At 42.5% G+C, this 144,179-nt stretch overlaps 2 protein-coding genes and 1 long non-coding RNA gene across 8 annotated transcripts; 1 reads left to right on the top strand and 2 right to left on the bottom strand.

Annotated features, from left to right (window-relative positions):
- The first annotated feature begins 12,676 nt into the window (after positions 1 to 12,676).
- Kiaa1210 (KIAA1210 ortholog) lies at positions 12,677 to 91,385 on the top strand. Of its 4 annotated transcripts, none has more exons than XM_042269177.2 (12): positions 12,677 to 12,855; positions 37,692 to 37,770; positions 44,828 to 44,981; positions 48,631 to 48,751; positions 49,048 to 49,173; positions 56,071 to 56,226; positions 66,648 to 66,821; positions 76,497 to 76,602; positions 80,224 to 84,750; positions 85,675 to 85,862; positions 87,753 to 87,849; positions 89,776 to 91,385. In XM_042269177.2, the coding sequence occupies exons 2-12, from the start codon at positions 37,710 to 37,712 to the stop codon at positions 89,940 to 89,942; spliced, it is 5,877 nt and encodes a 1,958-aa protein (XP_042125111.1). In that variant the 5' UTR covers positions 12,677 to 12,855; positions 37,692 to 37,709; the 3' UTR covers positions 89,943 to 91,385. The 4 variants fall into 4 exon arrangements, with proteins under 4 accessions (XP_042125111.1, XP_076418860.1, XP_042125112.1 ...); XM_042269176.2 differs by lacking the exon at positions 12,677 to 12,855 and adding an exon at positions 36,765 to 36,902; XM_076562745.1 differs by lacking the exon at positions 56,071 to 56,226 and having other exon boundaries at positions 12,690 to 12,855.
- Positions 91,386 to 101,989: 10,604 nt separating this feature from the next.
- LOC143270772 (uncharacterized) lies at positions 101,990 to 110,197 on the bottom strand. Of its 3 annotated transcripts, XR_013048015.1 has the most exons (5): positions 110,046 to 110,197; positions 109,076 to 109,186; positions 105,992 to 106,164; positions 103,411 to 103,552; positions 101,990 to 102,212 (listed from the first exon to the last, which is right to left on the bottom strand). It is a non-coding gene; the product is annotated as an uncharacterized LOC143270772 (long non-coding RNA). The 3 variants fall into 3 exon arrangements; XR_013048016.1 differs by lacking the exon at positions 109,076 to 109,186; XR_013048017.1 differs by lacking the exons at positions 109,076 to 109,186; positions 110,046 to 110,197 and adding an exon at positions 107,514 to 108,276.
- Positions 110,198 to 130,177: 19,980 nt separating this feature from the next.
- Ct47c1 (cancer/testis antigen family 47 member C1) lies at positions 130,178 to 133,926 on the bottom strand. Its single transcript, XM_042269123.2, has 3 exons — positions 132,896 to 133,926; positions 131,525 to 131,663; positions 130,178 to 130,417 (listed from the first exon to the last, which is right to left on the bottom strand). Exons 1-3 carry the CDS (start codon positions 133,674 to 133,676, stop codon positions 130,414 to 130,416), a joined length of 924 nt encoding a protein of 307 aa, XP_042125057.1. The 5' UTR covers positions 133,677 to 133,926; the 3' UTR covers positions 130,178 to 130,413.
- Positions 133,927 to 144,179: the final 10,253 nt, after the last annotated feature.

The following is a 144,179-nucleotide window of genomic DNA, read 5'->3' on the forward strand; positions in this document are numbered from 1 at the left end:
CAATTCTACAATTGACTAAAATGTGGATAACACATCTTTAATCAACTTAATGACAACGAAAAACATTTATTAAGTATTTACTAAGCCTGAGACATTGTTCTTAGTGTTGCATATTAATTCATTTAGATAACTACTTAACATTATTTTCACATGTATTTTTCTAACAAGGAAATTGGGTTACAGAGAGTTTGTAATTTGCTTAAAGTCATCCAGCCAGCAGGTACCCACCAAACATCCCAGTTTAAACCCTAGGCACGCTATTTCATACATTGCCTTTTCCAAGATCGGAAGGAAGCCTAGCACCTGTTAAGTGATATCTAGAGATCCTAACAACTGGTAAGTGCTGTGTAGAGACAAGAGGTGGTTTTCATATCTGAGGCTAGAGAAAATAAGGCTTCATTAGCATGGGAAAATCCGGAGCACTTAAAGATCATGGGGAATCAGGGAGAGGCCTTTGTGAAGACAAACCCCTTGGAGGTAGACTGGGAGCTTTAGAGTCCAGTCACAAGATGTGAAGAGTCATTATCATCCTCCTTGGATCTCTCTGTCTGCCAAATCACACTGGAAATACATGTCTCTTAACTATATTTCTTTACAGTTGTGTAACAGAAAAATAAACATAGCTTCACACACAGTGTTCACTTAGGCCTTCATAATGATTCTGCCAGAAAGTGTGGAGGGCATTTCTGTTTTATAGATGGGAACACTGAGGCCTGGGAAGTATAAGTGGCTTATTTAAAACCTCATTATGTGGCAAAGTAGGGGACAACAATACCCTTGGACCTTTTCATTTCTTAATGAATCTTTTGTACAACTATCAAAAGGACAAGTGTTTTCTCCTGCATGTGGGCCAAATAGATGAACAAAGCCAGATATGGAAACCTTTCTGTGACCTGGTATAGCACAAATCTTAAAGGTACTTATTAATAAAATCAAACCTGAAGCCAGGTATTGGGGTGAATGCTGGAAGATCAGAGAAGCAGAACAAGCCATAGCTACCTCACCTCGCCAGTTCCTCAGCCGATCCTGTTTCCTCAGACTGGAAGCCTCTGAGTCCTTATCCAAATGAATCTCAGCTGAACTGCTTCTTGAAAGCCTGAATGCTTAACCAGCCAAATGCTTCTAGTTTCTGGTCTTCATGCCTTATATATCTTTCTGCTTTCTGCCATCACTTTCTGGGATTAAAGGCATGAGTCACCATGTCTAGCTGTTTCCAGTGTGGCCCTGAACTCAGAGATCCAGGCAGATCTCTGCCTCTGGAATGTTAAGATTAAAGGCCTGTGTGCCACTATTTTCTGGCCTCTATGTCTATCTAGTGACTGTTCCGTTCTCTGATCCCAGATAAGTTTATTAGGGTGCACAATATTTTGGGGACCGCAATACCACCACAACCTGTTCCAGAACCATATTGATGGTTCCCACACGAAAGCTTTGTGGGTCATTAACTGCTCCCTTCTCAGTCCACTGCTCAGCAGGGAGTGCTTGTCTAGGACCATTGGTCTGAAAATCAAGGATCCAAACATTTAGATAACTCTCTGCATCATAGTGCCTCCCTCTGAAGAAGCAGAAATACATTTATGGAAAAGGAACAGAGTAGAGATAGTATCCTCTCCACTCCAAAAGCACAGCAAATGGGAGTAGGTAGTGTACCTAATGTCATACAGCTAAGTACTGGAGCTTTGGACTTCAATATCAATCCTAGTAAGGATTTATTTATTTGTATTGTTGTAGATTCATTGTACACAGCACCAGGTTTCCTAAAGAAAATTCTCCTATGTACACAGTCTTCTTTCTCTACCTCCCTTTCCCCTTCCCCCTCTAATCTTCTCCCCACCCCCAGTCTCCCTTCTGCCTTCTTGCCGTGTATTTATAAGTGATTTTATGCATCAATATAAAATCTAGGATCCACAAATGAGAGAAAACATGTAATGTTTGTATCCTTCCATTTGGCTTCTTTTGCCTAATATAATGATTTCCAGCTGCATCTATTTTCGAATAAGACTGAACCGGGCCATAAGATGAAAAAAACAGTGAGAGGGATAGAGGAAGAGAAGAGATGTCAGGCAGACTAAGAGAGAGGAATCAAGAGGAACTGAGAAGCCAAAGGCAGAACCAAGAGAGTGTGTGGCTAAAAGGGCTGAGTTATATAGGAATCCAAAGCTGGAGATGCGATAAAACTATTCATCAAAGAACCACTACGGCCACTAGCAACATCAACATCCTTATTCATTATTGCCCCAACACTATCACTTACCCTAGCCTTGAGCCTATGAATTCCCATGCCAATACCACACCCCTTAATTAATCTAAACTTAGGGGCCCTATTCATCTTAGCCACATCAAGCTTATCATTTACTCCATCCTATGATCAAGATGAGCCTCCAACTCAAAATATCCAATGTTTGGAGCCCTACGAACAGTAGCCCAAACAATTTCTTATGAAGTCACCATAGCAATTATTTTACTATCCGTACTCCTAATAAATGGGTCATTCTCCCTCCAATCACTAATATTCACCCAAGAAGCCCTATGATTAATTATCCCAGTCTGACCTCTAGGAATAATATGATATATTTCAACCCTAGCAGAAACAAACCGAGCCCCATTCGACCTAACAGAAGGTGAGTCAGAACTAGTTTCAGGATTCAATGTAGAGTATGCCGCAGGCCCTTTTGCTCTGTTCTTTATAGCCGAATACACTAATATCATCTTAATAAATGCCTTAGCAACAGTCGTATTTTTAGGCCCATTCAACGACTCAAACAACCCAGAAATATTTACAATAAATTTTATAATAAAAACATTAGCGCTCACCACTTTATTTTTATGAGTGTGAGCATCATACCCGCGATTCCGGTATGACCAACTAATACACTTATTATGAAAAAACTTCCCCCCACTAACATTAGCCCTATGTATATGACACATTTCAACCCCAATCTTTATAGCAAGTATTCCTCCATACACCTAGAAATATGTCTGATAAAAGAGTTACTTTGATAGAGTAAATTATAGAGGTTTAAACCCTCTTATTTCTAGGATAACAGGAGTTGAACCTATTCCTAAGAATTCAAAATTCTATGGGCTACCTAAACATCCTATCCTAAAATCAGTAAGGTCAGCTAATTAAGCTATCGGGGCCCATACCCCAAAAATGTTGGTTTAAACCCTTCCCGTACTAATCAACCCAATCACACTCCTCATTATCTACTTTACAATCTTATCCGGCCCAATAGTCACTATACTAAGCACCAACCTGTTTCTAATGTGAATCAGCCTTGAGATAAACCTCTTAGCCATCATCCCAATAATAATAAAAAACACAAGCCCATGATCAACAGAGGCAGCAACAAAATATTTCCTAACCCAAGCCACAGCCTCAATAATCTTCCTTCTATCAATCATTCTCAACTACAAGCAGCTAGGAATGTGAACACTACAACCACAAACAAACAACCATATCATGACATTAATATTAATCTCCCTAGCAATTAAGATAGATCTTGCACCATTCCACTCATGACTTCCAGAAATAACCCAAGGGATTCCTATATAAACAGGTATAATTCTACTCACATGACAAAAAATCGCCCCAATATCAATTCTATTCCAAATATATGAAATAACTAACCCAAATAATTCTAATAACATCAGCCATACTATCAGTATTAATTGGGGCATGAAATGGGCTCAACCAAACACAAACATGCAAAATCATAGCCTATTCATCTATTAGCCACATAGGATGAATAATCGCCGTACTTCCATTCAACCCCTCCCTCACAATATTAAATTTATTAATCTATATTGGCCTAACAGTACCAACATTCATAATACTAAAACTCAACTCATCCACTAACATTAACTCCCTATCACTTATATGAAACAAAACACCAATAGTGCTACCAACAATTTCTATAATCCTACTATGCACAGGAGGCCTACCACCACTAACAGGATTTCTGCCAAAATGGGTTATCATCTCAGAGCTGCTAAAAAACAACAATATCTTACTAGCCACATTAATAGCAATCACAGCTTTAATTAACCTATTCTTCTATACACGACTAATGTATTCAACTACACTAACCACATTCCCAACAAATAACAACTCCCAAATATCCCTCCACCACAAAAACAACATCCTCCTCCTCTCTATAGCAATCCTCAGCACCATAATGCTCCCCCCACTACTAATCATGTCAAGAAGTTTAGGATAAAAAGTCCAAGAGCCTTCAAAGCCCTAAGTAAACCAAAGAGTTTAACTTCTGGATAAGGACTGCAAGACTACATCTTACATCTACTGAGTGCAAACCAATCGCTTTAATTAAGCTAAGTCCTCATCTAGATCGATAAACCTATGAACTTTTAGTTAACAGCTAAACACCCTAAACTGGCTTCAATCTATTTCTCCTGCCTATCAGAAAGGGGGAGGGAGAAGCCTTAGTAGAGTAGTTTTCTACACCTTCGAATTTGCAATTCTACATGAATATCACCTTAAGGCTTTGTAAAAAGAGGAATCACCTCTGTCTTTAGATTCACAGTCTAATGCATAAACTCAGCCATTTTACTTATGTTCATTAATCGTTGATTATTTTCTGCCAATCACAAAGACATTGGAACTCTGTATCTTCTATTTGGGGCTTGAGCAGGAATAGTAGGTACAGCCTTAAGTATCCTAATTCGAGCATAACTAGGGCAACCAGGAGCTTTACTAGGTGACAACCAAATCTACAATGTAATTGTAACTGCCTATGCATTCGTCATAGTTTTCTTCATAGTAATACCAATGATAATTGGAGGCTTTGGCAATTGATTAGTACCTCTAATAGTCGGGGCCCCAGACATAGCATTACCACGTATAAATAATATAAGCTTTTGACTTCTACCACCCTCATTCCTCCTGTCATTAGCATCATCTATAGTAGAAGCAGGGGCCGGCACAGGTTGAACTGTATATCCCCCTCTAGCTGGTAACTTAGCACATGCTGGGGCATCGGTAGATCTCACCATCTTCTCCCTCCACTTAGCAGGTGTATCCTCAGTTTTAGGGGTGATTAACTTTATTACAACTATTATCAATATAAAACCACCAGCCATAGCACAGTATCAAACCCCATTATTCGTATGATCTGTCCTTATCACAGCTGTTCTATTACTACTCTCCCTGCCAGTATCTGCCGCAGGAATTACTATACTATTAACTGACCAAAATCTAAACACAACTTTCTTTGATCCTGCTGGAGGAGGGGACCCAATCCTATATCAACACCTATTTTGATTCTTTGGTCACCCTGAAGTCTACATTCTTATTCTACCAGGAGTTGGAATCTCACATATTGTAACATACTACTCAGGCAAAAAAGAGCCGTCTGGTTATATGGGAATGGTATGAGCTATAATATCTATCGGATTCCTAGGATTCATTGTATGAGCCCACCACATATTCACAGTGGGGTTGGACGTAGATACAGGAGCCTATTTCACATCAGCTACTATACTTATCGCTATTCCAACAAGAGTTAAAGTATTTAGCTGACTAGCTACCCTCCATGGGGGTAATATCAAATGATCCCCAGCAATACTATGAGCCCTAGGCTTTATTTTCTTATTTACAGTGGGGGGGGGGTTAACAGGAATCGTACCATCAAACTCTTCTCTTGATATTGTACTTCATGACACGTATTATGTTGTAGCACACTTCCACTATGTCTTATCTATAGGAGCCATATTTGCTATCATGGCAGGATTCGTCCATTGATTCCCACAATTTACAGGTTATACCATCAATGATACATGGGCTAAGACACATTTTGCCATTATATTTGTAGGAGTAAATTTAACATTTTCCCCCAACACTTCCTAGGACTGTCAGGTATAGCACGACGATACTCTGATTACCCAGATGCTTATACTACATGAAACACTATCTCTTCGATAGGGTCATTTATTTCCCTAACTGCTGTATTAGTAATAATCTTCATAACTTGAGAGGCTTTCACTTCTAAACGTGAAGTTCCATCAGAATACTCATCAACAAATTTAGCTCATAGTGCTTCTTAAATAAATTGTTAAAATATCTGAGTGCTACTAAGAATTTGGGGGACAGAATTCTACTCACGCTTTTCTTTGTAAACTTATATTCATTTATTTTGGCTTTTTTTTCTTTGTAACAGCAAATATTTAGACAAACTCAGGTTCTTAAACATTGCTAATTGTGACCCTCTGGGCACTTTTATGGATATTATTTGGAGGGGAGATAATTTTTCTACTTCAGTGTATGACAGAGTCAAATCAATTATAAAAATACATTTAAGAAATTGATAAAGATGTGAGAATAATGAAAGACATTACACACCCTTGTGGCACACTGAAAGAATTGCCATTACTAGAATAAGGGAGTGTTATTTTAATTTAATTGTCCCGGGGCAAGGTGTACACTTTGTTAAACACTATTGATCCAGGGGCTCCTGAAAGGGTTGACATGGGAACATCCTTCCCTGGAGCTAATATACTTTGTACAAATACCACCACGCAATGGAGGGTCTAAGAACAAAAAGAAACTGTCTGAGAACAAACCCCATACCCCACAGGGAAAGAAAGAAAAACAAAAACATCCTGAGGGAAATCTTGCTCAGCTCAGCTCAGCTCAGGGCTCGGCTCAGCTCACAGCTCAGCTCAGCTCAACTCAGCTCAGCTCACGGCTTGGCTCAGCTCACAGCTCAGCTCAGCTCAACTCAGCTCAGCTCAACTCAGCTCAGCTCAGCTCAACTCAGCTCAGCTCAGCTCACAGCTCAGCTCAGCTCAACTCAGCTCAGCTCAACTCAGCTCAGCTCAGCTCAACTCAGCTCAGCTCAGCTCAGCTCACGGCTCGGCTCAGCTCAACTCAGCTCAGCTCAACTCAGCTCAGCTCAGCTCAACTCAGCTCAGCTCAGCTCACAGCTCAGCTCAGCTCAGCTCACAGCTCAGCTCAGCTCAGCTCACGGCTCAGCTCAGCTCACAGCTCAGCTCAGCTCAGCTCACAGCTCAGCTCAGCTCAGCTCAGCTCACGGCTCAGCTCAGCTCACAGCTCAGCACAGCTCAGCTCAGCTCACAGCTCAGCTCAGCTCAGCTCAGCTCAGCTCAGGGCTCGGCTCAGCTCAGCTCAGGGCTCGGCTCAGCTCAGCTCAGCTCAGCTCAGCTCAGCTCAGCTCAGGGCTCGGCTCAGCTCAGCTCAGCTCAGCTCAGGGCTCGGCTCAGCTCAGCTCAGCTCAGCTCAGCTCAACTCAGCTCAGCTCACAGCTCAGCTCAGCTCAGCTCAGTTCAGCTCAGCTCAGCTCAGCTCAGGGCTCGGCTCAGCTCAACTCAGCTCAGCTCACAGCTCAGCTCAGCTCAGCTCAGTTCAGCTCAGCTCAGCTCAGCTCAGCTCAGGGCTCGGCTCAGCTCAGCTCAGCTCAGCTCAGCTCAGCTCAGCTCACAGCTCAGCTCAGCTCAGCTCAGCTCAGCTCAGCTCACAGCTCAGCTCAGCTCAACTCAGCTCAGCTCAGCTCAGCTCAGTTCAGCTCAGCTCAGCTCAGCTCAGGGCTCGGCTCAGCTCAGCTCAGCTCAGCTCAGGGCTCGGCTCAGCTCAGCTCAGCTCAGGGCTCGGCTCAGCTCAGCTCAGCTCAGCTCAGCTCAACTCAGCTCAGCTCACAGCTCAGCTCAGCTCAGCTCAGTTCAGCTCAGCTCAGCTCAGCTCAGGGCTCGGCTCAGCTCAGCTCAGCTCAGGGCTCGGCTCAGCTCAGCTCGGCTCAGCTCAGCTCACGGCTCAGCTCAGCTCACAGCTCAACTCAGCTCAGCTCAGCTCACAGCTCAGCTCACCTCAGCTCAGCTCAGCTCAGCTCAGCTCACACAGCTCAGCTCAGCTCAGTTCACAGCTCAGCTCAGCTCACAGCTCAGCCACCGCTCTCCCACCCCCCGCTCAGCTTCACCACTCTCCCACCCCCATTGTTTCGGGTGCATCATCGCGCAGTCGGGCCTGGGGGTCGTCACTGGTCACATGACCGCGAGGGCAAAGCCGAGCCAATGGGGGTGGCAATGTCGGCCACCCACCGGACCCATCTTGTAATGCTAAAAATAGGGTTTGCTGCAGGCCATTCTCCAGCTCCCACTCCAGTGTCCAACACACACACACACACACACACACACACACACACACACACACACACACACACACAAATAGACACACACAGAGAGAACATTCACATAACTTTCATCATGGTATGCTGTTATAATTATTTTAATTATTCATTATTACTTCTTATTGTTAATCTCTTCCCTACCATGCTAGGCCAACATTTTCCTTCCAGCAGTCTGTCATAAATAATGATGGGCCTTGGAACATATGATCATTTCAATGCTATGAGCACAGATCCCACAGAATAGTACTTAAGAATCACTTGACAAAGTGTTCTCGTCACTCTGCACCAGCAACTATGGTGTATGCAACAAAATGTGCCTGGATCTCTAGATCTCCAGAGGCTTAAAATGTAAGCTAAGGAGACAAAATGTATGCATGTGAAACAACCTGAAACTAATAAAAGACAATATTTTATGTAATGTAAAATTGCTACCAGGTTTTGAGCCTTCTTAAGGAATCATGCACAGTCTTATTATCTCATTCAGTCCTCATAACAATTCTTTGGTCTGGTTTGTGTTAGTGTCTTCGTTTTGAGTCAAAGAGTCCATCACTTTCTCTAACACAGTTGGTAAAAGCAGACTGAGCTAAGATATCCTCAAATTTTTATTTTGACAACACTTGAGAAGTTGAGAGAAGTGAAAAAATTGTTGAAGACTGTGTGTGTGCGTGTGCGTGTGCATGTGCGTGTGTATTTGTGTGTATTTCACTTAGATTCACCAACTCTTAACTTTTATGGTTGCATTATTATTCCTTTTCTGTCTCTGTGTATATAGCACAAAACCCATGTGTTTTCTGACCAAATTGAAGCTACATTACAAGCATCACTATATTCCATTCTACATCTGAAAAACGCTTTCTCACAAAATCACAATGCAGTTATCACACCCCAAAACTTCACCTGGAGACAGGATCTGCTTGCTTTTTACTTCTATTTTGGGGCACTCTGATTGAACCTGGAGCCTTGCAAACTGTAGCACTAGGCTTTGTCCTTCGCTCTCTTTTTACTTTTAGGATCTTATCAAGTTTCCTATGATATTTTTGGTTTTTTTTTGTTTTTGTTTTTGTTTTTGTTTTTTCGAGACAGGGTTTCTCTGTGTAGCTTTGCGCCTTTCCTGGAGCTCACTTGGTAGCCCAGGCTGGCCTCGAACTCACAGAGATCCTCCTGGCTCTGCCTCCCGAGTGCTGGGATTAAAGGTGTGCGCCACCACCGCCTGGCCCCCTATGATATTTTTGATCTATCTCTCTCTCTCTCTCTCTCTCTCTCTCTCTCTCTCTCTCTCTCTCTCTCTCTCTCTCTCTCTAGCTCAGACAGGTCTTGAATTTGCAATCCTCCTGCCTCAACCTCCCAAGAAGCTAGGATTACAGGCCTGTGCCACCAGCCTCAGCTTTGACCAGGACCTTGATCCCAAGTGCTCAAGAAGGTCAGTAGAGGGGTTCCCCAGTAAAGTCTTGGGGTTACAAGTCAGATTTTCTGTGGGCTTCTGATTATTCATAGGCAAACAATCATAAAACGTGCTTGACATAAGAATAAAATTAACTCCATGTGGGCTTTTGAGAAATGCCACATATTTGTCTCCTGAATTAGCATCTCTGGCCAATATTAAAATTGACCTTCCTTAAACACTCATTGACATCATTACTGGGATAAGTACTCCTGAAGTCACTCTTTAATAAAAGACATAGCAGAAGATCTATTAAGTGAATACATCACAACCGCATAAGAATAACAGAGAGTCTATCACAAAATCATGTCAGAAGGGAATTATAGCCATAGGTCAGGGGTTAGCATTACAGTACATATTGAGATAGGATACATCTAATATGACTCTAGAATTATTCCTTACACAGTTACATTCCACATCCCCTAAGTTACAAAGACAGGGTACCAAATTCTGTCCTGCACCCTCAGTGAACTGCGCTGTCAGATCATCCAACAGTGTTCCAGAGGCAAGGTGTTGCCTATTTTGCCTGAGGAAGAGTGGAGGCTCTGCCCCCAGCCTGGCCATGAAACAGCTTGAACCAGGCAATTTTCCCCTGCCCCTGTGAAGGAAGTGGATTTAGAAAGGCCTATCCCAGTGATTACTCAATAGTAATAGTAATCCCTATACATGTGTGCACAGGAAAAATCTTGACCTTGAGACCTACTTAGGCTCAGTGTGCCGGACTCTGCTGACTCCCCATGGGAGACCTTGATTTGGGGGATGTGGGGATGTGGGATGGCTTGGGAGGGAGGGCTGGAGGGTGGGAGGAGGGAGGGGGGAATCTGTGTGTGGTATGTAGAGTGAGTAGAAAATTTCTTAATAAAGAAAAATGAAAAGAAAAAAAAAAGAAAAATCTCGACCTTGATTTCTGGGTCACTTTAAAAAAGTAGAAGTACATCTATCTGTGTTTGCTTCTCCCTCTAGACAATTCATAACTAAAAACATTGCACACCTGTGTATTGCAAATGCCAAGTCAGGGTCACATCTTTATAGATCTGCAATTGGGAAAAATGCCTACTGGATGTTCCAGGGAGTGGGTTGATAAGCAATATCCTCGAATCCATGTAATGGGCATATTGTGTATATCACTCAATCTTTGCTAGAGACTTTTATCTCACAGGAGAGAAAGATTTTACAAGATAAAGCAAATATTGGTGGGGGTAGGGCTTAGTGTCCTGTTATGTAGCTCAGGTGAGCTTTGAACTCACCACGTAGCTCAGGTTGGCTTACAACTCATGATCCTTCTGCTTCAGCTCACCCCCAGTGACTAATCAAACCTTTAATGTTTTGGTTTGTGGCCTCAGAATGGTTTAGGGAGTAAATGGCTTTCTTTTTTTTTTTTCTTCCTTTTATTTTATTTTACAATACCATTCAGTTCTACATATCAGCCACGGGTTCCCCTGTTATCCTCCCCCCACCCCCTCCCCTTCCCCCCAGCCCACCCCCCATTCCCACCTCCTCCAGGGCAAAGCCTCCCCCGAGGACTGCAATCAACCTGGTAGATTCAGTCCAGGCAGGTCCAGTCCTCTCCTCCCAGACTGAGCCAAGCGTCCCTGCATAAGCTCCAGGTTTCAAACAGCCAACTCATGCAATGAACACAGGACTCGGTCCCACTGCCTAGTTGCCTCCCAAACAGATCAAGCCAATCAACTGTCTCACCTATTCAGAAGGCCTGATCCAGCTGGGGGCCCCTCAGCCTTTGGCTCATAGTTCATGTGTTTCCATTCGTTTGGCTATTTTTTTTCAATAATTGAGTAAAACCGAAATTTATTATAAGCCACAGTCGTCCTAGGGACCTCCATGCTATATATATAGCCTCTATGGTTCTATGGGTTGTGGTCTGATTGTTCTTTATTTTATATCTAGAATCCACCAATGAGTGAGTACATACCATTACTGTCTTTCTGGGTTTGGGTTACCTCACTCAGGATGATTTTTTCTAGTTCCATCCATTTGCCTGCAAATTTCATGCTTTCATTGTTTTTCTCTGCTGAGTAGTACTCCATTGTGTATATGTACCACATTTTTTTCATCCATTCTTCCGTTGATTGTACCACATTTTTTTTATCCATTCTTCCGTTGATGGGCATCTAGGTTGTTTCCAGGTTCTGGCTATTACAAATAGTGCTGCTATGAACATAGCTGAGCATGTATCTTTATGGTATGAATCAGCATTCCTTGGGTATATGCCCAAGAGTGGGATGGCTGGGTCTTGAGGTAGTTCGAGTCCTAATTTTCTGAGAAACCGCCATACTGATTTCCACAGTGGTTGTACAAGTTTACATTCCCACCAACAGTGGAGGAGTGTTCCCTTTGCTCCACATCCTCTCCAACATTGACTGTCATTGGTGTTTTTGATCGTAGCCATTCTGACAGGTGTAAGGTGGTATCTCAGAGTCGTTTTGATTTGCATTTCTCTGATGATTAAGGATGTTGAGCATTTCTTTAAATGTCTTTCAGCCAGTAAATGGCTTTCTTTACAATCGAGTAAGAATAGTTTAGAATTCAGGGGTTCTCAACCTGCTTTTTGTTGCTACTTCAGAACTGTATTTTTGCTACTGTTCTGAATCATGATGTAAATATGTGGTATGCAGGGGATGGTCTTGGGTGACCCCTGTGAAAGGACAGTTCAACCCTAAGGGTCTCAAGCCCCATGTTGAGAAGCGTGCTTTAGTCGGTTCAGAAACAGCGGAATTCCTTTTCTGTCTCTGACTTTTCCCCCCACTGCTTCCCGCTCCCAGGTTACAGTCTCAAATTCCAGAAATCAGCTCCTTTTACATTTCCTTCCCAAAGCCCTTGAGCATCTTTCCCTGCCCTGGTACGTTTCTACTCCTCTCTCTTGAGAGTTTTTTTTTTTTTTTTTTTTTTTACCTAATCATCCCTTGAATTCCTTAGCCTCTCGAAAGAGCACCTGGTAGTCTGCACTGAGGATGCTGAGAAAAAGTGAGTGTTCACAATTCCTAACCCTGTAAGAAACTAGTCCAACCCTTTCTGGATCTGGTTCAGGAGACAGTTCTTGTAGCTAGTCCTTGCATCCGCCCACAAGTTGGGAGCTTGAATGTGGGAGCTCGGAGCGGAAAGGTGCCCCCACGAGGCAGCTGCCAAGGTTGTGTCCACAGCGCGGCCTCCTAGGCACTTCAAAGGCAAGCTGCATAAAGAACTAGCGGCTGGCTGAGAAGCTCCACGCTGGCAATGAAGGTTGCCTGAAGACTTAACGTAAGTGGGTGAAGGCAGCGGATTTGGTCCCACTAGACAACAGAGTGGGTTGTGGCAGAGCCCTGAAAGGCAGGGTAGGGGGCATCACCTGCTCTAGAAGGATGCTTGCAGCAAAGAGGAGAAGTGAGAAGTGACCCCGGGAGGAGATAAGGGGGTGTGAGTGGTGCCCCCACTTGGGAGTCGAACTTGTAGCGTCTCTCCCGCATGTGGTGTGTACACATAGGCGGAGCACTGCACCACTGAGAGAGCTCGCATAGGTGTGCGAGTGCCTGTTTGTGGGGAAAGCACAGCAGTGCAAGCTTGGCCCCACTTTCAAGACTTGCCAGTCTGGGTGCGAAGCAGAGACACTTGAATTCCTAGAGAAGCAACCTGGAGTTTCTGACGCCTCCAGGCTTCTCCATGTTTGGGCTTTTTCTCCTTCCTGCCATAGTTTCAATTTGGCTCACCCAAGTCACTCCGAGAGAGTGATTAGCGAAAGCTGGAGTTTCCCACAGACCACTGCAGTACTTGATAAATTTACTTCTTGACTTGATAAAGGCAAGAAGGAGGGAGGTACTGCAGGGGAAACGCTGCAGAGCTGCAGAGGATGTGGAAGCACTGGTGACTTGTGCTATTCCCTAGGTCCTGAGGTACTTCATGGCAGTTTGGCTTCACCAGTACTTGTAAAAAGTGACTCAAAAATTGAAGAAGAGGGACCTGTACATGAAGGGTGTCTGTAGGACACATAGGCTATGGAGAGAGACTTAGAAAAAAAGTACAGGCCATACCTTGCATATGTCAAAAAAAAAAAAAAAACAAAAAACAAAAACAAAAAACAAAAACAACCTTGCCAGGATTTACTAAATGCACCCCAATAAGCCTGGATTAAAATCCTAAAGCTATATTTATTACCTGACAAAACCACTCATGAACGTTCGTAGTGACAATCCCACTAAATAGTGTTTTGCAATTACACCGTTGCTGTGTTGTTCTGACACCAGGAAAGGGCCACACTGCCTGAAAGTAAACAGATGTTGAGATGTAAGGGAGACCTTGGCATCAAGAGAGGTGAAAAGAGGCTGGGCGGTGGTGGTGGTGGTGGTGGTGGTGGTGGTGGCGGCGGCGGCGGCGGCGGCGGCGGCGGCAGAGGTGGCGCATGCCTTTAATCCCAGCACTCGGGAGGCAGAGCCAGGCGGATCTCTGTGAGTTCGAGGCCAGCCTGGTCTACAGAGTGAGATCCAGGAAAGGCGCAAAGCTACACAGAGAAACCCTGTCTCGAGAGAAAAAAAAAAAAAAAAGACAGAGGTGAAAAGAACCAGGAGACAGGGATATAAGGAGAAGGGAAAATTTGGATTCAAGGAAATCACCTTGCATTTTTTTAAGCTGTCACAATTTTCTAAATCTATTCTAAGCTGTATTTTCAAAATGTATTCCATGTAGTTCCTCGATGAAGGAATTTTTACTCCATGGAGCATTTTCTCAAAATAGTAAATCCTTTTTGAGATGTAGGCTCTGTAACTCAGGCTAGCCTCAAACTTAGATTCTTCTTGCCTCTCTCTGCCTTTTAAGCACTGGAATTACAGGTGCATGCACCACCACATCCGGCTTTCAGCATATTCTTGATATATGTGCCCAGTGTTGTTTTTGAATTTGTGTGCATATTTTAAGCATGGCCAACAGGGAGAGTATAACCAAGATAGAGGTAGTCATGTGCTTAATTATTGAGTATGTTGGTATACAAGGTCATTTGCCATTCACTGGCGAAACTGTTCATTTACCTAGCTCTCTTCAGCTGTTACAAGTAGTCAGACTTAGAAACCCAGCTTACTCATTTCAGCTATGGAACGGCCGATCTGCAGGTCCAAAGTGGCCTTCCACGGCATTTGGAATAGCACTTCATCTGGGGTGGATGGTGAGGTGGTTTGGGCTAAAACCCACTTCCTGCTTTTTTCTCAATGTCACTTCCTATTCCCCTGGTGGTGAGAAGACATGGAGCATTTACAAAATTAGAAGATCTGTATTAAACTTCATTAGGGTTCTATTAGGGAAACAGTTTTCTTGGGGTAAGGTACTGATCATGGGGGAAACCTGAAACACACTATAGTGTGAAGTTAACCTTTTGGCCACACGTATTGATACCCTGTGGGCCTAGTCTCTGGGAACCCTGCTGATCTCTGTATAAAGTGTCCTTGGCAACTGTTTTAAAGGAATATCTTCAGATCTCTCCCCTCATTGCTGTGCCCTCTCTATGGCCTTGGGCAGATGCTGTGGAAGTTTACAGGGCTTTTTCTATGTGACTCACTATAACATCAGATGACAGAGAAGTTGAGAATGAATGGTTAATGCTTAGACAAAAAGGGTGATGATGGTCTTGCTGGTGGGAGATGATGTCACCACGCCCAAATGAGCAATAAGCTGGTCCTCTCTGGGACTCAGAGCCAGGTCTTATTAGATTCTTCTTTTAAACCCCTAGGGGTTTGTTTTCCATGGCAGGATCTGTTGCAGCCTGATGTATTTGGGATGGAAAAGGAGACTCTGTGGCCTCAGATGGATAAATCTAGGCTTGAGCTGAAGGAGCAGCTTATTTTACAAGTAAGTCAGGGACTGTAGCTCTGTGGACAGAATACTTGCCTCGAAGGTACAGAGCCCTGGTTTTGATCCCCAACATTGCATAACTGTGGCACGGTGTTGCACGCCTGTTATCCCAGCACTTGGGAGGTAGAGGCAGGAAGATCAGAGAAGTTCAAGGCCAGCCTCTGCTACAGAAAGTTTGAGGCCCATTTGTCATACATGAGACCCTATCCACCCCTTCCCAAAATGAGAAAGGAAAGACAAAAAAAGGAAAGATAGGGGAAACAAAGATAATATGCTTGAGCAGGGTCTGTATAAACAGATGACAGACTCCCTGCCAGGGCCTGAAATGTGCAGGAGACCCAGTACACAGCAACGGTATGCACTATAGCCAGCTTTGTACTGATGTCTCCAAGTGAAACATTTCCTTTTCCTTCTCAGAGCCAAGCAAGCACAGTATCTGTTGAGGGAGGTGGATTGAATCAAGCTATGCTATAGGAGCTAGCTTCTTAGGGGGCCCTCCTCCCAGGAAATAGTAGTTTGCAGGAGCCGAGGTACTCAACAGTGGCTCAGAAGGATCTAATGAAAGGAAGACAGGCACTTAGAGGTGAACAAGGCGAGGGCTCAAGTTTTTCTCTCTGAGCTTTTACTTGGGTTCAGGAGAGGAAGACCAGGAGGGAAAACTTGCTACTGGAATATTCGTGATTCCCCAGCAGCTTTGGGGCACTTCCCATGGCATAGCCATTTAATATTCGCTCCCCACAAGGGTTTTCCTAGAATCACCATTTGGCTGTATCACTAGGATTGCATACCTTTAAAATATCCCAACAGGCCTTGCAAATGAAATCTACTAAACAAGCTAACAAATAACTCCCACCCCTGAACTTGGACTTAGGTCTGTCTCCTCTCTGTCTCACAAATGCACTGGAGATTCTATCTCTAGATATATACATTTATTACATGAGTTGGAGGTGTTTGAGATATTTAGCCAGTAGTGGAAATAGGTATGTTGGAGCCACTCAGATTCCAACAGATGTTGACTCCCTTCCAAGAACCTCACTGGAACTTTGCTCTAATCAAATGAGTTGCTGGGTTTTGATTGTTTCAGTTTTGAACTGGTTATTGTAGGTATAGCTTTTGCTCCAGATAACTAGTTATTAAGTTGTATTATTATTTTTGTGGCTATAAAATGACACCAGGTAAGCAGAGAGTTATCAACATGTCTGTAACCATCCTATTGGAAGAAGGAAGAAAATAGCTCCAGTTTTGCCTATGTGACACCATGTTGTAGATGGGAGATGAAGGAGACATGGAAGAGTTTTGACCATGATTAGACTCTGTTAAGGGTAGGACAGCTGACTCCACAGGTGGGAAAATGTTCCGTTTTTCATGCAGTCAATGACAAGATTAGGATTCTGCATACCACAGGATAGAGAAAGGATCAACTTATCAACAAGTAGAACAGAAGGATGTATCAAGGACACTATGACACTCAGAGGGGCTGCTGCAAAGGTCCATTCAGCCTAAGGCAAAATAGTGTGCTATAGTGAACTTGCTTTTGGCAACTCCAGATTCTCCTGTGATAGACCGTTCCTGTCCTGAGCACAGTTTCCACTCCAGATATTCTGGGTCTGTGTCTTACCCATCTCTCTGGGTTTTTCTTCTGCAAGCCTCTGGAAGGAAGCCAAGGCTGTGGATTTCCTCTTGGCTAATTCCTTGCCATTCTGTGGCTCAGAATGCTCTTGGATATACTGACATGTGCCGGTAAGCCTTGGGGCATTTATGGAATAACCCTCAACAATGTGTGTTGGTAGGATCTGTGTGCTTACTGGTGGTCATTGGGAGGAACTAGTCAGAGTGATGAGACACTCATATCATGCTAGTCAGTTTCTCCTCAGTAAGAACAGAATTAAGGAAGGCGAGACGGATGGCTCTGCAGTCCTGATTGTGGAATATCTATTATCAGTCATGCACTGGTAACGCTCCCCTACCAGGTGCAAACCTTCATTGGTACCCCTGGGAGCAATGTGGATTGCTACTTGAAGTCAGACCACAAATAATTGACTTTTTCTGAGATCCAGTTGCTAATATTCAGAGTCCTGTGCATGTCCCGATAGTGGCCCACAGTCTTGGATCCATTTCCCTATGCCATCTGCAACCAGTTCTCCTGAACCTGAAGACTGGCTGTATGCCAGTTGCATCCAGGGAACAATAGTGGTAGCGAAGTCTGCCTCCATATGAGTTCTCAATTGAGAAAGGCAAGTTTAGGTCATTAGAAAGTATTAGAAATGTGAAGCTGTGATTTCTCAGCCAGGAAGCTCAGACCCTGCTTCTCCTCTTCAATGTAATTCAGAGTATGTCCGATGGTCATTAGTGATCCTCACAGCACTCTGATTCCCCGACCCCCCTTCTTCTCTGCTTCTAAGAATTTAATTTATTTGGTGCTGGAGAGATGGTTCCACAGTAAAGAACACTAGCTGCTCTTCTAGAGGACCCAAGTTCAATTCCCAGTGCCCACATGGTGGCTCACAACTGTCTGTAACTTCAATCTCAGAGGATCCCACACCTCTTCCTGTCTCTGCTGGCTCCAGGCATGGATGCAATACACAGACATATACACAGGCAAAATTCACACACGCACAAACCTAAATACATAAATATGAAAATAATTTATTTTATTTTTAATTAAAATATAATTACATCATTTCCCCACCCTTTACTCCCTCCAACTCCTTCCAGGTCACTGGTATTCTTTCTCAAATCCATAGCCTCTTTTCTTTAGCTCTCTCTCTCTCTCTCTCTCTCTCTCTCTCTCTCTCTCTCTCTCTCTCTCTCTCTGTATTTATATAAAATAAACACAGAACTGTAACCTGCTGAGTCAATTTAGTGTTGCTTGTATGTTTTGGTTTGAGGGCTGACCACTTGGTACTGAATAACCAATTAGGGGCCTCATCCTCTCTCAGCATTCTTTAATTGCCTGTAGCAATTCACCTAGGGGTGGGACCCCATGAGATTTTCCCCATCCACGTCTACATGTCATCTGGTGGTGTCCTTGCCCAGATCTTCATAGGCAGACATACTGTCATGCCTGGAAGACAAAGTCTCACTGCAGACTACCCGGTCCTCTGGCTCTTCAAGTTGTTCTGTCCCTACAGATCTTCTGTGGTGTTTCTGAAGCATAGGTGTGGGGATTATGTTGTAGATGGATCAACTTGGGCTCGACACCCCCACGGTCACTTGCTCTCTGCACTTTGACCAATGGAGCTTTCTGCAATGGTCCTATCTGATGCAAAGCAAGGCTTGATGAGTGCTGAGAGCTAATCAATAAATTTCTCTTGCTTCCCCCACCCCCGGCCAAGCTATTTTTTAATTCATTTATTCATTCACTTGTTTACTTATTGTGCTGAAGATGGAACTTGGGACCTTGTGCATGCTAGGAAATCCCCATGTCACTGAGACAAACCCCTGCTTTCCCCTAGTTTTAAAGAAATGATGTTAAAACTCCATTTCCCAGGCAAGTAAGACGCAGTGGGCACTGCATTTTGCTAACTGACATTTACTCTGTGGTGTGGGCCCATCAGGTTTTCTGTTCTCCAGAACAATGCGAGGATTATTGGGTGTTAATGGAGTGGCAGGCACATGGGGATGGGATAAATGCTGTCCCTTGGGTAATTTCTTGACCTTTGATTATTTACAACATAGTTAAAAATATTTGCTTTGTAAAATCCACTTAGGAGGGAACATTTTGGAAGCATTTGGAGATTTCTCTGAGGGCACAGTTGATGGGTTTCACTGGAGTGAGTAGACAATTTCTTAATAAAGAAAAATGAAATAAAAAAGAATTACAACCCACAAAAAAGGAAAGAAACATTCCAGGGAGCCATCCATTTGTTAGACCAAGGTTCTGTGTCCTTTGGAAAAGTCGTATTTCAGCAAGAACGTAAATTTCAGCCTGTTATACAGGAATGCATGTATTTGTAAACTTTTTTAAATTTTTTATTTGTTTTCCAACAGAATTGGCAAATGAATAATTGTATATGTTTATGTTATACAGAATGATGTAGCTTGTGTGGGTGTGTGAGTGCACACACACGTTTTGGTGTGTAAGTCTGTGTGTGTACCTGCAAGGCCAAAGAAAGCCCACTGTCCTGGTTTCATCACTGTCTTATCTTATTCCCGGAAGACAGGGTCTCTCTCTGAACCTGGAGCTAGGCTGGGTGGCCAGTAAACCTCAATGATCTTATCTCCATCCTCCACAACACTGGGGTTATAGATATTCATGGACACACCTTGCAGTTTTTTTTCTTACACCTGGGTGCTAGAGATCTGAACTCAGCAGATTCTTATGCTTGCACAGAAGTGCACTTACCACTGAGCCATCCGTACAGTCCTCAAGCATGATGTCTTAATGTATTGTACACACTGTGGTGTGATTAACGGGTTTATTGCATTCCATAATTCTCTTCTCGAACTAATTTCCTTTCAGTCCTTTGAAATTACATTTTCTGCTGAGCTAACCACCATACTAGGAGTTGGTTCACCGATTTCTCAAGTAACCTAATTCTTTGTCATTTGTTACTTCCAGAAATTAGTAACCAAAGTGTAGTGGATAATAGCACTGGCATTTCTCAGTCAGTTCTCTACACTTTCATATCTTCTTAGTTTTGCTTTACAAGCCAATCTATCTCTTATATGTCCTTCACCAATCTCCTAGTTATGGTTCATGGTGATCCAATTTGAAGAGCTAGGCATCCTACTTATGCCTTCTTGGCATAGTCGCCATAGTTTAGCTGCTTGCAACTTGAAGTTTTTATGATTTCTTCAGTAGCTAGTAAAGCCATTCATTCAACACAAGTAAGTGCACTTCATAATCCACCAGACAAATGTGTCAACAAGCTGGCTTACTTTCCGAACATCAGGTTAACTTGGTAAATAAAAAGGTTTGCCATTTGATTGCTTCCCAGAGCTAGAGCTTCCCAAACTTGCAAGTGAGGTGGAGGGCAATTTTGCTCCCTCCGGAACATTTGGCAAAGCCCTGAGATATTTTTTGGTTGACAAAAAATTGGGAGGAAGGTATGATACTGACATCTAGTGGGTACACACCAGACATGCCACTAAATATCCATGGGCTCTTTCCTTCCAAATGTACTGCTAGTGAAAAATACTGTCTTTAATCTCTTACCAAGGCATAGGTCTGGAGGACTAACCTAATGAGAAAGACTAACATTAAGAGTGTTCCGATCACGCTTGTCCAATAGAAGCTTCCAGTGATGGACATGATCTCTACCTGTGCTGTTTAATGTAACAGCCATAAACACGTATGGCTATTGAGCAAGACTTGCACCAGTACAACTAAGGAACTGAATATTTAATCTTATTTAATTCAGTTTAATTTGAATAGAAGATGCCACATGTTAGTGTGTTAGTGTCTTCTGTATGGTTAGTGTCTTCTGTATGGAACTCTGCTTCATTACCTTTAAATTTTTAAATTTTAATATTTATTTCTTTTTCAAAAATTGACAAAACGTGTTTGCTTTTAGTGTACCTATTTACAGATAATTAAGAAACAAAAGGAATTTGTGAATCATTTACTTCCAAATATCAATAAAAACTAGAATTTAAATTTCTCTCCATTAAAGTGACAAATTAATCTTAAGAGTTTTGAAGAAGGGATTATATAACATGGGGTTGCACTATGTATGAAGTCTGTTCAGATAGCATAGTGTATATCCCATCAAAACATTCTTTCTGCGTTGTGTTGAGTATTGCAATATCATTAATTATTTTTCATATTTTTATTTATTCTTTAAAATTTTTGTACAATATATTTTGATCATATTATTTCTACTCTTCCAACAACCCTTCCCAGATTGTCCCCCACCTCCTACCCATCCAACTTCATGTTCTTTCTCTCTTAAAAAAACACAGAAAATAGACAAAGAAGAAGAAACACGGGGTATGATCTGTGTTGTCTAACTATTCGTGAGTGCGGGCCTGAGTGCACTTGCTGTACCCAGTGTCACTCCATCCGGGAAAACTGACTCTCCATCCCAATAGCTATCAACTGCCAGTAGGGCCGCCTCAGCGAGGGGTGGGACTTCATGCCTTCTTCCCCTCTTCCCTGTTGAGATTTGGTCTGGCTTGAGCTTGTCCAGGTCTTGCGCATGCTCTCACAGCCTCTGTGAGTTCATACGCGCGTCCGTCCTGTTGTGTCTGGAAACCACAGTGTCCTGGGAGTCATTCATCACCTTTTACTCTTACAGTCTTTTCATACTGTTTTCCACACAGATCCCTGAGCCTTGAGTGGGAGGGGTGTGATATTGACGTAAATTTTTATTTTATGTATGTGGTTTCTGCCTACATATGTATCTGTAGCTCACGTGTGGGTCTGGTGCCTGTGGAGGTGAGAAGATGCCAAATTCTCCGACCTTACATGATAAGCCCTCTGATATGGATGCGGGGAATCAAATCTGGGTCATGTGTAAGAGCAGTAAGTGTTGTTAACCACGAAGTTGTCTCTCCACCCACCATGGAGCTCTGCTTTATGGGCATAGTCCAGTAGAACATTAGATTACGTCCACAATACCACTTCATAGCTTTATGGCCTTGGGTCTGCCACTTAAGCCATTTGAGTATCAGTTCCCCCATCTCTAAAACAGGAATTCGTCAAGGGACCCACTGTTGAGGCTTGTGAGTACCAGATGAAATGACGTATGAGATGACCATGTGTAGTACAATGTCCAGTGCAGAGAGCTGTTGTACGTAATTGACAGAGATCTGTAATAACGTTTAGCAGTTGGTATTATGTAAATGAAAGGCTTAAGAGCAAAATCTCCCCTGAGGTATCATTTAAATGCTACTTTAGAAGCAGAGATCTGGCTTTTGGGCCTCACAACAACTCTAGAGGTCTTTAGAGCTTGGTTGGTGCCTCTCTTTGTGGGAATAATGAACACTGATACTCACAGAAAGGCCATTTTCCCAGTGGTCCACCACTCAGAGTTGCAGGGAATCAGAAGTGCCTCGCAGAGGGCCAAACCCTCTTTAAGTTTCAGGCTTATGCTGGGAGTTTGTGCACAGCACTGCTGCCCTGTTTCCATGGGATTATCCTCAGTCTGGTCCTCAGCCCTCAATAAGAATGTCTGAACTGGGAAGGCGCGCTGGAGAGTAGCAGGAAGGCAGATGCTGCTCGCAGTGCTGGCCTGGCCAGTAGGGCATCAGGACAGCTCACACACCTGGTGTTGGGGCTAGGAGACTAGAGCACTGTGTGGACTGAAGGGATTCCAGGTTTCTAATGAAGAATTAAGACACCTGGCCCAAGGGAAGAAAAGAGGGCGTCTCACCGCAGTTCCTTAGCTAGGGAACCACCATGCTGTCAAAGGCCATAACTACCCAAGAGCTCAGCCACCTATCTGAACCAAGAGACATTCACTTACACATGTACCTACTTACACATACCAAAGTATTTTGGCTTCATGCAGAGGAAGGAGCTTGAGACTTCAGAGTCAGACTTGGGTTTGAGTTCACACAATGCTACACTTTATATGGCGGTGAGTGAATCCCTTGGCCTTTCGGGGCCTTACTTTCTTGTCTGTAAAGTGAGGTGATTCTTACCTAATAGAGTCATCACAATGTTTAGATCAGATACCATAGGTTACACTCCCCAGAGTTCCCTTGTCCCCTAATGTTGATGACCCATGAGCAATCACTAATGGATAAGTAATTCATGACCAGGCTCTGCTCCTTTGAGATAGGAAAAAAGAAATGCAAGTTTCTGCTACTGGCATGGGGCTTTTGTATAAAGAGAGTGGGGTGGCTGGCGATGTACTTCAGTTGATAGAGTGTGTATATGTCATGCATGGAGCCCTCGGTTTGATCTTACTGTATAAACTGGGCAAAACTGGGGCACACCTGTAATCCCGGCACTTGGGAGCTGAAGGCAGAAAGACCAAAAGTTCAAGGTCATCCTCAGCTACTTGATGAGTTTAAGGCCAGCCTGAGATACATGAAACCCTGTCAGAGAAGAAGGAGGAGACAGGGAAAGAGATCCCTTAGAAACAGACCAGGGTGAACTATACATCACAGAGCTTGGAAGTAGTTTCAAATGCTGCTTTTGAGGATCCTCAGAAGCCTTTTTGGGCTTTTAAAGTTCCCTCCAAGAGATTATCTCAACTCTGTACATCAAAGACAAGCTTTCTAGAAGAAAGTGGATTGCCCAGGATTCCACCATTGAAGCTTCAGCAATATCTGTGTTTTTGTGAATCACTTTTAGTGGCAGACAATGAGCCAAGGGCATAGGCTGGATCCTGTTAGCTTTGCCCTCACTGATTCAGAAGCTTTCAACTAACCCTTTGGTTACTAGGCGGCTTCTGGAGAGAGGGTGAAGAGCTGTAAGATGTCACATACCTTACTTTGGAAAACCAATGAATAGAAGGGAAGGAAAGAAAAGGGAAGGGAAGGGAGGGAAAGGAAGGGAGGGAAGGGAAGGGAGGGAAAGGGAGGGAGGGAAGGGGGGGAATGGAAAGGGAAGAAAGGGAGGGAGGGAAGGGAAGGGAAGGGGAGAGAGGGAAGGGTGGGAAAGGAAGGGATGGGAGAGGAGAGGAGAGAAGAGAAGAGGCATCATTTCTCCCATGAAGAGGGGAGTCTTTGAATGGGGAAGCAGAGTCAACATGTATGGACTGTCACTATATTGTCCCCATGCTGAGATCTTCCCATATGCAGAGATTCATCAAAGGATTTGTGATAGAAGGGCCCTTCTCTATTTTGACACTGTTCTGAGTTTTTCTTAGTACTTAGTAGGGATTCAAATGAGTGTTATTAAGTAAATGAGCTGTCACCATTAGCCTATGATATAGGTACTAAACGGCTCCATTTAACAATTTAGGCCCCAGTTCAGTGTTTTGCCCAAGATCATGATTCACAAAAGTGATTGACAAGAGGCAGGATTCAAACCTAGATTTTTTTCCAACTCCAGAGGTTTGCAAATGTGTTATACTTCCTCCCCCAAAGATCAATGTGTCTGATTTCTTTGTCTCTGAGAAACATCTTCTGAGAAGCTACTGGATCAGGGAAGCAAGAGCACGGCCCAAAGATGTGATTTTATAATTTCCACACCTTCGTTCACCTACTCTCGCCAGCTCCCAAACTCTTCTGCTAGACATGTTCTATCATGTCTATTTTATAGGCCAGGAAACTGAGGTGTACAGAGATTGTTTGACTTGTCAGAGTCTACATCAGTGATTCTCAACCTTTCTAATGCTGCAACCCTTTAATGCAGTCCTCATGTCGTGGTGACCTCCAACCATAAACTTGTTTTCTTTGCCACTTCATAACTGTAATTTTTGCTATTGCTATGACTAGTAAAGTAAATGTCTGACGGGCAGGATACGTTATATGCGACCCCAAAGGGGCTGTGATCCACAGTTTGAGAAACACTGGCCTCCATCAACTGGAGCTTCTGATCTCTAAAAAGCCTTCAACTCTGTTAGGGAGACTTTCAGCCGAGGCTCGGTGGGGGAAAAATCAGCAATAGGCTTTGTATTGTTTGAGCCGTTAACAATTTTTGAAAGTAGAAACATAAAGTAGTTTATTTGTCAGATTTGAACTCAAGTATGAACACTCCGTGCTGAATTATCTGTTACAAACGATAGATTTAAACAGCGGAACTCGGTTATTTGCTACAGCATGTAAGGGAGATGCTCCAAACGAGGGCTAGAAACACTAAGTAGCACAGGGAAGAGATAGGAGCATGGGAAAGTCTAGATATGGATAAGGAAAGAACAACGGTACCACAGAGTCATTGTTTTTCAGATGAAAATGACGTTACTGAAGACTGATTAAGTTGTGTTGTATTTGTATAGCCTTTGTTCCTTATTTCCCACAGTGTGGCCTTCATGGGCCAAAGAGCAGCTTTTTTTTTTTCAACAAGCTGAGGGGCATGGTGCTACTTCTGCATCCTTATTTGGATTTTGTTTTCCATAAACCTACCTGTCCTGGGAAAATGAAAAAATAAGTCAGAGGAAAACTCTGTGGAGACCCATGGGGGTGGTATGGAACGAGACTGTTACCCCAGGACTGTAGAGGTGGGGAAAGGGACCCGTGGGGTTCTCTGGCTAGATAGCCTAGCCTACCTGATCAGATCCAGGTCAGCAAGGGATTGTATTAGAAAACACTGGGGTGGTTCCTGAGGAAGAACGACATCTGTAGCTGTCCTCGGGCCACCATGTTACAGTGCACCCACACACCCCCGGATTAAAGAAAAAAACAAAATAAAGTCTCTTTAGAAGTAGAGGAAAGAGTTCGATGAATTTTTATCAAGTCTACAACTCTATACATTTCTAAATGGATAAAGTCACTTAAATTTCTAAACACCTGGAAAAAAGGAGTTGTGCCGCAGATATAGCAGGCCATCAGAAGGCCTCCTCTCTCACAGTCAGGCCTGGCTGCTCAACTCGGGCAGAGCTGCTAATGAGGCTGCAAGGTGGGACCTTGCTAAGAGGAACTGGGGACTTGGGAAGAGAGTCCCAGCAACTACAGAATCCAGGCTGCCTGGATGAAAATGAACCCCAACCTCCAAAGCTCGCTTGCCCTCTGAGCACTGGGAGGAGGGAACCGAGGCCCGGGTTTTGAAAAGACTTGATTTCTTTAAATGTCTTCCAACTAATTGATGGCAGGGTTCAGGTTTGTGTTCTTCCAAACGTCCTGGAGTTCTCCCTGCAGACTCAAGTCTTACACATATTTTTTAAAATAACATTCTGCTGGAGCTTAGAGGTGGCTCCCTGATTAACAATGCCTGCTGCTCTTCCAGAGGATCCTAGTTAGGTCTGAAGCATCCCCTGGTTGGGCAGCTTACAATAGCCTGTAACTCCATCTTCGGGAGATCAATGTCCTCTTCTAGCCCCCACTGGTAACTGCATACACATGGCACACACACACACACACACACACACACACACACACACACACACCTACAAATAAATCTTTTAAAAAATGCCACCCTTCTCCAAACCAAAAGCCATTTTCCTTTTTGGTCACAGTTATGTCTAAAGATCATTCAAATGATATTATCTTCACCTCTCTCGCCTTGTCACCTGTTTTCTTAGGACTTGTGACGTTTGCTGGTGATTTACAGGCTTCTCTTTGAACCCTGACTTTACACCACCTTCCTTATCTGCACTCATAGTTTGGAAAACTCAGTGGAGTTCTTCTGTATGAGCACATGCTACCACACACACATGATCGAATTTATTCCTCATGTGCTCCGTTCACTCTCAGTGGACCACACAGTAGTCTGGACTGGAGCAGGCCCATCATTCGAGTGTTGTTGCTGTGAACTATGAAGACAGTGGAGACTCTCCTTCCAGTGTGGCCTTTTTGTTACTCAGCCCCTAGTGACTAGGGATTCTTGAGCCTAAGACACACAGCAGTTTTCAGCTCTCCTGCTTCTCATGACCACTTTTCCTTGAGGGATTGTCTCCTAGTGGAAAGAGCTTTGCAAGTATCAGTGATTTCTTAGAGTGGCAGTCAGTCCTGTTTCTTTTCTTGCTTAGGAATGGTGTGAAGTAAATTAGTATGAAATGCTTGGCATGCAGACCCTTGGGTTGGCTGTTTTTGGGAGAAGAAAGAAACAAGAAACTCCTTTCTGCTCTTAGCTTTGGGCTTTTCCTTCCTTCCTTCCTCCCTCCCTCCCTCCCTCCCTCCCTCCCTCCCTCCCTTCCTCCATTCCATCCTTCATTCCATGTTTTGTTTTGTTTTTTAAACAGCATCTCACTATATAGCCCCAACAGGGCTATATAGACAAGGCTGGCATAAAGAGCCACCTGCATTCGTCTCCTGAGTCCTGGGATTAAACACACAAGCTACTGTGCCTGGTTTTCTTCCTTTGTTCTAAAACAAGATTTCTCTATGTAGCTCACACTGGCTTTGAACATGAAATCCTCTGTCTTGCCTCAGCTTCCAGGGTGCTGGAATTACAGATATGTTACCATGTCTAGGGTTATGGGCCTTTCTCTCTTGTCTAGCTAGCTGCCCTATATCCTTGCCCAATTCTAGGCCATGATTCAACTAAGACACTTTTCTATTTTGTCCTGTGGAGCCTTAGAGCCCCAGGACATTCCATTTCCCAATCCATTGCTCTGCTGCCTCCTTCTGTGCTCTGCCAATATTGTTCCAGAAGCTTTGAGATTTTGCTCCAGTCCCAGAACCAAAAGGTCTATCTCCTCCACCAGACCTTCTGACAAGTCCCTTTAGTACTGTTGCTTTAAAAGGTGGTTGGTTACCTTGAAAATACTCATGCCACTATTTAATGAGCAGGCACATCTTTCCTGGCTGGTTGATATTTTCACTCAAAGGATTTGCATCTAGGAAGACCATCAATGACTTTTCTCCCCCAGCAGCCTGAATAACATCTGCCCCTGCTATGAAAAATAGCTAGTGGGGAAGAAGCTTCCAGATAAGTTGCAGCAACACAAGTGTGCATGCCTTCAACAACAGAATCTTACCATCCAGTTCTAGTGGCAGACCAAGAGCAATGAAAACGGATTGTATTGCTTTGGGTGTCCCATGCCTGGCACTGGGATTTTTCTTAAAGAATACGGCTTCTGGGAGCAGTATTATCTACTCACACAGGGTGCACGCTTCAATCTTTCTTTTTTTTAAAGTTGCATTTTTAATTAGCTTACCAAAAGGTTTCCACATAGCTTTTTTCATACAAGTTTCACTTTGTTTAATCCTTCCCCCAGCTCCTTGTCTCCTCCAACACCCACTCCCCATCCTCACTTAAACCTTTCCAACACCATTATTCCATGATTTTACATTCATGTCACATATGTTCTACTGTCCTTCCCCCACTAAAGCCTCTCCTACCCCCCACCCCCCACCCCCGCCTACTGGTCCCTTTCTAACGTACTGGCCTACACAGGCATGCCAAGTTAAATACACAAATTTAAAATTTAAAGCTGAGATTCACATGTGAGAGACAATATGGCCCATTTGTCTTTTAGGGCCTGGGTTATTTCACTCGGTATTACATTTTCCAGTTCCATCCATTTATCTGAAAATTTCTCATTTTGATTTTTGTTTACAGCTGAATAAATTCCATTGTGCATATGTACCACATTTTTATTATCCATCCATCAGTTAATAGCCATCTTTGCTGACTCCATTTCATAGCTATTGTGAATAGAACAGCAATGATAATGGTTGTCCACATATCTTTGTCATGGGATATAAAGTTCTTTGAGTGTATGTATAAGAGTGGTACAGCTGGGACATGCATATGGTAGTTTTATTTTTAGCTTTTCCGTGATTTCCATGGTAGCTGAATCAGTTTAAACCTTCTTCAATAGTGAATAAGAGCTCTCCTTTCCCCACATCCTTGCAGAAAGTTCTTGTCACTCATTTCCTTTAGGGTAGACATCGAGGGTAGATTGAACTTCAAAGAAGTCTTGATTCTTAATTTAATAGACTGTATAATTCTGTATATTGTTTTGCCATTTCTAGTTTAGTAATTTCTGGGACTATCTTAATTGTTTCTTTACACCTACCTCTTTTGTGTTTGGATTTTTTCCAAGGACCTAAGGTGCATCTTTAAGTTGCTTATTTGAAACCTCCCTGAATTTTTGATTTAGGCACTTAGACCTATGGATTTATGTCTTAAGACTTCTTCCATTGTAACCCATAGACTTTGGTATTTTGTGTCTTAATTTTTATTCAGTTCTAGGAATTTTAAAATGTTCTTGACTTTTGCAGTGACTCATTCAACATTAAGTAGTACATTGTATAATCTCCATGATTTTGTTATTTTTTTGTGGTTTCTCTTGCCTTTGATTTCTAGATGTAGTCCACTGTGATTAGATAGTATGAAGAATGTTATTTCAATTTTCCTGTATTTTTTTAGATTTTTTTTTGTGGCCTGATATATGATCTATTTTAGAGAAACTTCCATGGGCTACTGAGAAGATTCTGTATTCTGCAGTGTTTGGATTGAATGTTGTGTAGATATTGGTTAAGTCCATTTGATATGTGTCTTAGTGTTCTATTGTTTTGAAGAGACACCATGACCAAGGCAACTCTTATAAAAGAAAGCATTTAATTGGGACTTCCTTACAGTTTTAGAGGTTAGTCCATTATCATGATGGTGGGAAGTGTGGCAGCAGGCAGGCATGGTGCTGGAGAAGTAGCTGAGAGCTTTGCATCCTGATCTGCAGGCAGAGAGAGACTGAGTCTGGTGTGATCTTTTGAAACCTCAAAGCCCATCTCCAGTGACACACCTCCTCCAACAAGGCCACACCTCCTAATCCTTCTCAAAACAGTTCTACTCTCTGGTGACTATGCATTCAAATATATGAGCATCTGTGGGGGTCATTCTCATCCTAACCACCACAATTTATATAATGCCATTTACCTCTGATAACTTTTTCATTTTATTATCAGGGTGAACTTCCTCTTGGTTGAGAGTGGGATATTGAAATCACCCACTGTTTATGTACTATGATTAATGTGTAATTTTATTTATGAAATGTGGTGCACCTCTGTCAAATGAATATTTGTTCAGAATTGCAATGTCATCTTGGTGGATTGTTCCCATAATTACTATGAAATGACCTTTCTGTCACTTCATCAGATTTGGTTTGCTATCTGTTTTGTGAGATATTAGATTAGTGACATCTGCTTGTTTCCATGTTCCATTTGCTTGTAATTACCTTTTCCATCTTTGTACCCTAAGGTAGCATCCATCTTTGAAAGCAAGATGTATTTATTAGAGGCAAGAAACAATAGATTCTGTTTTTATTTTTAAGTCCAGTCTGCTAGTCTGTGTCTTTTGATTAGAAATTTGAGATCATTAGCATTCAGAATTATTATGGAAAAAATGTATATGATTTCTATCACCTTGTTGATTTTGTAGTGCTTGGTGTTTTTATAATTCTCATTTGTTTAAACACTGTTGTCAAATATTTAATTTCATTCCTATAGGCTCTTGAATGTGTTTATCATTCTCTTCAATTCAAAGCCTCTGTAGAGGTGGCTTACTGTTTATAAGCTCCTTTAGTGTGCTTTGATTGTGGAACATTTTTATTTCTCCTTACATTATGGTAAATATTTTTGCTGACTCTAATAGCTTTGGTTGGCAGTGGTGACCTTTCAGAACTTGAAATATGTCTTTTCATGTCTTCCTGGCATTTATTTATTTGTATGTCACTTGGCATGTTTTTTTTTATTTTTAAAATTTATTTATTAAATTTAATTTTACATATCAGCCATGGATTCCCTTGTTTTCCCCCTCCCATCCCCCACCCCCTGCCTTCCCCCAAGCCCACCCCCATTCCCACCTCCTCCAGGGCAAACACTCCCGCCCCCCCAGGACTGAGATCGACCTGGTAGATTCAGTCCAGGCAGGTCCAGTCCCCTCCTCCCAGGCTGAGCCAAGCGTCTCTGCATAAGCTGCAGGTTCCAAACTACTTGGCATGTTTGTATTGCAGTTCTCAATGTGTTTTCTGTGTTCTTTTCTGTCCCTGCCTACTTGCTGTTCTATATGCCCCCTGTACTTGAACAGGCCTCTCTCTTCTCCTAGATATGGAGATTTTTTTGAATTTTTTAATTAATTAAAATTTTTCATTTACTTTACATCCTGATTGCAGTTTCCCTCTTCTCCTCCTGTTCTCGCCCTCGCCTTCCCTCTATCTCTGTTCAGAAAGGGATAGGCCCCCCATGATATGGGGAATTTTTTTACTATGGTTGTAATGAAAATATTTTCTATGCCTTTTGCATGGAGCTCTCTGTGTCTAAAATTTGTTGATTTGGTCATTTCAAGGTGTCTCAAATATCTTTCATTTCTAATTCATATGCTTTAAAATATTTATTGTCAACTTGGGTTGAGCGTACCAGTTCCTCTACCTTGTCTTCGTACTCTGATACTCTGTCACTCTTCACTCGTTCTGTTGGTGAGACTTTCCATGGAGCATTTTGTTTGACTTACTAAAATTTTTATTTCCAGCATTGTTTCAGTTTCACTTTTTCCTCAATATTTTTATCCTATTGTTGACTTCTGTTTTAATGTCCTGCATTGTCTTTCTTATTTCATTCTGCTGTTCGTTTTCTCTTAAAATTCGTTCAACCATTTGTTTGTTTCTTTGAATATAGTTATCATTATTCATTTGAACCAAGTAGCTGGTCACATAACATCCATAATCAGAAAATAGAGATGAACACACACATGCATGTTGCTCATTTTGCCTTTCCATTTCATACAGTTAGAGATCTTTTGCTCAGGGAATAGCCCTACCTACAGTTAAGATGGGTCTCTCTACATCAGTGACCATAATGAATGTAATCCCCCCCCAAGGAGTTCCCAGAGGTCCACCAGGCAATTCTAGAGTCTAAAGTTGAGAATCAACATTAGTAATCACAGGGAATATCTAGACTGCTTTCTATTTCCTTATTATCATGATTCCAGCGGCAATAAATATAGACATGCAAGTATCTCTGCAGTAAGATGTAGAATCTTTTGGGTATTTTTCAGGAGTAGTATAGCTGAGTGGAAAACTTAATGAATCAAATAAAACATACAGTGGAAACATCACAAATAGATTAGACCAAGCAGCAGAAAAAAAAAAAAAGATCAGACATGGAAGGTGGGCACTGAAGCACAGGAGGAATTTAGAGTCCCAGATAGATGTGCCCAGAGGAGAACCTCTCCCTAACTTAACATTGAAGTCAAGATGTCAAAGCCATGCAACAAAGAAATAATATTAGAAGCTATAAGAGAAGAATGCCAAGCATTTGAAAAGATATCAGATCGTCAGCAGAGCATCCAGCAGAAAACTAAAAGCTGGAAACCCGTAGCATGGTAGATGTGAAAGCAAATAAGTGTTAGCCAAGGTTGCTAAATCCAGGAGTGCTGTCTTTGAGAATGTGTGGAGAGGGCTGGAGACATGGCTCATCACTTTAGAGGTCTCTAGTTTGAGTCCCAGCATATACATAGTGGCTCACAACAGCCTGTGACTCCGTTTCTAAGGGATTTGACACCCTCTTCTGGATCCAAGGGCACTGCATGCACATGGTGCCCAGATATTCATCCAGGATAAATACTCATACACATCAAATAACTTTAAAAAGATAAGTAAATAAATCTTAAAAAAATTTAAAAATGATGGAGAAATAAAGACATTTCAAGACAAGACAAGTACAAAATAAAGCAATCCATGGTCACCATGCTAGTAAACAATAATCTCGGCAAGTCATGAGGCAAAAGGCAGTCAGAAGCACTTCTTCATGGTCTCTGCATTGGCTCCTGCCTCCAGGTTCCTGCCTTGAGTTCTTGCCCTGACTTCCCTCAGTGATGGAGTGTGGCCTGGGAGTTCTCAGCTGAAATTATCTCTTTTCTCTGCAAGGTGCTTTTGGCCATGGTGTTTAGAAAACAAATTAGAACAGGGTTTCCTAGAGACAGGGCATCACTATAAAGCCCAGAGGGTTCTGAAACCTACTCTGTAGCCTTGAACTCACAATCCTTCTGTGTCCACCTCCTCCTTACCAGGATCCCAGGCGTGTACCACTATGCCGTGCTCTCATGTGCTTTCTTTTCCTTTGTCATCAGGGAGTGGATCGTTTTCTAGAGCAGTCTGAAGTCCTAGGTTCTACTCCTAACTTCGTAAGTTGTATGTGCCATATACTTACCATGTGAGCATGGGTAATTACTTAGCCTTTCAGCTTCCATATTCCGATGAATGAGGGGGTGAGAATAAATAGTACCTCCCTCACAGGAAAGCTCTGAGGATTCAGTGAGAAAGTTTCTGAGAAAAACCCTTCTGTGTCAGCACATACTCACTGTCCAGTAAACAGCAAACATACACTATTTTATTTTGCCATTGCCTCCATAGCATCTGAAACGGACCCGGGCATACACTATGCATTCACACAGAGTCAGGGTGTGGCTAAGGGGAGAGGCCCTGAGGAGTAATGTTCTGACTTGGTTGTATGGTTCAAGGTAATGGGTCTAACAGTAGCTATTTCGGGTAAGGTAGACAGAAGGCAGGGCCATGGGTGGAGTAAAAGATGACATTAGGAGCCAGGGTACCTTCAGATGATTCTGCTCATATGTGAGGTAACAGCTGCTTCTTTTCACAGTTGAAGGGATGCCTGTGGATTTAAGATCTAAGGAAATTAGAGGTCCAAAAGGTTTGTAAGTATCACCCTAACTGAGAATCTTTGGGGATCTAATTTTCTGGGAGGCATTGTTATTTCGCTGGGTATGCACCCACGGGGAAGAGAGAATCCCTGTTGAGAGGAATTTTATTCAGAGACCACTCTGTTTCACACCAGACAGAACCAAGAGAACAAAGGGTATTTGTTGAAGCCATGGGGTGATCTGCAGACTGTGTCTTCCAACCCACACACTGTGGACCAAAGTGTCCCAAGATGAAACCCAAAAGTTACAAGTTGCCTTCACAAAGGTTAGATGATCCGGCATGAGAAGAGGGCATACTTTCAAGGCCTGGTTTCTCATCCTCCCATCCTCCGTATCCAAGGTCCAGGGAGTGCCATCCGGGTGCCTCCCCTCCCTAGTCCCTGTTGCTGACTCCCTGCTGGTGCCTCTGGAATTGTAAGGACAGGGAAGATCGGAGCCAAATCCCACAGATTCCAGCCAGCTAAGGGAAATTCATATCCCACAGCAACATCCATTTCTGTTTCTTCTACTCTTGTTCCTGCTCCACTGTTTGAAGAGGGTCACTTCTCCCAACTAATGTATTATTGACTGTTAGGAACTGTAATAGCAGTAACCATGACAAAAATAATAATAATAAAAAATCTCAGGCACACCCTACTTGAAACGGAGATGAAGACCAGGGGGGAGTTTGTGGATGGTACTCTTGACACTTGCTCCCAGTAATACCCTCATCCAGACTTTGTCTCCAAATTTCAATCACCTCTCACTAATAGCATCAAATTACAAACCTGTTGGTGGGTGAATACATTTATTAGGTCAGAGCCCTCAAGTTCCACTTATTTATAGATAAGGTCTCTCTATGTAAACCTGGTACTCACTATGTAGACCAGGCTGGCCTTGAACTCACAGTAATCCCCCTGACTCTGTCTCCCAAGTGTTGGGATTGAAGGAGTGCACTACCATGCCCAGCAAATCATCTCAATGATTATTTCCACCAGCTGGTCTTCAACAATGCCTTTGAAAGAACACTTCATATCCAAACTCTAACACTGAGGCTAGCCCAAACCCGTGAGTTCAGGCCATCCTCCTACCTCAGCCTTCTGAGTGCAGGGATTACAGGCATGTGCCACTGTGACTACCTTTAAGGTCTCTGGTTTCTTGATGGCTGTCAACCAAAGGTTGCTCTCAGTTATAAGATGCTGCCCGGTGTTCTCTGCTTTTCTGGCCTTTACACCATGACAATTTGTTCTGACAAGGCTGTCAGAAAGCATCTGCTACAGCCTCAAATCGCTGACTTCCACATCTAACATCTAGACCCTCTTTTACTGGGCTCACACATTCAGATTAGGTCTACCCACCCCCAAGGGGAGGGAGCATATAGCGCAAGCATACTGGGAGTGAAAAGCTTGAGATCTGTTTATGAATTCTATCTACTGCTGACCCCATGAAAATCATTTATCCTACCGAATGGGTTGTGGGATTTTTTGTTGTTGTTAAGGTTTCACAATATAATTTAATTATTACATTTCTCCCTTCCCTTCTCTCCCTCCAACCCCCGCCCCTTATACCCCTTCCAGCTCTCCTTCAAATTCATGGCCTGTTTTTTCTTTCACTAGTTGTTAAGGCATGCATATATGTGTGTGTATGTTCATACACATTCCTAAAGATTACGCGCTGAGTTCATGGAATGTTACTTTTGTACATGTTTTCAGCGCTGACTCTTTGGCACAGGACAACCAATTGGTGTGTTCTTCCCTGGAGAGACAATTGAATGGTTTTGAGAACATAGGGCTGACTGCTTCCTCAGCAGCATTCTCCATGCTGGAAAGGAGACAACGCTGGCAAGCAGTCTTCGGAATCCTCGAACCTAGATAAGGCTGTGTGTAAACAACTTCATCAGCCCCCGAGTATGGCCTCTTGCCTTTGTTTTACCTTTGGACCCTTCACAGATTTTCAGCAAGACAGCAGGAAGGAGGAGGAGGCAGCTCTGGGGCGGCCCAGGGAAGCAAGCACACATTTCCACTCTCATCCTTCTGTGTGTGCATGTGTGGTGCTATGATCAAACCCAGGGTTGCGTGCATGCTCCTCTTCTGACGGACATGTTTAAAGATGACTCAGTAATTCAATTTGATATCTCTGTGGGGCCAGCCTTGATGATGACCAGTTTACATGAAGGGCTCTGTATAAAAACATGTATTTCCTCATTCCTTAGTTGTCTTACCAGTTTTTCTCATAGGACTTCGTGCAAAGAAGTCCTTTACTTGAAACGTGTCTCAAATTGTTTCCATATATTTAAACAAGAGGACCACTTTCGTACTGACTCAGATTTTGTGCTCCAGCACCCAGCTTTGTCTACTATTGCACCCACCCTTCTCAACCACACGTAGTAAGTACCTTGTGTGCTTAGTGATACTAGGTAATGATGCTACTTAGATAAGCAAAATGTTGTCCCTGCCCACCAGGTGATGCCACTTCTGGAAGACGTATGTGCAAAGGGCCAAGAGCATGATGGGGGTAGACATGGGTGTTTGAGTCACAAAGAACAAGAGGGAACTAAGGGTATGGGTCTTTGGGAAGATGGCGTTCCAGACATAATGGACAGGCTGTGCACAGTTCAGATAGCAAAATAAAATAGTATGTTTATGGAATGGCTCATGATTCTAGGACACCACAGCGTGGGAATGAGAGTACAGGAGGCTGCTGGGAGACGGAGGGGAAAAGGAGCCCCCAAGTGTATAAAGAGGTAGGGTTTTAACCTTCAAGCAGCAGAAAGTTGGTGAATAAGTTTGAGCAGAGAAAAGGGCTAATTCGTTTAGTGTGACAAGAAAAATATAAAATATACTATTCACATTTTATAATGATTCCATGTTGAAATAATATTTTGTTTAAATCAGATTCAATAAAATACCTTATTAAAAATAATTTCACCTGTTTTCAAAGTTGCTCATTTTTAAAGTGTTGCTGCTAGGGAATTTTCCTTTGTGCATGTGGCTTACAATTGTGTGTCTGTTAACGTTTGCTGGGCTGGGACATTGTTGATAAAGAAGAGGGCCAAGGACAAAGGCCCAAATGCTATGTTTCAAAACCAGGGCTAGAAGAATGGGCCATTAGAGGAGCCTGAGAAGGACCAGCCAATAAAGAAAGAGGAAAATTTGGGGAGTGTGATGTTCTCATCAGGAACTGATACAAACGTTTTAAAAGGGAGAGTAGGAGAGAGCGAGACGCTGTGGGAAGGCTGGCTTTAGGCAGAGCAGTTCTGCTGTGAGGACCAAGCCAGGCGGTTCTGGAGCCCTCGCTGGGACAAGCACAGAGAATTCCAAGCGAAGTCACAGAATGAGTGAGTAGAGACAACTCGTGGATTTTGTGCTAACAAGCCCGAGAAGGATGAGGAAGTAACATGAAAGGATTTGCAGTGAAGGGGAGGTTTATTCATTTTGCTGTGATGGTGGGTTTGGTGAGGAGGGAGATGTTCCACAGGCCCCACCCGAGATGAGTGGTTGCTGGTGGTGATGTCCTCGGGGCATTTAGGATCAGTTGAGGGAAGGGGGGCATGTATTCCAGAGAAAATTTCTGACTGAACTCTGGGGTTAAATCAAATTCCTTCTCGTAGTGACAATGAGTTGCAGGGGTGTCTGAATACTCTTTTTTTTCCCCTTTGTTCTTCCTTTGTCTTTCATAAGTTTCTCTTTAGTGGTTCTCCTACCACCGGCTATGGTGAGTCAAGGACGATGTGAGCCAAAGATGGCTGGGCATCATTTGGCTCCTTTGTCAGGGGTTTCTGAAGTTCAGACATAGTTTTTTTCCCTCTGTGAGGCATGAGTGCTGGGAAGGACTGTCATGTTCACTAAGATGGCTGCGAGTGTCAGTGATTCCTCATCCATCACTTCCCCCTTCCCCCAGCCATAGGCAAGATATCCTGTATATCCATGTATTTGCCTCTTCTGGTCATTTCCTATTATTGGGATTACTGTCTTTTTAATACATGATACCTACCCCTAGTCTCAATTGCATTTGTATGTCTTTTCTTGAATAGTTTAAGAATATAACTTAAGGATAAGTAGCAAGGTGAAATGATTTTGTTGTCCTATATATTGAAGGAATCATCTTTTCCTCTTTTGTTCTGAAGGTTTTCAGTGAGTTTACCATGGCTGAGTCATTAAAGGAAGTGTCCAGCAGCATGGAAGCTTTGGAAGGCTCAGAGGAGGGTAAGTCACATGATCAAATCTCAATGACCAGTGCTAGATTTGCTGTGTACTGCCATCAGGAAAAAGAACCAGTCCTCTCAGAAAGGAGACTGTTAGAGGGGGATAAAGGGAAAAGAGGCCTTAAAGGAGAAGTGAGGAATTAAAAATAAGTAATAGAATACACGTGACTCAAAAGCAAAATGGAGGCTACTAGGCCTAGGAAGTGACCAGCAGGAGAAGATGGAGGGATGGAGGAGGGTGGGGCATGGGAGGGGAGGAGCAACAAGGCCTAAAATCTTTGCAGAAGCTTCTATTCACTACAGTAAAGGTATTTCTGCTTAGTCATAAGTAATAACCAGAACTGAAGCACAACATCATGAATTCCATTAAGGTTTCATTGCAGATAGTACTTCAGATTCAACCAAGGGAGGGATTGGTAAAGCGGACAGAAAGAAAAGAGGCCATCACAGGCACCTAAGTTCAGGGTATGAAACATCTCATATGCACATCCTAGCTTTGAATGTTTATGCATATGTGGGTGTGGTTGCAGAACAGGCAGCCATGATGGTGGCGGGGAAGAGGTGCTGAGGAAGGGAGGAGATCTGCAGAACACAGCAGCCATGATGGGAGCGGGGACAACCGGATGGGGAGGTGAAGGGGTGCTGAGGAAGGGAGGAGATCTGCAGAACACAGCAGCCATGATGGGGGTGGGGACAACCGGATGGGGAGGTGAAGGGGTGCTGAGGAAGGGAGGAGATCTGCAGAACACAGCAGCCATGATGGGAGCGGGGACAACCGGATGGGGAGGTGAAGGGGTGCTGAGGAAGGGAGGAGATCTGCAGAACACAGCAGCCATGATGGGGGTGGGGACAACCGGATGGGGAGGTGAAGGGGTGCTGAGGAAGGGAGGAGATCTGCAGAACACAGCAGCCATGATGGGGGTGGGGACAACCGGATGGGGAGGTGAAGGGGTGCTGAGGAAGGGAGGAGATCTGCAGAACACAGCAGCCATGATGGGAGCGGGGACAACCGGATGGGGAGGTGAAGGGGTGCTGAGGAAGGGAGGAGATCTGCAGAACACAGCAGCCATGATGGGGGTGGGGACAACCGGATGGGGAGGTGAAGGGGTGCTGAGGAAGGGAGGAGATCTGCAGAACACAGCAGCCATGATGGGAGCGGGGACAACCGGATGGGGAGGTGAAATGGGAGGAGAATCAACAAGAAAATGTTATCTGAAAATGCCACAATGAAACCTAATACTTTGTATGCTAATAAATAAAAGTATTAAATTAAAAAATAAAATAAATCTCATTTGCAAAGCTTCTTCAAATACGTATTCATTAGCTAAATTGTGACGCCATCTATGAGTGAGAGATGAACCTGAGAGGAATTCATAGAAATGGAGAGATAATTCACCAACACTGATTATATAAATAATGAGTTTAAACACTGAGTATAAAATAATGGGTTTCATTGTGAAATTGTAATATGTGTATGTAACTCAATTTTAATATGGTCACCCCATTACCATTTCTCTTCCCAAAGTATATTCAAAAGTGGAACTCTGAGGCACAAAGTGAAAATTGACTTTAAAGACAGAACCAAATGTAATAGCTAATTGGGTTGTTTTTTCATTGGTTTGCTGAGTTTTCTTCAGTCATGTATGGCTTAAAAGACTATCTAGAGCCAGGCGGTGGTGGCGCACGCCTTTAATCCCAGCACTCGGGAGGCAGAGGCAGGCGGATCTCTGTGAGTTCGAGGCCAGCCTGGGCTACCAAGTGAGTCCCAGGAAAGGCGCAAAGCTACACAGAGAAACCCTGTCTCAAAAAACCAAAAAAAAAAAAAAAAAAAAAGACTATCTAGGAAGCCCGAGAATAGACCCTCCAGAGAGTAATTGGGCACTGCAGAATATTCAAGAAATGGATGTGAATGAATGAATGAATGGATGGATGAATGAATGAATGAGTGAAATGACTCCTCACCAAAGCAGACCCAACAAAGCCATCAGCTGACTGAGCCTGATGCCTACAGAAGAGGGCAGCGGTGTGGTAATCTTGATGAAGGCTGGACAGAGGGAAATGCTTTCGGTTTGTTCTCTAGAATGTTCAAAAGATCACATTTAAAAAAATAAAATAAAATGGCCATTTGGTGATGGAAGGGAGGTAAAGGTTGTCATTTTATATTATGCATTTTAAAGCTAAATTCAATTCAGATGGAATGGACTGCCCGTATGTATGATGGATAAGCAAACACAGGAAGAAGTAGCAACAATTTTTTCACTGGATTTAGTTGTGATTTCTTCGGCAGGTGGTGGGAAGCAGCCTTTAAAGGGCTGTTTCGTAGCACGTGACACGCTCATTCGAGTTTTTGTTGAGTAATGATTTTGAAAGTTGCTTGCTGTTTGGAAATTGGTGTGGACACAGAAATCAATGGCTTTGTTCAAGAAAGCCACATAGCTGTCAGCAGTCAGCTGTCAGCGATGTGTTCTCTGGCTTGTAACAGCGACACCTTGTGGTGACACGAGTTATAAGCCTACAGGTTACAGAAATACTGTTGGGCGTAACGTTTTTACCCCTACCTGCCTAATTACCCTTTGTATTTTTAGTGGCTTTTGAAAACCAGCATTTTGTGGCTCATCTGCTGGCAATTTAAAAGCAACCCTTACAAAAAGAAACCCTGAAAAGGCATATTTATATACTCATATCTGGCAAACATCTTTGATTGTACTAGGATTTCACAAATGTGCCTAGCAACTGGTTACTGTCTAAGGTGGTGCCCTGCTTCCATGCCATGGCTCAGGATCACTGAGCATCCAACACACTGTGTTTGCCAGTTTGGTCTTTTTGTGTTTCCCCAAATCCCTGCAAGCAAAGCTATGCAAACCCCATCCTCACAGCAGTTAGCTCCCAAAGGCACAATGGAAGCATTCCTTGTCCTCTAGTGCCTCTGGTGGAAAGAGATATGCATCATTTAAAGTATTTTGCATCCTTCCGGGGAAATAACTTGTTCCTTCCCTTCAAAGAATGCAAAATGGGTGAGAAAAACTGAATCTGTGCATATTGAAATGCTAGCACACGAGTCATCTTGCTAATTGAGGAGGATAAAATGTGTGTGAGTGTGATTTTGTCTCCTCAGGTCAGGATTATGTGTGGTAAGTTTGGTTTTACAGCCTTATCAGTTTTTTTACCCAGCCATTCCATGTTTGCCGGTTGTGTTACAAATGGAGCTACCAGCTGCTGATGCGACTATCTTGTCTTTGCCGGTTTGTAAGAAGTGGGTTTGCAACTCCAAAACATCTAGCTTTGCTTTCCTGGCACCCATTCCGGGATTTTGAAGCAAAGGGGGTGCGGGGACGGGGGTGGGGCGGTGTAGGCCCTATATTTCTAAGCATGGTGAATGTTTATTAGGTCAATCCTGTTTTTTTTGTAATGGCTGAAATGTAGCAGGCTCTTTGCTGATTAGCCCAACTCTTCTCTAATGGCCTGCATTAGTGATTGGTGTGTTGGAGCTAGCTCAGACGGGCTCAGACTTGCTCAAACTGGCTCAAGCCGGTTTCAGAAACTGATTCAAAATGGCCACGGTAGGAGTGTTTCCACTGCACCAATAGGTGAAGAGTGTTGTAAACAGAGGCTTTTCTCTGTCTCACCCCACTTCCACATCATTATTCAGAGGCTTGTATTAATTATAAATGTTTGGCCAATGGCTCAGGCTTATTGCTAAATAGCTATTACATTTAAATTAACCCATTTCTATTAATTTATGCATGGCCATGTGGCCCATGGCTTACAGGTCCTTTGGCATCTTGTTCCTTGGGCAGCTGGTTAGCATCTCCTCTGACTCCACCCTTCTTCTCCCTGTATCTCCATTTGGCTTTCCTGCCCAGCCTTATTCTGCCTGGCTATTGGCTAAATTAGCTTTTATTATCAACCAATGAGAGCAACATATATTCAGAGCATACAGAAGGGTCCTCCCACAGCAGAGTGCACACCAGGGCATTTCCCCACAAGGGGCTAACTGTGAAGCAAGCTTTTTGGGCACAAAACTGCAATTATGACTGTAGCGATTAGCACTGCACCTGTAAACCTTAGTTCTATACTCCCAGCACTCAGGGTAGAGGGCAGGAAGATTAAGGGTTTGAAGCTGGCCTCATCTATGAAGTGAGACCCTGTTTTTTTTAACTCCACAATTTAAAATAGATTTAAGAAATTAGATGATTTTTAAAAAAGAAAGCCAAGCCTGGGGTGGTGGCACTCACCTGCATACCAGTATTCTTGGTGTCAAGGCAAGTGCATCAACAGTTTGAGGCCAGCCTAGGCTACATATCAAAACCCTTAAAAAAAAAAAAAACAAACCTCACAGTTTCACAGATTTACAAAGTTAAAAGATTAAAAGATTGGTGGTGCCGGCCTAGAATACCAGCACTTGGACGTGGAGGCAGGAGGATGAAGAGTTTGGGGCCAGCTTCATCCACATAGTGAGACCCTGTTTTTTTCCCCTCACAACTTTGATTTAAGAAATTAGACACTTAAAAAGGGACACCTGGCCTGGGTGGTGGCACAGGCCAGCAATTTCAGCACTCAGTGTGCGGAGACAGGAAGATTGTGAGTTCCAGGCCAACCTGGGCTTGGTTTTTAAACTCCCAAATTTTTTACACTCCCAAACTCCAAATTTTTAATTTAAAAATTAAAAGACTAAAAGCGAAAGTCTAGGCTGCAGTGGAGGCCTACCTCAACTAGGGTGTAGCCAAGCCTGGGGTGCTAGCAAAGTCCTACAATACCAAACTCCAGGTGTGGAGGGAGAGAGATGAAGAGGTTGAAGATAGCCTGGACTATAGAGTAAGACTCAGGTTTTTAACCACCACAGATTCCTAGATTAAAGAAATGAAAAGAGGGGCTGGAGAGATGGCTCAGAGGTTAAGAGCACTGACCGCTCTTCCAGAGGTCCTGAGTTCAATTCCCAGCAACCACATGGTGGCTCACAACCATCTGTAATGAGATCTGGTGCCCTCTTCTGGTCTGCAGGCATACGTGCAGGCAGAACACTGTATACCTAATAAATAAATAAATAAATCTTGAAAAGAGTAAAAGATAAGGCCTGAGCTGGTACTACAGCTTGCTACACTGGCACTCTGGATGTAGAGGTAAGAGAATCCCAAATGAGAGGGCAGCCTGGACTGTAGTGCAAATTCTAATTGGTCTTAATAATAAAAACCCGGAGTCAGATATGGGGTAAATGCTGAAAGATCAGAGAAGCAAAGGAACCAGCCACTAGAAAGATCTCTTACCTCTACTGAATCCTCAGACCAAAAGAGGCTGAGCTCCTGTCTCCCCCCACCTTATATTACTGTCTCCATCTCCCTAGTGCTGGGATTAAAGGTGTGAGCCTCCACTGCCTGGCTTTGTTTCTCTTTTAGACTGGATCAATCTTGTGTAGACCAAGGTGGTCTTGAACTCCTGATCCTCCTGCTTCCTCCTCCCAAGTGCTGGGATTAAAGGTGTGTGCCACCACTGCCTGGCCTGTATGGTTAACTAGTGACTGCCTCCACACTCTGATCTCCAGGCAAGCTTTATTTGTTAGAGCACAAACAAAATATCACAGCAAGACCCTGTTGTTTTAATACCCACACTTTCCTAGACTTAAGCATTTAAAAGGTTAAAAGAGATGGTCAAGCCTCGGGTGGTGGCATAGGCCTTCAATATCAGCCCTGAGCGTGTGGAAACCAGAGGATGGAATTTAAAGACACCTCTCATTTACACAGAGAGGCCTTTTTAGAAAGGAAACACACACAATGCCCTAGTTTTAAGACATTAAAAGATTAAAAGTGAAGGTCAAGCTTTGGTAGGTGGCATAGGCCTGTAATAAAATCACTTGAGGTGTGGAGGCAGGAGGATCAAGAGTGTGTAGCCTGCTTAGGCTGCATATTGGGATCTTTAAAAAAAAAAAACCTCACAATTTCATATATTAAAAAAATAGAACAATAAAAGAGAAGGCAATGCCTGGATTGGGGGCACAGGTCTTCAGTAGCAGAACTTTAGTTTGGGGACAGCAGGATCAAGTGTCTGAGGCTGGCCCCATTTTTCCGACCCCCTCAATTTTATAGATTGAAGAAATTCCAAAGTTGAAAAGAGAAGTCAATGCCTAGGTGGTGTTACAGGCCTGCAATTCCAATACTTGGGATGTGGAGTCAGGAGAATTGAAAGTCTGAGGTCTGTTTTTTTCACCCCTACATTTACAACATTAAAACGTTAAAAGACAAAGTGCGGCCTGGGTGGCAGCGCAGGCCTGAAATAATGGCAGAGACAGGAGGACCGAGAGTTTGGGGCCAGCTTGAGCTACAGGGTTTTGTTTGTTTGTTTGCCTTTTGTTTTTGTTTTGGGGTTTTTTGCTGTTGTTTTGTTTTGTTTTTATCTCCCACACTTTCTGAGACTTAAGAAATTAAAACACAAGGCCAAACCCAGGGTGGTAGTTAAAGGTTGTGGTACCAGCCCTCTGGCTGCTCAGGCAGGAGGAACCCGAGTGTTAGGCCTTCCTGCTCTACAGAATAAGACCTTGTGGGGTTTTTTTAAACCCCACAATTTCCTAGATTTGCAAAATTAAAAGAATAAAGATAAGGCCATATTTGGGGGTGAGTATCACAGGCCTGTAATATCAGCACTAGGGAGGTTGAGGCAGGAAGATCATGATTTCAAAGCCAGCTGGTCTGTTTATATATAGTGATATCCTGGGCCTTCTCTTCAACAACAACAACAACAACAACAACAAAAGGTGAAGGCCAAAAAATAAAACGCAGATGGGCTTTCTCAGTCGTTGAAGTCATTGAAATTGACAAGCAAATGACTACTTTATGAGTTTGGCCTAAATTGAGGTATCCTGAAGACCCCAAACTATGACCTGGGTTGTTCCTTTCCACAACAATCCAGACACTTGCTTGCTGAGTTTTAAGGGTGTCACAAAGAAATGAGTGGTACAGTGGGGACCAGAGGTGAAATCTGCTCTCTTCCTGTCTCTACAGCTCTGTCTCTCCGCCACCTTCACTTCCTCTCCCGCACTCCGCCTCACATCCGTTTCTCACTTCCAGGAAAGAAGAAATCCAAGTTTAAAGCCTTGAGGAACTTTTTTGGCAAGAAGAAGAAGAAAGAGCCAGAAGGTGTCCCAGAAGGGAAAGAGCAAAAGCCGAGGTTTTCCAGCGGCAGTCTGAAGTCAGCGGCAGAAGTCGCAGCCGCGGAGCCCAAGTAAGCGGAGACGGGGAAAAGGGCCGGGGCTGGAGCTGCATCGAGAACAGGCCCGAGCGAGCAGGTAGCACAATCAGGCTTCGAGCGGACTGCTCATGAGGAGCTCGTGGCCCGTTTCATAAAGTCAGGACGGCCCATGTCAGGCAGAGTTTTGGTCTTTGGGCCTGGTTTGCTTACCTCATCCCTAGGCTGCAGATCTGGAAAATGGAATCTAGATCTCTAAGGAATAAAATCTCAGGAAAAGGTACATTTTATTTAGCATAGGTGAGCTTAAGCATAATATCTTTTGTTGCTTTAAAATACACAAACAAGCTAGCAAGTTCAATCCATCTTTCATTTCCCCTCGGGACACTGGGTGGTCACAGGTATTTGGGGAAGGCTGTTTCTCAGCCACTCACTCATGCCCATTCACACTTCTAGATGTGGTGTTCCAATTTAAACATCATCTTTCTCTTTCCTTGGGATATCCTGCCTGTGCCTGCAGCTGTCCCTAGACCAATCGGATCTCCCTCTATGGAAGACTTTGGTCAATTCTCATGGTGTTAAACTGCAGACATTTAGAGGTGCCACACAGAGTACACCATTGCCCCTAGCCATTCTCTGAGACCCTGCTGTGCTAAGATTCTCCCAATACTCCCCTCTCCTAAACACTTCCCATGACATTATGACATTAAAGTATCTATGGTTCTTTAATGAGTGTACCCACGATGAGGACTTTCAGATAGCTTTGCCAAGGGGAAGGGTGTTGGACAAAAGGGCTTATTTCATACCTTACAAGCAATGCCATTGCAGAACATTGTCTCAGAGTTCAAAGTAAGACTAGAAGAAGCCTGTCTACACAACAGAAGGGTAGGGGATGGAGAGACTATCTGGTTTACCCTGCATTGTTTCTGCAAATTGGTAGTGGCTATTTCTACAAAAAATGGTAGCTTCTCACTCCAAAATGGTCTGTTTATTCTGCTGTATTTGCCACTGTCTTAGAGTTTCTATTGCCGTGAAGAGACACTATGACCATGCCAACTCTTATAAAGGAAAACATTTAATTGGGGCTGGCTTACAGTTTCAGAGGTTTAGTCCATTATCATCATGGTGGGACATGGCCACTTGCAGGCAGACATGATGCCAGAGAAGGAGCTGAGAGTTAATGCATCTTGACCCACAGGCAACAGGAAGTGGTCTGATACTGTGCTTGGCTTGAGCATGTATGAGACCTCAAATCCACCTCCACAGTGACACACTTCCTTCAACAAGACTATACCTACTCCAACAAAGCCACACCTCCAAACAGTGCCACTCCCTATGAGCTTATGGAGATCAACCACATTCATACTACCACAGCCACACTAAGAAATGTTGAGAGAGACATAAGGGGGTTATTTTTGCAAGAAGCATAAATTAAATAAAGTATAACTGAAGAGCCTGAAGATCACTCCTGGCCTTTGTCCCTTGCTTAATGTGCTAGGACAAAAACCTTAGAGAACGCCACTCAAGTGTTTGGAAGAGAGATCAGGGTTTTCAGCCATGTAAACAATCAGTCAGCCATAAAACTTATAGCCAGTTGGGTGTGGTAGCACAAGTTGCAATGCCCGTACTCCGGAGGCAGAGGCAGGGCGATCTTTACGAGTTTGAGGCCAGGTTGATCTACATAGCAAGTTCCAGGCTATCCAAGGTTACATGGTAAGATCCTGTCTCATGCAACAAACAAATAAAAAAACGAACATTTTAACACAGTACAACTCTAAGATATACTGGTTTGATATTTCCACGTTGAAGCACAATAGTATGAAAATATTGTTTTTCCTATAATTGAGCCATTGTGTTTCCATAAAAGTGGAAAACACTGTAAGTACAAGAAAAGCACTGCAACTCTTATCATATACTAGTTTGGAATCTGAGCTGAGGTGTTTCAGTGTCCATTGGCCCTGTGTGACATGAGGAGTGTGAAGTGCATGTGTTGTGGGTTCAGAACCAAGGATGCAGCAAAAGCACACAACACAACATGAATGAACATTGCCAGAAACACCCCAGATTCATCACGCAGTTGATTCCGAATTAGTTTTCAATCATTGCACATTTCCAGTTATGTAAACCCAAATGGGATTGCAACTCACAGTTAAACAACAAAACAAAACAGGGCTTTACAGTCACCATTCCAGCATGGATAAAGGAGGGCATGATGAGGCTCTACCCCTAGTTGAGGATCTATTGGCAGTTGATGGCTACTAGAGAGTGTCAATTTTCTTAAGAGGGGTCGCCTTTGGTAGGTTTACACTGCCCCAATGGATGGCCCCACATGGGAAGCCCCAACTAGAGACAGTGAATTTAAAAAGGGGTGGAAGAGGAGAGTTGGAGGGGTAGGGGAGTGAATACTATTTGGTTATTGAGTGGTCTGCCCTGAAAATATATGCAAATAAGCAACAGTGAATGGACTCAGCAGGCTATGCTTATATATTTATTCATATATTTATGTATATATGTAACAGTAATTAAATAAAAAGGTCCTGAATTTGAGACGGAGGGAGAGGAGTATGGGAGGGGTTAGAGGGAAGAAGGGGGGTGGGCAAAATGACATAATTATGTTTATGTGACTTCACCCAGAAACTGATGGAAACACACGCAGAGACCCACAGCCAAACATTAGGCAGAGCTCAGGGAATCCTGCAGAAGAGGGGGAGGAAGGAATGTAGGATCCAGTGGGGTCAAGGGCACCTCAAGAAAACTCATAGAACCAACTAACCTGGAGTTATAGAGGCTCACAGAGACTGAACCGACAACCAGGGAGCTTGCATGGGACTGACCTAGGCCCTCTGCATATGTTACAGCTGTATTGCTTGGTCTTTGTGTGAGATTCCTAACAGTGAGAGCAGGGGCTGTCTCTCACTCTGTTGCCTGCTTTCAGGACCCATTACTCCTTCCAGATTGCCTCATCCTGCTTTAATAGAAGAGGAGATGCCCACTCTCACTGCGACTTGATATCCTACAGCTGGCTGCTAGCCATGGGAGGCCCCCCTTTTCTGAAGAGAATCAGAGGAGGAGGAGTGGGGGAAGGTGGAGGTGAAGGGGGAGGGACTGGGAGGAGAGGAGGGAGGAGAAACTTTGGTTGGGATGTAAAAAAAATGAAAAAAAAAAAGGAGAAAAATCTTCAGGAAATTCTGTCACCAAAGAGGCCACCTCCAGAGAAGGCTATCCAGCTTTTATTTTGTGTATGGATACTTAGGATTATTCCACATAAATATAATGCTGAGAGTTCTACATTTTGACTTGTAGGCAACAGGAAGTGAACACTGGGCATAGCTTGAGCAAAGGAGACCTCAAAGCCCACGCTTCCTCCAAGGCCATACCTACTCTAACAAGGCCACACCTCCTAATAGTGCCACTCCCTTTGGGGGCCACTTTGTTTGAAACCACCGTATGTATGTATATATGTATGTATGTATGTATGTATGTACTATGTGAATATACATTGCACATGTCCATACTTTTGATTTTGGGTTCTCACTCCACATCTCATAGACGGATTTCTGTTTCAGCACACATGCATCTCTGCCCTGCTTCCGAGCTGTCTCTGGTATCTATATCATGAACATACCTTGTCCTTTGCTTCTTAATCCCTTGGACTTCTTTGAAAAGACTTTTCCTTTCCATGTAGGCCTAAGAGCACCATGGGCGCCAAGGCCATATCCCACGATAGTGTCTTCTGTTTGGAGCCGGAAGCATCAGCAAGCAAAGCGCGCTCTTCTCCAGACTCCCAGAGAGGCAGATCACAGAAGGTAACAATGACTTGACCTCAGTCCAACTAGACACTATTCTATCTGACCCCTCCTCAAAGGAGGGACGAATTTGATCCCGATTATCAGCTCATTCTACTTCACAGCAGTATCTTAAACATGAAATAGTACAATATGTAAATAGGTGGGTAACTGTGCAGGGTGGCCGACACAGTGTTGACTGCTGTTGGTGTGCTTACTTGACACACTCTAAGGATGCCATCATTATGTTGATAGTGGAGAGTTCACGATTTCTGTGCTAGCATACCAATCCCCAAGCTTTTCTCTCTCTCCCACAGAGATCTCTTATCTCCAGATCTCTGACGAAAGTCGCAGGAACTGATGCCCTTGGAGCTTCGAGTGCATCTGTGAGCCACTATGAACCCAGAAGTGAACTCTGGGGCCCAGGTTTCAAGATTTCTGAGGTAACACCATGGAAACGTGTGGCGCATGGGCAGCTAAGCCAGAGAGACTGTCTTAGTCAGGGTTTCTACTGCTGTGAAGAGTCAGCATGACTATGGCAACTCTTAGAAAGGGAAACATTTAATTGGGGCTGGCTTACAGTGTCAGAGCTTTAGTCCATTATTGTCATGGAGGACAAACATGGCAGTGTGCAGGCAGACATGGTGCTGGAGAAGGAGCTGAGAGGTCTACATCTTGATCTGCAGGCAGCAGAAGGACAGACCGTGTGCCACACTGGTTATAGCTTGAACATATCAGACCACAAAGCCTGCCCCCATAGGGACACACTTCCTCCAAAAAGGCCACATATACTTCAACAAGGCCATACCTCCTAATACTGCTACTCCCTATGTGCCACATTCTACTCCCTGGCCCCCATACACTCGTGTCCCTGTCATAGTCCAACTCCAAAAGTCCCTGTAGTCTATTGCAGTATCAGCACTGTGTAAAAGTCAAACGTTCAAAGTCTCTGCTGAGACTCATGCAATCTATTAACTATAATCCCTTATAAAATCAAAATGAAAAAGCAGATCACATACTTCCAATGTATAATGGCACAGGGCATACAGTTTCAAAACACAGGCAATGAAACATAAATGAGTAAATACTGGACCAAAGCAAGACCAAAAACCAGGTGGACAAACTTCAAACTCTGCATCTCCATGTCTGATGTCCAAGTGCTCTTCAGATCTGCAACTCTTTTCAGCTCTGTTGACTACAACACACTTCTTTCCCTTGGACTGTTTCTACTCCCTGTTAGCAGTTCTGCTTGGCAGGTATCCCATAGCTCTGGCGTCTCCAAGATTTGGAGGTCTCCAAGGCAATCCAGGTTTCACCTTCATAGCTTCACACAATGGCCTCTCTAGGCCTCTATGCAGTGATACCCTGCCACACACTTGGCCTCAGCAGCTTTCTTTAGTTGTGGAGGGAGATTCCATAACCCCTTTCTTCTATTCTTGACTCTAAAGCCAGAACAATGTGGCTGAAGCTGCCAAGTTTTGCTACTTTGGGGCTGGAACATGGCACCATTGTTCAAATACATTTTCACCAGCTTTCTGTTTTTAATGGTTTCCTTCACAGCCTAAGCTTGGCTGTCCTGGAAGTAGTTCTGTAGACCAGACTGGCCTCAAACTCACAGAGATTTGCCTGCTTCTGCCTCCCAAGTGCTGGGATTAAAGGCGCATGCCACCACTGCCCAGCCCATAATTCTTTAATTTAGCCTCAGGCAGATTTTTTTTTGTACAAGGGCAGAAAACAGCCACATTCTTCACTAAAATATCATAAGAATGATCTCTAGGCAACATACTAATATTCTACTCCTCTGAACCTTCTTGAACCAGGCCCACACAGTTGAAATCACCCTCAGCACCACTGTCTTTCATGCTCCTACTAACATGGCCCATTAAAGCCCACTTAAAGCATTCAGGTACTTTTTAAATCCAAAGTCTCAAAGCTCACAATCCTCCAAACAAAAACATTGTCAGGCCTATCACAACAACACCCCAGTTCTTGGTACCAACTTCTGTCTTAGGGTTTCTATTGCTGTGAAGAGGCGCCATGATCATGACAATTCTTACAAGGAAAAACATTTTATTGGGGCTGGCTTACAGTTCAGAAGTCTAGTCCATTGTCAGCATGGCAGCATGCAGGCAAATAGGGCACTAGAGAGGGAATTGAGAGTTCAACATCTGGATTGACAGGCAGCAGGAGGAGAGATTGACACTGGGCCTGTCTTGAGCATCTGAAACCTCAAAGTCTATCCCCAAAGACATACTTCCTCCAATGAAGCCATACTTCCTCCAACAAGGCTATACCTATTCCAACAAGGCCACACCTCCTAATAGTGCTACTCCATATGAACCTTTGGGGGCCATTTTCATTCAAATCAGTATACAGACCTATGCTTGAATTCTTGCCTTGAAACTTAATTGCTGTGGCTGTAGAACCACAGCCTTCCTCTGAGACTTCCTTTCCTCATCTACATTGTACAGTATTAATAGCCTCCTCAAAAATTTGCTTATGGGGATTGAGTGAAGACTCTGAAAGGTTAAAGAAGTCATTCAAGGGACTAGAGAGATGTCTCAGTGGTTAAAAGCACTGAATGTTCTTCTGTCTGTACCCTGAAGCACTGCCCCTAGTAGGCAGAAGGTAACTGCTAGGTACCTGCCCAACACCCGGGGCATGGCGAGACAGGGCCCCCTTAAGACCTGGGATGAGATGTGCTCACTCTCTCTTGGCTACCTCGTGATCTTGGATGCTGGATGCTGGATGCTGGATGCTGGTGCTGCGTAGCAAGGTAGAGTTCTCCAGAGAACCACGTTGGACCGATCCCCCCCTGCCCTGGGGGGGTAGGTACCTAGCAGTTACCTGCTACCTACTAGGGGCGGTGCTTCAGGGCACAGACAACCACCCCTACACAGAGGACCCAAGTTTGATTTCCAGCACCCCATGATAGCTTGCAATTATCTGTAATTCCAGTTCCAGGGGATACAATACCTTCCTCTGGCCTCCATGGGCATCTGGCACAGGGTGCACATGCAGGCAAAATGCTCACATACATAAAATGAATGTAAATACAACTAATAAATATTTTTAAGAGAAATGATTCAGGACCACCCAGCTAGTACATTGTTGACTTAGAAATGTGTTCATGTGTGTTAACCTCAACCATGGGCTTCCTATACCCCACTTCCTAAGATTCTCTAATTCTTCATATCTGCCCAGATATGGCAGCTCTCTTATGGTCCCCACAAAATGTATCATTTACATAGGACAGCCCCTTACCTCCAGCTAATCCTAAACTTGTAAGATACATCCATTCTTCAGCCAGACACTTGTAGAACTCTGATCCAGGAGTGCTCTTCATGGAGCTGGTGTAAATGCCAGGGCATGAGTGTTTTAGCAGCTTGTCTCTCATTTACTGGTGGGTTTCTGCCTGAGCATCCCTGTGAACCTGGGGAAGCTGCACAAGGAGACCACCCCCCACTGGAAAGCTGTTTTGTTTTGTTTTCATTTGATTTTGTATTTGGCACAAAATCAGTTGAATTTATCTCGGACACATCTGTTTGAGGTTTCAGGTGACTGACTCTGGTTTATGAAGTGTGTGCAAATTCTGCTGGGTGCATTAATCTTGAAGGGTGGGGAAGACAGCACTGAGGTATTCAGAGGAGGGCATAGCTCTGTGGTGGCAGTCCCTGGTGCCACTGGACTGTTTGTTGCCTTCTTGCAGCACATTAGGGAAAGCATATTCTCCTGTACTTTCCAATACTCAGCCTGAAATAGCAACACCAGCTTTTCATACCCATAGTTACACCCTTTACCCCTTCATGGCCATCCCAAGAGTCACAGATTGTTTCTTATATTTGGAATGGAGCAGCCTAGTTCCTAGTCTCTGTACTCTTTCCCTCTTCTCTTAGTCCCCACAACAGAGAAACTTCTGTAGTAGAGTTTCGGACATTAACTGTACAGACATTCAGTCAAAAACAAGAGCTACTTTTTGAGAGGATTGCAAGGAAGTATTCTAGGGGCTTTATTTCTCATGATGAAGGGATGGGAAAAACCACAAGAGTTCAAAGGCAAGTTTTCTTAAACAACCAGTGTGGGCCTACGTCTCATACACTGATTGGGCATGCCCGATCCTTTAGGCCTCCTCCTGTGAAACATGCCCAGGGACAGCAGAGGGCGCTGCATTAGTTTTTTTTTTCCCCTAGTGCTGTGATTAAAGGCAATGATCAAAAGCAACTTGGGGAGGAAAGGGTTTATTTCATCTTACACTTCCAGGTGAACAATCCATCACTGAGGGAAGTCAGGACAGGAACTCAAGGCAGGAACACGGGGGCAGAAACATGGGGCCAGGAACTGAAGCAGAGGACACGGAGGAACATTGGTTACTGGCTAGCTCCTCATGGCTTGCTCAGCCTGCTTCCTTATACCACTCAGGACCACCTCTCCAGGGATGGCACCACCCACAATGGGCTGGGCCCTCCTCTATCAAGCAGTGATCAAGAAAATCCCCCAGAGAGTTGTCTACAGGCAATCTGATGAAGCATTTTCTCAATTGAGATTTCTCTTTCCAGATAACTCTGACTTGTGTCAAGTTGGTGGGGGAAGCTAACCAGGATAGGTGATGATATGTCATAAATGACCATTTTAACCACTGGGTAGAAAACTCCCTTCAAGTGCCAAGATGACAGCACTACATGAAGGTTAATTGATGGCAAGGGTCCCAGACGCCAGCCAAGGTGGCTGGCATTTTCCTGTAATATAAGCATTTATGGTGCTGAGGCAGGAGGACCTTCAGTTCAGTGAATTCCAGATTCCCCTGTTTTGAGGCCTTGTCTCAAAACACCAAACAAACATACATACACAAAACCAAATGAATCAAGGCTCCTTACATTCGGTGCTCCATAGATCCTGGTGGAAGTATAGAATTGTCCAGTGCCTGCATCCCTTGAAGAGTTTGGGTTCATTTTTAAATAAAAAAAATCTATATGTGTGTGGGGTGGGGGTATGTGCACATGAGTGCAGGTTCCCACAGAGGTCAGAGGTGTTGAGTTCCTCTGGAACTGGAGTTACAGGCTCTTGTGAGCTGCCTGATGTGGATCCTCTGCAAGAGTAGTACATGCTCCTAATCACTGAGCAATCCCTCCAGTCCCAGGGCAGGGTTCTTAGTGGATCATAAATGACCTTCATAGCATTTAAACATTGTGAGGGAGGGAATTCAGGTCTTCACTTGTGTCTGAAATGCTAAGATGAAGCCAATTTTATTCCTTTCCAGACCTTCACCTGATGTCCTCTCTGATGTCTTGGGAACATGTGTGCTTAGATGAGGCTTTCTTTATTTGATTACAGTTAAGATATGAGAGTGTATTATTAGCACCTTCCTACTGTAAAATTCATCATTTAAAAAAAGGCCTGTAAAAAGCACTTTTCTTGCCACTCTCAGGCCCAACTCTCATTCTTCAGGTCTTCGTAAGGAGCAATAGACCATTGGCTCTGATTGTTGCCTGCCTGCTTCCTAATCATGGCCTTCAGTATGGGACCTCCATCCCAGGCACTTACTACTCACGAGGAAACAAGAGTGCACAGTGGTTAAGGACACAAGCTATCAATTTGGCAAGCTATTTCAAATACTTGCCTTGCAACTGGTAGAATTCTGAGCAGTTACATCATCTCTCAAATCTCATTTTCTCCATATAGATAATGGAGATCATTACTAGTAAACATTTGTGAGAACAGTGCTGTTTAAATGAGCTACATCGGTGGAGATTTCTCTCTGCCTGGCATTTTATAATCCACTAGTGAAAGGTATCTGTCATTGTTTGTAATTATTATCATTAGACCTGGGCTTAGGGATGGTTGATTGTAGCAATAGTTGATTCAGGCTCAGTCCCTAAGTTCCCAATAGAGACTGGTAGCAATAAGGGAGCACTAGAAACCCTGGCCAGGAGTTATCCAGGAGTAAAATCTTGGCAAACTTCCACTGTGTCCATTTTTCTTTGGCTAGTGTCTGGAGGCTCTATGTCTTGAGCTATGCAGAACCTTAGACAGAAGCAAGCGATGTTAGCTCTAGAGAAGAAATAATCCACATTTCATGAATTATTGTAGGCCCAGTTCATAGGACTGGGCATGGCAAACTGTAGATGGTACAGTCTTGCTGAGCAGGAATTTCTAGATTTTTCTTCAACATTCCCAGAAAAATCAACCTTAATGATATGAAGACAAGAAATGAATACTGTCAAGATCTGGCCCAGACAATTCTTGGAGCAAAAAGACTAGAGATTGTAGTGTGGAAGTCAATCTCAGATCATAATCTCAAGATTTCGCTTTTGTAAGCACCAGGCTCCAAAGACATAGCCAAAATTCAAAGAAAGATAAAAATGAAACAAGATTTCTAGATAGAATCCAGAATGGGCTAAAACCAAGACTCTGGCTTTAATCAAATAAGAAATTAGGAGTTTCTGACTTTGTTTGGGGATTGGCAAAACTATGCAGAAACCCAGAGGCAAAAACCAAGACTGTTGGCCTTTGATTTCAGTAGGTATTAGACATGAAGGCAAGGAGGCAGGAGATTACTTCCTGAGCCTATTTTTCAGTTGTTATTTTATGTACACACATATGTAAAGGTGTACATACATACATACAGGCACATTCATGTGTGTGTATGTATGTGTGTGTTTGTGTGTGTGTGTGTGTGTGTGTGTGTATTCCCTGATGAATTAGCATTCAAATATATGAGTCTGTGGGGGCCATTCTTATTCAAACTACCACACAGCACTTTCAGCTTAGACATTGATCTATGGAGGCATCATGGGCATTGTACACACACACACACACACACACACACACACACACACACACACACACTCAACGTGTGTGTGTGCACACATTCAAGGCACATCTGTAGAAGTCAGAGGACAAACTCACAACTTCAGGTGTTTATTCTTACCTTTCAACCTCCTTTGTTTCAGCAGCCAGGGTCTCTTGGCTGTTTTTCTGTTGTATCCATCAGGCTATCTGGCCTGCACCTTTCCAGAGACTCTCCTGTCTCTGACTCCCATCTTGCCATCGAGCCAGTGGCATTACAGATGCTACTCACCCTAATTTTACATGAGTTCTAGGGATCTGAACTCAGATCCTCATCTTTGCATGGTAGGCACTTTTGCCTCCAGAGCCATCTCCCAGACCTTATTAGCATTTTTTCATTTTACATAATGCTAGATTTCATTACGACTTTTTAATATATGTCAGTTTTTTCTTTTTTTGGCTCGTCAGTCTTTCACCAGTTAAGGAACAAAAGAACACCAGTAGCCTGGGAGAAACACCCAAGTTTGAACCTCTTCCATTCTCCCTCTTAACAGATCCCACCTCTGCGCTTACGGAAACTTAGTGTCAGCCCGAGTACTGTCCGATCCCCGAAAGTCTCTAGGGACTTCAGCATAGCCTTTTCTGGTGACAAGACACCCAAGAGCTGCAAAAAGAAGATTTCATCACACCATTCACCACCACCAAGAAAGGTGACTATTAGTTCTACTCTCAGGGACTGGTTCAGGGATGGCTGCCCATCAAAGACATCATTTCTTGTTCTATTTTCTCTTGCCAAGCCCAGCTCCAGGGACAGACCAGAGTGGTACTTTGTTTGGAAAAGAAATTGCCACTCTTGGCTTTTGCATAATGGTCTACTTTTTTCATTTAGTTTTACAAACCAGATAATCACCAGTTTAACTCATAAACAACGAAAGACATGGTTTCTGAAATACACAATAGTTTGTGATACGTTCAGTTATTTTATGAAAACTAAAATAGAGCTTTTTTTAACAAAAGCAAACACTGTACACTTTTATTTTATTAAGAAGTCTTTTATTCATTTTGCATACTAACCACAAAAAAGTCAGAGGTTAGGTAATATAATATTATTTCCCAACTGTCTACTGCAATAAAAGGCAGTCGCCACACGAGTGGGAGTGTGTGTATGTGGTTTGTATGTCTAGATCTGCCAACCAAATAGAATCCATTAACAATTGGCAAATTAGTAGATTGTACTCATATTGACAGCTCCATTCTCAAATTAATTTGTGTTTATCTTAATTGGTGGTTGTGAACTTACATGGATTTAGAATTTGGAGCCATTAGTACTGGGAACTAAAAGTAAACAGAAACACAATTTATACCAAAAATAACTGTTGGAACAAAACTATTTTGTTGTTAAAATTCTGTAAAGGCATCTGGGGTTATAGCCCAGTGACATTGTACTTGGTTAGCATTTGCAAGGCCCCAACTTAAAAAACAGTTTGCATGAAGAAAAGCAGCCTTTGGTTAGAGCAAAGTTAAAGCACAGACTGATAGTAAGGGGATGGGAATCATTCATTTATGGAATTGGGTTATGACTATTTTCTGCAGAGCACCACTAAAGCAGATGGATTGGAATAGGCAGTCTGAGTTGGTGGGAAGATTGAATTAGATACCATTTTTTATTGTGGGAAAATGTGGTTAACATAAAATTAATCATGAAAACTATTTTTAGAGTACAGTTCAGTGGGATTACATATACCCATCATCACTATCTAGGTCCAGAGCTTGTTTGATTCTCCTAAACGGAAACCCAGTACCTGTGAAGCAGTGACTCCTCTTTTCTATCTTCTGTCAACCACTGACAACACTAATTCAGTTTCTCTGTCTATTTTCCTATTTGATATAAATGGAATGAATAATATGAGGACTTTATAGATAGCTTCTTTCATTTAGCATATTGGTTTTGAAGTTCACCCATGTTGCAGCATGTATCAGAGCCTCATTCCTGTTCATAGCTGAGTAACTGTCCTTTGTAGGTATCACACTCTGTTTAGTCATTCATCCTTTGATGGATATTTGTGCCTAAAAAACAGAACAGCCTCTCAGATCGAACTGAGTTGAGTCAGGTTAATATAAGGCAGAAGTTGAGTCTTTGGGATTACAGTGTAATTGCTCATCATCCCCAGACATTAGTGTCTGTGCTCTTTCTGCCATGATTCCAGATTTATTACTTTACTACGGTGAATCCAGGGGGCACTCAGTTGACACACACAGTTCTAAGGAAGCGACTTTTATTGGCATCCCGTAGACAAACTGGCCTGGGTAGATGATTCTTTAAACAGATGGTGGCTCAGTTTACCCATTCTGGCCCCTAACTCTTATCCCCAAATGCTTCCCCACAAACCCAGTTCCCATTGTCTTCTCACCGAACAACAAGAAGGAAACTAAGCAGAGTAGAAAACACCAGATAGGTCAGAGTAAACAATGACTACATCTCTACGTTTTGGGAGCAATTTGCAGGTTTTTTCTTCTCTCAGCTGCTTCCCTCTACTGGCAGAAGGGGGAAATGCATGCCATCAATGACTGCCCTAGGTGCTCAGGCTTGCTTTCTCCGAGTCCCCTGGGTTGGAATTGGGAGGCTTACTTAAGCAGTTGCCACCACAGTCTCTTTCTTCCACAAGTCCTTAGGTGGAGAGTGGGATTCCTGGTATGTTTCAGTTTCAGTCTGAAAAGTACGTGGCTTTCTCCTAGATAACTCTCCCTCCTGCTGATTTAGACCTCTAATCTAGTACAGGGGCTCCACTTCTTTACATTAGGCAAGAAAGGCAGAGAGCATGAGCAGTTATCTCTGCACATCACATATGACATGTGACTCTGTGTCTGATCTCAGTGTTTGTCATGCAGAGGAATCCAAATATCCCCTAGTAGATAGTTGAACTGAGCAGGGTGTAATTCCCCTCATACTTTAACCAGGGGGTCTCCTTGCCTAATGCTTCCCAGCACCCCATCATCCTCATAACTTTGGTCATCTTTAGCCACAAGGCAGTGATGGAACTCTTTTTTCAGTATTGTGTTTAAGAGGAAAAAATAATTGTATGGGAAAGAAGTCACACACACAGGACCAAGTAAATCTTCTCCCTTGTGAACAGGGTGGCCCAGGTTAAAGTCACAGCTGATTAAATACCCCACCTTAGTGGGGTTAGGTTCTTTACAGTTCTTCCATTATGTTGGCTAATGGAGTTCATTTAGGTCGCCGCACAGCTGCTTCTTTCAATGACGATTCTTGTGTTAGTTTTGGTGGCTTTCCTCATAATTAATTCACTCTTCATGTTTATAAGTAAGTCTCTGAAACTCAGAGCATCCTTTGTTAAATTCATGTGATAAATCAGAGGGGAGTGGAATAACACCTTCCAGTTATCATGTGGAAATTGGCGGTGTACAGAGCACTTGGTTTTCTCTCTAAGATTTTAAGATAGAAAAGGAAAGATACTAGCTGTCCATTTTAGGTGAAACAAGTGACTCAGAGAGGTGAAAGAATTTGGACAAGGCCACAGAGCTGATCAGAGATAAAGCTGAAACTTGAACCTGGGATCCCTACCCATGGTCCATAGCACTTTTCACTGAGCTATGTGACTTTTAGCAGCCCTACAAATTCTAACCGTCGATCAATGCGTGACAGTTGCAATGGCATTGTTTATTATTAGCTAATACAACGGGGAAGCTGACACCTACCTCACCACCACCATATTAAATGTGGGCTACCCTATAGGAGGTGTTTCCTGGGGGAAAGGCCTTGTGTTAAACACTTCTCATGTGTCATCTTAGTTGATCTTTGCCAACAGCACAGCAACGTCTCTATTATTGACTGAGACTTAAAGAGGTTAAGAAACTTGAGTCAGGAAATGGTATGGCCAGAACCTCAAATTAAGTGCTATTTAATTTCACACAGGAGGAAACCCAGGGCCTCATGTTCCCGGAGCACATGCTTTACCCTGTGTGCACTCAGCCGCCATGCGGCATGTTCTGATTTTTAAGTGATTAAATGAAAAAGAAATTGAAGTGATTGTGCTAGGCTACATCTGCACTTCCACCTCCTAGAATGTTGAAGTTGGAAAGGGCTGGCCTCAGCACTTTTTATGTACCAAGGATTTGAGCGAATCGGTAGCTGAGTGGGCACTATCAGGAATGGGGACATAGACTTCTTTAGCACATCCAGGGAAGACACAGCAACAACAAAAACCTACCGGTAATAAGAACTCTTACAACCTGTGCCAGCATCTCTTAGCACAAACACCTTTTACTGGGAACAGTTTTTCCACCAAGATCTGTGATTCCTCTGGAGACATTACTAAGGCAGTGTACTTTACAGCCTCGGCTCACACAGACCCAGGCTCCACAGCATCTCAGTGTCAGACCCTCCTGGACAGCTACAGAATATATTTGCCAACCTTCCCCAAAATATTTGATGAAACCTGGACCTAATAGTCCCTAGGTTTCCGATTTTTAAAGGTTGGCTCTCACCATATAGCTAGCCTAGGCTGGCCATGCACTCCAAAACCTGCTGCAGCCTCTCAATTGCTGGGCTTCCAGACTGTGCCAAAGCACATGACTACTATTCTTACTTAACACAAGAGAAGACTTTTCTCTGTCCTGATAAGCCAACCCATACTGTTCTCTATCTGTTAATCCCAAAGATGGAAGAGAAAGACCATCGACTCCAATCACCATGGCCAAATTAGTTAAAGCAAGTTTTTGTATTCATGTACATGGTCTGCTTTCCCATAAGGCAAGGTGCAAGAGGTCAGCATTGGATGTGAGGAAGACAAGGCTTTTTTTTTTTATAGCTGAGGGGTAGGGGTTACAGGAGTAGAATATAAGCATAACAAGTTAGTCCTAACAACCACCTGAAACAAAGACATGATTGCAAGATGGTATAACAAGGTAGTCATAACAACAGGTGATCATATGACCTTTGGAAACAAAGGCAGGTTGCAAGATGTTTTTGAAACAAAGACATGATTGCCATTCCTGGAACAGACAGTACAGAACCATTTGTAGTTAAGGTTACAGGTGGGGCATAATCCAACCCTTGAGAAACCGAGGTTTAATTATAAACAGGAATGAACCCAGTGTGTCTTTACTGTAAAATGGCGTTTTTTTAAAAAATTTTATTTTACAATACCATTCAGTTCTACATATCAGCCACAGGTTCCCCTATTCTCCCCCCTCCCACCCCTTCCCCTTACCCACAGCCTACCCCCCATTCCCACCTCCTCCAGGGCAAATCCTCCCCCGAGGACTGCGATCAACCTGGTAGACTCAGTCCAGGCAGGTCCAGTCCCTTCCTCCCAGATTGAGCCAAGTGTCCCTGCATAAGCTCCAGGTTTCAAACAGCCAATTCATGCAATGAGCACAGGACTTGGTTCCACTGCCTGGATGTCTCCCAAACAGATCAAGCCAATCAACTGTCTCACCTATTCAGAGGGCCTGAACCAGCTGGGAGCCCCTCAGCCTTTGGTTCATAGTTCATGTGTTTCCATTCATTTGGCTATTTTTTTTCCAATAATCGAGTAAAGCCAAAATTTATTATAAGCCACAGTCGTCCTAGGGACCTCCATGCTATATATATATATAGCCTCCATGGTTCTATGGGTTGTGGTCTGATTGTTCTTTATTTTATACCTAGAATCCACTTATGAGTGAGTACATACCATGACTATCTTTCTGGGTTTGGGTTAGCTCACTCAGGATGATTTTTTCTAGTTCCATCCATTTGTCTGCAAATTTCATGCTTTCATTGTTTTTCTCTGCTGAGTAGTATTCCATTGTGTATATGTACCACATTTTTTTCATCCATTCTTCCGTTGATGGGCATCTGGGTTGTTTCCAGGTTCTGGCTATTACAAATAGTGCTGCTATGAACATAGCTGAGCATGTATCTTTATGGTATGTATCAGCATTCTTTGGGTATATGCCCAAGAGTGGGATGGCTGGGTCTTAAGGTAGTTCGATTCCTAATTTTCTGAGAAACCGCCATACTGATTTCCACAGTGGTTGTACAAGTTGTAAAATGGCTTTTAAGCCTACTATGGAGGCAGGCTGGTTCTTCATATCCCTTCACCAGTATCTTATCAACTACAAAGAAAGAGAGGGGAACCTAACACAGAGAGAAAAAGATGCAATCATTAAAAGGATGACCTAAGGGTGCATTTTTGACTGAGCTGCTTCCTGCTAGGTCTAAATACTTGATAGGAGGGAAAATAGAACTGAAATGTGTTTTAATTTTTCAAAGCACCTCCATTAACCTAGCTAATAGTAAGAGTGTCTAGTCCAATCCCTACCAACCAGTACTGAGAGATCCCCTTGCTTTGCCCAAATCCCCAATCAGCTTTCTTTCCCAGGAAGGATGATCATATATTCAATCCTCTCTTACACACAGAAGAGGGGGAAACACCTCCATCTTCCGTAACACTGTGCACATGGGTACAGATAGTGTGAGCTTGTCTGAGTTCAGATGGAGGAGCTGGGAAAAGAGAACTAGAGAAAGGAGTCCCTTTCCCTTTCCTCGCTTTTCCTTTCAGAGTCCTGCTAGAAGGGCATTTGATTTAGTGTTCCTAGGTAACTCATACTATCTTAGGATTGACTCCCTTGGTATGTGTTCTAGGGAGATACCAAACAATATGGCTGAGAGAAGAGATGAGGCATAAGAAGGAACCAGAAGAAATCCATAGATTCCTCTAAGACAATTAATGGGATTATTTATGAACTCCATATGCTTTCATTTGAAAATGTGCTAGATCAGTTGTCAGTTCTTATTCTCTACTCTGGCCCTAAAATACCTAAAATAACAATCTGAAAGTCTGCCAAGCCATTCCCAGGCTCTTCTAATATTTTTATGCTCCAGCTTTGAATACTAGGGATTGAGCTCAGGGTCTTTCACATGCTGAACACATGCTCTACCACTGAGCCACACCTCCAGTTACTGTCAGGTCTCACTTCTGGATGATTTTAATATGGGGGTCCCTGAATCCTATGTTAAGAAATACTGTTCAGAGCTCTAGAGTATATACAGTTTGTTTATCCCAATGGCGGATTATAGGAAATATGTAAATCCAAAGATACTCCATTTCCACACAACTTACTGTGAGCCGACAAAAGAGCCTCTGGGGGCTAGTTTGAACCGTATGTCTGAGTGCAAAGCCTCATAGGTGATTTTTCTGTGTAGTTTTTAGTTCAGATTGGAGGATAGATGTAGGTCAGTGCTTGATCAATGAGAGTTGAACTGGTACAAGAAGACTAGCAGTTGAGGTTAAGTTTGATGGCTTCTTGGCTGTGATTGTGATGGGAATGAATTAACTCCCTCTTCTACACACCCAACCTGGAAATTGACAGGTTCTTGTTTAGACTGATCTTTCTGTGACACTGTAGAATAGTCACTGGAGCAAAAAATGCTATTATGTAGTGTTCATACTTGCAAGGTTTGGGAGGTCAATCAAATTAAAATTGCTCTGTATTTTTTTGCCATTTTGACATCGTATGTTGGCTTTTATACAAAGCAAGTTGCATGGTATCCTTTTAGGGTTTCCACATCTAGATCTCTTTCGTTTAACTGGAAATAGTGAGGTCTTAGATACAATGACTAAAATGACACAGGAAACACAGGAGCTTGCTTGGCCAACATTTAGACCAGCAAATCTGGTAGAAGCTTTTAATGCAATTAATTCAACTATACACACACACACACACACACACACACACACACACACACACACACACACACAAAGTGTATATAAAGAGTATACTCAGTCTAAAGAGGCAAAGCAAGGAAAGGGTAGGCACATTCAGTTGGCACATTTCTGGTCTTGTAATCACAAGGACTTGAGTTTGACCCTCAGAATTCACTTTAAAAAAAGACAAAAGAAAATGCCAGGTATGGTGGCATTTACTTATAATCTTAGCACTGAAGAGGTGGAGACAGGTAGATCCCTGAAGCTTGCCAGCTACCCAAAATAGCCTACATCGTGAGTTCTAGGCCAATGAGAGACCCTTTCTCAAAGGGAAAAGGCAGCTAGCACCTGAGCAGCAACATCTGAACTTGTCCTCCGGCCTCTGTGTGCAGGCTTGTGCGCACAGATGCACAGAACAAACAGACAAACTGAAAACATGAAATTTCTTCTTTATGGAGCTCAAACTGTAGTGGAAAATATGGACAATGGAAAGAGACTATGAAAGAAAACATACATAAGACAGTGATGAAAGTGTTAGGGGGAAAACGGTGCAAGAAAGAGGTGGAGCTGGGGAGATGGTTCAGCGGGTAAAGTGCTTGCTGTACAAGAATGAGAGCCTGAACTCAGAGCCTATGGAAAAACCAGGTGTGGCAGCACGTAGATCTGGACCCTCAGAGCCAGGGGGAGGGGGCAAAGACAGATGGATCCCAGGGCCTCACCAGCCAGTCTAGCCAAAATGGCAAGTTCTAAGTTCATTGAGAGACCTTGTCTCAAGAAATAAGGTGGAGTGTAGTTGTTTTTGTTTTTTTTTTTCTCGTTGGGGGCCTGCCACCCAGCTCTCAAATAAACACACGGAGACTTATTCCTACTTATGAATGCCTGGCCTTAGCTTGGCTTGTTTCTTGCCAACTTTTCTTAACTGTAAATTATCCCCATTTACCTTTTGCCTCTGGGATTTTATCTTTTTCTTAGTTCTGTATTTCTTACTTTCATTCTTACTCCATGACTGGCTGTGTAGCTGGGCGGCTGGCCCCTTATGTCCTCTTCCTTCTCTGGTTACTTCTTTTCCTCCCACATTTCTCCTATTTATTCTCTCTGCCTGCCAGCCCCACCTATCCTTTCTCTTGCCTTGCTATTGGCTGTTCAGCTCTTTATTAGACCAATTAGATGTTTTAGATAGGCATAGTAACACAGCTTCACAGAGTTAAACAAATGCAAGATAAAATAATGCCACACATCTTTGCATCATTAAACAAATGTTACACAGTATAAACAAATGTAACACATTTTAAAATAATATTCCACGAGCCAGGGTGGTGGTGGCGCATGCCTTTAATCCCAGCACTTGGGAGGCAGAGGCAGGAGGATCTCTGTGAGTTCAAGGCCAGCCTGAGCTACAGAGCGAGTTCCAGGACAGGCTCCAAAGCTACACAGAGAAACCCTGTCTTGAAAAACAAAAACAAAAGCAAAAACAAAACAAACAACTAATATTCCACAACAGTGGAGAGTGATAGAGGAAGACATCTGATATGTTGACCTCTGGCCTTCATGGGTGCACAAATGGGCAAGGTCACCTGCATACACATGCACAGCACACGGTACACACACACACACACACACACACACACACACACACACACACACACATACACACCAATGATAAGTAGTTTGGCTTTGGAAGGCTTCCATGAGAAGACAGATTCTGAGCAGAGACCACATGTAAGTGAGGGAGCTTACATACATGGACATGCCTATCAGTACAAAAGCCACACGTAAGTGAGGGAGCTTACATACATGGACATGCCTATCAGTACAAAAGCCTCTGAAGAGCATGTTTAGACTGCAGAGCAGCAAATCAACAGTGTTCTGGATCAGCAAATGGTAGAAAGTTTAGGACAGAGAAACAAGAAAGAGACACAGTCATGTGAGGTTAACTGGGGCATAGATCTTACCATATACTCCTAAGAGGCCAGAACCATAAGATGATCTTTACGAAGCTCAGAACAATAAAACAAGGGATGTCATTCCATGTGTTGAGCAGTCAATTAGTAATTGTAAGTGATGACACAAGCCGAATAAATTATCCTGGGAAGAGGTGTTTATAAATTAATGGATGACAGTTGCATAAAGAAGTTAAGAAAAGCCGGGCGGTGATGGCACACACCTTTAATCCCAGCACTTGGCAGGCAGAGGCAGGCAGATCTCAGAATTTGAGGCCAGCCTGGTCTACAGAGTGAGTTCCAGGACAGCCGGGGCTACACAAAAATCCATGTGTCGACAAACAAACAAACAACAACAACAACAACAAAAAGTTAAGAAAAGCTTGGGGCCTCTGGCTAGTGCTGTATGGTTGACCCCTACAAAACAGCTGCAGTATCCCTTTAGATTAGAGGTGAAACCGGCAAGGTGATCTCTGTTAATCAGTACCCCAACCCATTAGCACTGCTTAGTTCCCTACACTGAAATTGCAGACCATAAAAGGATCATATTTAGGGCCACGATAAGCAGCTGAGGTTATCCCTGTATCAGCATACAGTGTTCATAGGTAATGTGGGGCCATGTGAACTCTTCCTCTTGCCAAGGGGTCTCTGACACCATGCAACACTACTTTAAAAAGGACTTAGTGGCGTCATGTGTCCAGGAGTGGGATGACACATCACCTGCTATCAATGTGACTTCTTTGCAGGTACTTAGGAGTAGGTGAGCTCTGGTATGTCTCTTGCGGGTGGAGCAAATGTTGTGCCCATAATCCCCCAGGGGACTATTTCAAAGTTCCCACCAAGGAATGGAACCAGGTATCCCAGAACCAAGTAGTTTGGGGAGATGGAGCCAACCATAGTGAGGACTAGGTTACAGTATCTGTCTATTCTTCATTTGGGGTGGAAAAAGTCAGTTCCCAGAGTCTTCCTATCAGCTTTGGACCCATGAACAGTAGATATAAAGTAGGCTCTCTATGAAAACACAGCTTGCACATAGGCCTTCTTTCAACTGGATTTTCTCTCTGCACTTAAATCTCCAATACATCAGCCCTGAAGCCCCATAGACTTTCATTCATATAAGGATTCACCTCGCTCCCTAGCCAGATGTCTTCTTGTCACTAATAAGTAAAGATGGGACACAAGAACAAACAAACATTCCACCTTGTAAACTCCACTACATGCTTGTGTTCTAATTGTGAGGGCAACAGGACACCCCTGGTTGCTTCCTGAGTGAGGGGGCACCCCAAATTTCTTCATATTTCTTGCTTTCCTTTACAAAGGAACCAAAGTGTGGCATTTATACAGAAAGGGGAAAGAAAGAGAGCAGTCATCCATGAAAGGTTTTCTTAGGCATTCCTTAGCAAGGGAGAAGCATTTTCGGCTTCAAGGGCAGTGGCAGCATCTGCATAGATTGATTCATGTATTTTTTCCACACTACAGAGCATCTCGGAAATGTCCTCAGATCTAGCACAATCCTCTCAAAGCAGCACGCAGCAGCTCTTGGGGTTCAGTGCCCCAGCCACTTCACAAGGCTGTTTGGATTCTTCAGCTGCTAAATACAAGATAACTTTAAGCCCCCGGAAACTGAAGAGGAAGAAGACGATTTCCTTGTCTGTAAGTCTCTCAAGAGATTCTGCATCAAACTGTGAGAAAAGACGAATTCTGGCCTGTGCCCACTGCTGTTAGGAAACTGTATGTGTAGAGATGTGTCTGCCCTTCAGACACTGGGCCATGGCATTGTTATCTACAAAGTTTATGCTTCAGAACCATGCAACTGAATTTTTTTTTTTAAAAAGATGCCCAAAATATCTCATCATGCTTTAAGTTTGTGGTTTTGTGTTGGGCCACATTCAGAGATGTCCCTGGTCAAGTGTGGCCATGTGCTGCCTGAGGGCTACAGGCTGGACACAGCTGATGGGTGACGCAGTAGGAATAGTAATGTTTATACCACATTGTCTTGACCTTGATGCATGTAGTGGGTGAGAAAGACTGTGTTGGTTGCATGAAATGTCCTGTCTATTTGACACTTCTATAAAAGGGAAAACAGAAGCAGAGTTAACCCTGTACAACCTACTTTTTGGTTTAGTGCCTGGAAATCCCCTCAGTCCTCTCTGCAGAGGGTATACAAGCCTAGTCTGGATGAAGACTCACTTATGTATTTATTTATTGATCATATGAGACCCATAAACTGCTGTGTTGCTCCACTCATTTTGAGACCAGGCTTTCAGCAACTCCAATCATTCAGAATTCAGGTGATAACTGTTCCAAAGACCTCCACATGTTGCCACAGAGTTCTGTATGAGTTACTAGCAAGCAGAGCTATATTTAGGCAAAGCTAGGAAGTTAGAATCATGGCAGTGGGGTTTGGAGAGATGGCTCAACGGTTGATAGCTCATATGCTCTCAGTACCCATGTCAGGTGACTTACAGTTACCTGTAACTTCAGCTTCAGTAATCCAACGTCCTCTTCTGGACTCTTTAGGTACCTGCAGCTACACATGCACAGACCCACACAAAGGCACATAATTAAAATAAAAACATATTTTAAAAATATTTTCTTAAATATCACCTGTGTTCAAGGCTATTCCTCACTTTCTCTTCTATCAGGTTCAGTGTATCTGGTTTTATATTGAGGTCTTTGATCCACTTGGACTTTTTTGTTCAGGGTGATAAATATGGATCTATTTCCATTCTTTTACATGTGGACATCCAGTTTGACCAGCTTTCTTTTTTTCCATTGTGTAATTTTGCTTCTTTGTTGAAAATCATGTGTTCATAGGTGTATTGGAGAAATTATTTTGGCCACTCCACGTAGTTAAAAGGATATTTATTAAATGGCGTAACTCACAAATTAAGTAATGGGTAGGTCGCAGGGTCTGGGGAAGGTGTATTGCAATCCAGCGGTGTTCTCCAGAGCTCTGCACAGTCAATCTGCACCGGTCAGCGTTCCGGCACCGCGAGAGCGCCCAGAGCAAGCGCTGGCCCATCCAGCTCTCGGGTCCCCAGGCGCCTCCCCTCGCCCCGCCTCGTAGGTGTGACAGTTGCCAGAGTCTCAATGGGGGTTGGAACTTCCAGAACCAAGCTGGAATGGCTACCCACTACATCTCCCCCTTTTTGTCTAAATAAGAAGGTTCTAAACTAATACAAGACTATATACAAAGGAATGGTTATCAAATATTGTCCAGAAATAATGAGAGATAATGACCTAGATAAGATGTAACTACAACCAATGCAAACAATATCAAGCAAGAAACACATACTAAAATCCAGAGAAGTATAGAGCATAGGTAAACAGCATGTTATAAAGATCATTCAAAGGTGTCCTATCCTAAAGAACCTGAACCTAATACTTAATATGTTCTATCTAAGATATTATATATACTAAGTTGTAACTATAACTGCTAGTCTTCAATCCCATCAAAGACCTGAGAAGGAACATAATGGTCCCTGAGAAATGGTAGATGGATGCAAGTAACTTTCGGGAATCTTGCAAGAGTAGACCAAGACAGCTGGCAGCCTGGACAGTCACCTAATGTTTCTCACCATTGTTGGTGCATTCAAATTGGCTACAGGCCTAGAGTATCTGACAGACCATTTTCAGAAGCAGGATTTCTGAAAGACCATCTTACCCTGTCTTGGCAGAGTACAGTGGTCGCTTTCCTTGTGTCCCGCTTGTCCAGAAAGGAGAGCATTGCATTTGTACTGTCAGCCATCAAGGTAAGGGCAGTTCTTTGCCCAGTAGGCCATTTTGTGCCAAAAGACAAACTTCCAAATGGAAATGTCTTAGAAGCCCAACATTCTCTCAGGATCAATTGGTGCAGCCAGGAGCAATTGTGTCTCACGTCAACAGAATTCTAAGTTATTTAAATGCCATATTCTCCAGGTCTATGAAGTGTTTGAAGATTACCTGCCCATCTGACCTATGTATCTGTAAATCTGGATAACCTAACTAACGTAACTATAGAGATGACAGGCATAGGCGACTATAAATCTATAAATCTTATCTATCGAAATAACCTAAGGACTAAGGCTTCACATAAATAAGGTAAACAGTCTATAAGCAAATGTATGGTGAAGAACGATGACTTCAAAATTGTGACAATACACAAGATATTTATAACAGAGGTAGGAATATATAGTGCGATATGCAATATGACAATAATATTAAATATATATCAATATACCGAATATCCTAAACAGAAGTAGAGCATATATATATAAAGTATGACAGATATAAATTTACATTTGTATCAATATAAATATGTTTCAAATGAGAGTAGAAATATATGTACATTATAACAAATATAGTTATGTATTTGTATCAATATACAAATTATCTTAAACAGGAGTATAAAAATAGATTACATTTGTATCAACATGTAAGAATCTATAACAGTACAAATTACAGTGCAAATTATCTAAGGTTGGTATTTTACTAAGTTTGTTTACTAGTATATACAATGATTTACCATCATATCTTTTTTTTTTTTTTTTTTTTTTTTTTTTTTTTTAAAGATTTATTTATTTATTATGTATACAGAAGAGGGCGCCAGATCTCATTACAGATGGTTGTGAGCCACCATGTGGTTGCTGGGAATTGAACTCAGGACCTCTGGAAGAGCAGTCGGTGCTCTTAACCACTGAGCCATCTCTCCAGCCCCTTACCATCATATCTTATACCTATCTGTTCCATTTCTTCTCCCCCCCCTTTTTTTTTTTACAATACTGAGTTAATATTTTCTTCCACCCCCAACCCTATAACCGTCATCCATAACCCTGAGAATTATGAAACCTAAGGGAGAAGGGGCGTCGTTTTTTTAAGGGTATGGTAAAGAAACAGTCTTTTAAGTCAATAACTATTATAGGCCATTCTTTTGGTAGCATAGAGGGCAAGGGCATCCCAGTCTGTAGGGAGCCCATTGGCTGAATTACTTTATTAATAGCTCTCAGATCTGTCAGCATTTTCCAATTACCAGATTTTTTTTTAATAACAAATACAGGAGAATTCCAAGGACTGGTAGATTTTTCAATGTGTTGAGCATTTAACTGCTCTTGAACCAGCTGTTTTAAAGCTTGTAGCTTCTCTTTTGTTAAAGGCCATTGTCCAACCCAGACAGGTTTATTAGTTAGCCATTTTAAAGGTAAGGCAGTTGGTACTTTTGAGAGTTCACCAACAGTCGTGCTCTGTTTGTGAACAGCCTGAATGGTTGGTGACTGATTTTTATAGCATGTTATGATATTATTCCTAGAAACATGTATTGGTCTGTATTCCTTTTTTGAAAGTGTAGGAATTTTAATCTGGGTATTTCACTGTTGTAACAGATCTCGGCCCCAAAGATTTATTGCTACATTTGTTATATAAGGCTTCAGCCTTCCTCTCTGTCCTTTTGGCCCTATGTATTTAACCCATCTCGAACTCTGTTTTATCTGAGTTAGGGTGCCAATCCCTAACAGTTGGACATCTACCTCTTGAAGAGGCCAATTTGGATGTCATGATTTTGGTGTAATTATAGTCACATCTGTACCTGTGTCTACCAGGCCCTCCAGAACCAGGCCATTAATTTGAATTTTAAGCTTTGGTCTTTGTTCATTTATGGAAGTCTGCCAAAATATTTGTTTTATAGTGTTCTTTGTAAACTGTGATCCAGCTATCAAAGCTGTTTTATCATCCATTGTAGTATCGGTTTTTACATTAGGCATTGGTTTATTCAGTTGTCCTGGAGAGGAATTTCTTCCACAGTGGCAGGGAATGTTCGTACTACGTTTGGTTTGGGGGCCTGCAAGAGGCCCCCTGAGGCGTTTCCCGCCAGTAAAGGGTTGCCTTGTATATCTATTTTTGATCTGCATTCACTGGTCCAATGTCGGCCTTTGTCACATCTTTTACATAATCCAGGAGGCGGTTGGGGTCTCCTGTTTAGGCTATTTTTAGAAGGAGTATTGCTTCTAGGAGTACCCCATGTACAGTTTTTACTTATATGACCTGGTGTACCACACTTAAAACATTTGGTAACACGGGGCCTTCTTTTACCTCTGGGATTTGTCTCTCCTATCCAAGCCTCATTATTATAGTTAAGAGACTGAACACCATTAGTATATTGAATCCATTTTTCCAAAGGAGCTGATCTGATCTTTAATGGTATAAGTATTTTTTTGTATTTTGTATTAGCATTGTCAAACGCCAAGGACTCAGTTAATACTTTTTTTAATTCTTTGTCTGACACAGCTCTTGTTATAGCTCTGTTCAGTCTTTGTAAAAAATCAGTGAAGGGTTCATGCGGTCCCTGAAATATCTTTGTGTATACCTCAGTTGGTTTTCCAGGTTCTGGAATTTTTTCCCAAGCATTTAGAGCTGCTGTACGGCATAGGAATATTGTATGTTTATCATAAGTGGCTTGTACATTCCTGTCAGCGAAACATCCCTCATCAAGTATTTGATCTTGGGAGATCACAAAACCTCTGATTTTACCTTGTTGTTCTAAATTTTTTGTCTCTTCTCTCAACCAGCTTTTTCACTGTAACTGCTGACTATATTCTAGAACAGCTGAAATTAACTGATGCCAGTCATCTGGAATGATTCTATGTGAGGTAGACCACGAATTTAACATCTGTTTTACATATGTGGATTGTATCCCATACGTAACTACTGCTTCCTTTATATTTTTAAAGTCCCTTGTTGAAATTGGTTGTAATGTATATGTCATATATGGCTCGGGGTGTGTGTCATCTGCTGGCTTCTCATGGACAATAACAGGATAAGCCATTGTATGAGAGCCATTTGGAGATGTTACAACCTCTATGGTCTTGACCTTCTGTTTATTAGTTCCCTTGTCATGTTTACTGAGAGTTTTTTCTAGGGCTTGCAAACGAGCACCTAGGGTCTGTTCTAGGGAGTGAACCTCCTCTCTTGCAAGGGACTCCATATTTCTCATGGAATCATAGAAGTTTTTATGTTCCTCAGAAACACATGATTCCATGGACCTTATCCTATCAATTAACGATAATCTTTCTTCCTTATATACTGTCTGAGTAGCCACAACTTCACTCTGGAGAGTTAGTGTTCTATCCATTAAATATTCATATTTATTATCAATAAAATCAATTTTGGGTACAAGCCTGTTTTGTAAATCCTGATTAGCAGATTCTAGAGAAAGAATCTTTTTCTCTAAGCCTTCATTGCTATCTTTGAAAGCAGATTCCAGAGAGAGAATCTTTTTCTCTAAGCCTTCATTGTTATCTTTGAAAGCAGATTCCAGAGAGAGAATCTTTTTCTCTAAGCCTTCATTGCTATCTTTGAAAGCAGATTCCAGAGAGAGAATCTTTTTCTGTAAGCCTTCATTACTATCTTTTAAAGCCTGTATCAGTCCCAATAATGACTCATCTTTGTTCTTAAACCAGTGTTTGAACACTGTGTGAATTATTATGATGAATACCAAAATGGTATAGCCCAGATATGCCTTAGGAATGTCGTATATTTCCAGGAAGATGTCATTCATCATACAGGCAAAAAGGTTTTTAAACTCTTGTGAGGTAATGTTGTCGGCCATATTACACGAATTACTCAAAATTTGTTAGTCAATTTTAAGGTGTAAAATTATCAAGTACCTTTACTTGAAACAATATGCTTACCTTTCGTGTAGTAGCACTTTTTAGCCAGCAGGTGGCGTTGGTACAGCTCCGAAACAGGGCCTGCTGGCGATCTTGGCTGGAGTCGGAGGGAGATGGCGGAAATCGGAGCTAGCACTCTCCTGCCTCTTTCGCTGGTCTGGGGCTAGGCTAGGGAATTGAGATCGGACTAGCTGCTCCCTTTTTCGGGAATGGAACCGTGTAGGTGTTCCCTGGTTGTATGGAACTTTGCAGGCGGGTTTAGGTACCCGCCAGCTAGGGAGGAGACGGCGGGAGCCACCCAGGCCTTTGGAGTTTGCCCCACGTGAGCGCCAGATATTGGAGAAATTATTTTGGCCACTCCACGTAGTTAAAAGGATATTTATTAAATGGCGTAACTCACAAATTAAGTAATGGGTAGGTCACAGGGTCTGGGGAAGGTGTATTGCAATCCAGCGGTGTTCTCCGGAGCTCTGCACAGTCAATCTGCACCGGTCAGCGTCCGGCACCGAGAGAGTGCCCAGAGCGAGCGCTGGCCCATCCAGCTCTCGGGTCCCCAGGCGCCTCCCCTCGCCCCTGGCTTGACAGTTGCCAGAGTCTCAATGGGGGTTGGAACTTCCAGAACCAAGCTGGAATGGCTACCCACTACATAGGTGTGTGGATTTACTTCTAGGTCTTCGATTTGATTCCATTGATTAACCTGTCTGTTTTTAAGCAATTTTAATTATTGCTTCTCCATAGTACAGCTCAAAATCAGAGATGGTGATTCTTCAGAAGTTTTTTTATTGTATAGAATTATTTTAGCTATCCCTGTTTTTTTTGTTTTTCCATATGAAGTTGAGTATTATTCTTTCAATCTCTGTAAAGGATTGTTGTTGTTGTTGTTGTTTGCTTTTGCTCTTTTGGGGGGCCTGCCACTCATCTCCTAAATAAATCACACACAGAGGCATATTATTACTTATAAATGCCTGGCCTTAGCTTGGCTTGTTTCTTGCCAACTTTTCTTAACTGTAAATTATTCCATCTAACTTTTGCCCCTGGGATTTTATCTTTTTCTTAGTTCTGTATTTCTTACTTTCACTCTTACTCCATGGCTGGCTGTGTAGCTGGGCGGCTGGACCCTTGCCTCCTCCTTCTTCTCTAGCTACTTCTTTTCCTCCCAGATCTCTCCTATTTATTCTCTCTGCCTGCCAGCACCACCTATCCTTTATCCTGCCTCACTATTGGCCATTCAGCTCTTTATTTGACCATCAGGTGTTTTAGACAGGCATGTAACACAGCCTTGCAGAGTTAAACAAATGCAAGATAAAATAATGCGGCACATTTTTGCATTATTAAACAAATGATTCCACAGCATAAAAAAGTAACACATCTTAAAATAATATTGTACAACAAATTGTGTTATGATTTTAATGGAGAGTGCATTGAATCTGTAGATTGCTTTTGGTAATATGACCATTTTTACTATATTAATCCTAACTATCCATCAGAATGTGAGGTCTTTCCATCTTCTGATATCTTCTTCAATTTCTTTCTCAGAAACTTGAGGTTCTCGTCATACAGGTCATTCACTTGCTTGGTTAGAGTTTCCCCAAGATATTTTATATTATTTGTGGCTATTGTGAAGGGTGTTGTTTCCCTGATTTCTTTCTAAGCCCATGTATTATTTGTATATAGGAGAACTACTGAGTTTTTTAGTTAATTTTATAACCATCCATTTTGCTGAAGATGTTTATCAGCTGTAGGAGTTCCCTGGTAGAATCTTTTGGGTCTCTTATGTATACTATTATATCATCTGCAAATAACGATACTTTAACTTCTTTTTTTCCAATTCATAACTTTGATCTCCTTTAGTTGTCTTATTGATTTAACTAAAACGTCAAGTACTATATTGAATAAATATAGAGAGAATGGACTGCTTTGTCTTGCCCCTGATTTTAGTGGAATTACTTTGAATTTCTCTTCATTTGATTTGATGTTGGCTGTAGGCTTGCTGTATATTGCTTTTATTGTGTCTAGGTATGTCCTTTGTATCCCTGATCTCTCCAAGACTTTTATCATGAGGGGTGTTGGATTTTGTCAAAGGATTTTTCAGTATCTAGCAAGATCATCATGTGGGTTTTTTTCAGTTTGTTTATATGGTGGATCACATGACAGATTTTCATATGTTGAACCATCCCTGCATCTCTGGGATGAAGATGACTTGATTATGGTGGATGAATTTTTTGATGTGTTCTTGCATTTGGTTTGTGAGTATTTTTGCATCGGGCTTACAGAGACTAAACTGACAACCAAGGAGCCTGCATGGGATTGACCTAAGCTCTCTGCATATATGTTATGGTTGTGTAACTTGGTGTTCTTGTGGAACTCCTAACTGTGCGAGCGGGGGCTGTCCCTAATGCTTTGGCTCATTCTTGGGAATCTACTCCTTATACTAGGTTGCCTTGCCCAGCCTTAATACATGGGGGAGGTCATTAGTCTTACTGCAACTTGATATACCATGTTTTGTTGATATCCATGGGAGGCCTGCACTTTTCTGAATAGAAATGGAGGAGTGGATGCTGGGGGTGGGAGTGGAATAGGGGAGGCAGGGTTGTAGGGACTGGAAGAGAGGAGGGAGGGTTAACTGTGGTTGGGTTGTAGAATGAATAGATAGATAGATAGATAGATAGATAGATAGATAGATAGATAGATAGATAGATAGATAAAATCACATGCATGAGGACCTGAGTTTGTTCCCCAATACCCATATAAAAAGATGGGTACAAGGAAAGATTAGCCTCCTGCATGTTGTCCTCTGGTCTCCACACACTCTCTGTGGCATTTGTACATGAGTGTGCACACACAAACGCACATAAATAAATGAATGTAATAAAAACCTTTAAAAAAGAAAACAAAGAACTAATGCTTTTGTAAGAGATTTCCAATTAAAGTTAAGAAATCAAAGATACTGGTGTTTAAAAGGATGTGTCAGCAAAAACAATTTTGCCATTCAAATACCCAATTAATTCTTTGGGTATTCTGGACTAGAATAGATGGAAGGGACCCAAAGATTGGCTAGCACAAGTATTTTATAGGGAGAGCATGAAAGTACAAATAATGCAGGTACTCATCCAAAGTTGCCTCTATCTTTCAGACGCTATACCTATGAGGTCTCACTAACATGACAGCCTAAACATGGGCTGAACAATGACACATCCATAGACAAGCCAAAGTGACTGAGAAAAACCCCATGAGGGCCCAACCCTATACAAAGAACTACAGACAACTAAGGAATACTAAGATCAGGAGAAATAGTCTTCCTCGGGGAAAAGCATATCAATTGATTTATCAATACCAAATGGTCAACCCTGAAAACATGCATAGAAGTAACATTATATATATGCACACAATAATAATCATTAATATAAAATAGGCCATGAATTTGAAAGAGAACAAGAAGGAATATGTGGACGTATTTGGAGGGAAGAGAAAGAGGGGGCTAAGGCCTATACAGGTATTGGGTCCCTGGACACCTCACCACAACCCAGGGAGGCAGGCTCTCCATTATGGGAGACGACCTGTGACCCTTCTGACATTCTGCCTTCTGCCTAGCTCACTGGAATAAAGGTCTGAGGAGCATGCCAGTAGAATGATGTTCTTTGTTGTTTTTTTTTTTTTTTTAAAAAAAAAAAAAACTTTGTTTCAGGCCAAAGAAAAGCAGGAAGAGCAGTATCCTTTGCTGGGAACTAAAGAAAAGGCTATAACCAAGCCGAAACAAGCAGACGAAAAGGAGCAGAAGGTGGACAACACAGGTTAGCATACCTTCACTGCCAGCCTGTGGATCTCTCTGGCTTTGATGCACAGTACAGTGTGGTGAGAGCTATAAACAAAAATGTTACCCTGGGTCCTCTTGGGATTTTCAATGTCCTGTGTATACAAGTGAGCTGGAGAGAGGGTTCTGCAGCTAAGAGCATATTCTGCCCTTTCAGAGGACCTCAGTTTGGTTCTCAGCACTCAAATAAGGCAGCTCACAACTGTGTGTAACTCCAGCCCCAGGGGAATCTGACAGTGTGACTTCTGTGGGCACCTACTTGCACATACCCATAGACATAATTAAAAAAATAATGAAAGCTTATGCATGCATTAGGCCCCAAGACACCCACCACAACCAGGGAAGCAGGATCTCCACTGTGAGAGACTTTTTGTGTGATTCTCTGTCCTTCTGCTTTCTGCCTAGCTTACTAGTGAAAAGAGCTGAGAACCTTTTCTGAGGTAGATACCCATACACAAAGCTTTTAATTAAAAAAAGAGGTTCATGCAAGCACAGTCCAAGATTCTCAAGCTAAACTGGCAAAAACGATGTATGTACAGGCTTTGTGGAAAGGATTACACATGGTTTTCTATCCGATCTAAGTGAATTTCCAACTGGAGAGGCACGTTCTTTGTAAATGTGTTCAATTCTTTCAAGTGAATATGCTTGCTGAGTGAGGCAGAGTAGAGCTCGTGATGGCCTCTTCAGTATTCTTCCCCAACAACATAAGAAGATAGGGACAACTGAACTGAACTGGCTCTCCCAAATCATTCTCCTAGGAATCACCTTTCTCTTCCAGTATAGAGAAGGTTTACTGTGCACAATGGCTTCACATATCCATGGCTACTAGAGCTCATCTGCAGTTGCAGCCAGATATCCTTGGCAGCCATCACCTGATCAATTTCCAAATGAATTCCACTAGAGTGAAAACTCTGTGTATGTGTGTTTGCATGTGTACATGGATGGAGTTTAGCTTTAGCTAGATGGCAAGCTAATTTCGTGCAGTGTTTGACAAAATTAAATTTCAGTTCCGTCACTTAAATTGAATGGTTGTCAGGGTTTTCTATAAGTGATTTCACGTGTGGTTTCAAAGATAGGGCTTAAGGCATGTCCCAGACAAACAAAACACTAAAAAAGTCTTTCAAAGAAGGACAAGAGGGAGGAAGAAAGGGACATGGATTAAGAGCGTAATCTCATTTTTCACCCATGGAGGTAGATCTGAGTCAATATCCCTGGTCTACCTTGGTTGCTGTTGCACAGGAAAGGCCTAATCCAGAAAGAGCAGACGCTCTTCTTTGTGCTGTATGCTGCATATGCAACCACTACGTGGCACGACAGACTCAATGTCTGTGAAGAAGGACCCACAACTGGGTCCTTTACCACCTAGATCAAACTGCACAGAAAAAAGTCCTGAAAAAAGCACTTGTATTCAGAAGGTTTCTCAGGTCCCACCTGGCCCCCTTAGACCCGCAGCTGCTTATAAAATAACCACGCAGAGGCCATTAGCTGAAACTTATTACTGACTAGCTCTCACACTTAAATTAGCCCATAATTCTTATCTATATTTAGTCACATGGCTTGTTACCTTTTCTCAATTCTGCCTTGTCATCTTGCTTTTTCTGTGTCTGGCTGGTGACTCCTCCTCTGCCCTTCCTCTTCCCAGCATTCTCCTCTTCTACTTGTCCTACATATACTTCCTGCCTGGTTACTGGCCAATCAGCATTTTATTAAACCAATGTACAAGAGTATTATCTTACAGCATTTCCCCTTTTCTGTCTAATCAAAAAGGAAGGCTTTAACTTTATTATAGTAAAATTACATATAACAAAACAGTTATCAAGCAAGAATTACAATTACAGTATCTAGTCTATTTGTATTTGGCAAATTTAAAGAAAATATTCTGCCATCTATCCTATTTTGTGAGTCTAAGGTTTTATATCTAATTTATCTTTTATCATAACCAAGGAAAATTATAATTATAACTATCTCGTCTTCAACTACATCAAAGACTCTAGAAGGATATAATATTACCTAAGTAAACAGGAAGGGCATTGTAAGCAACTTCCAAAAGTCTAGAATGATGGAGACAGCTGGCTACCTGGACAGTCCCTCAAAGTTCCTCTGCAACGTTGGTTCATCCATCTTCAGCCTACAGGCCTAGCCTCTCAGTCATTTTTCCTGTGTCCTGTAGAATGTTTGGCAGTCTCCTCTGCAAAGCAGGAACCTAAAGAACCATTTTACCTTGTTTTGGCAAATTCAGTGGTCATTTTCCTATGGGTCCTGTATGTCCAGTTTATACAACATATTATCAGCAGTCCAGGCAAGAGCAGCCTCTTGCCTAATGGCTATTTTTGCCAAGAAGAAGATAAACTCCATATGGAGTGTCTTTGATGCCCATCATCTTCCTTGAAGTAATTGGTGCTGCCAGGAGCAGACGTGTCTCATTGTTCAGAAAAGTCTAAGTTTTTAAAACATTTTAAATGCCATATTCTGTAAGTGTTTGAAGATTACCTACCTAATTGAAATATATCTTTATATACCTAAAAACTTAACTAACATGACTATAAGTTTGATTGTCATAGCTAACTAGTTATTAATCAGTATTTCTTAATTATACATTACAATTTTAAATGAGTTGCATGAACATAATACCTGAAACAAGAGCAGAAATATATAGTATAACAAAATTAACGTTAAATTTATATCAATAAACTAAAATCCATAGCAATGTAAAACATTTAAAACAAGTTGTTGCTCTTTAAAAATTGATTAAATAATCTACCCTTTCATCTTATCATATCTATATCAGAGCACTTACACAGATGCAATTGATGAGGTGTTGGGAGTTCTGCTTTGAGGGTATTCAAAGAACTGCTTTACACGTGTGTTACACAGGACTGTCTTAAGGCAAGGAGGTAGAAAACAGAAGAAAAGGGGGCCATCATCTTAACCTCTCAAATAATTCCTTTGACATTTTTCTGAAAAAAATCCATGAATCCATATAATACAGAATTTCAAGAAGTTTGAATAAGTACTATATAGAAAATAAGAATATTAATCAGAAAGTAAAAATTTCCCCTTGCTGGGCTGGAGAGACAGATCAGATGTTAAGAGCAATTGCTGCCCTTCCAGAGGACCCAGTTTCGTTTCCCTACTTGGAGGCTCACCAACATCTGTAACTCCAATGGATCTGAGGCCCTCTTTTGGCCTCTCCAGATACCAGGCACATATGTGGTGCACAGACATACATGCAGGCAAAACATCCACATACATAAAATAATAATACGAAAGTCATTTTAAAAGAATTCTCCTTGCTCCTGCTCCAGTCATATTTCTCAAATGTAAACAGTGTTACAAAAATATAATTTGCCTCTTTTTGAATCTCACACCTAATGGTCAATCAGACTACTGATGAAGTGCTATCTGCTCATAGGATTGAAATTTCCCTTTGATATTAACATTTCCCATAACTTAAAGCTAATAGTGAACAGGAGAATGTCTTCTGCATAGTTACATCTTCATATCAGGGGATTCAGTAGTAAACATAGCCAGGGAGGAGTAGTACTCTTTTAGGAAGTTGAAAGCACACACATCTCTCCTTTCCTTTTTACATTTGGTACAGGGCCCACAAGCCAGGAGCAGAGCTACAAAACCGAAATTCAGGATAAGACAAGAGATCAGACTCTAAGTACCGATGGTGCCTCAAGCACAGGATACTCGACTTCAGGATCCCAACCAAGAAGACGTAGAAGAAGGGCCAAAAGTGAGTGGGGGATCATCGAAAGAAGCCTTGCACAATACACTCAAGACGGTGACGAGAGCAGTAGAGGTGATTCCTCACCTAACGAAGAGTTGATCAGCAGGGACCAAGCTTTCTTGAAGCTCTTCCTGGAGAAGCAAGGCAAAGAGCATACTACAACTGCAGAAGTGCAAGTTACTACTCCTCAGGAGATGTCTGTAGATGAAAAGAATGTGAAGGGGGAAATGGCTGCCATGAAAGTTGAAGTCCAAAGAACAGCAGCACGACAACCTACACCTACAAATGTGGCAGAGTCCATGGTTGGTGGTCTGCCACTCAGCCGTGAAGAAGACTCTTCTGAAGGCATGAAAAAAAGGGATAGAGCTGTTTTGTTTTCACGGCTAAACAAATCTTCCACAAGCCAAGAAGAGGCCACTGCCTCGAGGACAATAGAGGTCCAGGCATGTGTACATCATTCTCAAGTCCGTGGAGAAAAGGAAGAAGTATCCAGCCTTGGTTTGCAAAAGTTTCAACCCAAAATGGAGAGCACAGCTTACCACAGAGAGAGGCATGCCAGAGGTTCTCTTCAGGCTTTTTCAGCAAGTGTTTCAAGCGCTAAGGCAGAAGATACTGTTCCTAAGCAGAGATTGCCTCTTCCTTTCAGAAGGTGGCCAACTGAAAGGGAAATCTCCTCTGATACGAAGAGTTCTTCAGAGTATGAGAGTAGCTCTGAAGTGCAACCAGGTCCCACACATTCTTTTCAGCTTGCATGGAACCCTCAAGATGATGATGATGTCTTCCTCAAATCAGAAAATGTAGGTGCAGAACTGAGCAAGGTGGAGCGGCAGCCCCCTCTAGGCTATTGCTCCCAGTCATTTGGAAACCCCAAAGCTAGAGAAGTCTCCTTAGACCTAGACAGTTCAGAAGATCAGAGAAGCTGTGAGGAGATGACATCTGCCCACTCTTCCCAGTCCTTGGGGGAGTTTGAAGAATGCTCAGAATCAAGAAGTTTTAGCATAGATTCAATCTCTCAAGAGCAGTTAACTCCCAGGAGACATTCCCAGGCCTTACAGGGGTCTGAAGAAAAGGAAGTCTCCACAGAGTCAAGTAGTTACGTTGAGAAGTACCACAGTTCTGAGGATCTTAGCAGCACGGAGGAAGAGCAGCCTCCCGAATGTTCTCAACAGACCCGGGGTCAGTTCAGAGACCAGCAAGAAGTGCCTCCAGTTTCAAAGAGTGCTCCAAAAGAGTTGAGTGTTTCTGCTAAGCCACTGCGCCTCATGCACACATCTCTACCCATTGTGAGCCCTATTATTCAGCAGCAAACCCCCATTTCAATGAACATTTCTGTAGGACAGAACAGATCAGTGGCACCACTGCCTCTCAGCCACACTGTCAAGCCGTGGGTGAGCCCTCAGTCTGAGCATCAAATGTTTGCAGGTCCAGAGGGCATTGCTGCTGACTGGGACAAATATATGCAGTCACCGTCCCCTAGAAAGGCTTTGATGCACCCAATGGGGTACAATGTTGAGCAAAATGTACCCTCGAGTACAGACATTTCGACCATGGGAGAGGTGGCTTCTATGGAGGCCCTGGTTCTCAGACACCATTCTCAGCCCCCAGTCAGACAAGTACTTGAGAAAGATGTTTCTGCAGGCCCAGAGTTTGCTGTTTTTAAAGATCGTATTGCTTCACAGCCTCTCAGATACTCTTCCCAGCCCTTGGTGAGATCAAACATCAAGAAGGAAATACCACTGGGTGCAGAAAGTGCTGCATTTGAGGGAAGCCGTTTTATGGAGCCCCCGCCTCCTCAGCATCATTCTCAGCCCCTGTTGAAACCCTTCATCAAGCACCAGGCTTCTGCTTTTGAAAGAGGTGTTTCTATGGATCCAAGGCTTCGGGCACACCCTTTCCAGCCATGGACAAAGTTTCAAGGGAAGCGATCATTTTCAACTCCAGAGAGCACAGCTTTTGAAGGGAACCCTTCTACGGAGCATGGGTGTCCTACCCTTTCCCAGCCTGTGCAGCAGCCTTATCAAAATGTGCCTTTAGAATCTGAAGCTGTTGGTGCAAAGATAATTTCAATGGGCCCACTGCACACCAAATATTCTGCTCAGTCTTTATCAAATCCTCAAAGTCATCCAGCCTCAGAAAGTACCTCTGTAGAAGGTGCCACTTTGGTGGAACTACTGCCTCCTCAGCCTTCAGTAAAGCCCAAATTCCAGCCACAGATGACCCGAGATCCAGTGAGCGCTTCCACTCAATGGGGCAGCCCTATGGAGCCAGTATCTGTTCAACGTATCTTCCAAACACAGGCTAGCCCTAAATTTAAGCAAGTGCCTACAGGTCTAGATAGCCCTGAAGCCCAAGGGAGCATCTCTGTGCAGCCAGGTTCCCCCAGATGCCCTTCCCAGTCATGGTTGACTCCTACCTTTGAGCAAATATCTGTACCCCCTGGCAATGTTCCTTCTGCATGGTCCACTCATAGTTATCCAACAGCTCCCAGAATGCCTTCTCAGCCCTTGATGGGATCAGTAGTCCAACAACCAGTTTCCTCAGGATCTATGAACCCATCTGTACAACAGATCGTCACTGTAGAGCCAATGTCTTCTAGACACCCTTTGCAGCCATGGCCAACTTCTCCATTTGAACAAGTCACTGTGCCTTCAGACAGTGCTCCAGTGGCAGCCTGGAGCATTCCTGTTGAACCACCAGCTACCAGAATGCTTTCTCAGCCCTTGATGGGGTCAGTGGTCAAACAACCAGTCTCCACTGAGTTAGTGAGCATTTCTGCACCACAGAGCAGCTCCATGGAGCTAATTCCTTCTAGATTCCCTTTCCAGCCAAGAGTAGATCCAGAGAGTTATACAGCAGAGGAGGGAGTTTCTGTAATGATGAGGCCTAGAAGGCGTCATTCTCAGCCCCCAATAAGCACAGGATTTAAGGAAGAAATTTCCCCAGATTCAGTCAGAACTTCTGGAGAATGGGGCATTCCTATCAAGCCAATGCCTTCCAAATTTGCTACTCAGCCATGGCTGGGCCCTGCATTTGAGCAACAAACCTCAAATCTAGAAGGTTTTGCCAAAGAGGAGGAGGTTTCCAAGGAGGCATGGCTTTCCAGAAACCCTTCCCAAGTCATCATCAAACATCAAGTCCCGAAAACACCCATAAGTTTTGAGAGTACCTCAGCTGAGGGAGGCGTTCCTTGGAAGTCACTGCCTCTCAAAGGTCCCACCCCATTCTTAATGAGACCTCAAATTCAGGAAATGTCCTCCAGCCTAGAGAGTGTTACTGCTCAAGACAGCTCTAAGAAACCACAGGATAGCAGCTCTTCTCCCCAGTCATTTGTGAAGTTTATGGCAGAGCAAATCTTTTCAGGGAGCACTGCTAGTGAGGCGGACATTTATACGAAGCCTATGCTGCAGAGCCGAAGCCGTCCTTCCAGATCCTTATTGAAGCCTAAACTCGAGGAGCAAACGTTCTTATACAAGTGGGATGATGAACCCAAGGAAGACACCGCTTTGAAGGCTCTGCCCATGAAGCCGCCTTCACAGTCCCTCAGAAGGCCTGAAGAGTCACAGGAAATCGTGTCATATTCTGAGGGTGCCCCTGCCAAGTGGAGCAGTTCTGCGGCGGATGCCTCTCAGCCCCTCGGAAAGCTTGAGTATGGCCAGAAAGTCTCAGTTTCTGTCAGTATTCCCAAAGAGTGGGTGAGGTCTGAAGACCAGCTGCCTTCCACACAGCCTTCTCAGGCCTTCAATGTAGCTGGGCTGCAGCCACCGATTTTATCAACAGGCTCCGCAAATGTTCCTGTGGACTGGAGCTATCCCGAGGGGCAGTGGGCTCCCGGTCAGCCTACTCAGGCTTTCTTGATCACTGACTATCAGCAACAAGTTTATTTAAGCTCTGCTAATGCTGCTGCCGAAGGGACCATTTCTCAAAATACTGGCAGCTGGTCTTGCCCAGATTCTCCAAAGAAAACCACGAAATACACACAAGGCTATGGGGACCTCATTCAAAGCACCCCAACTTCTGTTACCAAACCTGGAAAGCTCACTACTGGTCCTGCCCAGAAAGCATTTGTTTGCACAGGCACTTACTCCAAGGAGGAAGTTCCTCAGGGTCCTGATGGAAACGAGAGCCCTCCGATGGTATCCACCAGCAAGGCTGATGTCGAAAATGTTTTTGGAGTGCGACTTCGAAGAATTTCACAGAAGAGTGGGACTGAGAATCTTGATCCTTGCACACCGGTTGTCCCAGCAAGCAAAGAATGGATGGACAAAGGAGCTCCCCAGGGCTTCAGTGGAAGCCTAGGGAATTTCAGCCCAATACTTAGCTTTGCAGAAAAACAAGGGAGCAGGCCCAGATATGAAGGCCCTTTCAAGAAGCCAGCAGTTTACAGGCCTCCAGGTGAGAGTTTTGTCTTTCCAGGTAGAGGAAAGACCTGCAAGGCAAAGCCTTGGGTGGATGGACTGTGAACTCTCTAGCCTCTAGGCTTCCTACTGTACTGTTGCTTTGACAGGACTAGTCGTGGGTTTAGAGGTGGGGCAGTGCCCCATCCTGGATGAATAGATTCAGAAGGAACTTCTTTGTAGTCTTCCAATGTTGCAGCAGTTCCAACATCCATGCACATTTCATTAATATACTCATAATCACCTCTTCTTCCTTCTCCATCTAACTCATGTATAGTATTCTTTGGGCAGACTCCTATGAGTTTCTAAAAAAATAATAATTATAACTTTAATACACCATGTCACTTTAATCTGCTAAACAGATCTCCAAAACTCAGTTCATTAAGAGCAATATGTTTACACTCTTACCCTGAAATCATCTTAATTTAATCCAGATCAAGGTGACCTTCTGAGTCCTACGTTTTTCCAAAAACGTTGTGCCCTCGGTATCACCTGTGCCTAGTCTTGTCTCTGCCTCTGGTCACAGCTATTTCACCATGGCACAAGGGACAAAGAAGTGACAGACTATAAGAAGATGTTTCTTAGCGTTTGGGGGATTATATCAATGGTCTGAGTCTCTGGCATCTTGAGAATTTTCTCAGCCTACCTGTCAACCATTGTCTTGCCCTGATTTGGGATTGTGAAGAGGGATAGCTAAAGGAAAGAAAGGGTTCAGTAAGGGATCCACAACTATTGAACTATTTAATCTTGCCTTCCCAGTTTTTAGGAAGGGTACAAAAGAGAATGGCCCTTCTCTACATCCTATCTATTCTTGTTTGACAACCAGAAAGGATCCCACTTGGAACACTACTGTGGGCAACCTCGCCCAGACTGATGACCTTCTGCCTAGCTTCTGTTCTAATTCTTTTCATTTCTTTTTCAGGAAAGACCTCTAATTGGAAGGCAGATTACAGTACAGAACCAGCTTGGATCAATGTGGCAAAACAGAGGCAAAAGGGCTTTGTGTCACACTTTCTCAAAAAAACAAAGACCAAAGTTGAAAATAGGGGTGAGACCAAGGAACCAAGACATGAGTCAAATTATGAGCCAGACTTGGAAATTCCAGTAAAGGTTAGTGGAGCCACTGACTAAGCTTGCACTGGGAATTATGTCAGACATGCAGTGACCATCTCTTATTGGGAGCATTAATCAAGAACAGTTCTTCTTTAAGGGTCTTTATTTGTATTCACACAAATGTGACAGCCTTGGTGCTCTTGGAGCATTTATGAAAAGTATTGGATATGAAGATAGTCTATAAATCAAGCCTTGCCCTAAATATTCTAAAGCAGGTTTCCATGAAATTGGTTGCATAAAAAGAAGTAGTTAAAACAACAACAGCCCTATCACTACAAACAACAACAATAAAACAGAGATAACCAATAGGGTAAAAACTGAGCAACTATATATTACACCTTTAAGTACATGCATATGATTTTCATAAATGAGAATCAAACTATAAACACAGTAGGCCCCTTTCCCCACAGAGAATACATTACAAGAGTCTCTGTGATGCCTGGAGCTGCACATAGTAAAGAGCCCTGTAAGTGAATGCCCTTTTCATTTTAACTCATTACTTACACATTGTGACTATTAACTTTAAAAATTTGAGCTCAAAGCTAGCATTCCTCCCAATTTCAAAATCAGATCCTAGCATGTGTAAACACGTTGATTCAGAACAGTTGTGTAGAGATCAACTTTAAAGGCCTAAACAATACAGTTACACCATTTCCTAGTGGAAAAAGCACTTCTAGTCATATACCAACTAGTCTGGGAAGGTAGAAAATTGTATAGTGCTCACTGAAACCAGCTGAGCAGATTTGTTTGTAACTATCACATTCTGTTAGCTCACAGCTAAGTGGTGGTACATGCTATAGAGAAGGTTGTTCTCCCATCCAAGTAATAACCAGGTCTTGCACTACTTAGCTTCTGAAAGCAGTGGAGATTGGGCACAGTTATGGACATAGATAAGAGAGAAGGTATTCTCCTATCAGTCTGTTCACACAATTTGTGTGACTAGATAGCTTTTCTTCCTTATCTGAAAGTCAGCTTGAGTATTTGTTAATAATTTAAGTTCTGGGACTGGAGAGATTACTCAGTGGTTATGAGGATTTAGTGCTCTTGCAGAGGACATGGGTTCAGTTCCCAGCACCCTCATAGTGGCTCATGACCATCCATACCTCCAGTTCCAGGGATGCAATATTCTCTTCTGGCCTCAGGGGCAGTGCCTGGGGTGTACACACATATATACAGCAGAATACTTGAACACACAAAATAAAAACCAATACATCATTAAGTAATACATATTCCAAATAAATCATTAAATATGTATGTATGTATGTATGTATGTATGTATGTATGTATTCTAAGCCCAAGGAGCTTTGTGCTATCTTTTGTTATTGATGTATATAATCAATTTCTATAGTTATATATTTCTATCTAGATGTATACTTCCGAATCAATATCTCTATCCTCTATCTCTTTTTTCCTGATTATTGTTGAGCTTATAGCACCCCGGACAGGGTTTACTGAAAGGATGATAATCGGCGCTGGTGGCAGCACTGGTTGTGGCGTGTGGTGCTAGTTACCTCATGGAAAGGTCACGGTCACGACAGAACCCAGTGTTAGTTTTCAGAGCATTTTAGGAGGGAAGCGGGGAAGGGGGAAAGAGGGGAGCCAGGCCTGGAGAGAGAGAAAGATGGTGGGGGGAGGGGAGGGACCAGAGCAGAGAAGAGAGCAGAGAGAGAGGGTCAGCATCAGGTTTTTAAGCATCAGATTATGTGACCATGCTGTACCGTACGTAGTGGCGAGCACCCCCTGATGACGTAAGACACAAGACCCTGAGCTGCACACGTGTAGGAGTGAGGGCAGGATCCTAACACTTACACCATGTGATCCTCTGAGTAGTTTGCTGTCGTTATTGTCAGAACTTACAAAGGTTTTGTTTTCATTTTGGTATTACAGGAACATGAACCCATAGCTGATAGCCCGTCAAGAATGACTTTTTCTTCCACTGTTCCCAGACAGGAGATGTCAAAGCTGTATAAGTCTACAAAAACAGGTAAAAGCACACATTCTGATCTGTCAAAACTAGCCATGGAGGAATGTGGTGAAATGTTTTGCAATTTCAAGTTCACTCAATGTATTTCTCTTATTAATCAAATCAGCTTCATGATTCTTTCTTGTCTCTTCCATGGAATGCAACAGATTTACTTTAAGAAAGTTCAATTGTTATATCTGAGTGCAGTGTACAATTTCCATAGCCCTTTCTAGTCTCTCACACCTCACTGAAGAAGCTGACAAGGCAAGGCACAAAACGTTCCTGTGCTAGATAGGAGAGGAAAGCACTAAGTCATTTTCTAGGTGTAGCAAAGCAATGTTTCTTCACCTGTTCTAACCTCAATGAAACTGTTGATAATCCACTGTAAAGGCCCGGTAGCACTGATTCATTGAAAAGGCTCACTTCATACACTCTATATTCTGACTAGGGGTGTGAGACATGGGGGTATGTTGAATGCTGCAGATAAATGCGACAGGAAATGATCGACTGTGACCTCATCAGTGAGAGTTATGTACCAGAGGGATTTCCTCAGCAGGAGCTGAAGGAGAGGAGGATGGATATTTTTAAAGTAACATAAATCTTTTCTTGATTCTTTAGGAATTTCACATCACACACCCCAATCCCACTCACCTCAAGTCCCTCCATATCCTCCCCTCAGCCCTGCCGCATCCACCCAAAGAACACCCCCCAAAATTTAATTAAAAACAAAAAAAAACAAGCAAAGAACCACACTTCACTCCTCTGTCTTTACCACCTCTCCAACACCTCTTCATTCATTTTAGTGACATTGAGAGCTGCAGTGTGTCACACAGTATATATACCCTTTTGTCCAATCAGCTTCATCTGCAAATGTTCATTGCAATGAATCATTGGTCTGGTTCAAGGCCTCTGGCCTCTGGTACACCATCATCCCTGGACTCTTACTGAAACTGGAGAGGAGGATGGACTTACATTTAACTCAGGGACCCATTATTTCACTGTGGAAATAGCAGTCATCATATTGATCCATGTCTTATGAGCTGTATATTCCTGAAATGTGGTTCTCAGATCTCCTGAAGAGTAGATCCACCAGGAAGCTTGTTAAATGATAGATAGTCCTAACTGCTTCCCTACTGATTCAGTTGGTTCAAGAAATGGACACTGACAGTTTTTGTGTTCTCTTTTTTTGTTTTTTGTTTGTTTTGTTTTTGTTTTTGTTTTCTGTTATTGTGGTTGTCATTTGATTCCAGTGATACAGCCCAAGCTAGAGCATCAAACTCCTAGTCTTCCTGCCTCAGCCTCCCAAATGCTGGGATTACAGGCATGTCCCATCACACCCAGATACTCTGGCATTTGAAAAACATTCCTAGATGATTCCACTGTGTAGTTAGAATTGAGAACCACTTGTTTAGTTGAAGCTTTTAAGCTGTAGAGCAGGACAAGGGAGGGAGTAGAGTTGGGAAACAGCAGTCTGTCTGGCCACAGTAGTTGGCAGAGTATTCTTTCTCTGGCTCTTATTACATAGATCTATTGAGCCATCAGTTATTTAATTTCACAGTGTTAGTGTCTAGTGAAAAGAGATCTGAAATTTAAAAAAAAAGGAATAGGTATAATATGTCTCCCTTTGGGTGTGAGTTCAAAAGTATAACATAGTCAAATAGTAAATGTCAAAAGATTGGCTGCAAGAATCACCTCACATGCCTTGCCATGGCCATAATCCTATAGCCATTTCCAACTTGATGCTGCCCCCTGGACATACATAACTACTGCACCCTTCACCCAAGCTCTGATTTTTAGAAGTCTGACTTCTAAGAGAACAATGGTTGGAAAGTACTAAGAACTGGGTGATCATAGAAAACATACAAGGATGGTGCATTTCACTTCATCTTTAAATATATTCCAGTGTCTCTGGGATTTCTGACTGTATGTTGTTTGTTGTGATTCCAGTTGCATTTGGTGATCAGAACTTGCCTCATCCATATATCAGTGAAAGAGAAACCAGACGCTCTTCAAGTCTGCCACCCAAATTTTCACCACCTGAGGAGCCTGTGTGGTTCGCAATGGCCAAGAAGAAATCTCAAGCATGGAGCCAAATGTCAGAGATCATGAAATAAATAGCTCCTGGACAGAGCAGCAGCATTTTCAGTAATAATTGCTAGTAGCTGTGGTAATTTCATATAACATTTTTACTAGGGCTAGTTTTTATTAAGAAAAATAACATTAGAAATAGAAATTAACATTTTAATTGAGTGAAATAAATGCTACTAATGTCTAACCCTCAGTAAGTCACTACCAATATCCCCAAATCCAGCATGTTCTCCGGAAAAGTTATGCTATAGAATTGCAAAACATTGTGCCTTAGAAGAAAGAAAACAACCACATTTTGCTCCAGCAACTAAAAGATTGCCATTTCTTTCAACCGAATAATTTCAGTGGAAAGATTCAGGTAATTTAGCCCAGGGAATGGATGTACTTTCAACCAAGAAGATAGCAAGCCCACTAGTTAGACTGTGTCTGGGTCCTCTGGAGAGTGTCCTGCCTCTCCGGCTCCAGGCTTAAGGGAAAGAACTCTGTGTAACTCAGCATCTTAGTTACTTTTCCTATTGCTGTAATAAATTCTCTGATAAGATCTAGCTAAAGGAGAAAGGGCTTATTTTGGCTTAGAGTTCGAGTGTGCAGCCCATTGTAGCAGGGAATTCTCAGCAGCAGGAACTTGAGGAAGTTGGTCACATTGCTTTTCCAGTCAAGATATGGAAAGTAGTGAATTACTATGTTCAATTCACTTTCTGGAATGTATATATATTCCAGGATCCAAAGCCTATGGAATGGTGTCACCTATGGCAGGTGGGTTTTCCCCACCTAAATAACTTTTTCATGTTCAGTTTCTCCACATTTATTCTATCTCTCAAGTTTAGCAAACATTATGAGAGATCTACGTTTAGATGCCTTAACAGTAAACCTAGCTCCAAAGGACATCCTAATTCCAAAGGACATCTACTTTTGTCACATTGTGCTTGCTTTGCTTAAACAGACATGCAGCTTTGACCATCTATGTTGGATGCCTCCCCATTCAAAACCAAGTTTAGAGAGGCAATGAGATTCTATAGCTAACTTAAATAATTGATGCTGGGTTTTAATGATGATGGTAAAATGACATGCTCTACAACATCATGCTGGATTTTTCATTTAATCTATAAGACATCTCCTTATTTTGATCCTCTAGTTTTGCCCTTTTGATAATGTTAAGTTTTTGATTGACTGGATTTCATTCCATTTATATTCCTTTAGTGAATAGTTTATTTAAACCAATGCCTTTAACATAGGTAGTCCTGGTATATTAGCTCTAACACTTCCCTTCCCCATTTTTGCCTATGCCTTCATTACATCATTACATCCCCCTTAATGATATCTCCCCAAGTACTAACAGACCTCAATTTTTAATCATGAGCTTAAGTTTTTTCAGTGCCTAGAAATGTATTCTGATAAGTTTACTTGTTTCTTTTAGCTTTCTTTCTTTCTTTTTATTAATGCAAAGCAAATAAATTCAATAAAGCTTGTTCTGTAGTCCATTTCTGTCTGGGGAAGAAGGAAGGAAGGGCAATAGAATATTGACAACAGAGACTGAAGATTTTCAATGGACTGAACTATTTTAAGAGGTTGCCTTGTGTAGAAGTAGTCTCCACACTGATGTGTCTGACCAAGCCGATGGTCTCCAAGTGGGCATGGTGGGGCGGCAGAAAGGACACGCCCATGGTGTCCAGGCAGCTTGAGGACTGCATCTAAATCGTACACAAAGATAAGCTTACAAACCAGTCATTTTCAAAATCATGGAGCCACTGAGCACATACAAAACTGTGTGGTGCACAATAAAGGAGGAAACGGAGTTATAACATCAACTATTTATTTAGTCTGGCTAGCGAGACCATTAGCTTAGTTTCAGAATGGGAGCTCAGTTGGAGAAATCCACATTTGGGACAACCAATAAAACATGTTTTATATGATGGTTTATCTTTTTTCATGTATGTTAATAATGACTAGAGAGACTAGAATGGATTTGAGAACATTCAAACTACTAAAGACCTAACCAATGTTGTGGCCCTTACTTCCCACTCCTGTTCCCCCTCTAGGCCCTGGCCTATCCCCTAGACCAAGCCCCAGGTCCTATGCTAGCTCTGGGAGCCTATACCTTGATAGGACAGTCAGATTTACCAAGGCTGGCCCATCCCAAGGGCAGAGTGCCACCACTAGAAGCAGACTGGAAAATAGTCAGAGATATTAACTACATGGGGCATATTCTAGCAGGATTAGGAGATCTTGCTTTCATAGGTTTCTGGCCCTCTACAGAGGAACAAGACAGTAAGATGGCCAAGGTGTGACTTAAGAAATATGGAGGTCAGGAAATGCATCCTTTATAACTAGATCTAAGAGCAATGATATTTTAACAGCTCATACAACATAAATAATAATAAATCCTAACCAGCTTGGTGCACCAAACTATACTATGTGAATACCCATATATTGGCCCACTCTGTCCTTTCAGTTTAAGTAATAGGGACAAGAGTTTCTGTGCTTCTGCTTCATTATGTAGTTCTAGCCGTAAGTAATACAATATGATGGACATTTAAAACATCAATATTGATGTTAATAAGATGGATTATAGGATGGTCAAGTCTACTTCACCATAATGGGTACTAAGACAGTATCTATTTAATGTAAAAATCAATGCCTAGAGCTTTGGGAGGGTAAGATAAATAAAACCATTTAATAGACCTGTAATGTTCAATGAGATTAAAGCAGTGATTAAGACTCCCCACAAGGAAACCCACAATCAGATGTATTCACTGCCAAAGTATAGTGACTTTTTGAAGAACTAATATCAATGCTTCTCAAACTTTCCCACAAGTTGAAAAGAAAAAGATACCCACTAACATGCTGTATGAAGCCAGTATTACACTGGTGTGAAAACCAAAGAGAAAACTGTAGAGCACTCTCCCTGATGGTCATAAGTGCAAAATTTCTTTTAAAAAATTTTTTCTCGCTGGGCGGTGGTGGCGCGCACTTTTAATCCCAGCACTCAGGAGGCAGAGGCAGGCGGATCTCTGTGAGTTCGAGGCCAGCCTGGGCTACCAAGTGATTTCCAGGAAAGGCACAAAGCTACACAGAGAAACCCTGTCTCAAAAAACCAAAAAAAAAAAAATCTTTTGAAGTAAAGAGAAAATAAATTTGAAAGGGGATAAGTATGAGTATATGAAAGGATTTGGATGCAGGAAATGAAAGGGGGGAGTGATATAATTATAATCTCAAAAAATTAAAGAAATTTTTTTTACATTGTTACTAGTTATAGAATACATTAAGAAGATTGTACATCAAGTCAACCAAGTTGGTTTCCTTCCATGGTTACAGGATTGGCACAACATTGTGTGTGTGTGTGTGTGTGTGTGTGTGTGTGTGTGTGTGTGTGTGTGTGTGTGTATTGATAGCATAGATACACTTAAGGACAGAAGTCACACACATCACAGAAAAAACCTTTTCCAAAGTTGAATATCCCATTGTGATATAGGGTCTGAAGAAAAGAGTAGAAGGAAAATATCTCAACATAATAAAGGTGACATGATAAACCTATAATAAACATTATGCTAAATGTGGAAGAAAAATGAAATTGTTTTTCTAAAATCAGGAATAATGACAAGAGTGCTTGTCTTAGTCAGTGTTCTATTGCTGTGAAGAGACACCATGATTCCAGCAACTCTTATAAAAGAAAACATTTAATTGGAGCTTGCTTGCAGCTTCAGAGGTTTTGTCCATTATAATAGTGGCAGGAGCATGGTGGCATGCAGGCAGACATGGTGCTGGAGAAATAGCTGAGAGTTCTACATTTGGATACACAGGCAGTGAGAAGGGAGACATGCTGGGATTGGTTTTGGGTTTTGAAACCTCAAAGCCTACCCCAAGTGACACACTTCCTCCAACAAGGCCACATCTACCCCAACAAGGCCACACCTCTTAATCCTTCTCAAGTAGTGCCACTCCCCAAAGATTAAGCACTCAAATACAGGAGCCTATGGGGGCCATTCTTATTCAAACCTCCACAGTACCAATTCACAACATTCTTGTTTCATATAGTGCTCAAACTTTTAGTTAAAACCGTAATAATGAGATCAACATAAAATAATATAAATATGTAAAACAGAACAAGGTTAAGACCGAAGCAGCAGGCATAGGGCCTGCGCAGATCTATACCAGATCCTCTGCATATATATTATTGCTTTCAGTTTAGTGTTTATGTGATTCTTGAGTGTATGAACAAGTGGGTCTCTGATTTTTGTGCTTTCCTTTGGGCTCCTTTCCTTTGGTTGGTTTGTCTTGCTTAACTTCAGTGTGATAGATTTTATTTTATCTTATTATATTTTATTTTGTTATATGTTATTATTATCTCTTAGGAGACTTCTTTTTTAATAGAGACAGAAATAGAGTAGATCCAGGTCAGAGAGAAGGTGAGAAGGAACTGGAAGGAGTAGTGGGGGGAAATAATCAGGATATATTATGTGATAAAAGAATGTATTTTGAACAAAAGGAAATAAAATAGTGACACTACCATCTTTTTAAACAATTATTCATTACTCTCTATCTACTTTAATTACATTCCTTATTGGGGGAAGTGCCAAATTTCTCTTTTATGATGAAATCATAAAGAAAAATAAACAAGTTTCTCACGTATTGCTGAAAAAAGGGATCAATTATCAGACACTGGTTTAGTGATTCACTTAGAGCACTGATTGTACTGCCTATTTGCCAAGCATGATTTCACTTGCTGCCTGGAACAGAATGACCTGGAGAAATAGCTAAAATAACAGGTTGTTGCTCTTAACAACCTGCTGACTGCTACATACCTTCTATAAAAATCTCTCTTGCTTGCCCACCCCACCTTGTGGTTTTAGAGTATAAAATGAGACTGTAAACTGTACCCTGGACTAAGGCCTTTTAGGAGCTATCTTGGCTTCAGTCTACTAGTGACATGTCCTCTCTTCTTCTTTTATTGGTATTGAAGTGCTTATTCCAGAAAGAGTCCTGTAACATTTCTGGAGGTCCCAGGGAGATTTCCTTCACCAGGACCCCAGTTGATAGAAAAATGATTGCTGTTCCCAGGCCTCTCAGCTCACTGAAGGTCTTTGGAATATAGAAGTATACACCCTTAACTGGATTCTGGGATCTCATTCCAGTGGCCAAGGAAACTGAATGTGAGAACCAAGAGTGGAAAAAAATAAGACTAGACTGGAATTCAGACCAGGTAAGGACACCTGGGGAGATAGGCAGGAAAGCCAGATGGGCTTAATCACCCAACAGGCGATTGCATCTGAAGCCTCAGTAGGATAATAAGGAGGTAGTGGTCTCCAGGGTATCAAAGGGATACCAAGGCACTGATATTGATCTTCAGAGAAATAGACTGGGAATTTAAAACGGGAACATGTAACTTCTGAATGGATAGTGAATGAGTTGTGTGAATGTTTGTAATGGTTCCACAGTGCTGTGGCTACTGGGTCTGATTGGGGCTCAATCTGAGGTTCTGTTGAGTTTGTTTCAATTGAATGGGCATTCACCTCCCAGAGGTGACTGAGCCTAGGCCTATACATGTAAGGTATAGGAAAGACCTCTAAGTCACTGTGAGACAACCAATCAGGCAGTCATCCTCGTGAGGGAGAAGGTGATCTTCCCCAGCTCACCCTATACATCTCACGGGGCTAGGCACATATAAACCCCCAACTCCTGGTTAGGGGTCTCTTCTGGTCATGGGATCGACACAGTCCCAATGTGAGACCCACACAGTCCTGCAACAACTGTTAAGCCTGAAGACACCAAGGAAGCACTGCTATTAACTTCCCTAGAGGATAATATTTTGCCCATGATGCTGTCCTCTACTGGTTCCAACTGCCAACATCTCACATTGCAGAGTCAGTTGATTCTATCCTTCCATTGGCATCTGTCTGGCACAATGCACACCAACTTGTCCTGCCAGCCAATCGTCATACTCAAAGACTACATGGGGATGCTCACTGGATTCCAGCAGGCTGCATTCCAGGGATGAGTGGGTTCCAGTATGTCCACTTAGGGAAAATCCAGATCTTTTCCTCATTAAACAAGATGACAGGTATGTTATCCAGCCACATGCTTGCCTGAAAAGGGGAGAAAGTCCCTCCATGATTTCAGAGAAAGGACAAAAGAAGTTTTCTCCTCATGGCCAGACTTAAAGGACGGACCACTCCCCAGTTCAGATATGGAACTTTTTACTGATGGGAGCTGAAGCCTGCAAAAAGGGGATGGACCCTCACATCAAGATGCTCAACATGGAAGAGCTCGTCCCATTTCTCATCTGTCTTGTGGTGGCACGGGGAGGGGAAAGATGCTCTTCTCCCCACCACACCCATCAATACCTGAGGCAGGTGGGCAAGCTGGCCCCGTGCCACAAGAGTGAGAGAGCCATCCCTGCCCCCGACCAGCTGCAACACTCAGTGGGAGGAGGTGTGGGTGAACCGAAGCTGTAAGCATGGGAGAGCTGTCCCTACTACTCATCTGTCATACAGCAGCGTGGGTGGAGGAGAGATGCCCCTCCTTACCCCTCGTTCCTTACCCCCCTGCAACAGATGAGGGAGCTGACTCTTCCCATTACCAGGTGCAGCACTAAGGAAAGTGGGTCCTGCTCCTGGCCTAGGCAGCATAGCAGAGCTGGCCCTGTTGTCGGAGGAGGTGTGGGTGACCCAGCTCCAATGTCATGAGCAGGAGGAGGACTGTCCTCATTACTCATCTGACACGTGGTGGCATGGGTTGAGGAGAGATGCCCCCCTGCCCACTGATACCTGGGACAGGTGGAAGAGATGGCCCTGGGGTCATGGGAGGAAGAGGGCTGTCCTGGCCCCTCACCAGCTGCAGCACTCGGGACAGTGGCCCTACACCTCACCTGGGCAACAGAGTAGAGCTGGCCCTGATGGTGTAGGTGTGGGAGAGCTGACCTGAGGGCACGAAGGCAAGAGAACTGGTCCCACCCCTCACTCATTGCTGCAGTGGGTGAATCAGCTGCAGCAGTGATGGAGAGCTCCCCCTGGTGGTGAGGGCAGGGGAGAACTGATGGGCTGAACAACCCTGCAGCTGCCCAGGCCCAGAACCAGGGTTATGACTTGGCCTGCCCCAACATCCACCCCATCTGTGAACTGCTGGAGCCCGTGAAGGGGCCAGACCTGCAGACCCAAAGCTGCAGGATCTCCACGACACAGGGCAAGGACAGGATATCCAAGAGGAGTCCCAGTGAGGGCCCAGCATCGGGAGTGCAGCAGAAGCCAGAGGCCTCGAACCAGACCAATGACTCTTTGCAATGAACACTTGCAAGTAAAGATGGATGGACAAAAAGCTGCTTGACTCACTGTGTCACACTACAGCTTCCACGACGAGATTTTAATTTTTTCCTTTTCTTTCTCTTAAATTTTGTTTTATTTGGGGGGGGGGTTTGCAGTGATGGACGGCAGATGACAAGGGACAGGGAATGAATGGGATTGAGATACATGATGTGAAAGATACACAGAATAAATAAAAAGAAAGTAAAAAAGATACTCAACATAGCAATATACAGAGGAAGAGAAGTGCTTACCTTAGGGGGTAAAGAAATTTAAAAAGAGACCAAATCCTCCAGCTCCTAGAAGCTGGCTGGCTATGGCAGTGGTACACTGCTAGACTCACACAGGGTCACGGTCAAGTGAGTCAGGGAAACCAACTGTCAGACCAGGTGGCCAAACAGGCTGGCCTCCATGAAGACAAAGTCCCCCCAGTCTCCTCTTATTATCTCTTAACAACTGATGAAGGAGCTGCTAAAAATCAGAAGGACTGGCTGATTGTGACAGATAGGAAAATCATTCCCAGTGTAATCCTGAAAGCTAATGAAGCAACCCATCTGGATATAAAATTGCCCTACAAGAATTATTGCAAAGATATTTGGTAGCGCCAAGGTTGCCAACACTGAGAGCTAGCAAAGCCTGTCAGTGTGTTCCTGGAAAAATCTCAAGCAGGGACCCAAGGCATCCATGTTGACACAAAACAGGGGTCCTACCTATTTAAACATATATGAATGGACTTTCCTGACACTCAACCCAGCAGAAGCTAATAATACATGCTGATTATGGTGTGTACTCTTCAGGCTGGGTAGCTTATTCTACCTGCACAGAGAATTAACTTGAAACTTGTACACACAGTACCACCACAAACCTTCAGGCCTGGTTGAGAAAGTAAATAGGACTTTAATTCTGCCACATAGTGTTTAGGATGCATTACACATCCTGTAAATATGGTTACTGTTCTTCTGAGGTTGTGTTTGCCAGCCACCTCCACTCCTCCTAAAGGACTCAAGGGACCTCTGGGAGTATGGACATAACTACCTCTAGAGGTTCCTAAAAGACTTAGCTGACACTGTACCCCAAATGCCCAATCCTCACCACTCCCTCAGCTCTTAAACCTGCAGGTGTCAAACCATGGATACACCACACTCACACCAAAGCTGCTGTGGACCCAAGCCAGGAGTGGGCCATGAGAGCCAACTCAGACTAGCCACTGAAACTGATAATCTCAAAACAACCTAGAAATGGGGACAATGGCTCAGCTCTTCCTCTGCCTCCTGCCGTCCTTTCTGATCCTGTGGATGTGCATCTGAGCCAGTCCCCACTCAAGCTCTCTGACTCTGTCACATAAATTAGTATGGAGTGCAATCTTGTTCCAAAGAAATTCCAATTCCTAGACACCCATCAATATAACTTACTGTTCCCCAGGAGGGGATCTGCACTATCTCCTCCAGGTGATGCTACTTGGGAATAGACAGCCATGGATCACCTCTAAGACCTAGTATGCTGTGATGGATCTGCCCACACCAGTAAAACACACTGTGGTCCCTTTGGCTATGACCCCAGCTAGCGACAGCCTATGGATGAGTAGCCAAGGACAAAAGAACTACTGGGAGGAAATCTATTGGTCTTATCTTTTAAACACTGGTCATCCATGGACTTCCTAACAAAAGGGGCCTGGAATAAAGGTCCAATAGAGGAACAAGGAGCTAAGGCCATAGTGGGCCTTGGGGGTGAGGATAAATAATATGGGAACTGACCATAGAGAAGCCCTTTGTGTGGGAAAGGCCATTTCTCAAAATGCTGGCTTTAGTAAATGCCAGCTATAATCTCCTCAACTTAGGTCAAGACTGCAAGATATGCTTACAGGCAAGCCTGATTACTTATACTGGAGTAAGAATAACTTGATCAAAGCCTGACTATCAATGACACAAAAGGGACATGGTTTTTGGGCCATTTGTTTAAGTCATAGGAAAAGTCCAGTATGTGTAAAATGAAAATGGCTGTACCAGACTAGCTAAAAGACACTAGGACATAGTTAGCCTGCCCCAAGGTTTTTTACACCAGTCACAGACTAGTATTCATGGCCCTCTACTTAGACGTGCTCACAGGAAGTGATCTCCAGCAATATGTACATCCCTTACATTCAAGAAGTAAGAAAAGGCTGGGCCTTGTGCTACATGCCTTTAATCCCATCACTGGGGAGGTAGAGGCAAGAGAATCTCTGAGTTCAAGGCCATGATGAGCTCCAGGACAGCTAGGGCTACATAGTGAAACACAGTCTCCAAAGAATTAAAGAAATAACAGGACCTCACACTGGAATCCACATGTACAAGAATAAATCTAGACCCCTACCTATCATCCTGAATGAAAATCAACCCAAGATATACGAAAGACCTTAGCTTAGGACCTAAAACTTGGAAACTGCCAGGGGAACACCTAGGTAAAGCATTCACATTGTAGGCAGAGGCAAGGAATTTCTGAAAGGGACTCTAATAGCACAGGAAATTGCTGTGGGATGTTCTGTATGTCCTGTGGGAGCCCGTTCTCGGGTTCCTTTTGGCTTTACCCAGCAGGTCCGCATAGAGGATGATTAGGACCACGGTGTCTGAGATGGTCTGCACTTGGCTGTGCTGGGGGATGGTCTGTATGTCAAGTTGCTCTGATTGGTCAATAAATTGATTGGCCCATGGCTAGGCAGGAAGTATAGGCGAGACTAACAGAGAGGAAAAAAGAAAGAACAGGAAGGCAGAAGGAGTCACTGCCAGCCGCCCGCCAGGACAAGCAGCATGTAAAGATGCCGGTAAGCCACGAGCCACATGGCAAGGTATAGATTTATGGAAATGGATTAATTTAAGATATAAGAACAGTTAGCAAGAAGCCTGCCATGGCCATACAGTTTGTAAGCAATATAAGTCTCTGTGTTTACTTGGTTGGGTCTGAGCAGCTGTGGGACTGGCGGGTGATAAAGATTTGTCCTGACTGTGGGCAAGGCAGGAAAACTCTAGCTACAGGAAATAATCCCCCAAATGACAAATGGTTTGCATCAAATTCAAAATTATTTTTAATCACAAAGGCAATAATCACTAGGGTGAAGAGACAATCTAAAGAATGAGAAAAATTTTTCACCTACACATCAGTCAGATTAATATATAGAATATATGAAGAATCAGAATGATTTAACTACCAAAACCTGTCTTATCAATAAATGGGCTATTGTAATGAATGAGCATTTCTCAAAAGAAGAAATACAAATGGTCTATAAATATTTGAAAATAGTGATCAATATTCTATACCCAACAGGAAAGGTAGTTTTGAGATTTCCCCTCACCCTAGTCTGAATGACTATTAGGAAGAAAGAAAATAATGATACTAAATATTGGCAAGGATATGGGGAAAGAGGAGCTTTTTTTCTTGATTTTTCAAGACAGGATTTCTCTGTGTAGCTTTGTGTCTTTCCTGGATCTTGCTCTGTAGACCAGGCTGGCCTCAAACTCACAAAATCCACCTGCCTCTGCCTCCCACATGCTGGGATTAAAGGCGGGCGCCACCACCGCCCGGCAAGGAGCTTTTATACACTGCTGAGGGGAATTTTTTTTCTTTGCTTTTGTTTTTCTGAGACAGGGCTTCTTCATGTAGTTTTGGTGCCTGTCCTGGATCTTGCTCTGTAGACCAGGCTGGCCTCAAACTCACAGAGATCCACCTGGCTCTGCCTCCTGATTGCTGTGATTAAAGATGTGCACCACCACTGCCCGGCTACTAAGGGGAATGTGGCTGATAGAAAAATTAATGTGGAGGTTCATCCAAAAAAATAAAAAAATAGAAATACCAAATACTCTATTGTACCAATGCCAGATACATACTTAAAGTCAAAGACCACAAAATTGTACGCACATCCATATTTACTGCTGCACTATTCAAAATAGCTAAAAAACAGAAGCAGCTGTTCAAAAGATGAACTTACCAAGAAAACATGGAGTATATACAAAATGGAACGTTTTTCTCCATTTGCATTAAGAAATGAAATCACGAGATTTCCAGAAAAATGGATGAAATTGAAGACAATTAAGCTATGCAAAATAAGCCACACCCAGAAAAGCATTTTGTCCTATATGTGGAATTTAGATTTCTCTCTGTCTCTGTCTGTCTGTCTCTCTCTCTCTCTCTGTCTGTCTCTCTGTCTCTCGTGTGTGTGTGTGTGTGTGTGTGTGTGTGTGTGTGTGTGTGTGTGTGTCTGTGTCTCATGGAAATAGAATGGGGACCCTGAATGGAGAGGAAGAGACTCAAGAGAGATGAGAGGGGAGAAAAAGAGAAGAAAATGGAATACACATAATGGGAAAGCAGAAGGGAAGCCTTTTAAGGGGAGGAAGATGTCTACCAGGAGTAGGGCAGGAGAGCTAAGGCAGCCTAACTGGAAAGGGATAAAGAAAAACAAAGAAAATCACATACACACGAAAAAGCCGCAATGAAATTTTGTATGGTAACAACCCGCTAATTTAAAAATTACACTCTCTTCCAAAGAGCACATCTAAAATCCAAGTCGTGCCATTCAAGTAAGCGCTCAGTTGTCACATGCACTTACTGATGAATGGAGTGAACAGCACAGCTCAGAAGGCACAACTCCATCCCCCACTTCACAAAAACTGTTTTAGGCATGACATTTTCATTTACCTTGGGTTATATAAAGTAATTGAAAACAAATTCACTTTTCAATGAAGTTAAAAGTATCCAAAGAAGAAAAACACAGATTTTAGTCAAGAGTATGTAAATAAAACATGACAGTATTTCTATTTTTAAAATTTATTCTTAACATTACCAAACACTGTGAGATATGTTTCCAACAGGAAGGAGGAAGGGCACATGCCATTGAAAGTCACCTTTAAGCGATGACAGACAGAATGGCATCAATCTCAAAACTTCTGAGGCCTTCTGAAAGCTGAAAATCCTCAAGACAGTGAAGAGCAAGCAGGCTTTCTTCTCGTTCCTCTTTCCTTGCCTGTCTCTTAACTGTGGAATTAGAGGAAAGAGCAGTGAGTAAGGAAACGTCAAGCAGCCACAACGCCTCTGCAAACCGAAAAGGAGACAGCTCCACAGACCTTCTCCGTCAGTGTGCCAGACCGTAACCAACAGAGGACACGTCTCCCTGCTGTGGCGTGTGCGCTGCAAAGTTAAGGTGTTTACCAACTGGTAGCTTCAACCATATGATGCCAAGGGCCTTGTCTCCTTTCCTAACACCAGGTTTTTCACTCGAGAGAGCATTTGGAGATGTAAAGAAATCCCCCAACCTTTAAGGTCCCGATTTTAAAAAAAAATAGGAGGAAGACATGAAGGTGAGGAGGAATGTAGGGAGAGGGGAATCTGGGAGGAGGAGGAGAAGAGGGAAAGAGAGTATTGGGAATTATGCAACTGAAAACACGAGGGCAGGGAAAATCAAAATTTAAAAATGAAGCTGGGCATGGGTGTTTGCACTTGTAATCCCAGCACTGCAGAGTCTAAGATGGGAATACTTTTGTAAATGTGATACCAGCATGGTCTATATAGTGAATTTCAGGCCAGCCTGGCCTAAATAGCAAGACTCTGTCACAGATATCTTATAAAAACAAAATAGAAAAGAGTACAAAAAATTTCCTGATCACTTAAGTATAATTAAAAACATGACAGAAAGTAAGCCTTAATTATCACTTTAGTGATAATATTAAGGTTAACTTATACTTTCAATGGCAAAAAATATAAAATTCATCAGTTAATATTTACTTATTAGCCATGCAGCATGGTCCTGTCTGTGATCAATAGCTTTTTCTGCTTGCCAGCAATAACAGTCTAAAAGGTATTATCTTCTAGTCATTACAGGAGACTGTATAATTGGCTATATAATGAGGGCCCAGCTAGTGCCTGGCCCAAGCTGCTTCTGGTAACTGTTCACTAAACAAATATTGGCCCACGTAGAATACAGCTACTAAGTTTGATGTAATAACCACTTGTTAATAGTCTTTAAAAAGAGGTACTGAAGAGCTATACTATATATTTAGAAATAGACTGTATTTACAAAATTACTAGGAACTTTAATAATTTAACATTTCAAAAAGGATTGATTGAATTTCTATCTAAACTTATATATTTTTCTCAGCTACTTTAGAAGAATTAAAAATATGAAGTTATGATAAATGCAGGGGTGAGGAGTAACAGTCCAAGCTGTGCAGGATACCTGGAGGTGCTGGGACAGTCTCGTGTTGGACCAGGGTCCTGGATAGCTTCTTCTGACTCATTTTCCGTTTGTCTGGTGTTTTCATTGCTTCCAAAGTCTTGGTAGATTTCTTTGAAGTGATCAAACTCATACTGACTTATGGCTAGAGTGAAGAATAACAGTGTGAGAAGAGATGTGGAAAAATAACTCACCATAAATAGTAGCAGCATCCTTGGGAAAAGGCTGGGGATAGAAGCAATTAGGAAAAGAGTAGCTGGGCACCTTCCCTGGCTCTCACATTTCAGACATTTGATCATTTCCATGGCTATATTTCTTTTCTTTGCCCAGTAACCTAATCAACCCATGTTACTGATTACTTCGTAAAGAAAGGAAGGGACCAGAGTCATGGGGTCCGCTTGCATTCTGTTATGCTATGGGGACAGATCTGCTGGTAAAATAGTTTGCCAAGGCAAACTATAGACGAATTTCTAAATGGTCTTATTAAATAAAAAACACAGAGTCAAATATAGGGGTGAAAGCCTTAGAGATCAGGGAAATAGAGAAAGCCACCAGCCAACCTTACTTTACCAACTCTGCAGCTTACAAATGCGAGTTACTTCCTGTCTACCCACGCTATATCCCCTGCCATCTGATTTGCTCTCTCTGCCCAGCTACATCACTTCTCTTCCTACACAGCTCTGTCACTTCCTGTCTGTCTGTACAGACCTCCATGGCTAACTAGTTTTGGAATTTAAGGCATGTGCCACCATACCTGGCTCTGTTTCCAGTGTGGTCTTGAACACACAGAGATCTTGCCTGCCAAGTGATAGGATTAAGGGTGTGTGCAACCATTGCCTGACTTCTTTGTTTACTTAAAATGGCTTGCTATTTCCTCTGATCTATAGGCAAGCTTTAATTATTAAAGCACAAATAAAATATCACCACATTTCAGCACAAATACAATATCACCACATTTCAGCACAAACAACAAACTGTATGGCAAAGCTGATTGTTTCCTCACCTCCCTGTGGATTTCCTTTCCACAAAGTGACCCTTAGCCAGTTAATCACATTGAGGGACCAAATCTCCAAGAATCTCTCCACACAGAGGTCAGAAGAGGGCCTTGGGTTCCCTGGAAACTAGAGTTACAGATGGTTTTAAAGCACCATGTGAGAGCTGGAAACCAAACCATGGTCCTCTGCAAGAGCAACAAGTGCTTTTAACCATTGACTCGTTTCTCCAGCCCCTCTTTACAGGTCTAATTTGTTATCCAATACCAAGTAGTCAGTCCTAAAAACATACATATATGAGCAACACTATAGGACTCAACAGTTCATTTGCTTGCATGCATGCACACACTCATACACACACACACACACACACACACACACACACACACGAGAGAGAGAGAGAGAGAGAGAGAGAGAGAGAGAGAGAGAGAGAGAGAGAGAGAGGAGACTAATAAAGGAGAAGAGAACATGAATTTGAGAGGGAGCAGGTGGAGGAGTGATGGCCATGGGCAGCATTGGAGGAGAGGGTAAAATTATGTAAATACTCATATATGGAATTCTCAAAAATAAAACGGAAGGGGTTGGAGAGAGGAAAAGAAATGAGGAAATGATACAATTGTATTTTAACTTAAACTTTTTAAACTAAAAATGAAAATTTTAAAAAGCCATGCTCTCCTGGGAGTCCAATTGGTGAGAAAGAGGAGGGTTTATATGAGCGAGAATTGTTGAAACCAAGGTTGGATAAAGCACAGGGACAAATAACCAAATGAATGGAAACACATGATCTGTGAACCAAAGGCTGAGGGGCCCCCAACTGGATCAGGCCCTCTGAATAGGTGAGACAGTTGATTGGCTTGATCTGTTTGGGAGGCATCTAGGCAGTGGTACCAGGTCCTGGGCTCATTGCATGAGTTAGCTGTTTGAAACCTGGGACTTATGCAGTGATGCTTGGCTCAATCTGGGAGGAGGGGACTGGACCTGCCTGGACTGAGTCTATCAGGTCGATCCCAGTCCTCGGGGGAGACCTTGCTCTGGAGGAGGTGGGAATGGGAGGTGTGCTGGGGGGAAGGGGAGGGGGACAGGAAGGGAGAGAACAAGGGAATCTGTGGCTATTATGTAGAACTGAATAGTATTGTAAAATAAATACTAACAAAAAAAAAAGCCATGCGCTCAAAATGAAAAACATATCAACGGGTTCTTTTTCTTCACACTTTCTACCAAGCACCTCCACACACACCTCTGTCCTATAAACAGTAAACTGTGGGCTCACAAGTTTAGAACTTCAGTTCTCTTGTTAAACACAAGTTTTTGGAGGGCAGATGTTCTCTTGGAACTTTAAGGGTCCTTCTAGAACTTGGCTTTTACTCTGACCCATGTAGCTCCAGGTTTAGAGGAAAGAAATATCTAGTACTTCCCCAGTCCTAGGCCAGAGCTGAACAGGGCCAGCAGATAGGATCTGCACTAAGGCTCCTTAAGCAGAGTCTGTAGCCCGGATGCCTCTCTGACACTCTCTCATGTACCCCTTCCTGCTTCCCTACCCTTGTCCACCTGTTAATGTCTTGCCAGTAACCCACTGACCCTTGGTTCCTTACCCTGTACATCTGTAATCAGTATGCACATGTCATCTTCTTCCAGTTCCTCCTTTCCATTCTCCTTTGTTGCTGGCTCCACAGACACCTTGGTGGTGAAGGCTTCATCCATTTTAACTCCTTGTCTTTGTTTAACTCCTTGTGTTCTGTGACTTCGGGAGCCTCTTTGGGCAGACCTAGTCCCAGACAGATGTACAAGAACAGTCCCATGAGTAAGTTCCATGCTAAAAGACAGGCTTAAGACCCAGATCAAGCCGGGCGGTGGTGGCGCACGCCTTTAATCCCAGCACTCGGGAGGCAGAGCCAGGCGGATCTCTGTGAGTTTGAGGCCAGCCTGGACTACCAAGTGAGTTCCAGGAAAAGGCGCAAAGCTACACAGAGAGACCCTGTCTCGAAAAACCAACAAAAAAAAAAAAAAAAAAAAAGACCCAGATCAGACCCAGAATTATGCTTAGACCTTGGCCTTCACCATTGCAGAAGGCAACCATTATTTTTTAACCTCCAGGACACCTGGAATAAATAAATAAATGAATAAATATGTGATGTAGTAGACAAGGTGCAGAATGGAGTAGAAATATCCAAAAATATGAAAAGAAAGCCAACAATGAGGAACTGAAAATTATTCACAGTCATGTTCTATCTTGATACCGTGTTGCCTCCTTTTTTGAGGTGTAGTAGTCCAGTCTTCCTCCAAATTAACCCCTTGATCTGTACCTCCACCTCATTCTTTCTGGGGGCCTTTCTCAGACCTGTGAACTTCTCTTACTCAGTCTGCAACTTGACTCCCCAGACTACCAATGCCATGTGGCCCAAGTCCTGCCTGGGATTTCAGCCTATCTCACTACCATCTCTAATTACACTTCAACACTCACCAACTCATCTGATCATTTTTACCCCATCAGGTCCAGTTTCCACCCCCTGGGGCAGGTATGACACCAACAGGTAACTGCTACAATGAGGTTGGAACCACCAAGACCGTAAAAAAAAAAAAAAAAATTACTCTCGGGAAGGTGGTGCCTGCCAAGCTGGCTGCAGGTGAGGCGAGACCATGGGTGGTGTGAGAAGTGAGAGCTGAGGTAAGAAGAGGACTGAAAAGAGGGGCGGTAGCTGAGATGAGCAGGTAAGCTGAAGTGAAGGCTAGAGGCTGAGGTGAAAGGGTGTGGGTGGAGAAGAGGAGTAGGGGCTGAGTGAAAGGGAGCTGAAGCGAAGGGCGAGGCTGAATGAGAAAGTGTGATGAAGGGAGAGAAGCTGAGGTGAAGGGGTAGCTAAAGTGAGACGAAATCTGAGGAGTGGGGGAGAGTGAAGTGGAGACCTGAGGAAGGAGGTGAAGGTGGGTGTTGCTGGAGGGCTTCTCTCCAGGTTTCACCAAGCTCCGCAGTCCACAATCCACTTATAAAATAATCACTCAGACGCTTATATCACTTATAAACTGTATGGCCATGGCAGGCTTCTTGCTAACTGTTCTTATATCTTAAATTAACCGATTTCTATAAATCTATACCTTGCCACGTGGCTTGTGGCTTACCAGAGTCTTCACATGCTGCTTGTCCTGGCGGTGGCTGCAGTGTCTCCCTCCTTCTTCCTGTTCCCCCAATTCTCCTCTCTTTGTCCCGCCTATACTTCCTGTCTGGTCACTGGCCATCAGTGTGTTATTTATATAGAGTGATATCCACAGCACTACCCCTTTTCTTCTTCTTCTTTTTTTTTTAAAAGGAAGGTTTTAACTTTAACATGGTAAAATTACATATAACAAAACAATTACCGAGCAAGAATTACAGTTACAATATTAAAGAAGATGTCCTATCTATCTTATATTTGTGAGTTTAAGGTTTTATATCTAACTTATCTTTTGTCATAACTGAGGAAATTACAACTATCTAGTCTTTAACCACATCAAAGACCTGAGAAGGAACATAATGGTACCTGAGAAATGGAAGATGGATGCAAGTAACTTTCAGGAATCTTGCAAGAGTAGACCAAGACAACTGGCAGCCTGGACAGTCACCTAATGTTTCTCAGCATTGTTGGTGCATTTAAATTGGCTACAGGCCTAGAGTATCTGACAGACCATTTTCAGAAACAGGAATTCTGAAAGACCATCTTACTCTGTCTTGGCAGAGTACAGTGGTCGCTTTTCTTGTGTCCTGCTTGTCCAGAAAGGACAACATTGCATTTGTACTGTCAGCCATCAAGGCAAGGGCAGTTCCTTGCCCAGTAGGCCATTTTGTGCCAAGAAGACAAACTTCCAAATGGAAATGTCTTAGAAGCCCAACATTCTCTCGGGATCAAATTGGTGCAGCCAGAAGCAATTGTGTCTCACATCAACAGACTTTTAAGTTATTTAAATGCCATATTCTCTAGGTCTATGAAGTGTTTGAAGATTACCTATCTATCTGAAATATATCTATGTATACCTAGAAGAGTTAACTAACATGGCTACAAATATGATTATCATAGATGACTAATTATTAATCTATTTTTTAATTATTCATTACAATTTTAAATGAGTTAAACATAATACCTCAAACAAGAATAGAAATATATATATATATACAGTATAACAAAATTAACTTCAAGTTTGTATCAAAAAACTAAAATTTATACCAATGTAAAACATTTTAAACATAAACTAAAATGTATACCAATGTTAAACATTTTAAACAAGTTGTTCTTTAAAAGTAGGTTCATTAATCTACCCTTTTATCTTATCATCTCTATATCCTCCTATATATCTATATCATATCCACTTTTCTTTTTTTGGAAGAGATCACATTTATAATCAACCTGTTTTAACCCTTATGAGACATGAAGTAGGAATCTAGTTTTGGCTCTGTTTAGAATTGGTTTTTAAATATTTTTAGGTTTATGGTGGAAACTTGAGCCGTTGGGCACCATTTGTTGCTGGAGGGCTTCTCTCCAGGTTCCACCAAGCCCCGTAGTCCCACAATCCACGTATAAAATAATCACTAAGACACTTATATCACTTATAAACTGTATGGCCGTGGCAGGCTTCTTGCTAACTGTTCTTATATCTTAAATTAACCTATTTCTATAAATCTATACCTTGCCACGTGGCTGGTGGCTTACCAGAGTCTTCACATGCTGCTTGTCCTGGCAGTGGCTGCAGTGTCTCCCCCTTTCTTCCTGTTTTTCCAATTCTCCTCTCTCCTTGTCCCGCCTATACTTCCTGTCTGGTCACTGGCCATCAATGTTTTATTTATATAGAGTGATATCCACAGCAGGTGGGACTGTGTGGCAAGGAATGGTTAGAAAAAGTGGGAGGAGACTGGGGTGAGGGCTGAGGGCTGAGGTTCCTGGGAAGCTGAGGTGAGGGGTGGAAGCTGAGGTGAGGAGGGGTGGAAGCTGAGGTGAGGAGGGGTGGAAGCTGAGGTGAGGAGGGGTAGAAGCTGAGGTGAAGAGGGGTGGAAGCTGAGGTGAGGGGTGGAAGCTGAGGTGAGGAGGGGTGGAAGCTGAGATGAGGAGGGGTGGAAGCTGAGGTGAGGAGGGGTGGAAGCTGAGATGAGGAGGGGTGGAAGCTGAGGTGAGAGGTGCAGAGTAATGCAAGGGCTAAGGACAGAGGTGTGGGAGTGGGACTGAGGTAAGGGGTGCCTGATGTGAAGGTGCCTGGGGTACTGAGGTGGTGGGGCTGAAGTGAAGTGTAGGGGTCAAGGTGAGTAGTAGTGAGAGCCGAGGTGAAGGGGCTGAAGAGAGGGCTAAGGCTAGGTCTGAAGTGAGAGGGAGGGGCAATGCAAAATCTGGGGGCCAAGGTGAGGGGGTAGCTGAAATGAAAAGTACTGGAAAGAGCGGTGAAAATTGATGAGGGGTAGGGGCTGAATTGAGAGGTAGAATGAGAAGTAGGGGCTAAGGGGAGAGGGGCCCAAGGGGAGGGAGGGTTGAAAAGCTGAAGTAATGATGGGGCCTAAGGGCGGATGGGGCCTGAAGGGCAAGAGGGTAGGGGTTGAGGTAGGAAGTAAGGGCTAAGGTGATGGCGAGAGCCGAGGGGAGAAGATAGTGCCGAGGAGAGAAGCTGTAGGTTAAGATTCTAATTTAATGTCACCTGAGAAGCTCCACGGGAAGATGGGTGGACAATCTCAGGAACCGAAAAGCCGGACTTCTTTCCGCAAGTCGGAGCAGACGAGAAGGATAAGCCCGTGGCAGACTATAGGGGGCAGTGCTACCCAGAGCCACTTCCCCGCCCTGTGCCTAACAACCTCCACACTGGTTTGCTGAAAATTCGAGTGATCTGCGCATCATCCAATGAATGATTTTCCCGCCCATCGTTTAAATAATAAGAACGGCTCACTTTTCCCGAAGATTCTGTTACCCAGGCGACCTTTTAAGTTCAAACGCATACCGACATTTTTATTTTATATGTATCCCTGATAGTATAGGGAGCCAATATAGACTTGATCCTGAGACAGGTTTAAAGGGTGTATGTTCGTCAGTTTCCACCCGGTATTGCTTGCGGCAAGCAGAATAGTCTTAAAAGTGCGAAGAATGCCACTCAAATTTCAGCAATAGCAAAAAATAAGTAAATAAATAAATAAAATAAAAATAAAACCTCTCAGGAATATTGAGAACTTAATTGATTTGAAGAGGCTAAATTTATTTTTAAAAGGTTCTGGGGAGATGATTCATTAAGTGAAATTCTTGCTGTTCAAACATGCAGACCAGTGTTTGTACGGAAGCACCAACTAGGTGGTGGCATGTGTTTGTAATGACAGAACTAGGGGACCCGAGGTGTTCCAGGGGACTCCCTCCACATGCGTGTGCCTGCACATACACTCTTACTTAAGGACAGAGCTGAAAGGGGCATAGTCAGACCTCAGGATTTCCCAGGCATATGAAACTAGACGTTCCCTTCCTGGTACAATTTTATAAACCATTTTCAGTCAGACAGATAGATAGAAGTAGATACATTTAAGAATTTATTGGAAATACTATTTACTTTGATTTGATTTTGTAAGTTGGTTAATGTTTGTGATTATGTAGTTTTTCATTTTTATGTTTCAAAAATCAAACAACATTGCCTTTTTCATGGCAATGAAAATTAGCTTTATGCTGAGCTTGAAATTATTTTCTCATCCAGAGAAATTTTATTGTATGTTCCTTTTGATGGCCTTTTGTCTTGTTTTGCTTTTTTGAGACAGGTTTTCTCTGTGTAGCTTTGGAACCTGTCCTGGAACTCACTCTGTAGACCAGGCTGGTCTCAAACTCACAGAGATCTGCCTGGCTCTGCCTCCCAAGTGCTGGGATTAAAGGTGTGTACCAACCAAGGTTTTGTTTGCCTACTGAATGCTTACATTTTACTCTGATTTATAGTGGGAGATTAAAATTTCACCTTTCATGTCATATTTTTCTTTTCTCCTCTCCCACCTCCCACAAGATCTCTTTCCTTCAACTCCTCCTTTCTGATTTCATGGCCTGCACAAGTGTATACACACACACACACACACACACACACACACACACACACACACACACATACACACACACACACACAGTTGAATCTAAATTATGAGTATAAGATAAAATGTGGTATTAGTTTTTCTAAATTTTGTTTAACATGATAATGTCCAGTTCCTTCCATTTTCCTGCTAATGTTACAATTTTAATTTTAAGTATTTGATTATATTTTATTATTTTGTGCATGCACAAGTGTGGGCATGAATGTGTATGGGGTGGGGTGGGAGGTGGATGCTGTGGCCTGTGTGTGAAAGCCAGGGGACAACTTTCAGGAGTCATTTGTCTCCTTCTATTATGTGAGCCTCAGGGATCAAACTCAGGTCCTCAGGCCTGCTAGCAGGTGCCCCTGCATTTTTTAATAAAGTGAAAATGTCTCAGTGACTATGTGCACTGTGTTAATGCATCCATGTTTTAAAAAGCTGTGCTGGTTACATTTCTTAGCTAATTTGAGTAGTGCAGGAATGAAATGTATGTGCATGAATCTCTGTGACATGTTGATGAGAATCCTTCTACAGTATTAGGTATAGCTGCATCATGTGTTAGCTCCAATTTTCGTTTTTTTACTTTTTAAGAACCATTCATTCTTTTCTCCACAGTGACTGTACCAGTTTACATCACCTTCAGCAGTGTGTAAGACTTCATCTTTTTCTTTATCTCCATCAACATCATTGTCATTTGCTTACTTTTTTTAACTTTTATTGATTGTTTCTGGATTTCACACCATACATTCTGATTCCACTCATCTCCCTGTCCCCTCACATCTCCCTTCTGCCCTTGCAACCTCTCCCCCTAAACAAAACTAAATTTCAAAGAAAAACCAAAAACCAAACCAAACAAAGACAAAACAAAACAAACCCCCAAAAGGAGCAGAATCTTGCCGAGGAAGCTGTGGTGTGGCCCATTGAGACGCACAGTTGACCCTTTAGTCCGTTCATCTTTACTTACAAGTGTTTATTGCCATGAGTGATTGATCTGGTTCGAGGCCTCTGGTTTCTGCTATACCACTGACAATGGGATCTCACTGGGGATCCTCTTGGAGATCCTGTTGTCATCCTATGTCATGCTGCTGTTGTGGATCTGTAGGTTTTTCCCCTTTACAAGCTCAAACAGTTCATAGATTCTGTGGATATTGGGGTGGGCCAACTCATAGCCCTGGTTCTGGGCCTGGGTGGTAACTGGGTTGGTCAGCCTGTCAGCTTTCCCTCATCGTTACCCAGGCAAGCTCTCCAGCACTGCCTTGACTATCTCACCCAATGCAGCCTGCATCAAGGAGCAGGGGCCAGTTCTCTGGCTCTTAGGTCCTCAGATTCAGGTCATCCATACTCACACCACCCGGGCCAGCTCTGCTGTTTTGCCCAAGCAAGATGCAGGGACCCCTCTGTTGATTGCTGTAGGGGGCATATGACAGATGGTAGTGTAGATGTAACCAACCGTCTTATTAAATAAGAAACACAGAAACAATGTAAAAGAGAAAGCCGAGAGGTCAGAGCTCAGAGCTAAAATCTCACCCTTCCTCCTGCTGTCCCAGCTTCGGGAAAAGAGACCTACTTCCTGTCGGTTCGTTTTTTTATAGTATGTTGTTCTGCCTTCTCATTGGTTGTAAACCCAAACACATGACTGCCTCGTCACTGTCTGAATGTACAGCCCCCTAGGTCTTAAAGGCATATGTCTCCAATGCTGGCTATATCCCTGAACACAGAGATCTTATGGGATTAAAGGCGTGTGCCACCACCGCCACACTCTTGCTATGGCTCTAATAGCTCTGACCCCCAGACAACTTTATTTATTAACATACAATCAAAATAATAATTCAGTACAATTAGATTACCACCACATTTCCCCTTTTCTATTTTAATAAGAAGAAAAAGAAAGCAAAAGGTTATAACCAACAAAAGAAAAACTATATACAAAAGTACAATAACTATATACAATATATACAAGTAATAAATATCTAAACAGGTATTTGACAAATCAGAGAAAATAATTCCATTATCTATACTATTTTGGTAAATCCAAGATGTATCTAATGCACTTTCTATCCTAATTAATTTTCAACTATAACTAACTAATCTTCAACCATAACTAACTAATCTTCAACTCCCTCACAGACCCAAGAAGGGAATAATATTAGCTAACAAAAATAAAAACAGGAAGTGCATGCAAGCAACTTCCAAAAAATTTTGTGAGTTGACAGAAACAGCCAGCTGCCTGGGCAGTCACCTGAGGTTTCTCCGCAGTGTTGGGGCATCATCTTCAGCCTATAGGCTTAGTGTATCTGACAGACTCATTTGTGAAGTAGGATGTACACAAGGTCAACAGTTCAACCTCACATTGGGTGAGAGCAGTCCACGTACCAGAAACACCTAAATTCCACTAGTGTCCTGTCATGATTCAGGATTTTAAATTCTGGAAATTGTTGACAGTTTTTTTATTTCAGCTGTCCATTCTTCTTGGCTGTGTATATATGGCTTCATCTCAGCATCCCCTTCTTCTCCACATCCCTCTATTAAATGCCAGTCTACTTTTGAGAGGCATGAGCTTTCAGCTGCTGTTCCATTGTACAACAGAATCCATCGGCCCTCTGCCTGTTAAGCTGCCTTCGAAGAAAAGGGCACTGTACCTTTTCCGGATGCGAAGGCCACTTCAGGGATGGGGCCATATTGTCCTGGCCTCAGAAGATGCCTTTTGATAAAGCCATAACCACACTTGTTTTGGCAAGAATCAGTAGTCCCTTGTTTCGTGATCTGTCTGTCCATTTTGTCCTGTTGATTCGAGGATACTTTGTTGTCCAGTGGCTAACTTTTGCCAGAATGAAAGTTGACTCCATATGCAGTTTCTTCAATGCCCATATTTTCTCTAAAGTAGATTGGTACTGCCAGGAGCCGACATGTCTCAAAAAAGAAAAATTTTCTAAGTTATTAAAACATTTTAAATGCCATATTCTGTAGATCTCTGAAGGGTTTGAAGATGACCTGTCTAAAACATCTCTGCTCAATTTTTAAAACATATCTAATATGACTACAAGTTCTATGATAATGTCTAACTACTAGCTTTCATTTCTTTATATCCTAATAGTTGATAATAATAACATTCAAGGATCAAAAATTTGCATTACATTGTTAAATGAATGGTATAAATACAATTAGAAATATACATATAGCATTTTCTAACAATATCAATTTCAAATTTGTATACAATATAAAACAATTCAATCCAATGTAAAGTATTTAAAACTAGTAATTGTCTTTTTCTTTTCTTTCTTTTTTTTCTTTCTTTCTTTTTTTTTAAAACAAGAACCTTAAATCTAATCTCCTTTGCTTAGCCTTTTTCCTAACCCTTGACAATAACTTGTAACCAACCCCCCTAAATACTGAAAATTATCCCAGACCCAAAACCCATTAAAAAGACCAAAAAACCACCCGCCCCACACCACCTCTTTGGGAATGTGGGCGTCTTATTCTTAAAATTGCTTCCTGCTGGGTATGGGCGAAGTTTTCTTTATCCTGAAAGAAAAATTTTAGGTTAATTGTCAAATTCTAAGAGAGGTAACTATATCCTTCATTATCCAGTCTGTGTATAATGCCAAAGTTCAGGGTTTATCTCAAGTCCTTATTCAAGTAGTCTTTGAGACTGGATCATCTCAGCTAGTCATCTCAAAATTGCTCTGAGCATCTTATAGTTCAAAGCTGATCTATGGATGATGTTTGTCAGCTTAATGATATTATTATTGTCCACGTGGAATTGTTGTTGTTGTGGGGCCCCATCTTCTTTCTGGAGACTTCAGTTGATGTTAGGCCTGGCCATGATTTCCTGCAGAAAACTGATAAGAGACTCGAACACAAAAACATATATATGCAGCTAGCCTTTTTTCTAGAATTAGTTAGTACTCTATGTGACCATTCATATCTTAACAAAGTTTAAAATGTACATATATATATATATATATATATATTAATCTTTGTAAATTTTGATATAAAATTTATACTTTGAGAAAAGTTTAAAGAATCAGAATAGAATCAAAGAGTTGAGATTAGTAATAGAATAGTCCCTTAATTAATTTTGCTTTTGTCCTGTACCATAGCAGAAGATGGCTCTTATTCTGGCATGATACAGGGAGTTTGCATTTACCTTTTAACAACATGCTTGATTTTAAAGAAGGAGAGAGCCATTCTCCAACTCCATAGTCAGCTTTAAATTTTAATTGAACTGGGACTATTAGAAAACCAATAGTGTTAAATCTTTAGAGAAAAGCAGAAACAAACATTTAGGAAGACATAAAAATTTTTTTTAGATAATATATACCCATACACCGTTTCACTCTGTTTCTTGGGATAGATGATTTGTCACTTTTCTTCAGTTGTCTCATTTGTCCAGTGTTCTTCAGATTCCTTAACCTTCATTCTCCTAAAAGACAAAAACAAAAACCTTTCCCCAAGACTAATTTTGGGGATGTTTCCTTTTGACAAGTTATTATCTGATTAAATGAAAAGGCATGTGTTATTGATACAAGTTAGTTTAAATTGGATGTTCATGCTGGTTGATGAACTATCACCTCCTCAATTAAGAGGTTTCTCTTGTTCAAATAGAACCTTTATCAATTTTGACGGTACCCACAGCTTATCTTCTCCTGTAGAAACAAAAGCAAAACCACGTCCCCAATGTAATACATACCCTGGTTTCCATTCTGAGGTCAGCACATCCTTAAAGTATATAGGCTGATTTAATTCTGTAGTTTTTTCTATTATCCAATGTCTCTCTGCAGCTGTTGTTCCTTTCTCATTGGCATTCAGAAAATTCAAAGTTAGAAGAGCATTATGCAGTCTATTTCTGGGGGTTTTGTTACCCATTTCTGTTTATTTAGCATATCCTTTAGAGTTCTGTTTGATCTTTCTATAACTGCTTGACCTGTAGGATTATGTGGTATGCCTGTAATATGCTTTATATTGTAATAAGCAAAAAACTGTTTCATTTTAACAGAGACATATGATGGAGCATTGTCAGTTTTGATTTGTGCAGGTACACCCATGATGGCCATAACTTCTAGCAAATGAGTGATTGCAGAATCAGCCTTTTCAGAACTCAAAGCAGTTGCCCATTGAAATCCTGAAAAAGTATCAATGGTGTGGTGTACATATTTCAGTTTTCCAAATTCTGCAAAGTGAAACATGTCCATCTGCCAGATTTCAATTCTCTGAGTACCCTTTGGGTTACATCCTGCTGGTAATGGCGTTTGATTGTAGAAGGAACAAGTAGGACATTTCTTTACTATTTCGAATAGAACTCCAGATATGGGTTTTTGCCGTACAATTTGAGGCAAGATCCATTCAGCTCTCTTTATAAGATCAATTCTATTGCTTTTGGGATATTTGCTGTTAATTTCTCCCAAAAAATTACTGCAAGCTCTTTGCCAAGGTTCACTTTCTGTCCATAATTTTTCAATGTCCTCCTTGGTTAATGGTACGACAATTTCTGCTGGGTCTATGCCTGCTAATTGACGAAGTTTCAGTTTTCCTTTGTAAATCAAGTCAGAGATTTTTTCCACATAAGTTTTTAATTTTTTATTTGGTTTATTTGGTAAAAATATCCATTCCAATATAATATCTTCCCTCTGCATTAATATTCCAGTAGGAGAACGCCTAGAAGGTAAGATAACCAAAATGCAATCCAGCTTTGGATCAATACGATTCACGTGTCCTTCATGCACTTTCTTTTCTACCAAGGCCAATTCTTTCTCAGCTTCAGGTGATAATTCTCTTGGACTATTTAAGTCCTTGTCACCTTCTAAGGTTCTGAACAAATTAGTCAGTTCATCATTTTTTACCCCAACAATAGTTCGTAGATGAGAAATATCTCCAAATAATCTTTGAAAGTCATTAAGAGTCTGTAGTCTATCTCTCCGAATTTGCACCTTTTGGGGTCTAATTTTTTGTAGCTCTATTTTATATCCTAAATAATTAATAGAATCTCCTCTTTGTATCTTTTCAGGAGCAATTTGTAATCCCCAGCAAGGCAAAATTTTCTTTACTTCTTCAAATATTATTTCTAAAGTATCTGCATTTGAGTCAGCTAGTAAAATATCGTCCATATAATGATAAATTATAGATTTAGGAAATTTTTTACGTATCACTTCCAATGGCTGTTGTACAAAATATTGGCACAGAGTTGGGCTATTCAACATTCCCTGAGGGAGGACCCTCCATTGAAATCTTTTAACCGGTTGAGAATTATTATAAGTAGGCACTGTAAAAGCAAATCTTTCTTTGTCTTTTTCTTGTAAGGGTATTGAAAAGAAACAGTCTTTTAAATCAATAACTATGAGAGGCCATCCTTTTGGTAACAGAGTAGGCAAAGGCATCCCAGATTGTAGAGAGCCCATTGGCTGAATTACTTTGTTAATTGCTCTAAGGTCTGTTACCATTCTCTATTTACCAGATTTCTTTTTAATAACAAATACAGGAGAATTCCAAGGGCTGGTTGATTCTTCAACATGCTGAGCATTTAACTGTTCTTCTACCAGCTCTTCTAAAGCCTGGAGTTTCTCTGTTGTTAAAGGCCATTGCTGGACCCATACAGGCTTGTCTGTTAACCATTTTAAAGGTAGAGCTGTTGGTGTCTTTGAAAGATCATCAGTTGTTGTGTCCTGTTCTTGTATAATATGGATGGCTGGTGACCACTCATTAGAACAATATCTTCTAATATTTCTCTTTTAGATAGTTTCCTTTAAAATATCTGATATGTTATGACTTACCAAATCTACATAGAACAGTAGAAATCCGAGGGGATTTTCAAAGCAGCCACCTAGTGTCCCAGGTGTAAATCCAAAGAGAAAGAGAGAGAGAGAGAGAGAGAGAGAGAGAGAGAGAGAGAGAGAGAGAACAAGAAAGCGTAGCTGGCTAAAGTTTAAATGCAGCCACGTGTTCCCTCTTGTGCCGAGTCAAGGCTTGGGTCTGACTTCCTTAAGCTCCGACCACGTGCGTTGGCTTTACAGGCAGGGCCCTGTTCGGCAGGGCAGGTCTGAGTTGTTTGTAGCACCGGCTTTAAGCAAGCAGGATTTAAGCAAGCAGGATTTAAGCAAGCAGCTCACTGATAGTCCAGCCTGAGGTCAAGCAGAACTAGACCCAGGCTAAGAAGCCGCTGCTCGGACTAAGAAGCCGATCGCCGCCGGCCGCCGTGTGCCGCCGCCGCCGCCGCCGCCGCGGGCCGCCTGCCGCCCTTGTGGGAAAGCGGACCTGCCGCCAAGCCAAGCAGTTTTTAATGGATTCTTGTCACGTTGGGCGCCAGATGTAGATGTAACCAACCGTCTTATTAAATAAGAAACACAGAAACAATGTAAAAGAGAAAGCCGAGAGGTCAGAGCTCAGAGCTAAAATCTCACCCTTCCTCCTGCTGTCCCAGCTTCGGGAAAAGAGACCTACTTCCTGTCGGTTCGTTTTTTTATAGTATGTTGTTCTGCCTTCTCATTGGTTGTAAACCCAAACACATGACTGCCTCGTCACTGTCTGAATGTACAGCCCCCTAGGTCTTAAAGGCATATGTCTCCAATGCTGGCTATATCCCTGAACACAGAGATCTTATGGGATTAAAGGCGTGTGCCACCACCGCCACACTCTTGCTATGGCTCTAATAGCTCTGACCCTGAACACACAGATATCTATGGGATTAAAGGCATGTGCCACCACCGCCACACTCTTGCTATGGCTCTAATAGCTCTGACCCCCAGACAACTTTATTTATTAACATACAATCAAAATAATAATTCAGTACAATTAGATTACCACCACATGGTAGGGGTGGGATGGGGTGGTGGTCAGCTCTCCTGTTCTCACAACCTCAGGGTAGGCTCACCTGTGTTCCTGACCACAGGGTCAGCTCTAGTGTGCTGCCCAGGTGAGGGCACTCCTGTGGTGAGGGGTGAGGCCATCTTTTATTAGTGGGGCATGAGCTCTACCTTGAGGGGCTCAGGGCCAGCTCTCCTGCTTCAGCATTCAGTGAGGAGCAGGGCCAGCTATCCCAGAGCCAGTGAAAAGAGGAGCTGGCTCATCACAGCATGGTTCCAATGACTCCCCGTGCTAATATAGGCCATGGACATCACCAAAGACCCCAGCTACAGCAGGACCATGGACCCAGACATGACCTTTGGCAGCAGCTCAGGTCTGGACATCACCATGGCCCAAATGGCAGCACCAGTCACCCAGATCAGTATGGCCCCACCAGCAGCATGGCCCTGGAGCACAGACACGGCCTCAGGTGGCTGACCAGACACAGGTCATCCACATGGCCTTCAGTGGTAATAAGAGCCACAGAATCACTCAGACCCTGGCTGCTGTAGGGCCACAGACCCAGATATGGCCCTCAGCAGCAGACCTGGCCCAGAGGACACTATGTCCCTGGGTGACAATGCAGGCCACTTGGATCATCATGGCCCTGGTGGTGGCACAGCTCTTGGATACCCTTATGACTACAGGTTGCAGGCCAGACCCCAGGCATCTATATAGTCTTTGGTGGCAATGTGGGCAATGGACATCAACACAAACCCTGGCTGTGTTAGAACCTTGGACTCAGACATGGTCCTAGGCAGCAGTCCAGGCCTGGGTGTCACCATGGTCCCAGGTGGCAACACAGGCCACTCAGATTGGCATGGCCCTGCAGCAAAGTGGCCCTTAGACACCAATATGGCCTGCCTTAAGTGGCAGCCCAGACCCCCAGCATCAGCATGGCCTTCAATGGTCTCAGGAACTACAGACATCAACACAGACCCTGGCTTCAGAAGGCCTGTGTACCCAGACATGGGCCTCGGCCCCAGCCCTAGTCCAGATGATACCATGGCCCCAGGTGATAGCACTGGCCACTCACATTGGCTTGGCCCTGGTGGTGGCACAGTCCTTGAACACCAACATGGTCACATGCTGTGCCCCAGATCTTGGGCATCTGGTGGCAACATGGGCTAGGGACATCAACAGAGACACTGGTTGTGGTAGGACCATGGACCCAGACATGGTCCTTGGCAGCAGCCCAGGCCATCACTATAGGCACAGGTGGCAGCACAGGCGATTCAGATTGGTTTGGCCCCTGCAGCAGCATGGCCCTTGGATACCAAAATGACCCCAGGTGATAGCCCAAACTATAGGCCTCTTCATAGACTTCAGAGCCACAGACATCAACACAGGCATCCTTTGTCACTTCAGAGCATTGGACCAAGAGCTGGCCCTTGGCAATAGCCCAGGCCAGACATCACCTTTGACTCAGGTGGCTAACAGGCCATTCATTTCAGCCTGTTCCTCATTACCCTCACCTCTCCAGAACTGCCTCTCTTCCCAGCCATGAACCATTCTAGCTCTCTTTCACTTACATTTCCCACTCTGTACTTGCTCACTCTAATGATGCCCATTTGGAGGGGCCAGAGCTCTTGGTTGGGTCACAGGTGGCATAAGTGTTTGAGTCCTGTCACTCTAGCCTCAAGGCATGGAGAGGAGCTATTTCTTTTCTTCTCTCATGTGCCTGGGACTAGAGACCGTGGATGGCACTTGGTATGATGGTGCCTGACCCCCTGGCACAAGAGGTGGGCTCCTGGTTAATTGTGTGCACAACCCACCCCAGACCAAGGAGTCTGGGGGGCAACCATGCTGGGGATGTCTTTCTGTATGGCATGAATGTGTTGCTCTGATTGATTGATAAATAAAATGATGATTGGCTAGTAGCCAGGCAGGATGTATATGATAGGAGGGATAAGCAGAGAGGAGAATTCTGGGGAGTGGAAGGCTGAGTCAGGAGATGCTGCCAGCTTACTTACTGAGAAGTAAGATGTAAAGTACTGCTAAGCCACAAGCCATTTGGCAACTTATAGGTTAATAGAAATGGGTTAATTTATAAGATATAAGAACTAGATAGCAATATATAATAATATATTTATAAGATATAAGATATAAGAACTAGATAGCAAGAAGCCTGCCACAACCATACAGTTTATCAGTAATATAAGTCTCTGTGTGTTTACTTGGGTCTGAGTGGCTGCAGGCTCCAGCGATACTGGAGAAAACTCCAGCTACACAGCCGTTTGTGTCCTCCACCAATAGGCCTGGAAAAGACCAAGGTCTGCTATTATTTGTTGTTTTTTTTTTTAAAAAAATCATAGCCATTTTGTCATTCTGACTGGGATGAGATGGAATCTCAAAGCAGTTTTCCCTGTAAGATAAGGATGTTTGAGTACCTTTATTGAAAATTGGATTGCTGTAGCTATGTGAGTTTATTTCTGAGTACTCTAATATATTCCATTTGTGGAGATATCTACTTTTGTGCTCATACAATAGAGTTTTTGTTGCTTTGAAGCTGTAGCAGAATTTGAGATCTGATAGTCTTCTTTCTGTGTAGGATTGCTTTGGCTATATAGATTCATTAGTTACCACATAAGAATCCTAAGACAGGCCTGCAGCAGCAGCCCACAAAGACATACAGTCCCGGCAGCAACCTGCAGAGATATACAGGCCCAACGGCAGCCGGCAGAGACATACAGGCCTGGCAGCGGCTGGCAGAGGTAGACAGGCCCAGTGGTGGAGACAAGCGGACACAGGTAGGCCTGTGGCTGTGGCTGACAGAGGTAGACTGACCCGGCAGAGGTAGGCAGGCCCGGAGTGGAGGCAGGCAGGCACAGCAGGCAGGCACAGCAGGCAGCGGCCGAAACACAGATGCAATAAAGACCAGAAACAGAGCTATTACCCGCTGAAGAGCTAGTGAAAACAAACTTGTAATCAAAAGCTTGGCACAGGGACAACTCTAACTCCAACACCCGGGGAAGAAGGTATCTCCGAGGGACAGAACCAGAACGAATCTGAACATTCCATCTGAGGCCAACCCAGGGCCCAGCTGCTGATCCTTCAAAACCCAACAACTTGGAGGTGTTGGTGAGACTACCCCGCTCAGCTGAACTCCATCTGGGAGAGGATTCCGATCCCTACAGTTTGAAGTCTGAAGAAACAAGATCAGCTGAGGAGTTGACGAATGAACAAAACGTGACCTGAGAACACAGAAGAAGATGCTGCCCAGCCACCAAACCAGATCACCAGAATCATAAGTAGATACTTCACCAACTGAGATCAGCTGCCCCTGAAGAAACAGCCCAATAGCACCAATTTAACCAAGAACTCCTACTGAACCAAGACTAAAATTTAGAACAAGAGAGGCACTCTCAGACACAGACATCACCTGCACCGAGCAGAGGAAGAGATGAGTAGATGCCAGTGCAAAAATACAGGCAACAACATAAAGACCTATATGGCAACATCAGAACCTAGTGATTCTACACCTGCAAGACCTGAACATACCAAGACAGAAGAAACAGAAGAAATCAACCCTGAAAATGACCTTAAGAAGATGATAGAGGCCCTTAAAGAAGAAATAAAACATTCCCTTAAAGAGGAAATAAAAAATTCCCTTAAAGAGGAAATGAAAAACTACCTTAAAGAGCAAATAAAAACTTTCCTTGAAGAAGAAATGAAAAATTCCATTAAAGAGGAAATAAAAAACTCCCTTAAAGGAATGGAAGAAAAAATGAACAAAAAATGGGAAGAAATAAAAGAAAGCCATGAAAAGGCAATTAAACAGATGAAAGAAACATTCCAAGATCTGAAAAATCTTTCTTTATTTGAGACAATAAAGAAAACACATGCTGAGGGAATGCTGGAAATAGAAATCCTGACTAAACGAACAGGAACTACAGAAACAAGCATAACTAACCGATTACAAGAGATGGAACAGAGAATCTCTGACACTGAAGACACAATAGAGAAAATAGTTTCGTCAGTCAAAGAAAACACTAAAGACCAAAAAGTCGTAACACAATACGTCCAGGAAATTTGGGACACCATGAAAAGACCAAACCTAAGAATAATAGGGATAGAAGAAGGAGAAGAATACCAACTCAAAAGCACAGAAAATATATTCAACAAAATCATAGAAGAAAACTTTCCTAACCTAAAGAAAGAAATACTTATGAAGATACAAGAAGCTTACAGAACACCAAATAGGCTGGATCCAAAAAAAAAGTCCCCTCGCCACATAATAATCAAAACACTAAAAACAGAACAAAGAAAAAATATTAAGAGCCGCAAAGGAAAAAGACCAAGTAACATATAAAGGCAAACCCATCAGAATAACACCAGACTTCTCAATAGAGACTTTGAAAGCTAGAAGATCATGGACAAATCTTATGCAGACACTAAGAGACCACGGATGCCAACCCAGACTATTATACCCAGCAAAACTCTCAATCACCATAGGCGGAGTAAACAAAATATTCCAGGATAAAACCAGATTTAATCAATACCTGTCCACAAACCCAGCCCTAAAGAAAGCACTAGAAGGGAAAATCCAACCCAAAGAAGCTAAACACATCCATGAAAAATCAAGCAATAGATAATCCCACACCAACATACACCAAAGAAGGACAACACAACACAACCACAAAAATAACAGGAATTAACAATCACTGGTCATTAATAACCATCAATATCAATGGTCTCAACTCACCTATAAAAAGACACAGGCTAACAGAATGGATAAGAAAACAGGACCCATTCATTTGCTGCATACAAAAAACACACCTTAACTTCAAAGAAAGACACTACCACCAAGTAAAGGGCTGGGAAAAGGCTTTCCAAGCAAATAGACCTAAGAAACAAGCTGGTGTAGCTATCCTAATATCTAATAAAATAGACTTCAAACTAAAATCAATCAAAAGAGATCAGGATGGACATTACATATTTATCACGGGAAAAATCCACCAAATGAAGTCTTGATTCTAAACATTTATGCTCCAAATACAAAAGCACCCACATTCATAAAAGAAACACTACTAAAATTTAAAACGCACATCAAACCCCATACATTAGTAGTGGGAGATTTTAACACACCACTCTCACCAAAAGACAGATCTACCAGATCTTAGCAAAGAAATAAAGGACCTAACAGATGTTATGACTCAAATGGACTTAATAGATATCTACAGAACATTCCATCCTAACACAAAAGAATATACCTTCTTCTCAGCACCCCATGGAACTTTCTCAAAAATTGACCACATGCTTGGCCACAAAACAAATCTCAACAGATACAAAAAAATTGGAATAACCTCCCGTATCTTATCAGACCACCATGCCTTAAAGTTAGACCTCAACAACAACAAAAATTACAGAAAACCCACAAATTCATGGAAACTTAATAATGCCCATCTGAAACATCAATGGGTCAAGGAAGAAATAAAGAAAGAAATTAAAGATTTCCTAGAATTCAATGAAAATGAAAGTTCAACATACCCAAACTTATGGGACACTATGAAAGCAGTGCTAAGAGGAAAATTCATAGCTCTAAATGCACACATAAGGAAGATGGAGCAATCCCATACCCATGAATTAACAGCACAGCTGAAAACTCTAGAACAAAAAGAAACAAACTCACCCAGGAAAAGTAGACCCCAGGAAATAATCAAATTCAGGGCTGAAATCAATGAAATAGAAAACAAGAGAACAATACAAAAAATCAATGAAACAAAGAGTTGGTTCTTTGAAAAAATCAACAAGATAGACAAACTCCTAGCCAAATTAACCAAAAGGCAAAGAGAGCACCCAAATTCACAAAATCAGAAATGAAAAGGGAGACATAACAACACACAACGAGGAAATCCAGAGAATCATCAGATCATACTTCAAAAACCTGTACTCCACAAAAATGGAAAACCAGGAGGAAATGGACAATTTTCTGAACAAGTACCACGTACCAAAATTAAATAAAGACCAGATAAACCATTTAAATAGACCAATAACCCCTAAAGAAATAGAAGAAGTCATCAAAAGTCTCCCAACCAAAAAAAGCCCAGGACCAGATGGTTTCAGTGCAGAATTCTACCAAACTTTCAAAGAAAAACTAATACCAATACTCTTCAAAGTGTTCCACACAATAGAAACAGAAGGAATACTACCAAACTCTTTTTATGAGGCTACAATTACCCTGATACCCAAACCACACAAAGATGCAACAAAGAAAGAGAACTACAGACCAATCTCCCTCATGAACATTGATGCAAAAATACTCAACAAAATATTGGCAAACCGAATCCAAGAATACATCAAAACAATTATACATCACGACCAAGTAGAATTCATCCCAGGGATGCAAGGATGGTTCACCATACGAAAATCAGTCAATGTAATACACCATATAAACAAACTGAAAGAAAAAAACCCACATGATCATCTCATTAGATGCTGAAAAAGCTTTTGACAAAATCCAACACCCCTTCATGATAAAGGTCTTGGAAAGATCAGGAATACAAGGAACATTCCTAAATATAATAAAGGCAATTTATAGCAAGCCAGCAGCAAACATCAAATTAAATGGAGAGAAACTCAAAGCGATACCACTAAATTCAGGAACAAGACAAGGCTGTCCACTCTCCCCATATTTATTCAATATAGTACTAGAAGTTCTAGCTAGACCATTAAGACAGCATAAGGAGATCAAAGGGATACAAATTGGAAAGGAAGAAGTCAAACTTTCACTATTTGCAGATGATATGATAGTATACATAAGTGACCCCAAAAACTCTACCAGGGAACTCCTACAGCTGATAAACTCCTTCAGTAAAGTGGCAGGATACAAGATCAAGTCAAAAAAATCAGTAGCCCTCCTATACACAAATGATAAAAGGGCTAAGAAAGTAGTCAGAGAAACATCACCCTTTAAAATAGCCACAAATAATATAAAATACCTTGGGATAACACTACCTAAACAAGTGAAGGACCTTTTTGATAAGAACTTTAAATCTCTAAAGAAAGAAATTGAAGAAGATATCAGAAAATGGAAGGATCTCCCATGCTCATGGATAGGTAGGATTAACATAGTAAAAATGGCAATCTTACCAAAAGCAATCTACAGATTCAATGCAATCCCCATCAAGATCCCAACACAATTCTTCACAGACTTGGAAAGAAAAATACTCAACTTCATATGGAAAAACAAAAGACCCAGGATAGCTAAAAGAATCCTAATCGATAAAGCAACCTTTGGAGGCATCACCATCCCTGACCTCAAACTCTACTATAGAGCTATAGTAATAATAACAGCTTGGTATTGGTATAAAAACCGACCTACGGACCAAGGGAATGGAATTGAAGTCCCTGACATTAATCCATGCACATATGAACACCTGGTTTTTGACAAAGGAGCCAAAACTATACAATGGGAAAAAGAAAGCATCTTCAACAAATGGTGCTGGCATAACTGGATGTCAATATGTAAAAGATTATGAATAGATCCATATCTGTCACCATGCACAAAACTCAAGTCCAAGTGGATCAAAGACCTGAACATAAATCCAGTTACACTGAACTTAATAGAAAAGAAAGTAGGAAGCACTCTTGAACGCATTGGCACCAGAGACCATTTCCTAAATAAAACACCAACAGCACAGACCCTGAGCACAACAATTAATAAATGGGACCTCTCAAAATTGAGAAGCTTTTGCAGGGCAAAAGACACAGTCAATAAGACAAAAAGACAGCCAACAGAATGGGAAAAGATCTTCACCAACCCCACATCTGACAGAGGATTGATCTACACAGTATATAAAGAACTCAAGAAACTAGACATCAAAATACTGAACAGTCCAATTAAAAAATGGGCTAAAGAGCTAAACAGAGAATTCACAAAACAAGAATCACAAATAGCTGAAAGACATTTAAAGAAATGCTCAACATCCTTAATCATCAGAGAAATGCAAATCAAAACGACTCTGAGATACCACCTTACACCTGTGAGTTCAAGGCCAGCCTGGTCTACAGAGTGAGATCCAGGACAGGCACTAAAAGTACACAGAGAAATCCTGTCTCTAAAAAATAAAAAAAAAAGAAAGAAAGAAATGTTAACATGGAAGGGGGAAAATCTCACGGGGTCCCAACTCTAGACAAAGAACTACAGGCAAGTAATGAACACTGAGAGCAAGAGAAATAATCTTTTTCAGGGAAAAGCCCCCCTCTCCCAGTACCAATTGTTCAGCCTTGAACTCATATGCATACAAACAATATAAGGACCAAGCAGGTTTTGTGTGTGTGTATAATACACACACACACACAGACACAGACACAGACACACAGACACACACACACACACACACACACACACGTAACAACAATTAAGAAAAGTGGACATGAATTTGAAAGAAATCGGGGTAAATGGGAGGGTTCAAATGGGGGGAAGGGAGGGGGAAATGATATAATTATATTTTAATTAAAAATAATAATGAAGGAGCTGGAGAGAGGGCTCAGAGGTTAAGAGCACTGGCTGCTCATCCAGAGGACCTGGGTTCAATTCCCAGCAACCACATGGTTGCTCACAACAATCTGTAATGAGATCTCTGATGCTCTCTTCTGGCATAAAGTTGTACATGCAGATAGAGCATTTAAAATAAATTAATAAATCTTAAAAAATAAACAAACAAAAATAATGAATTTAAAAACCACTGGTTTCCCAGCTTAGACTACTAGCAGTAGTGGAGAGGGTGCCTGAACTGGCTTACCCTAGTTATCAGATTGGTGAATACCCTAACTGTCATCATAGAGCCTTTCTACAGTAATTGATGGAAGCAGATACAGAGATCCACAGCCAAGCACCAGGCCAAGCTCCAGGAGTCCAGTTGAAGAGAGAGAACACGGATTTTATGAGCAAGTGCATCAGGATCATGATGGGGAAATCTACAGAGACAACCAAACCAAACTAGTTTAGACCAACAGCTGTCGAGCCTGCATGGGACTGGACTTTAATCTGGATTAAAGTCTGCATAGTGAGACAATTGTGTAGCTTGATCTGTTTAAGGGCAGTAGGATCAGGATCCATCTCTGGTGCATGAGCTGGCTTTTTGGAGCCCACTACCTATGATGGGACAAATGCACAGCCTTAAAGCAGGGGGAGGGGCTTGGACTTGCTTCAACTGAATGTACCAGGCTCTAAAGACTCCCATTGGGAAGCCTTACCTTGTTTGAGGAGGAAATGGGGGGGGGGGGTTTGACGCTGGAAGGGCAGGAGGAGGGAAGAGGGGGATCTGTGATTAGAATGTAAATGAATAAAAAAAAATCCTTAAAAAAGAGTACAAAAAAACCACTGGTCTCATAAAGAAAAACATCACAATAACAGCTGACTTCTCAGTGGAAACTTTAGAAGTCAGAAAAGCCTAAAGTGGTGTGACCTGTAACGCCTTCTTGATGAGTCGCTCCCTTTATATGAAGGCCTTCTTTATCTCAACCTACTCTGAGACCACGGAAGCCAAGCAAGCTCACTTGGCCAAGCAAAACTATCTTCCAGAGTTGAAGAAGAAAGAAGAATTTTCCACAGGACAAAGCAGCTTAAAGAATTCGTGTCCACCAACCGGTCCTGCAGAGAACAATGGAAGCAAGACTTCAGACTGAAAAGAATACTAAATGTAGCCAAGAGGCCATAGGCTGGACACAAATGAAGCTGTAATTCCTGAAACACAAAATAGGACTTTGAACACAAAGAGAAAAATGATAACAATCAGTTCACACTTTCCAATAATTATTTTATTAAAAAAAAAAAACCCACAGGTTACTTCAATGAATTAAGAAACAAAACCCATTTTTCTGTTAGCTCCAAGTAGTTCATCTTAGCTTTAAGGACAGTGAAAGAATAGAGAAAAATATTCCAAGCAAATGGGACCAGGAAAAAAGCAGGCACAGCTATCTCAATATCTGACAAAATAGTATCTGAATTCAGACGACTAGGATGAGATAAAGAAGGCATTCATATAAAGGGAGCAATTAATCAAGAAGGCGTTACAGGGCCTGAAGAGTTAGCTCAGTAGTTAAGAGCACTTGCACTTTCAGAGGACCAGAGTTCGGATTCCAGCACCTATGTTGGGTGTCTCTGAGCCTCCTTGTAACTCCAGGTCCAAGGGATCCAGTGTCTTCTTCTGGTCTGTATGGGTCCCCACTCACACACTGAGATACACACATAAATAAAAGTAAAAAGAAATCTTTTGAAAAGTCTCTTGAAATTCTCAAATAATTGATAAAATTGTCACTTTGAAAAGGAAAAATATAATCAAAAAGGTAAAATAAAATCTTTTAAAAGTGAACATGGGAGAGTAATTTTGATTCTGTTTTGACTAACCCAATTGGTTGTCATTTAGGAACATAGTCAATGAGATATTGTCCACTGTTTTTCACACGGCATGTGTCAAATCAGATTAGCGGTACTGAGAGTACTAACTCATGTAGGAGCGAACACAGTTTTAAAGGCTTGCTGCCCCCCATATAAAAATTGTTTTAGAATCACCATTGAATTTCATTTGGACCACAATAAAATAACTAAAACAGGATTGCCTTTCACTGAAAGTAAGGTGGCCAAAGAAATAAAAGGAGAAATAAGTGAGAAGTATTTATCTAAATAAAAGCTATCAATATTTCTGCTAATTTTTTTTAAATCTTATTTTTTTCTTTATCAAATATTGTCAAACATATCTGTAACAGATAAGAAAAATGCACATGTAACTGGATAGTATTGTGGAGCTTTAACTAAAGCCTAAACTTCATCTTCCTGTCTATAAAATTGTTTTAAGCTTCTTATTATTTTAATTACTTAGCTGCAATAAAATAATTAAAAACAAGTACGAAATGGTGGAAAGTTATCCCTGTCAAATGAACATGAAAGAAGTGAAACAGGTTGACAGTGGTGCCTCCAAATCATGCCTATGTTTTATTTTACCACATGACACGGTTTCGTTTGGGACTTGAGTGAACGATGTTAAATTCCTAAGGAGGACTATCACTACTGGACGATGAACTTTTGGATGACGATGTCATTGGTGATGAAACCTTGTTGGCTTCTCAGAAGTGGAAAACCTAAATTTAGTGAAGTTCAGAAAGCCTTCCTTCTTCATCCTTTTCTTCCTATTCTTCTTAACTAAGGGTAAAAATGAGAGAAAATGACCAATGATACAAGATTAATCTGCTTCCTGTATTTAAGAAAATGATCAGCCCTTGATGCATGCCTGTTCCTTTTGTTCTCTGTCTCAACAGTTACAGAAAATCAACATGCTTTCCTCTTATAAATCAAACCCATGGTTATGGGAGTGCTTATGCAACAAATCATGTGATTACACCACCATTTTGGCTATTGGTGTGTGTGTGTGTGTGTGTGTGTGTGTGTGTGTGTGTGTGTGTGTGTGTGTTCAGCTCTGAATTGAACTCAGAGCCCTGCACATGCCAACCCCACGAGCCACAGCTTCAGTCTTGTATGTGTTTGTTTATTCTTTATCTGCTTGGAAGGTTCTCTGGCATGTGAAGAAGTCTCTCAAGCTCTAAAAGCCAGTGCTTCCTAGCCTCCCAGACATTTGGCTTCCACATATTTTATGGAGGACTCAGCTGTGAAAATGCATAAGGAAAGAGGAAAGAGAAGAAAATGTGAATCACTTAAAGATATTGAAAGAAAAGATATTTCTTAAATTTTAATTATCAATTTGATGCTGAATGATCATATTAGGACTAAATTTCTTTTGACTGGTATAAAATGTAAAAATCTATAGCTAAATGAATATTTAGGTATTAACCATTAAAGATGATCCTACTTGAAGTGTTTAACTTTTTACTATTTGTGTGTAGTAGTTTAAAAGGCATTGTTTCCTACGTAGGATAGGTGACTGCATAATTGTGGCCAAGCACTAAGGACTCGGCTAGTGCCCAGCCCAGCCTTCACCACTGTTACTCCTGACAATTGTTCTCTAAACAGGTATTGGTCTAGATCTGATACCGCTATTAAGTCTAATAGGTTTACCACTTGTTATTAGGCTTACATTGGTGGACAAAAGACCTCAGAATAACCAAGGAATTGCCACAAAGAACACACTACATTTAGATTAGTAAGTACATGATTACTTTAGTCACATTCTAAGAAAGTTAAATTGAATTTTGTTTGAATTCAAAATCAAGTTTTCCTCACTTAATAAATTAGAATTTAAAACGAGAACGCTCAACTGAAAAGTAGCTAACTATGGGGATGGTGCACAGAAACCTGGATTTGCTGGTACTGGAGCCTGCTGGATCTGGGTTCCCTTCAAGTGCTCCTTGGTTTTTCTTTTCTTCTCCTTTTTCCACCTCCTCCTCCTCAAAGATGTTTTCCTCCTCATTCCAGATATCACAATGGCATTCATCTATTTATTTAGTAGAGATCATTAAAAACAGACAAAAATAGCCTAATTCCCAACCAGTAGTACTGTCCACATCTACTCTCAGAAGAAACAGGGCACATGAGTAACTACACAAGCAGTTGGGACCTTCTTTCTGTTCCTGCTCCCCTTCCCTCACCTCAGCACTCTGCCACCTCATCGTTTCCACAGTGACATTTCTCACCCTTTCCCCCCAAATATCCCAAGCCATGAGTTTCATTTCTTCTCCTTTGAAAAAGACATCTGAGGCATTGGTCACCCTGCATTCATTATGCCTTGAGCAGAATCTTGTTTGCCTCAAGTACAAATTCTGGGGTGAATTTGTTTTTTCAAGCCATGAATACTAACACTCTCTTTCCTAGGAAGTGCTTCCAAACTAGTTTATCAGTGCAGAGAATCAAATTTGTAAGAACCTTTACATTTTTAAAAGCTATAAACAAAATGAGGAACATCATTTGCTTATTCTTTTGCTGACTGGCAGATTTCCCTTCTATTGGCTCCCAAGCTCTCTTTTGGACACCTTGGCTACATCGTGAGCTCAAGGCCAATCTAGGCTACATGAGATTCTGTCTTAAAAAAAACAACCAACCAACCAACCAAACAAACAAACACCACCACCAACAAAACCAAACTGTAAAGGTTGTCATAAAACTGGCCTGGTGATTCAGACCTATAATCCCAGCACTCAATGGCCAGCAGAGGCAGGGGATTGTGAGTAAAAGTCAACCTGTGCTACATTGTAAGTTCCAGGACAGCCCAGGCTAGATAATGAGACCCTGTCTCAAGACAAAAGAACAAAAGTAAAAACAATAACAAACGAACCAGTTTTTTGTTGTGAGTTTTTTTTTTTTTTTCTGTTTTTTTGAGACGGGGTTTTTCTGTCTAACCCTGGCTGTCCGGTAACTAGCTCTGTAGACCAGGCTGGCCTCAGTCACAGAGATCCCCCTGCCTCTGCCTCCTGAGTGCTGGGATTAAAGGCCTTTGCCACCATCCTCTCTGGACAGAATAGGTTTTTTAACCAGACCCTTTGGACCTTAGAGGAGCGACGTGCCCAATCATAATTTTCCCCACTAGAGGCCAGCACTGAGTAGAGTCAATCATTGGGTCCCGTGAAGCAGCAGCCTCAGCCTGGGCTAATCTTTGTCCTTATTTCCTGCCTCCCCACCACTGCCCACCACCGATCGCTTCATCTAGGCCCTTAGGTCTTGTTACCTTACCCTCTGAGGCCATGATTTGCTCCATGACTTCCTTTGCTGGATCTTCCGCTGTCACCACTGCTGCCACCTCTATTGCTTGCTCAGCTGGTTCCTCGGCTACTACCCTAACTGCTGGCTCCTGCACGCAAAGATCTTGCTCCGGCAGGTAATAATCTTCTTCCTCGAAGTCTATAGGCTCCTCCAGCTCCGGAAATGTGGAGATGACTTCTGGCAGGCTTCGGGCCAGGCCTGGGGCGCGGCGCTCACACTCGGTGGCCCTCACCGTTGATGGAATGGTCCCGGGTGGTACTTGGACCTCACTTGTGTGGCCAGATGCAGAAGGGCCAGGTGTTTCCCTCACTTGGTTTTCACTGGGACGCCTAATCATGACATGGTTGTTGTAATAGACACGATTGAGAATGGCGTGGATCAGATCCAGAAACATAAATCGGAAGCCAGCCATTGGGAACTGATGGGTGTTCACCACGTCTTGATTTTCCACATTTTCCTCCCCCCGTTCTCGCGCCTCCTTCTCAACAGGATCAATATCTGAGCCTTCCTCAGCAGCCACACTCTCTTCCCTGTCATCCTCTTCCTCTGGGTTTCTTTCAAGCCCAACATTCTCCACCTCCCTAGGACAAACAGCCATTATTTCAACTGCAGGTGTGGCAGAGGCCCCATCTAGGCCGGACTCGTGGCCTATCCTGCAGCCCTCCGCAGCTTCCTGTACCCACTCTCCCTCAAGGGTTACTGGGTTATCTCGGCTCTCTTTGGTTGGATCTCGATTCCCTGTGGTAGACATGACACTATTCGGTACCTCACCAAGGCCTGGATTGAGCTGGATTAACGGCCAGAACGATGGTTACTGACGATGACGACGATGACAGGATAAACTGTAATTAAGAAGTTACTGGCCCATAAAGACAGTCAGCAGGGGCCTTAGAGGAGAAGAAGGGGTTTCCGAAGAGACAGCAGGTGAAAGGGCAAAAGTCTATGATTGTGCCTGAGGTGGTCCCATGGATGTAAGCAGGGGTGTGAGAGCAGAGGAGGCCAAACCCCCGCGTCTCTTGAAATATCCAGGGACTAGATGGGAAATACTTGTGTCACAGATAGGGGCGGGGCTTATGAAGGTTAAACAATGGTTTTTGTTACCACATAGCCAGCTTTAAGCTGATTTGTTGATCAGAGGAGATTGACGTGGCCATCATCCAATGACTGATTGAAAACCTATTTCTAGAAAAAAAAAAAAAAACTCCATCCTTTGTTTGGGTCCTTAGAAAAACAGGACTCTCTTTATGTTAAAATCAGTCCTCTCCCCTCCTCTTTTAAAGGTGTCTGTGCTAGTATATGCCAAGTGAAGGCTGGAACCTAAAGGGGTTAAAAGAGGGCATGGGATTCCCCTAGAACTGGCATTAACTGCATTTATGAGTAGGGACATCAGTGCTGGGAACAGAACTTGGGTCCTCTGGAAGAGAAGCAAGTGTCTTAGCCTCTGAGCTCTCTCTCCTACTTCAACTCTATTTCGATCGTTATCAGCGAAAATATAGTTGTCCTATATGAAGGATCCTAAGTAAGGGAAACTTCTTCTGTAAAGTGTAGCATATTTTAGGCTCAGAAGTTCCCAGAGAAAGCTAAAATCCATATTATGTATTTACATGAAAGGAAAGAAAACAAATTTCCACAAACACTTTACACTAAATACAATAAGTGCACTTATTGAAAAAGGAGTTAAGGCCTATGGAGGACAAGCACTGAACTCTTGGGAGGCCAATGTTGCCTAAATGGGGATCAATTTTAGTGTTCTCCTTCATCAAAATTGATTGTAAATGTTCCTCTGTTGATTTGTAAAGAGTTTTCTATAATTTTTTAAAAATTAGAATATTTTATCAAGATTACAAATTCAGGGCCTGGACAGGTAGCTCAGTGGTTAAGAGAACTTGGCTGCTCTTCCGAGGACTCTGGATCAATTCCCAGCACCCACATGGCAGTTCACAACTGTCAGTATCTCTAGTCCCAGAGGATCGGAGCCCTTTTCTGGCCTTCATGGGCATTGTACGTATGTGGTGCACAGACATACATGCAGACAAACCACCCACACATGTAATGGTGATAATATTATCATTATTATATTATATAATTATTACAATATAATAATATAATATTATTGTTTTGTTTTTCAAGACAGAGTTTCTCTGCATAGTCCTGGCTATCCTAGAATTCACTCTGTAGACTAGGCTGGCCTTGAACTCACAGAGATTCACTTGCTTCTGCCTCCTGAGTGCCTGGATTAAATGTGTGCACCACCACTACCCAGCTATAAAATATTATTTTTTAAAAAAACAATAAATTCACTTTATAAACATCTTTGAAATATTGGCTTTTATGTTCCAAGAATGTAGTATTCCTCTCCATGTCTTTATTCTTCTCCATGATTTCACATATATTTCTGACAGCTTTTGTGGTTTTGATATTTTTGTATTTATTTCTAGTATGAATAAAATCTTAATTTTATAGTTTTTAAAGTTGGAGTTGAAAAACAGAGTTTTGCAAATCCGACTTTATCTCAAAGTATGTGTTAAAACATAAATTAAGGCCTATTTGAATTCCCATGCAAATTATTTGTCACTCAATAATTAAATTGGTGATTAGTTTTTCTGTACTTTTAAAAATATTACATAATATTTTTATTAATTATTTGGGAAGTTCATACAGCATATCTTGATCATATTCATCCCACACTCCCCTCCCTAGTTTTCCCACCCCTAATCCCTACCCCCACCCTACTTTCATCCTTTTTTTTTTTTTAGACTGTCTTGGTCATGAGTCTTACAACATTTGTGTCCATCTCCCCTTTTGCTGTGGAATATTCCTTTATACTGTGTGAATATATATCACTGTGATTAGCTTAATAAAGAAACTGATGACTGTCCAATAGCTGAACAGGATAAGGTTAAGCCGGAGAGCCAAACTGAAAATGTGGGGAGGAAGAAGAGCAGAGTCTGAAGAGTCACCAGAAGATGCAGAGAGAGCAAGACATGCTGGAGGACAGGTAAAGCCATGAGCCATGTGGCAGCACATAGATGAATAGAAATGGGTTAATTTAAGTTGTAAGAGCTAGTTAGTAACAAGCCTGAGCTACTCACCAAACATTTACAATTAATAGTCTCTGTCAGTTATTTGGGTATAGGAGGGCAGGAATGGAAAACTCCAACTACACCCTTTTTAGATACTCCCTGAACCTTAAGTGTAGGGGCTGTGTTGTAAATGTATTCATTGGGAGCAGACACTCCATGGTCACTTGCTCTCTGCATTTTTACTGGTTGTGATTTTACATAATGATCGCCATCTGCTGAAAAACAAGAATGCTTTTTTGGATGGGGGAATGAAAGCTACATTTATCTGTGGACATGAGGATGAGTACTTATATCCAGTTGCAGATTACACTGGTTTAGGAAAATGACAGTAGTAGGTTCTCCTCTCAGTTTCATAGCCTCACCAGATAACTAATATTGAGTGCCAGACATGAATTCCTTCCCATTGAGTGGGTCTGAAGTCTAATTAGGTAGGATATAAGTGCCACTATTGCACCTTTCAGAATATCTTGCCATGCTGTTTATTTTCGTAGTTCATAGCCAATACAGATGAATAGGACTATTGATAGCTTTTTGCCCTTAGCAGCTTGCACGGCTCCTTCTGATACTATGATATCTAGTCTTCAGGGAAGCAGCTTTGAAGTTGGATCTAGATTGATTCTTTCAAATCCTGTATTCGAAATGTGTTGTATTTTCAGCAACAGGGCCTTGTCTTCTTTTTTTGAAGACATTAAGGGCAAGGGCAATAGCCTATATTTTAGGAGTCTCTTGGACTGCACTGAGCAGCAACTCTAAAGGAGGTTTGCCATGCATGGCACTGAGATTTTTGTTGGATAATTTAGGGATTTTTGAGGAGAGCATTCTCACCCCAATTGGTGTAACTTCAATTAAACTACATATATATGATATTGATGATATATATGTATAAGTGTAGTATAAACTACATATATGCATATATTATATATAATTTTAACTAAAAGTAAAATACCTCCTTATGGTATTTGTACATCCTTAATTTTATTTTTTTCAATTTTTATTAGCTCTTTGAGAATTTCAAGTTTCATACAATATGTTTTGATCATATTCACCCTCCCCCAATACATCCAAATCTACCCCCTTTTCTTGCCCACCTACCTTGGTGTCCTGTAGCTGGAGAATTCTCTCCAGCTCCTGCCAAGTTCCACCAGTCCTGAAGCCCACTTATAAAATAAACACACAGATGCTTATATTATTTAAACTGTTTGGCCTAATGGCTCAGGCTTCTATCTATCTAGTTCTTACACCTTAAATTAATCCATTTTTATAAATCTATACCTTGCCACATGGCTTATGGCTTACTGGCATCTTCACATGCTGCTTGTCATGCGGTGGCTGGCAGTGTCTCCTTCCGCCTTCCTGTTCTCTCAATTCTCCTCTCTGTTAGTCCTGCCTATACTTCCTGCCTGGCCACTGGCCAATCAGTGTTTTATTTATTGACCAATCAGAGCAATAGATTTGACATACAGACCATCCCACAGCAGTGTCCTTTTATTTTTTTAAACCCTTCAAGACCCACTTGTGTTGCCCAAACATTCTTGGATGTGTGATCTTCCACTGGTCGGCTTACCAGGGTCTACATATATTCTTAGAGAAAACTGTCTCTTCCTTACCCAGCAGCTAGCCATTTCCAAACTCTCCATGACTAATGGTAGAACTGTTTGCTCAATTTCACTCTTGTGCTGGAAATTGGTCTGGCCTGGGTTTGAGTAGGTTCTGTGCACATTGTCACAACCACTGTGAGTTTTGTATGCAACTGCCCTGCTGTATCCAGGAGATGATTCCTTTCACTGAATGTGTTGTTTTACATGGTCCTCTGTTAAAGGACACACAATTATTTATTATGTCTAAAGAATACTCCCTTCAGTCAGGCGGTGGTGATCTCCATGAATCTGAGACCAGCCTAGGCTACAAAACAAGTTCTAATCCAGCCAGGACCATTACACAGAGAAAGCCTATCTAAGAGTGTGTGTGTGTGTGTGTGTGTGTGTGTGTGTGTGTGTGTGTGTGTGAGAGAGAGAGAGAGAGAGAGAAAATACTCCCTTCAGACCATTCTGTACTTCTGTTCTCATCCCCTCCCTCCTGTCAATCCTCTTTGCTCCCCTAGACAGTTTCATTTCTACTCTTATGCCGCATGTTTGTCATACATACAGTTTTACACCTCTGTATAAAAATCAAAGAAATGAATATATTGTGAGTGACTGCCCTTGAAACCAAGTAACTGTCGTCTTGGGGCATTCATCTGTGTCCCTCCTGGGAAGTATTATCCTAGCTGGGCTTGTTGACATTATACAACCCCCAACTGCTCCCTACCAACAGGCCTACTCATGGCCTAAGAGAGGGACATGTGAGTGCATGCGCTCATGCCTGCATGTGTGTGTGTGCCCATGCATGCATATTGTGCATGGTGGAGAGGGCTAAAGTGGGGGACTCCATCCATGTGGTTACTGGGAAGTCCTTATCCCCTCTGGGTAAGGCTTTTCAGGTAGGACCAGTTGGAGGAGACATGCTCACACCTCTGTAAGTAACTCCTCATCTAGGCTCTGTGAGGAAGCCTAATCAACTCACTGGTTCCCTAGAATAAACTTTGGCTGAATTATGGTTTGTCTCTATAGGGTTTTGTAGCATAGTGCCCAGGACATGGAAAGTGCAGAGAGCAGTGAGGCATGTGAGTAAGTTGCACCCACTAGGGCAGGAGCTGTCAGTGGGGGAAATCCCAGGAAGGCATCTTCCTCCAGATATTATGAAATGACATGCTGCTTGACAGGTGTGGTCTGCTCTGGGAGTATGGTGATATTTTGAGAACTGCCAAATGTCTACAGTAGACATTGTAAGTCCTGGGTGTAACACATCATGGGTGGAGGTGTCAGCAAGCAGCTACAGAGGTACCCTGGCCGCTAATATGGCAAAGAAGAGATCTCTCCTCTATCCAAGGTGGAAGAGACAGCCTTTAGGAAGACTGCAGGAGTAAGAGGGGGATTGTAGTCAGAAAGAGATGTGAGATTGGGGACTTTTGCATTGGCTTCTTAATTAGTGGGTAAATTGGATAAAAGAGATGGAGAAATGGAGGTACTGGCCTGCTATTTTTTATGGCTAGGTGGCCAAAATGGGAAAAGGGCCCATATTAAACCAGTAATACAAAGCCCCTCCTGGAACCCCAAACCTAGAACCCATGGTGTGTGTGTGGGGGGCTGGGTAGCAAAGAGGGACTTACCTCCAAGCAACAAAAGATACCCCTCAAGTCTGACCTTTGATACAGAGAAAGGGAAAACCCAGGAGGCAAGCAGGGCTCTTAACAATGGTCCTGTGTGAGGGACCACAGTCATCAAATCATACTCAACACAAATTTCTGGAATTATGGGAAAGTTTTAAACAAACAATGCAATAATCTCTCATAGCCTGTTTGTGAAGCTATGGGGTACAGAACAGATGCAATCAGCGTGAGTGTTGTGACAGCAGAGAAACTGAGCAATATAACCACACATCCCTCCTTGAGACACAATCTGCAGAGCCTGAGGCAGTACAAGGGGATCAGCCCTTGATGCACTAGCTCATACAAGCCATCAGAAATGGATTCAAAGAGAACCCAGACATGCCATAGAGCTTTAGCAGTTTTGCTGAGCCCTGTGGTGGGGCAGGATCTTTATGAAGTACGAACAGCTCTGGAGGATCTAAATGACTTAGACCAGCAAGCAAAAGTATCCATAATGTGGGAGAGCAGCCGAGAGTAAGAAAAAGTCAAATTTGATAAAGAGGTCTGTCTGGGTTACTGGAAGGCAAATGTGGCAAGATTTGTGTTGGGCCAAAATTCCTAAGGAGGGGGAGATGACAGTAAGCCAAATTTGAGGCTAAAGAACTTCTGATCAATTGGATTCCCGGAGCTCAGCCTGGTGCCTGGCCATGGATCTCTGCATCTGCCTCCATCAGTCACTGGACAAAGGCTCTATGATGACAGCTAGGCTATTTGCTAGACTGGTCACCAGAGTAGACTGGTCCAGGCACCCTCCGGACCACAGCCAGCAGACCAAGGTGGGGTCATCCTTGTGGATTCCTGAGAGCCTCCCCAGTACCCTGCCTCTTCCTATTCCCATGATGTCCTCATCTATCATGGTATCTTCTTCCCTGCCCCCCCCCACTCTGTCCCTGTTCCACCTTGACCTTCCCATTTCCCTATGTTCTCACCCCCCACTCCTCACCCTCTGCCACCCCCCCACCCAGTCCACTCATGTAGATCTCATCCACTTCTCCTTCACAGGATCATCCATGTGTCCCTCCTAGGGTCTTTTCCTGTTAGGTAGCCTCTCTGGAGCTGTGGGTTGCAGTCTGGCCATCCCTTCCCTCACATCTAGTATCCACTTATGAGTGAGTGGGGGGTGGGAGGAGGGGGGAATCTGTGGGTGGTATGTGGAGTGAGTAGAAAATTTCTTGATAAAGAAAAATGAAGAAAAAAAAAAGAACTTCTGGAAGGCTTTAAAGCCCGAGAAGCAGTTTGCAGAAGGCCTTCATGATTAGAAAGAAGAAGAAAAAGAACTAACATAGGTGTCGAAGGTCAAGCTTGTACAGGGGGTGGGCAGTTATTCCTGCAGACTAAGTGGAGTATCTTACCCTCTTGAATGTTGCCCAAGTGTATACTAGGGGTGGACATGGTTTGCCCAGCATAGGCCTCTCCCAGAAGCCAGGTGTGGTGGCTGGAGAGGTTGAAGCTGCAGCTACAGCCTCAGTGTTAGCCCAGAGCCTCTCTGACCCAGGGAAGCAGCCTGAGCAGTACAAGCAGCAGTGGGAGAACAGGACCTCACTCATCACTAGCCCTGAGCAGGCCTGAGCCACATGAGCCAGCTTCGGCAAGCCCATCAGGGCTGGGGAGATGCAAGGAGGCTCCGTGGAAGATCTCCAGGGTATGGATGGAGTGGCTCAGGATGACTGACGGCTGTGAAGAGCTAACTCAGTGCCTCTTATGCTCCTGTACCCAACGTGGCTCTGTGGAGGGAACAATTAATACTAATGGCTCGACTCTTCTCTTGTTGTGTTAGACCTTGCTTATGTTTGACTTCGGTATCTCCTTAGTTGTGGCCTTCTGTGACTATGGACTTTCAAAGTGCTTTACCAAGGTTGTCTCTACAACCCCACCACTCATTGTGGGATGGTGGCTCAGGGTTTTGCATCGCCATTTTTGCATCACTATACAGAGAATTCGTCTATTCTCTGTATAAAGGCATTGTTACATATGCATACCATAACTCTACCCCCGAGTGTTTTGCAGTTTTAGAGACTCATTTAAGATACTCGAGAGTGTACCTAAAGAAGCAAGCACAGGGGAATAGCTCACAAAGGGTGCAAAGGGCAGGTGTTGCCCTGGAATTTCTGCACGTGTTACGACTGAGTAAGACTCAAGTGATAACCAACCACAAAGCGATTGGGGAAAGTTTATAATAGCCCGGGCCTGTAAATGTTGAAGTGTATCTACAAGGTATGCACAGGTGCTCCTAGAAGCTGTGGGTGCTTAATTGGAAATCTCAGCCCTCAAAGTGGGTTACTTCCTTAGCAATTGTTGGCCCCAGAGGCCCCAATAACAATAAAGGCTATTGCCACCGTTGTTGGTTGGGGGTTCAGAACCGAATGGTAAGACCCTATTGCTGAAGAGGCTGCGTGCTTTGGCTGCTGTACACTTTAAGAAATAAAGCTAGAACTGAGCCTGAAGTGCCCTGTCCCTGTGAGCTAGCACCTGTAGTTCCAGAAGTTGCTACTAAGGATGCTGGGGAGAATTAAGCCTCAGAATCCCACTAACCATTGATCCTTCGTGCTTCTTTTTCTTTTTGAGACAAGGTCTCTCTATGTAGTCCTAGAACTTTCTCTGTAGACTAGGCTGGCCTTGAACTCACAGAGATTCCCCTGGTGCTGTTTCCTGAGTGCTGGGATTAAAAGAGCATGTGCCACCACATCTGCATGACATCTGCATGTGATACTTATATGATCTGTGATAGAAGAACCGGGAAAGAGGCACCAACTCATACAATAGTGGCTCCAACCACTATGTCTTGGAGACAGAGGAATGAATAGAAAGGAATGGAGACACAGTTCCTCTTGGAACACAAGAATATAATCACACATCAAATATAGCCACACATTCCCTCCATGGCTCAGGGACCCTTGGAAAAGAAGGAAATGGAAAGAATGTAAGAGCTGGAAGAAGAGATAGAGTGTGTTGTGAGTGAGTGATTGTCCTCTGAGCCAAGCAACTGCTTTCTTGGAACATTCAGCTATGCCCTTCTTGTGAAAGATTATCCCAGCTAGCCTTGTTGACAGTTTACAACCACTCCTGGGGTATCCAACTGCCCTTTACCAAATGGCAACTCTGTACATGGCCTAGGGGAGGGGCTAGGTTGCATTTGTAGTCTATAGAATGTATATATGTATACATACATGTATGTATGTATGTATGTATGTATGTATGTATGTATGTATATCCCTCATTCCTGCTGGGTTAGCCTTTCAAGGCGGTGTCAGATAGGGATGACATGCCCACATCCTTGTAAGTAACCCCTTAACTATGCTCTGTAGGGAACCCTGACAAACTCATTGATTCTCCAGAGAGAATTTTGGTGGAATCACACCTCAGTTTGTGGTCGAGACACTAGGAGAAGGGATAAACCTTACTCACACCTCCCTTTGGGAAGGAATTTTAGCAACAATATATGATAGAAAATATGTATTTGTCTTTCTGAGACTGACTTAATTAACTTAACATGACTATCTCCAGTTGCATCCATTTTCCTGTAAATGGCACTACTTATCTTCTTTATGGATAAAAAAATCTTTCTATAGGCAAACCACATTTTCTTTCAAATTTCCTCTGTAATGGGGCCCTTAGGTTGGTCCCACAACTCAACTATTGTTAAAGGTGCTGAAATAAACATTAGTGTGTATCTCTCTAATATGTTGACTCAGAGCCTTTGGGTAAATACCCAAGAATGGGATAGCTGGGTCAAACAATAGATCTGTATTGTTTTTAGAAACCGTGATACTGATTTCCATAGTTGCTGGACTAGTTTACATCCTCAAAACAGTGTACACAGATTCTCTTTTGTCTCCATCCTTAGCAACATTCATTATTTGTTTTCTTAATGACTGCTATTCTGACAGATGTGACATGGGACCTCAGAGTAGTTGTCATTTACATTTTCTTGAAGGATAAGGACATTGTTCAGTTAAAAAAAATGGCCATGTCTATTCTTCATTTCACTGTTATTTTAATATATATTTTTATTTTTGAAATTCAAACATAATTATATCATTCTTCCCTTCCCTTTCCTCCCTTAAAATCCCTCCATGTCTCCCCTTGTTCTCTCTCTCAAATTCATGGCTTCTTTTTAATTGTTATTTTACACACACACATACACTACTAGACATATACATTTTAGTGATTGGAGTCCTATTTCAAAACTCCATGCCAATGCCTTTATCTTGGACATTTTTCTTTTTCCTCTAGCAGTTTCAAAGTTTCGGGTCTTTTATACTAAAGTCTGGGGTGCATTTAGATTTCAGTTTCGTACAGGGTAAGGGATACAGATCTGGTTTCATTCTTGTACATGGAGATATCAGGATTTCACAACATCACTTGTTTAAAAGGCTTTTCTTCCTCCCACATATACTTCTTACATTTTTGTTTGTCAAAAAGCAAATGACTAGGGTTGCATGGGATTATGTCTGGGTCCTCTGCTCTGTGATTTTCCATCAGTGCCACGTTGTTTTGTTACTATGGCTCTGTAATATAACTTGAAATCAAGTATTGTGATACCTGTAGTGAGAATCATTTTTGCTTATGATTGCCTTTGGATAATTGTGTTTCCATATAAATTTTGAGGTTTCTTTAAAATATTTTGCAAAGGATGACATTGACTATTCTTTAGTTCTCACAGGAAGCTCCATTACAATAGGACCTTGTTCATATTGTGCATCACTGTGTCCCAAGCACCTAATCTACAAACATGAAGTGATCACTGAGACAAAGAATAGCCCTCCTGAGCAAATGTGGGTTGAAGTTGCTGACTTGTCCAGGGGCACTCTGCATTAGTGACTGGCATCACAAAGTCTCCATGTCATAGGTATTATACAAGATTATTAAACATTTTTTAATGTAGCAGCACATCAGGACCTCACTGTCTTTTAAAAAATAACTT

This window comes from Peromyscus maniculatus, chromosome X, assembly GCF_049852395.1.
Source record: "Peromyscus maniculatus bairdii isolate BWxNUB_F1_BW_parent chromosome X, HU_Pman_BW_mat_3.1, whole genome shotgun sequence".
NCBI classification, from domain to species: domain Eukaryota; kingdom Metazoa; phylum Chordata; class Mammalia; order Rodentia; family Cricetidae; genus Peromyscus; species Peromyscus maniculatus.

What these genes read in the sequence shown, in the direction of transcription:
- Kiaa1210 (XM_042269177.2), top strand. Translation starts at nt 37,710, where the DNA reads ATGGCTGAGTCATTAAAGGAAGTGTCCAGCAGCATGGAAGCTTTGGAA. An exon ending in CAGGTTTCAAGATTTCTGAG is followed by an intron (nt 49,174 to 56,070) that starts GTAACACCATGG and finishes CCCTCTTAACAG; the next exon opens with ATCCCACCTCTGCGCTTACG. An exon ending in AGCAGTTTACAGGCCTCCAG is followed by an intron (nt 84,751 to 85,674) that starts GTGAGAGTTTTG and finishes TTTCTTTTTCAG; the next exon opens with GAAAGACCTCTAATTGGAAG.
- Ct47c1 (XM_042269123.2), bottom strand. Translation starts at nt 133,676, where the DNA reads ATGTCTACCACAGGGAATCGAGATCCAACCAAAGAGAGCCGAGATAAC. An exon ending in GCAAATCATGGCCTCAGAGG is followed by an intron (nt 131,664 to 132,895) that starts GTAAGGTAACAA and finishes CTAAATAAATAG; the next exon opens with ATGAATGCCATTGTGATATC.